Here is a 144179-nt window from a genome sequence, read left to right as displayed (position 1 = left end):
TTTCTCTGAAACGAATCAGATCCCTTTCCTTTTGATATCCTTCTTCAGAATTACAGTTTCTTTTAGCCCTGAGCAATTCTCCATACGGAATACTCCACTTTAATGCCTCTGGATGGCTGCTTAGGGCATGAAGTACACTGTTGCCCGCGGTGGACTTCCGAAACAAGGATGTATGTATCGGATTGTTCCTGATGTCCAATTTGACATCCAGATACTCAGCAGTTGAATTACTGATATTACCACTCAATTTGATGTTATGCTCGTTGATATTGAGTTTATCAATGAATTGTTGGGCCTCGTGTTGGTTGCCCACCCAGATGATAAAGAGGTCATCGATGTAGCGTAGCCACATCGAGACATGTGTAAGATCTGCTTGGAACTCTGGGTCTGAAAAGATTCCCTCCTCCCAGCTTCCCATAAACAAGTTGGCAAAGCTGGGAGCGAAGCAAGATCCCATCGCAGTCCCAGTAGTTTGACAATAGAGTGTGCCATCAAACATGAAAATGTTGTTATGTAAGCAGTACTCCATCATCTGAGTAAGCATCTTGCTATGCTCACGAAATCTGACAGGTCTGCTCTCCAAATAATGTGAGCACACTGCCAATCCCTGTTTATGGTCAATGATGGTATATAAACTATGTACATCAAGGGTAATGAACCAGTGATGTCACTGACCATGTAATGAATGATGCAATATGTGACATCGTCAGCAGTGCATTGCGGGCGCGCGAGTTATAGTTAGAAGAAATAACTATAACGGGGGAATTTCAATGGTTTTGTAAGAGTGAAATGTCCAGCTAACTATAACACTCCTGAGACCTATGTTTTTTTCTGTGAATTTCTAAGGTTTTTTAAATGCTAATTTCTAACTATAACGTCTCTGAAACCTATGGTTTTTTCAGTGAATTTCAAAGTTTTTTAAATGCTAATTTCTATCTATAACGTCTCTGAAACCTATGTTTTTTTTCAGTGAATTTCAAAGGTTTTTTAAATGCTAATTTTTAAGTGTGATAGTAGTTATACCTATTTTTTTGTACTGATTTTCTACAGTTTTTTAACTGTTCATTTATAAATATTTTATTCATTAAATAACATTATATATTTTTCTGAAAATTGCAAAATGAACCATTAAAAAATTATTTTAATATATTTACAATATTTTCTTTAAAAAAAATGTTTGTTCCAAATTTTTTTCGGAGTCGCGGACTCAAAGCGTACACATCACGGTGGGTGCGCCGATTCTAGCCGCTATTTTAGAAAAGTCGTGAAGGATCCACGAACGGTGTGCGATGGCTTCATGTTTCTCAGTTACATCATATACATTTAATATTATGTGATGTGCGTGATTGGAATGCGACCAGTCCGCGACTCCTGCTCCTGCGCATTCGCGACACATGCGCATTACGGTACGAGATGCTTGCGCGGTGGCGGGTCCCGCGTGATGTCATATACGTGCTGGGGCACGCTGGGTCCGCAACTCCCGCAAAAAAATTTTATGTTCCAAAATGATATGGATGTATCTTTAATATACATATTAGGGCAAGAGATTATCTAAGATAGTCATAAAAAAACATATATTTGTACTTATAATAAACGTATATTATTTTTAAATATATTTTCGTGAAGCTGGGTGCGTGCATCATGAGTGCAGAGAACCAGGTCAGCAGAGGTGCTGTAGAGCCAGTGAAACCAGGTCAGCAGAGCCGTTGTAGAGCCAGAGAACCAGGTCAGCAGAGCTGCTCTAGAACCTAAGAAGCAGGTCAGCAGAGCTGCTCTAGAACCAGAGACCCAGGTCAGCAAAGCTGCTCTAGAGCCAGAGAGCCAGTTCAGCAGAGCTTCTCTAGAGGCCGAGAACCAGGTCAGCAGAGCTGCTGTAGAGCCAGAGAAACTAGGTCAGCAGAGCTGCTTTAGAGGGAGAGACCAGGTCAGCAGAACTGCTTTGGAGCCAGAGAACCAGGTCAGCAGAGCTGCTCTAGAGGCAGAGAACCAGGTCAGAAGAAATGCTTTAGAGCCAGAGAACTAGGTCAGCAGAGCTCTTTAGAGGGGTAGAACCAGGTCAGCAGAGCTGCTTTAGAGCCAGAGAACCAGGAAGCAGAGCTGCTTTGGAGCCATATAACCAGGTCAGCAGAGCTGCTTTAGAGCCAGAGAACCAGGTCAGCAGAGCAGCTCTAGAGGCAGAGAACCAGGTCAGCAGAGCTGCTTTAGAGGGAGAGAACCAGGTCAGCAGAGATGCTTTAGAGCCAGAGAACCAGGTCAGCAGAGCTGCTCTAGAGCCAGAGAACCAAGTCAGCAGAGCTGCTTTAGAGCCATAGAACCAGGTCAGCAGAGCTGCTTTAGAGCCAGAGAACCAGGCCAGCAGAGCTGCTCTAGAGCCTAAGAACCAGGTCAGCAGAGCCGCTGTAGAGCCGGAGAACCATGTCAGCAGAACTGCTTTAAAGCCATAGAACCGGGTCAGCAGAGCTGCTTTAGAGCCAGAGAACCAGGTCAGCAGAGCTGTTATAGAGCCAGAGAACCAGATCATCAGAGCTTCTCTATAGCCTAAGAACTAGGTCAGCAGAGCTGCTCTAGAGCCAGAGAACCAGGTCAACAGACCTGCTGTAGAGCCAGAGAAACCAGGTCAGCAGAGCTGCTTTAGAGGGAAAGCACAAGGTCAGCAGAGCTGCTTTAGAACCAGAGAACCAGGTCAGCAGAGTTGCTCTAGCTGACACTGACTGACTGACTGACACTGACTGACTGACACTGACAGATTGACACTGACTGACACTGATTGAGACTGACTGACACTGACTGACTGACACTGATTGACTGACACTGACTGACTGATACTGACTGACTGACTGACTGACACTGATTGACTGACACTGACTGACTGATACTGACTGACTGACTGACTGACACTGACTGACTGACACTGACTGACACTGATACACTGACTGACTGACACTGACTGACACTGACTGACTACTCTCTACTACTCTACTACTCACTCTCTACTACACCTCTCTACTACTCACTCTCTACTACCCACTCTCTACTACTCTCTACTACTCACTCTACTACTCTCTACTACTCACTCTCTGCTACTCTCTACTACTCGCTACTACTCACTCTCTACTCTCTACTCTCTACTACTCCTCCTCTACTCTCTACCTCTCTATACCTCTCTCTCTACTACTCTCAACCTCTCTACCTCTACCTCTCTCTACAATCACGCATATGCACATATATATATATATGCATATGCATTTATATATATGTATGTATATATATATATATTCACTGAAAAAACCAAAGGTTTCAGGGGCGTTATAGTTAGGAATTGGCATTTAGAAAACCTTAGAAATTCACTGAAAAAACCATAGGTTTCAGGGGCATTATAGTTAGCTGGACATTTCCCTCGTACAAAACCCTAGAAATTCCACTGTTATAGTTAGTTCAGCTAACTATAACTCGCGCCCCTGCAATGCACTGCTGATGACGTCACATATTACATAACTCATGACATGGTCAGTGACATCACTGATGACATCACTCATGACATCTCAAATGACATCACTGATGACATCACTGATGACGTCATCCATGTGATAAATTAGTGCATCTTCTCACACCCTAATATAACCTTTGATACACCGGCTCAAAATTTCAGACGGCCATTTTGAAAACCATAGATACTCCAATACCAATAACTACATACCCACTCATTGACTCTTAGGTCTACATACAGCTCCACTCACTCACTTGTACAGTCACTCATACTTACAGTCACTCCGTACAGGACTATTGTATGCATTTATACACCTATATAGACACTCACACACCGCCAATCATCCATTGAGGTACTGACACACCTAGTCAGTCATGCAAATAATTAATCACAGTCCAATTTACTCACCTATATAGTAAAACACACTCAAGTTCACTTACTCATAAAAATACTAGCAAATTCTGACGCTCTTATACAATTACTGATACAAGCACACACTCATCCATACAGCCACTCCCGCATTCACACACTCTCACATATAGTTATATACTCTTACACACATATACTCTGTGTTTCACATATGTAGTTACTGACACATGAACAACTGAGATATACATTCAATCACTAACACACCCATACATACACTCACCCAACCATACAGTCCATCACAGTTGCACTCTTAAAACCATGCACCCATAGAATCACCCACTCGCACATCTATGCACAGAGTCACACACACCCTACCCACACAAACACTCAGGCACCCATACAGATACTCAGACAACCAATCAATAACCCATATAGACACTCATATAGCTATTCACAAAACCATGCAGCCACGTATACACCAACACAAAGACACATACAGACATTCACACAGTTTAGTCACTAGTCTACAGTAAGATATATTTAATGACTCACTTATAAAGTCAGTTACGCACATAGAAAATCATCCATTCACACACTTGTACACCCACTCATTGTTCAACAGGCCTTTCCCTATATATAGTAAACATATTAAAACTTTACAGAAACACATACTCACTGGATGACGTCATCAGTGATGTCATCAGTGATGTCATTTGAGATGTCATCAGTGATGTCACTGACCATGTCATGAGTGATGTAATATGCTAATTCCTAACTATAACGTGTGTGAAACCTATGTTTTTTTTTTGTGAATTTCAAATGTTTTTTAAATGCTAATTCCTAACTATAACGTGTGTAAGGTTTTTTAAATGCTAATTTATGAATGTATTATTATATTTTTTTAATATTTATTTTACAATAAGCTACCCATATATATAGTTATAAATTAACTTTATCCTGTAATATGGAATGGCTCCGTTTTTTTTTTTTTATTTGGATAGAGTTGAACAGCATAGTTAATATCTTTTTTAAGTGTTTTTGTCCGTGCGCGCACGGTGCACGCATGCTTACGTGCTCCGTGTGCGCATGCGTACGTGCTCCACGTGCGCATGTGTACGTCGTGCGTGCTCCGTATGCTCGTGGGCGCGTCCTCCATACGCGCATGCGTGCGTGCTCCGTGCGCGTACACGCATGCGCGCGTGTTCTGTACGCGCATGCGTGTGCTCCGTGCGTGTTCGCGCATGCGCGCGTGCTCCGTACGTGCATGCGTGCGTGCTCCGTACGGGCATGCGTGCGTGCTCCGTGCACGCACCGTGCGTGCACGGTGCGTGCACGGCGCGTGCACGGCAAGTCATGTGATTTAGAAACAACACTTCTCATTGGTTTATAGTAGTTTCAGGTCATGTGATTAAGAAACAACACTTTTCATTGGTTTATAGTAGTTTCAGTTCCAGAAACTTCCAACACCACACCCACTTCCCTCATTATTACTTCTGATTCCCTGGGAGAAGGAGCTGAGCAGCTTTTCCAGTACTCCAGTACTTGAGAATGGCAGAGCAGCAGATATCTTCTGGGAGTGAGCAGGAGACCTTTGTGCCACAGAGACCGAGGAAACAAAAAAACTCTTTTATATGGCAATTTTTCACTTTTGCAGAGGGGCAGAAGAAGGTGAATGCTCCAAAAGTCACCTGCACTCTTTGTGATCGTGTCTTATCAAGAGGAGATCCTAAAAAGAAATACTCTTTTTTAGTATCTTCACTATGATCAGGCACGTTAGAGATGTACATCCTTTGGCTTATGCTCGAGCTGCTAGAGAAAACCCTCCAGCAGCTCAGCCGAGCACATCCGCAGCAGCACAGCCGAGCACATCATCGGCAGCTCAGCCGAGCACTTCATCTGCAGCGGCAGCTTCACCTGCTTCTGTTCCTCTGGATATACACCCTCTGTTTAAGAGGGTGCATATACGGTGCAATGCGTGCAATGCTCTTCTCTCTTATGGGGACACCAGCATTCCCCTAATAGAGAGCAAGCTACAGCAGCACACGTGCGGCACCCTATAATTTTTGCCATTTTTTTGTTCCTCTGTCCCTCAATTAACACAACTGCTCTTTTTAGAGCCACCTAACATCTAAACACTTAAATTAGATTTTTAATTCTATTTTTTTTATGATTTATTTTCCGCCGTGCGCGCACAGTGCGCACACCCCGTGATTTAAAAAAAAAAAAACATGTTTTTTTCACCCTTCAGGGACCCCCTGACAAAAGCTAGGGGGTCAGGAACTCTGTACCCTGCCCCCTTTTCACGTTCTACACCTTTCTTTTTCACTGTCACACACAAAATGGCGGACAACACTTCCTGATTTCGACCGATTCGAATGTTGACTGACATGTAACCACCAATCAGAATTACGCTAGCGCACGGCACTTTTAACTGCAATTTTCTCAGGAACTACTGAACAGATTGACACCGTATATGCAAAAGGCACATCCCTGACCTGAGGACTACCTCTTTGCCAAATTTCAAGTAATTCTGTTCAACCGTTCGGGCTGTACCTTCGACTAAAGGTCCTATTGGAAAATGCATGGGGAAAATGCGTTTTGGGACCCCCTTTTTTCTCAGCCCCCGCTTGACAAATCACCCCGAGACTTCCAGGGTAGGAGCTGAGCGAAGCGCCCCATTAGTTTTGAAAATTTCGCGAGGATCCGTCAACCGGCGCCAAAGTTATTCAAAATAGAATTTTCAGATTTCCTATGGAAACACGGTCCTAACTATAACTATCTACTGGCGACCGCCAGTAGATAATAGAATCTGCATATCTATATAAATACAAATATAAATGCATGCATACATATACATATATGCATACATATGCATGTTATGTACATGAAAGTTTGAAAAACACTAATGAATGCAAAGCTAAAAAGCCACCTAATTACAAACAGAATTGCTTTAACTTAAACGAGGGTGAGACCTATTGCATTTTCAATGCTTGTTTACTTGGTTCCATCAAGAAGGCATTCAGATGTATCACACATTTGCCATAAATTCTGAATGGTAGCACTCTAGTTGCTCATTAGATCACTGTTGTAAAGCTACTACTCACCAGGGAAGTCTGCTGCTGGTATTCAAAGTGCATGTTTCAGTCTGCATGTCAGAATTTTTTCATGCAATAGAAGAGGATTTGAGAAGTCAAAATGTGCCCTAATTTTTCTTTCTTCAGCATTAATCATAATTTCTATGGCAAAATGAACTCCCTCATTTTGTTCCTTCGCAAATTAAATGTTTTAAGTGTTACCACTTTATTCCAATCAAGATGGCTTCAGGTGTGCCATACTTTTGTCATAAGTAAGACTGTTAGCGCTCTAGTTGTTATTTAGAACACTCTGGGAAATGTTGTCATTGGGCTATACTTGGGCTACATGTGGGTGATATTTGGGCTCTTTTGCCTCTGGTGGCCATCTTGGGAGACTTATTTGTTATGAAGTTTCCTAATTTCCTCATTTACTACAGTCTATTCAGTAGGAAATACTTTCCTTTTTTTACTTTGATTCCATCAAGAAGGCATTCAGATGTGTCACACATTTGCCATAAATTCTGAATGTTAGCACTCTAGTTGCTTATTAGATCACTGTAGTAAAGCTACTGTACACCAGGGAAGTCTGCTGCTGGTATTGAAAGTGCATGTTTCAGTCTGCATGTCAGAATTTTTTAATGAAATAGAAGAGGATTTGAGAAGTCACTCAAAATGTGCCCTAATTTATCTTTTTTCAGCACTAATCATAATTTCTATGGCAAAATGAACCCCCTCATTGTGTTCCTTTTAAATTAAACTACTGACTCTCTACTACTCACTCGCTACTACTCACTCTCTACTACTCTCTACTACTCACTCTCTACTACTCACACTCTACTACTCCCTACTACTCTCTCTCTGCTACTCACTCTCTACTACTCACTCTCTACTACTCTCTACTACTCACTCTACTACTCACTCTCTACTACTCTCTACTACTCACTCTCTACTACTCACTCTCTACTACTCCACTACCCTCTAATAGTCACTCTCTACTACTCACTCTCCACTACTCCCTACTACTCTCTCTCTACTACTCTCTCACTACTACTCATTCTCTCCTACTCTCTCTCTACTACTCTCTACTACTCACTCTACTACTCTCTCTCTACTACTCACTCTACTACTCTACTACTCACTCTCTACTACTCTCTCTCTACTACTCTCTACTATTCACGTTCTACTACTGTCTACAATTCACTCTACTATGATTGTTTAATTTTGAGAAATGTGTAGCCTCCGTTGAGGCCGCAGAGATGACTGGAGGCTCAACGCAGACACTGACCGAAAGTATCAGTCCATTCCTCTGCCGGACTACTCCATGGGGCATGTTTGGCAACAAGCAACTAATGCTCTAAGAGGGAATCCCCCTCTCACATGTAAAGCACCTTAGCGGGTGCTACACATTTCTCAAAATTACACAATCACTTAAATCTTAGTAATTTGCACCTACACACTTTGGTCCTGAGGAAAGCCAGTTTTAATCATAAAGGCCTGGCTAAAACATGTAGACCACACCTGGATGTAGGAAACCCTAATTACCATTCTTGTAACATCCAACAGCCTTTTTTAATGCTAGCAGTGACCCAGTTATTAAAATATAATTTACCCTCGGGTACTGGGATCCCTGCATAGCTTTTAAATCGTCACCTTCACGTCACTACACTGCACACTCAGATACATACCTGCTCCGCTGTATCCAGGCGTCGAAGCACACCCGGGACACACTCGGTGCCACTGGGTGGGCCCGATGATGAAGCATGCCACCAACTAGGTTGGTGGGTGAGGGCTTCATGAACAAACAAAATGGTTTGTACCCTGCCTTACAGTCTTGAGCCTATGTAAATTCACAAATAGGCTAGACCTTTTTGATCTCACATATTAAAAAAGTTAGACATGTATGTTTTAGCTTTACATTGCCTGGAAGTGAAAATGTATTAAATTACATTTTACTACTGCAAGTGCTACCTCTCTCTGAATGGATTACATCGGTTAACTTAATATATTTAATAAGCGATAACTTTCAATTTGAAGCACATAGGGATGTTGAGTTGGATGTCTAGGAACCTTCTTTAATGGTAAAGTTGAATTTTAAGTCACAATTCTGAAAATGCCACTTTTAGAAAGATAAGTCTAGAAGGGGGGAGTGATTCAGTTCAGGTAAATCCGAGGTTGGAATCAAAATGCACAAAGTACCTCTGACACCATGAATTAAATTTCCATTCTGCCACAATGGTTTTCTCAATTAACCTTGGGCTGCCATTTATTTATGGATTCATTATTTTTTTTCAAATAGATAGAAAGAAGAGATTACCATCACATTACATTTTAGTGCATATAACCCCAACTTTTTAAGTACATAAAAAACTTGGAGACAAAAATACAATATTCGTAGACAATATTTACATCACTAACATTCAAGTCACCATACACTTTGAAACAAATATGCAAACAGAAAAATGTGTTCCTAGTTTTAGAAAAGTCCTACTGGATTATAGTTTTAATTGGGACTTTATTTTCTATAATCCTCAATTATAATCGCAATACATGTCCTAGAGAGGTCAAAGAGTTATTCTCAAACTTTAATTGAGAGCATACATTGTTCTGCTCATGTGTGCCTTAGTAAAGAGCAATATCTTTAAGCTTGGTTGCTCTGAGCCTCTCTTTATAAAGAGACAAAAGAAAGATGGCATTTTTTTGTCCAAATCATTTGGTACCTGCAGCCTGTGCCTTGGATCACATGACTAGGTGTAGCTGGCATATGGTCTTTGTATATTGCTCCTAGGCAGTGAGACAAAGGAGCATAGGTGTGGGCAGGATGGGCCATCTCTGACTTGATGAGAAGGGGAAGCTGTCACGTACCACACTTGCACATCACAAAGGCTCTGCCTGAGCACACTCAAAAAGGGTTTGACACTAGAGTATTTTGACCCCAGACAAGCTGGGTCCAGGACAGGGAGGCAGGAAATCCAAGAACATCTGAAGGTGGAAATCTCCAGACCTTCTCCTACTTCAAAGTGAGCACCACGTATAAATAGTGGACCCTCAGACCCAACTCTTCAGTAAACTTGTGGACCTGTGGAAGACTCTGAAGGACTGATGTGCTGCTCTGCCATAAGGACTGCCACTCTGTTGCCCGATGTCTGGGTGAGAATGGCTATACCTGTATCTTGATCCCAGGACCTCCAGAATGACTCCAAGGGCTGCTAGTTGGCTGGCCTCGGGGACAGAAAAGTCACCTATCATCTTGAATCCATCACCTGGACTCTACATGCTGTGAGTCTTGAAACCTGAGTGGTGCCACCCCAGCCCTGGACCCTTGAAATTTAGCCTGAAGGTGCTCTGCCAGCCCAGCTGTGGTCCTGTAAGCAGAAGCACTGAAGCATGACTCAACCCCAATGCCGTACCTCACATTGTCGGTGCGCAATGCATTCTTAACTAGGGATCTCAAACCAGGATTTGAGGTACTTTGTTCAGCAGGCTAACTGGGTCCCTACATCCAGTCTGAGCTTTATCACAGTCAGTCTTTGTCTTGGTCCGGCGGGACCAGATAACCAGAGTTGGCGACATGTGCTTTGAGGCACTATGTTCACTTAAATCTTTACAATTGCATATTTATGGTTCTGCTGGTTGGATTTTTGTCATTTTGATCTCAAATAATTTTAAATAATTTATTAATTGTTACTGTCTTTTTCTAAATTGGTGTATGATTTTTCTTGCGTTGTGTTTTCACTTTATAACCGTTTGAAGTACTGCATAAATACTGTACACATTGCCTCTAAGTCAAGCCTGCCTGCTTTTATGCCAAGCTACCAGAGGGTTGAGCACAGGTTAATTTGGGGTTTGCTTGTGTCTGACCTTGACAGATTGTGGTGGCTGATTGGGTATGGTTTCACCCCCCCCCCCCCTCAACCAGTAATCCAATTTACAACAAGGGAGCAGTATCAAATAGAAATGAAGGCTCATCATACATTGTATACAGTAAGGAGAAATAAACAAAGGCCCTAAATAACACCTTTTTGTTGATTGGAGAAAAACATTTATGTGCATTACCACATAGGCAAAATATGTGCACTCAAATATATGGGTCTGATTTTGTGCCAGTGAGCTTGTGCACGTGCTAATTTGACTTTGAGGGGGAAATGCCATCTCTGTGCCAGGTGTGAAGGTTGGTGGGCCCAGTACTAGGAGCATTCATCAATTTCAAAGAGATGCACCATTCTCTGCTCTCTATTGCTTCTTCTCTAATACGCAGCTCCTCAGCTGGGGCAGGGTCCTGAAAGTGAAGCCACCATGCCCATCAGGCATAAACATTTTCACTGATTGCACAGCCTACACAGAGGCTCTTGGGTTTCTGGAGCCTCTGCTGTGCAGGATTGTCATTTTTAATGGTTATGTAAGGAATAAAAAGAAATCTCACATTTTCCTGGAAAAGACCTTTCACCCATTGACTCATGTTAGTATAATGTCCAGAGCAAACACAAGGAGAAGAAGGACGGAGCGCTGAAATGTTGACACTCACTCCAAGTCACCGATCTGGGTTGAATCCATCATCGTTCTTTAGCTCACTTCGCCACCCCTGTTCATGTCCAGTCAAGGCTGCTGGCTTTAATAGGCTCCATTCACCCTCCCGTCACACTCACAGGACTTGCAGCAGCTGTTTCTACTGAACCCACGGGTTTATGCTTCCTGCATTAATCTTCAGAAAGGCATAGGCTACAATAACCACAGCAAATGGGAGCCCCACTTCAGAATTGCACGATACTGGTAGGGTGCAAATTCCGTTCATGTAATTGAAGACACTGTGTGGTAACACCCCTTCAGTGTTGTGCAATTATGAGTTAAACTCCATTGAATGGGACGTAAGAGCGTCAGTCCAGTTTTACTGGACAGAAATGTGCATGCACTTAAAAATTCTATGTGTTTTAACGCTCTGATATCCAACCTGATCTGATAAGGTGGTCAATAGGAGCTGGGGGCCTGTGCAGGGTGGGGGAGAGGAAGAAATGGAGTGGGGAGTTTGTACAGGAGCAGGTCAAGATGTGGCCTCGTAGGGAGGGAGTAACCCACCGACCCCATGTGCCACAGAAATGGGTCAGGCGTGAGTGGGGTGAGCTTGTTCCTGCATCCTCTTACCTACTAGTTGAGCAGTTTTACGAGACCGGTATTTCAGCTGGTAAAATCGAACGTGGTGGTGTTACACCCGGTAAATGAGGGTGCAGGAACACTGAGCCAGACATGATCAGCGAGTCACTAAAAGCTTGAGCCTGAAGCATGGCTCTGCCTAAGCTTGAGGTCCTGGAGCCCGTAACGAGCCGAGCTTTCCCTGTGTGTCGCCTCCCTCCTTCTGCTCTGCATCTGCTGACTTTTGAACTTAGGAAATAGTTTTGAGTCTCAGCGTCGGCTCACAATGATGTGATTCTGGCCAAATCACTGAATCTCCCCATGCCTATAAACAATGCATGTAACCTTGTGTAATGTAACCAACCGATGCTCATGTAAAGTGTCCCAGGCGCGCAACACCCATTGGACTCACAGGGCTTCAGCCCCCCCCGTCGCGTGTGGCAGCCCGGGCTGAGACAGCTTCCCGGCGCACAAACAGCCGCACCCGAGCACTTCACAGGTCTTTAAAAGACCATTTGCATGTTAATAAGCCTCGCTGTTGTTTCACCCCTTCTAAGAGCCCCTGCAGCTCCACTCTGCCTATGGCTTAAAAGATTCAGCCCCCCCCCCCCAAATTTTTCTTAGCCCCCCCCCCCCCCCCGAAATTTGGCTCTAGTTGCGCCTCTGAAGTGTCCCAATAACTTTGGGTTGAGTTCATGCTATAATTTAAAAACTGTAAAAGAATGCTATAAAAGGTCAAAACGAATCCTTAAAATAAGGAAAGACAAATAGATATCCATTTATATGCTGATTTGTACAGAGTGAAACCAGCAAACCGGGATAAATCACGGCTTCCCTGCTTAAATTGTGAGTTCTTATGCAAATATTTTATTTCACCAAAATTCTTTTTTCTTCATTATCATGTATGAAAGCACTTCCAAACATTTGAGCTCAGTCTATCAGTTGTACAAGCTATCACCTTTCTAAATACTACGCTGTGATTTTGCCTATTAGTGTCAAAGTTTCTATATTTTTTATCTTTGAAGAGACTTTATCTTATTTTATGTGTTTTTGTGTGTTTTACATAACACATTTCAGGGCTCGGCTTTTGCACGGGCTCGAATATCAGAGCCAGACCCTTGGCTCGGCTGTGGGTCCGCTCTCCCTGTCAGTGTGTTGCCTCACTCACCTCTACTGCTTCTAGGCACAAAGTTGGCCCGATAGCAGTTTTGAACAGGGAATCTCCTCGAGAGCTGTGTGAAAAGCCCTGATTCAAGTTACACAATGCTGCCATCTTGTGGTTTCTGAACACACTTCTTAGTTACAAATAGATATACATCGATTAACAAAACGCTGCCTGCTGCTCTTCTTGATATTGCTTGCGCATAATCACCATTATGAGACTCAAAATATAGTTAACCACTGTCTGAAAACGGAAATTGTCACCCCTGAATGTTGTGATTGATAGTTAGCTGATCGATTAGACTAACGGAAGAAAATATAACCTTGTTAGTAAATCTAGTTGTGTGATAATGTATGGTTCGAAATATAAACCTATTTGCGGGTGCGGGTTTGAATCTCCTCTCCGAGACCATTCCCACCGTGGGAATGGCCCGAAATGTTATTTCTGAGAAGGTCACGAGCAAAAGAATTTGCAGAATGGAAATGTATAGGGAAGGCTCCAACTTGGGGAGGGGTGGGGAGTCTCGGGGAAGAATTTCTTTACAGGGAAGATTATTTCATTACTAAACCTGGTGGTGACGATTATATTTACTTTTTCCGATAGTCAACCCCTTAGAATGCTATTCCTTTATATTTTCGGGGATTTTAGTGTTTACAGGTGGGGATTGACTCTTTACGTCCCATTATTTTATGTAGGGCATTGATTTAGATGTTGGCTTTGTTGCCATTTTTAATGCGGTGCAATGTTGCATTTTTCCTCTCTAGACAGTCATAAACTTTCATGAGCTAAGGACACCAAACTAGTTTGACTATGTTCAATGAATGTAGCCCTTTAAAGACGGAAATGGGAGACTTGATGAGTGTCGTTGTTTTGTTTTGAATTTGCTGGAGCAAAATGTAAAAGGCAATATGACATATTCTATATCTTAATCACTACTGTGACCTATGGCCTGCCACGAGCGCCCAGCCCCTAACTCTACTACTGTTCAAAGACATGGCTCACAAATCGATATCATCAAAAGTGATATTTACCACCTTTAGTGACAACACGGGTTCTTTCCAACCATGTCGATAGATGCTTTCCTTTTTACAATGGTTTTTGCCTCTAAAAAGTGCAGAATGTTGTCGCTCATCAGATCTTTACTATAAGATAATCTGGTCGCACGTCACCACCGCAGATGTTGCTTTAATGGTTGAATTCAAAGCCCTGGGGTAGATTACAAAAAATGTATGCAATGTAGTGGCTGCTGGGTACAGGAGACACCGGGATTTCACTGGAGCAGGTTCGAGGTGTGGACAGGCCGGTAGTGCTGCAACCAAATGTGCTGTACAGTGATTCATGAGATGGAGAGAGCAGGACAGTGCCTTATCTGTTGGATCACAAGCAGGGTGCTTGTTACCATGCACGCTACTTTGTACCATAGTGCAAAGGTGTGTGTATCATGTATGGGAAATGTTTTTTACAAATACTATACCTAGATACATTTAAAATATTCCCCACTTTGGATGTGTGCTGTCCAATGCATCAAGTAGAGTGCCAATGCTGCACCAGGCTTTTGCCTGCTCTTGTTTTAACTGTGTGTTGAATTAAGCAATCACAAAGTGGACTTCTTTTTCCGTCAGATTTAATCAAAGAGGTAACTCAATTACATCATATTTTTTTGGATTTTAGAACAATTCATGATCTTTTCATAAAAACCACACCGTATTTCAATCAATAATAATGTGACACAGTGCAAATACAAATTCATAAGATTTCGACACCTTCAAAAATGCAATTTTGAACTAAACAACATTCCACTCTTCAACATTCATACCCATACATACCCATACATATTCTTCAATAGATATCAAAAAAACATCAATAAACTAGTTAAACGCTGTGTCGACTGACACATGAAGGCCATCCAGAAAGATTTTTTGTACTTTCGTTGCCTAAACTCTTTCTTTTTTGAGAAAAGGTTTTTTAGATGATCGATTGGCCTTTGTTTGTAAGGTCTACGCGTTTCGGAACCCGTGTTTTGCTGGGAACCTCATCAGGACCAATGTGCTGCAATAGATGAACAGAAAATTGTTTTAACCAATGTCCTATCTCTTAAAAACTGGGGTGGTAGCGCTATGTGTAAAGTTCTCACCTGCAACTTCAATGCAGTCAATGCCTCACAGGGGATGTATTCTCTCGAACTGTTGAGCCCGAATTTGTTCTGTCAAACCAAATAATACACAAGAAGTAATCCAATCTGGCCTACCTTATCATGACACAACAGATAAACCTCTTTTCTACAAGTCAGGGGTCAGTCAGATTAATCGTGTGGTGCTTACTTGCAGTGTATGTCAAGGTGCCAAATCTCGGGGGTCTTTGTTCGTTTTTGTTCGTTTTTTCGACTCCTTGGTGTAACTGGTCGTCTAGTACACGGCCGTTAGTTAAAACATGGCTCCTAAGTTTGCCGGTTGTGTTCGTCTCACTAAATAGAACAAGAAAGTGTGACTCGTAAGTATGAGGGCTCCGTTATTGTTTGTGTGCGCACAACCATGCTGATTGTACAGAATCTCACCTAAATGTGACGATTTTCCCGCGTCTCATCGGGGTTCTGTGACTTCGCTATTCTGCTCGGTTCCGATTCTCGTGGACGAGTATTCTTCAATGATTGACGCATTGCGTGAAGGCGTAGCGTCAGTCTGCGTGTTTATGGGAAATGTAGTTTTCTGGAGTTAGTGGCCTCTTTTTTTAAAACAACAAACTTTATTTTGTCCAACACACGGGGACAATGATAGTTTGTGTCGATCACTGTGGAATTCTTCATTGTAAGTGGTACAACTTGTTGTGACAGGTCAATTGTTCGTTTTGGAAGAGAATTAAGTATTTGCTTTCCAAGGTGGGTGTATGCAATGTAGTGGCTGCTGGGTACAGGAGACACCGGGATTTCACTGGAGCAGGTTCGAGGTGTGGACAGGCCGGTTGTGCTGCAACCAAATGTGCTGTACAGTGATTCATGAGATGGAGAGAGCAGGACTGTGCCTTATCTGTTGGATCACAAGCAGGGTGCTTGTTACCATGCACGCTACTTTGTACCATAGTGCAAAGGTGTGTGTATCATGTATGGGAAATGTTTTTTACAAATACTATACCTAGATACATTTAAAATATTCCCCACTTTGGATGTGTGCTGTCCAATGCATCACACATCAAAAGTCAGAAAGGTTTGGAGAAATAATACATTTCTTTTTTTTCTAACATCTGCCCTCAGAGAGGCTTTATATTTTGGTGCAAAGCCCTGTCTACCATTGCTAATAGATAGAGCTTTGCATCAAACCATTGGTGGTTGCCTGAAACACACAAAGGGTGATGGGAGGCTGCGCCCAAATTGAGGTGTCAAAGTGAGCAAAAGAACGATAGGTTGGAGTGCTACCCTGAGCTTTTGCCCATGGTTAGACTTACTGCAAGCAGCCTCCCATCACCTTTTGTGTGGTTCGGTTGCCTGGTTATTCCCATGTACCACTCATGACAGATCCCCATGATGCAAAGTATCGCAATGTAATGAAAAGCTCTGCTATTTGTTATTTTCAGGCATCTTTCCAAAGCAATTCCTATGTAAACATTTTTCTCCAGTTTGAATCACTTTTGACACAAACCTGGCACAAAATGATAGTAAATCTGCCCACCTGCATATTGTGCATAAATCAATTAATGTCAGTGCTTGAAGCATCTACACATGCTCTGAAATATGTATCCGAGTTTCCCTACCAGCCATCCTGATGTTTACTGCTGGCCTCCCAAACCTTTTAAATTTGCTTCCAACCAAAGACAAACATTAGTAGGTGGGGGGGGGGGGGGATTTTGCATTCACAATCATCATCCCACTCTGTACCATTCACCTCTGCAGCTTGAGGACTTAGAAATAGTTTGAAAACATTTCTAGACTGAACTCTTCTACAAAGCATGAAGCCTAGATGCCACATAGGTCTTATGCTCCAGCATCCTCATGTCTATTGTCCCACCTTGTGGTCCCCCGAGCACTTTCAAGCACCCCAGGGGTGTACCCGTGTGATACAAAAATAATATTTAAAATACATGTGCCTCAAACACCTTAATACATGAGGAATGCTACACCCCTATTCTGTTTGGTGGTGGGACATGCTTGAAGTAAAGTGACCAAGCTAAATGTATTTTATCTTTACAACAGTGTTGAACAGAACAGCACTTTATATGTGTTATTGTTTCATTGGCACCTACATGTTCAGCTACGGGATCTTATTAATGAGGGCCAATTGCTGGTAAATATCTGACATATAAAGCACTATTAACTTGCATCCGATGCATGATCAACAAGGGCGTATGCAGAGGCCTAATTATGAGAACGTTTCCCATATTGCACCGGCCCAGGTGTGAATACAGTCACATTGGCATAGGTGCTAAGTCCATATATTAAATTACACATTTGAAAAACAATGCTACGCATGATAGTGATTAGAGATCAGCTGGGTGTGGTTGAAATGAGCACTTCACTGTGTACCTCATTCACACATGAATACAATGGCATGTACACCTTGCACACATCTAGATACTCTGTTTAGCCATGTATAGGTGCACAACTGTTGCAGCAGAATGTTCAGTGATTGCAAAGTGCACAGATGTTCTCTGCTCAATTCTCTGGTAGCTTGGAACAAAAGCAGTGAGACTCAACTTCGGGGTAAAGTGTAGAGTATTTATGCAGCACACAAACAGTAATAATGTAAAAACACAGCACAAGAAAAATCCCACATCAATTTAAAATATTAGAGTAAATTGTATTCATTAAAATGACACCAAGATGAAAAAAATGTAATGAGCAAAACCGGAGTTATGAGTTTTTAAAGCTTTAGGAAAAGAATTGTGCCAAAAGATGCATAGCGCCAATTGCAGGTATTTGGTCACAATGGCCCAGGGTAAAGTCACAAGTTCTGGCCAAACGTGATGGATCTTGGGCTGGATACAGGACTAGGTTCATCCAACTGGAAGTTTTACTTCTGAATTCGAGGCTCGGACATTGCAGCGAGGCCCTGCATTGCGCTCTGTGAGGGCTCCTTCATTCTCAGTCCGATCCAGTGAAATCTTCAGTGAGGAGTGATCCATTGCTGCTTTGTGTTGGATCCAGTGAGGCTTCCAGTCAGGAACAGTTTGACACTGCACTGTGGGGCTCTGCATCAGATCTGGTGAAAATTTCAGTTAGGAGGGGAGGAGTGTACTCTGGCACCAGCCAAGGGTCAAGTACCTTTAGGATGACACTTGGTGGTCAGGACTCACTCCCACAGATACCAGCAGAGGGGACCAGGTTCGGTCTAGTTGGGTCTGTGTAGTGTATTTAAGGTGTCATGATTGTACATTGTCATTGGCACGTTCTGTACCTATGCTTGTTCATGACCAGTGTTCCTGTTCTGGAATGGGTTGATTGTGGGGATCTCAACGGTGGCTTCTCCAAGTTGCAGTTGAGGTCTCAAGGTAACCAGTCTGTCCAGGTCACAAGCAATCTTTGAAAGATAAATAAATACCTCTTTCGTACTCCTCGTTTTCCGGTGCCTTTCATCTTCACATATTGGCGATGAGCGGAGGCCCACGCTCTTACCCACCGACAGGACTGACTTGGCACTTCTTTCTTTAGTGGTTCACCAGCTGCCATTTCCTGCTGTTCATACCGACTCCAACAGATCTTTTTTGATGCGCTTGTTGATGTGTTGGAACCATCGCTCCTGTTCTCCGATTTCTTGGGAATCTCCACTGTACTTTTGGATCAAGAGGGGGCCCTTGAATTTTAATTGACTTTTGTCCTGGTTTTGCACAAGCGTCTTGCATGGTCCCAGCTCGCTCGTGTCTTGGGCATCATTGAGCCTTGTAGCTCTGCAATGAGCATTGCATTGCAATATGGGTTACACCCTTAGCGTTCACAAGGAAAAACTTAGGCGAGATCCGCCTATGTGCTGATCTTAGAACACTCAACAGAAATATACCAGTGGACTGTCATCCCCTGCCTAAGATTTCAGAGCTTTTTTCTAATATAGGTGATCCTAAGTATTTGTCTGTATTCAATTTGTGTTCCACATATCACAAAATTGCACTTTCTTCTGATTTTAAGAGGTAACAACATTTGTCACAGCCTTTGGGGCATATTGGTACTTTAGATTTCCATTTGGGTGCGCTTCCTCAGCCAGTGTTTTCCAGAAACTAATTGATAACCTGTTTGGGAATGCGGTCAATCAGGATGACATCTTGATCTCTGCAGAAAATTTGGACAAGCATAATAAAATTCTCAGAGAGGATTTGTCTACAATGTTATGTACTGGGATAACCATTAGAAAAGACCAGTGCAAATTTGGGAGGCAGGAATTGGACTATTTAGGTCACACAATTACTACATCTAGGGTCAAACCTAAAATGTGACTCAAAACAGCAATTAGAGATGTTGCTCCACCTAAAGATCGAGGTACCTTGTGTTCTTTTTTTAACCTGGCTGAGCATTATGCTCGGTTTGTTCATGGGTGTGCACAAAATGGTGGAACCTATGTGAGCTTTGTTGAGAAAAGGTGCTAAATTTCTTTGGTCAGAAGAGGTTAATTCAGTGTTTGAGAAGGCGAAGAGATTGACTGAGGAAGCTCCTGCTTTTCATGCTTTTAAGGAAGGCAGCATATATATCATTACCATTGATGGGAGTTTATGTGGCATAGGTGCTGTACACAGTCTGTGGGTTGGTAATAAGGAACAAACTGTAGGTTTTGCTTCCAGGATGCTCGGGGACTGTGAGAGGAGCTACAGTATGAACAAACAAGAGGAGCTGGCCTTTATCTGGGATGTTAAAAAATTCAGAATGTATATATGGGGATTGGAGTTTGAGTTAGTTACAGACCATAAACCGTTAGTGTACATATTAGGTGAGAGGAAAACCAATAATGGATCACCTAGGTTGATCAGATTATTGTCTAAGCTTCAGGAATATAATTGTACTATAAAACACCTGGTTGGGGGTAGGAATTTTCATGCAGATGGTCTTTCTCGCATGCCTCTTGACAACACTGATGATGAGGAGTTACCTGATGACCGGATCAACTATCTGTTGTTAAAGACATGGTCATGAGAGATAACTTCTTTATAACTCCTGAAGGTTTAAGAAACAATTTGATTTTGTTGGCACATCAGGGACATTTGGGCCTTAATAAAAGATTCAAAAATCTGAAGCAATGTTATTGGCTTCCTGGAAAACTAGAGAAGCATCTTTACATCCTGCATCTTTTCCTGCAGCTGATTTGGAGAAAGTAGAACTTGATTTTTCAGGACCTTTTGTAATTGTTTCAGGACAAATGTGTTATTTGATAGTTCTGGTTGGTTATTTTCTAGGTGGCTATATTAGGCTTTTTTGGATTCCATTAGCACTGATGCTGCTGTACATGTTTTATAAAATGTTTTCAATCTGGAAGGAGCTCCTAAGGAAATTATGACAGAAAATGGCACACAAATTGTTTCTGAATCGTATGGTTACATTTCTCCAAAAGCATGAATTTAAACACTTGAGAGTTGCCTTTTACTCAGCGTCATCAAATGGTCTGGTGGAAAGGGCAAACAAAGTGATGATGGAAGGTATACAAATGCAGTCACTTCAGGAGCTGATGTAGCTAATTTTTTGAGGACAAACATGTGAAGTTACAATGTTGCACCACGCTGCACGACAGGTGCATCCCCTTTCACATTATCAAGGGGTAGATATTCTCATGCTAATTTATTCCCCTTTTGGTTGGAGAGCGAAACTAATAAGGGCATGTTCAAGAATGTTTATGGTCGTTATGGAGTGATGCCCAACATGGCTGGTAAACAGTCAGCAATTACAACTATTTTGATCAAAAAGCACAATCGGAAAGAGTTGATTGTTAGAACTGGTGATTGGGTTTTGGTCAGCAAAACAGTTATAGTGAAGTAAGGTAAATCAAGACTTTAATTGCCAGTTCACGTGGTGAGAGGCAGTAGAGGGGTGGTGTTGTTGGAGGGTAAGGGATGGAGAAACAGAAGCCAGTTAGTCAAGCTCACGCCCAACAAGCTCTCTATCAGAGAAACCAAAAGAAACATTGGTGAGTCAGATGTAGCAGATCTTGATTGGCCTAAATGTTTGCACACAACAACGAGTGGAAATGCTCAGGAACCATGTGTTAATGCTGGTTTTGTGCAAGGTTCAATTGTGGCGGTGGGTAAAGAGAACAGTTATACTGCTGTAGTCAATCCTGTTTATCGTACTTCTCATGTGATCAGAAAACATGCAATGTTGTAGTGTATTGAAGGTGTCATGATTGTACAATGTTATTAGCATGCTCTGTACTTTTGTTTATTCCTGACTAGCGCTCCTGTTCAGGAATTGATTGGTAGTCGGGGACTCAACAGTGACTTCGTCCACTTGCAGTTGAGTTCCCGAGCTGACCAGTCTGTCCAGGTTGTGGGCAATTTTTGGAGGATAAATGAATACCTCTTTTATACTCCTCGCTTCCCGGTGCCTTTCATCTTCACAGTCAGTCAGCTGGGAAGACGAAAGATCTCTGAAACTTGGTATGTTCCTGTAGTTCGCATAAGTGGTCAGTGCGTTGACACTTGCAGTCACTTCTGGGGTCCGTTGCTCAAGGCAAGCAAGTATACTCTTCCTGCAGGCTACAGACAGTAGGGCAGTTCTTCAGAGTCTTCACAGATCTTGGATTATTCTGAGTTAAGGTTCTGGGTATGTCATGTTTATGCCCAGTGCCAGCCTATGGATGGTGTATACACCTCTGTTCATTTCTACAACTCTTTCTGGTCAGTTCTTTTCTATTCCTCCATGTTTAATTCCAACTTGGCTAGTGAAACAAAGGCATAGGCAGGCCTTATGTAAGGCTCTTCTGAGTGGACCAGCACAGGCCCATTTGAAGTCTAAATAGGGTAGGGGCACATCTCCTTCCCAGCCATCCTGTCAGGAAGAATCTCATCTTGCCACACCTCTGGCCTTTTGTCCACTGTCTGGGAGTACAACACACAACACCCCAGGAAAGCCATTAACAGTCAGGTGACCCTGGACACAGGCAGCGAGGTCCCAAAGTCTTCGGCAGGAAAATAGCAACATTCTAAAAGTAGCATTTTAGAGGTAGTACTTTCATATATGACTTGACCATTTGGTTTGATTTTAAATTCCGATTCTTTTTGAGTCCTTGAATCAGGTCTTCAATTTCCTTTTCCTATACTGGAAGGTGGTGATATTGGGCCAGGGGAGTCTATATGTTGCGTTCATAGTTCTGAAGTCAGCGTTTGACCTCGTGCCCAGGAACATGCTTTGGTTGGTGCTTAAGGAAATGGGGATGCCCCTAGAAATGATGTCACTACCTGTACGCCTCCACACAGATAACAATGTGAGGGCGAGATGGTGTTGGTCAGGGCCATGTCACTGATCCTGTAGAAATCAGCCGGGGCGACCGACAAGGCTGCGCTTTGGGCACATTATCACATTATTCCCTCTATACATTAACCATGTGGTCCACTTCCTACCTTTAATTCCATAGGGAATGAGAAAATGGTAACTCTTCTTTTTGCAGACAATACCCTTCTCGTCTCTAAAACACCCATGGGGCTCCAAATCCTATTAAACCAATTTAAGATCTTTGTAACAAGAGGGGCCTTGATATAAATACCACCAAAATGAAATTGATGATGCTGAATCCACACAAATCATTCAAAGGGCGATTATCGCTAAATAACATCCCTCTAGAGAAAGTGAGTAGCTTTGAATATCTGAGTATCAAACTGCCCGAAGGCATGGCCTGGAAATAACATCTAAATAAGGCCTACCTCAAGTTCAAACAGACAGCCAGGGTCCTAAGGAAGGAGCATTGTAGTTCCTTCACAAAACCGGTTGCACCAGCCCTAGAGATATACAAAAGCAAGATTTAGTGAAGCTCTGCCCCATCTTGTTTTGGCAGAGATTGTTATCTACCAGAACGGTCCTTGTATGCACTTGCCCCTGCATACATTTGCACATGGGATACATAAAAAAAATAGGCTGGGTAAAAAAATCAGAAATCTCCTCACTAACATTGGGGTAAAAGGGAGCAGCACTAATTGCTTAGAAGTACCTACCAATAAACAAATCAAAGTAATGTACTAGGATTGGGTAGCACAGAATGAATTCAGGGTCTGCAAGAGGGGTAGACTAACTGAGGAATTCATGGACTTCAAACCAACATGTACCCTGGAAGGATACCTTGACATTATCCAGAGGCCGGCAGATAGTAAACTTTACATGCAATTTACGCACTGCTCCCTGCCCCTAAATTCATTATTCAAATCTTGGGCAGGTAATGCCCCCCAGACTGTGATCAAATCAACTGGCCATGCTCTTTTTGGTTGTTCTGCATATTCCAGACCAAGGAAAAGGTGGCTGACCCGTATTTGTAAACAGCTTGGAACCCGCGACTCTGGGGCGGCCTTGCACATACTAAAATCAGAAACGAGGCCATTATTTGTGTGTGCAGCATCTAATTTCCCGGGCCATATGTTAGGAATTAGAAGAAAGGCCAAGAGACTCACTTTGTCATCCCCTCTAATAAGTCCAATATAGGGTAGATACCCTTGTGGGTTCTGATGGCAGGGGAACTTAATGAAACCAATATGGAGTACAGCTAATAGAGTAATTACTAATACCCAGACTTTTTTGTGCTTTCGTGCTAGCAGAAACATTATTGTAATTGCTTAATGTACATTATTTTAGTATTATAGCTCTAAAACAACATTGTGCTCTCACTGGTCACGCAACATGTATTGATGAGCTAGTAGCTTTTTATAGTAATCATTTTACAGTTTCAGACTTAAGTGGAAGATTGTGTTTTTAAAGCTAATTTGTTTGCTTGTGTCTTTTAAGTGTATTGAAGGTTTTTAACATATTTAAATTTTTTACAGGATTGTACATATGTATTTTGTACTTTTATGGTCTGACGACCGAATAAAGTTAATTGAATTGAGTCCTTGAATCATTTTTATAGCTAGTCCCAATATGAAGTTATGCATTATAAGATGCTTTACTTTTGTGTGGGTGAACCAGCATTTCAAAAGTGAAAAGTGACTTTAGAGTATTTTCATTACCAGTGCTATTAAAACTTTTATATAGCACAAAGTCGACCCAAAGGTATTGGAGCTCTTTGAATGTGCACCGTTTACATTACACTAGGACACATGAATTTTTGGTAGGCACGGGGAGATTAAGTGATTTGCCCAGAATAACAAGATGTTGAGCTGACGTTGAGACTCAAAACTCAATCCCCAGCTCTAAAGTCAGCAGCTCTGGCCATTTTACTTTTTAAATACCATACACTGTACCCTATGAGCCTTTAGGGCCTATATGAGGCATGCTTTATAAGCACTAAAAAGAAAGGTTGTGTCTGGCATAGCTTTTCTAAATGGCACTTTAAAACTGTACAGAAAGTCTGCAAGGGCACGCCTGAGACATGTTTTACTGTGCTACTTAGTCAGTGGCACAATGAGTACTGAAGCCCACCTGCAATTCATTTACAGACCCTAAGTACACATAGTACTATATACTAGAGACTTATAAGTAAATAGAGGCCAGATGTACAAAACAAGTCTCCCTGCGATTTCCTAATTGCAAATCTTTGCAATTCGCAGTTAGGAAATCACAAACAGCTATGTACAACAATGTCTAAGACATTGTTTGAAATTCCCAATGATTCACAAATAGACCATGCTTAATCAATTCATTTCAATTTGTGACCCATTGGGAGTGGCTACAATGACAGGGATGTTGGGCTGCTGGAATCAGCAGACCACCATGTCTGTGATTGCTTTTTGAATAAAGCAATGTGTTTATCTTTGGTGGATTTTGCAGAATAAGATGCGGAATATCACCAAATTCCACATGTCATGGTAAATACCACTCTCTTCACCTGTTAGATTTTTCAGGTCAAACAAACCAGAATTTAAAGAAGGATGAAGACTTTCACATATAGTAATTACAGTGTGCAAAGAAGAATTCCTCCCTCAGTGTACATTTGGATACATACACGGTTCGGAAGACCCCAGACCACTGATAATCAGGCCCTAACTCCCCATTCTTGAGAATTTTCATGCCATATTTTTTTCCAACAACCAGAACTCTGAAGGGGTCGAGGTGGTGTGTAGCACTTTAAAAATTCTATATAAACATAGTTTTAAAAACCTAAAAGTTACAAAATTCACCTCTCTAAGTGTGGTTACCTTAAACAGTGGCTACAGCATGTACATGTATGGTTCCTGTTAGGAATTGGGCAACTGGTTATCTGGGGTGTGATCCCTGGTCAAGCGGCAACCACAGTCCTTGACAGGGTAAGGCACATGCAAACCCCGAATTGACCTGTGCTCAACTCCCTGGCACAGAGCAGTCACGCTTAACTAGGAGGTAATGTGTAAAGTATTTAGGCCACATTTCAAACAGTAAAACAATGAAAAAACAAACAAAAAGGATCCCACTCCAGGTCAGAAAAATAGAGCTTTTATTAAACAAAACTAGACCAAAATGGCAAAAGTCCAATCAGTGGAACTGGGGTTAGGAATTTTTAAAGAATAAAATGTGAAATAGCGCCTAAAAGAAGAAAGCACCAAATGTGGCTGTCTGGTCCCGCTAGACCAGGTCAAAGTCAAAAGATCAGGCCGACTGCGATGGAGCATAGGTCAGATACACTAGGTTAGTTCTGCTGAGGTTTGACCATACGGTTTCTGCCAAGAGTCCCGTTCATGTTTAAGAGGGTCGCGGGGAGCAAGGGAAGCGTCATGGGCAGTGATCAGCATGGTGCAAAGAGCAGGTTGGGCATCAAGGAAGGGTGTGCTGGAATTTTGTGTTGGCGGTCCCCCACAGGCTGTCGAATCTACAGTGAAGAAACAGGCTGGCAGAGGCTTGCACTGCATTTCAGTGCTTGCGGTGCAGTCTTGATGTAAATGGGCCCCTTCACAGTCATGAAGAGCCCAAAAGCTTGATTTTAAGATGGTGAGCCACACCAAGGATAGATGACCTGATGGACACCACTTGGGGGTCAGAAACTCACTGAAGGTGGTTCCAAGAGCTAGTTGGGGAGCCTTTAATGTTCCTGAGGCTCAGATCTGGAACCCAGCAGACTATCCCTGTGAGTCACTCTGGGGTCCTGGTTCAAGATAAAGTTGCAGGTAGGAGGAGCCTAGATGGTCGCCTGAGCAGACGTGCCTCTCCATTGCTCCGACGAAAACCAGGATTGGAACACCCCCCTCTGCCCCATCCATAACCTTTCAGGGGCGAATGAAGTCCAGGGGTTCAACTCCCAACCGTAAAGAAGACTTGAGGCAGCGCTGTCTGTCCTCACTGGTGTAGGCTGCACAGGGTGTGCCTGTGTGGCTGTGGTGGCCAGAATTTGCACCTGAGGCTGGAAGTCACAAGAGAGGAGGCCTTGGTGAGTGTGGGACTGTGGCTGCCAGCACAGTTACAGCCCGAGTGCTGCGCCTGCTGGGGGCTGGTCAACCTAGCCAGTGAGAACGAGTAAAGGAGCTGGTGCTGACCTGGGAGTGGCCCCGCAGACTGCTGCAGGTGAGGGGCGTGGCCTGGCAGCTCCGGCAGGCTAGAGACACTGGTGTGACTGGGACCTGTGGCCAGAGGCTTGGCAACAGTCAGGGGGAAGGAAGTAACAACGGCCCTTCCCTCCACTACACAATGCTACAACCCCGAAATCAGTGCACAGAGTGGTGAGCCGATTGGGCTTGCCTGGCATGCAGTAGTAAACAGTGAAAGCAGCGCTGGCCCCACCAAGGGGCAAGGAGAGGACCACTCTGGTGGCCCCTGGGATGATAGCCCAATAACTGAATTATTCCCCATCCCCACCAGCATATTACCCTATGGAGCAGTACACTGGGGGACTACACCTTTGTTACTGGAGGAGGCCAGTGATTTGAGGCCCAGATACATACTCATTTGGGGGTGCTAACTGTGCGCACCCCACCACTTTCTTTTTTGCTATTCCCACACGTTTGTGCACCTTATCGTTTTATCAGTAAAACTGTATGTAAGTGTGAATGTATTTTGCAGCAATTCCAACTAAAGATATACTGTTCATAAATGACAGTGTAGTACCACCCCATCCTTTAGTAATATATGTGTAGCAGTGTACTCCAAAATGCAGCACTGGCTAAACACCATACCTTTTCCCTGCTCCTGCTGAATACACGTGGCTCATCTGCCATGCTTGTTGTTTGTGAAACGCTCAGATTTTTCACAATCCCTGTGACTTCAGTGGTGCAAATTTGATGACAGCACCCCCACTGTGAAAATTGTTCCCGCCCCATTGACAGGTGCACTAACACAGGTTTCCACGAAATATCCTCCTCATGCAAAACCTCATACGGACAATGTCGGACACATGCAAAATCACAGTGTGAAACAAGTAGAAATTCATACAGGCGAAGTGTCGCAGTCAGGGCCACACAAGGAGTCGTGGGCAGAGAATCTGTCACCAGAAAAACTTTTCAGCACTGGATAGAAGTTATATTCCATTCATAAATGTATATATGTATTCAACCCATTTATGATGCGTGACGCTGCTTCAACACGTTTGCATTCTTTCTGGTGATTAAACTTTACCATTTTGGAGCAAAACCATTTTCTATTGTAAAGTCTAGAGTGATTAAAAACATGTTTTAAATGATCCTGCACAAAGAGGTTACAAGCATAAGGAAAAATAATAATTGATGATGCCAAAACGTAATTCCAAGGATTATTTTGAATTTCGGGGTAATTTCATCATGTGAAAAAACGTTGAATCCCTGCTGGAATTTGATGCACCACAATAGTTTATTCGTATCAGTCAATCAGTCAAGATAGCTTTATTCAATTTCAAATTTAAAATCATAAAAGCACAAAAAATACATACAATTAAAATACTGAGATAGAAATCGGGATACATAACATCTTAAGTACATCATAATTGGGGTATCCAACATAAAAACAGACACTGGACTTAATTCATCGACAATCTGCACCGAATTGCAAATTTAAAAAACTTAGATAAGGCATTAATAGTTATTTCATCTTGTAATAAGAGCAGCTTTAAGTAAGCAGGTCTACACTGCCTTAAACCCCAGGTCTTAAGAAGGGGAATCAAATATTTCCTTCTTCCCCGTGTAAAGAATTTACAAAATAAGACGCAATGTATTTGCGATTGCATTGCAAGATCATCACAAGGGCATTTGATTAAATTTGTGGACCAATCATTTCTATCTGGGAAAGTTATCAACCTATAATAGGTCCCAAATCTCAATCGGGCTAACAACATTCTGTCGTAACTGGAATAATCAGGAGACAGATAAAGCTGTAGGCAAGGGCCCTGTAAAAGTAAGTTATGTTGAATTACAGATATCTTACTTTTCTCCTCAAGCCATCGTCTACTTTCCAGGAAGGCGAGACAACATTTTTTAAAGGCCTTCCTGGAGGTCGAGGATAGGGAGCAGGGATTATCAAAAAAGGTTGAGTGCCCCATATTAGTCATAAACTCTTTTACATAGGCGATCCACGGGATGTCTTTGCATCTCTCTAATTTAAGGCAGTCAGTCAAAACAGTTCTATTAAAAACAGTTTCCTCTGCGGTCCATATCTTATGCCATAGTAATAAAGGACTAACTTTAATTAGATCAGAAATGTAAGCCAAATCTAATTCCTTATGGCAAATAAATGTAGAGGCCGATTTGGGAACCGCTAACAGATAGCCCAGGAAACAATTTTCTTTCACTTGAATTTCCTGACATTCAGCGATACCCCATATGCCAGAACCCTATAATGCGGTTGAAACACATTTGGAATTATAAATATCCATTAGAATACGGACAGGCCTGCCCCCCAGTTTATTAGCAAACTGTTTTACTGCACCTAATGCTCGAGCAAATGCAAGGTTCCTGCTCCTAGTCACTGCTTTCCAGGTGCCTTTTTCATTAAAAACAATCCCCAAGTATGAAAAAGTACTTATAAGTCCTATCTTCGACTTTTCAATAAAAATGTTACAGGAAAGTTTTTTCTTCGAAGAGCAGCACATGGAAAAAGTTTTACCTATGTTTATTTTTAGGCCCCTAGAGCTCATGAAGAATGAGAAACTAGTTAATGCTTTTTGGAGGCCCATTTGGGTTCTAGCCATGATGACCGCGTCATCCGCATAAAGTAAAATGGGAACCGCCGTGCCATCAATTTGAGGATAATCTAATTTTTGAGTAATTAAAAATTCCGCCACTCCATTAATATATAAATTAAAAAGGAATGGTGCCAGGATGCAACCCTGTCGAACCCCTTTCATTATTGGGAACTTGTTAGAACACTCTCCTTTTTTGCCAAAACGTACCTTTGCCCCCGCCCCTCTATATAATTATTTGACAAAATTAAGAATATTTGAATCAATGCCCAGCCCTATTAACGTATCCCATAGGACCTCGTGATTCAAACAGTCGAATGCTGAACTTAAGTCAACAAACGTCATAAAAAGATTGCCTTTTTTTGCCATCATGTATTTGCCAGTAATTAAAGCTAAATTAAGTCCTTGTTCGATGGTACCTAAACCTGCCTTGAAGCCATACTTGAACTTAGAAAGTACATCAGTTTCCTCAGCCCACAAGTGCAATCTATTTAAAATGATTCTACCTGCTACTTTCATCAAGGAATCGAGTAGCGAGATAGGCCTGTAGCATTTGGGATCATCTCGATCTCCCTTTTTGAAAATAGGCACGACTATGGCTTCTTGCCAAGTCGATGGAAATCCCCTAATGTTAAAGCTGTTTAACACATTGGTCAACAGTGGGGTCCATAGGGAGATAGTATCTTTGTATATGTCTATAGGGACACCATCGGGCCCGGGAGCTTTATTTCTTGCACTTTCTAGTAAAGCTAACTCTACTTCAGAGACAGAGAACAAAATCCTCAAAGGAAATATAGCAGGAGGAGTAGGCTCGGTAAGAGGCTGATGATTTTGGGAATTAGAATCTATGGTAAACAAAGCATCTTTTTTATAAAGTTCGGTAAAATGGTCCACCCAGATTGGTCCTTCAATGGCGAGCTCTATCTTATCAGATTTTCTTTCTACAAAAAAGGGAGCGTTTACTGCTTTCCAGAAGGCAGTATTATCTCTCAGAGAGCTAGCCTTTACTAAAGTATCCCACGCATTCTCCTTCAGCTCCCGTTTCCTTTTGTTCAGCGAAGTTTTATAAGCTGCTCTAGCAGCTCTAACTTCTAGCAGATCTTTCGGTATTTTCTTTAGGATCTGCTTTAAATAGGAATGTGCTTTAGTACAATCAGAATGAAACCATCCCTCAGCTTTTTCTCTCACCCCTGCTCGTAGTGTTCCCGTTAGCTTTTTACCAATATATGATGTAATCTGGTTAAAAGCTTTAATAATCACGCCCGGATCAGGATTGTCCTCTAGAAAAATCTTAAAATTATTGTATTGATCCACTATTAAACTCTGAAGAAAATTGGTAGGATCAACTTTGTTCCATTTTATGGCGTAGCCATTTTGTCTCGCCAGTGAAAGAGCATGGCGGTACAAATTTTCTACTGCATTGGGGCCAGATCTAATACTCGTCTCAATGTCAAAGGTTGAGCAAATCGGATAATGATCGCTCAGCACGATGTCCAATGTGTTGAATGACAGGATATTATGATGATAGAAAGTAGTAACCAGGGTATAGTCTATGACGGACTGTAAACCACGCCCATTAAAAGTGGTTTGAAATAATACCGGGGGGCTGCAAAGTTCGTTTGCAAAACCCAAGTTCCAGTCAGAGATTAAACTATTAAACAAATTTCCCAACAAAGTATGCTCGAAGTGGGTACATGGTTCACCGATTAGGTTGACCATTCCACATATGCCCGAGTTGCTATGAGTGCATAAATGGCAATTAAAATCACCCGTCAGGATGATACAAGGGTCACTTTGTTCCAAATCAGTACCACAACATAAAAAGTTATTTAAATCTTCGAAAACTTTGTTCTGGTCTTCCTTTGGGATATTGTTATATAAATTGACTAGGATAATGAGTCGACTCCCTCCTGCTGTTAGGCTAAGAACCTGGAAACTATTGTGCCCCCGTGTAGACTGTCGCTTTATAGACAAATTGACTGTGTTAGAGATATAAGTACAAAGCCCACCGGAGCTCCTGCCTCTCCTTGACTGGATTGCAGGGGTAAAATATGTACGATATCCTGCAAGATGGATCTCAGTCTGTTCCCAGCACTCCTGAAGGCAAATAACATCATTTTTCTCAATTAAATCGCAAAAAATGGGATCATTTACCTTATTAGATAAACCCGCTATGTTCCATGATAAAAGGGCCAACTCCCCCCTTACAACTTCTCCTCCACGTTCTAAAACAGTGGGATAGTCAACACAATGATCTGTTTCGATCAATGGAGAATTTCTTTTGGTTTCTATCTCTATAATAATTTGGGAATGTTGTGAGTTTAATGCACTTTCCGATTCCTGATCGGAATGTGCAGGCATTTCCTGCTCTAATTTATCTAATTTATCAGGGAAAAATCGAGAAATTATTGGAGTTATTATTGGGGTTACTGTTGACTTATTTGCCCTGTCCTCATCGATATCCCCTAAGGGGGCTATTTCCAGGTAGTTAGAACTATTATACAATTTATTAGGACTGGGGCAGTGATAGTTTAAACTCCGACCACTCCAATGAAGTCAATCCACCATCTCCAGGCTATTATATCGATTGGAGGTTGGTATTCCTCTCCAAGTATCCCTGGATATTTGATCCCTGGAGGGTTGCCTTTCCCAATCCCTTTTAGCCGCTCTTTTAGCTTGAGTGTCCACACAATCCCAATTACCATCATGAAGTGGGTGAGAATAAAATCTGGATGGATAAAAGAAAGAAAGTCGTTTGGTTTCAATACCCTCATCGTTAGATTGAGTCTCCCACGAGCAAATGTGATCGGCCGTACCTGGGTCATCAAAATTGACCAGAACACAGTCACCTTGTATTGATTTTCTTCCTGGCCCCACCCAGGGTACCCTGCGGACCATTAAAATCTTACTACTCCTATTTGGAGGGCGAGGTTGATTAGTATTGAGCCAGTATTGGACCTTATTTTTTAGTGATGCAATGGGTTCTTCTTTATCCTCCTTCAATTTAGGAACCCCAGTCAGGATTACCAAAAAAGGCGATGCTTCAGGAGGCAGATTAATAATTGGATTCCCTGATTTAGGTCCCCAATTATAATCTTTAAGTGTGTTTGCCTCCTGAGCAATATTTGTAGAAGGATTTTTAATTTCTTCCATTGATTTTTTCTCTCTCATGGTGGATACCGATTTGTTGACCTTTCTAACGGGGGCTGGTGATTTAACAGTCAAGGAGCCCACTATTGGTTTTTTAGTACAGCTTGATGTCCCAATCGCAGCCTTCGTTGCCTCAATGGTAGTCGAGGTCTTAGAAAGAACGGCCAGATCCGTTAACTGCACCTCAATCCGCTTCAACCTAATTTCTAAGTGGAAGTGATAGGTTTTAAAAAGCTCCTTTAGATGCTTAAATAGATTGTTATCAGACACAATATTCTTGGGATTTGTATCAATAGCGGGAGAAACCTCAGCACTAGTCAAATCCGGTGTGGCAGTGGTTACAAATGGGCAATTTTGAGTAGAATCGTTCTTTGACTGCTGTTCGATTCGAGCTACAGTCCTACAGGGGAGTTCACTTAATCCTTTATCCACAAGTGCAGTGGTTTTTTGTAAGTACCTAGTCTTCTTGACTTTCATTTCATTTTTCTTTTTCTTAGGGTTTTTAGATGTTTTTGTACTAACTCCCTCACTCGCTCCTCTCGTCTGACTATTTGTTAGATCTTGTAGCAGTAATTCTGTATCCAATGGTTCTGATACAAGGAGCGGGGACCTCTCTAATTGTGTAAGAGATATAGAATCCGTCATTGACAATGACAAGTCTACTATGATTGGGATACTATGTAGGTCCGCATGTACTAAAATCGGAACTACCTTGTTACTTTGTGGCTCGGGAGTTTTAACTGTTGCAAAATGGCCCATAGAGGAACGTTTTGCTAATAGTAAGTCTTGAGAGACTCTCCGTTCCATGAGTGCAATCCCTTGATCAATAACTGAATTGGCTCTTACAATAAAATTATCCAGTGGGCCAGTGATACAGGACACATCCGTAGTCGCCTTGCTCCTACTCCCTCGAATAGTCGCCATTTATAACAACAGTGAATAGAACTTTCTGAAACAGTACTATAGGGCGACAAAAGTATTATATGTTCCTGCTAGCAGAAAAACACGTTAGAGGGGGGGCCCGGTCCGGTCTTACTCGGTCTGTAACGGGCTTGAACGGGCCGGCCCTTGGCCCGGGCTTCGCCCGGCGCGCGACCCGCGCGCGTCCCGCGCCGCGGGACTCGACTCAGTGTTCATAGATGTCAATAACAAAAAAGGGGGAGTGTCCGGGAAGAGGCCGCAGCTGTTGCTGGTTTTACCGCTGCAGAGCCTCGCAGTCCCTCACACCCGAAACAAACGCTGAGTCCACTGGCAAAGATTCCTCAATCACGAACGGCCCCCGCGAAGCGGGGGCCGTGAGTCGTCTGTTGAAGGCAGGCAGGCAAGGGGGAGTGTCCAGGAAGAGGCCGCAGCTGTTGCTGGTTTTACCGCTGCAGAGCCTCGCAGTCCCTCACACCCGAAACAAACGCTGAGTCCACTGGCAAAGATTCCTCAATCACGAACGGCACCCCGTATCACTTTTCATTAAATAATGGTTAATGGTCAACAGAAACTAAAAGGAGGACACGTTCTGTAAATTCACAAATATTAGTGAGTAAATTATTACTTTTAACTGCAGCATCAGTGGTCAGTTTATTTCACAGCATGCTCCCATTATTCATTGTGATGTATCTCTGATGAATAACTCGAGGGCTGGCATTCCAAAGAGAGGGACGTCTGAATGCTATGGAATAGGGGCTGTTCGAATTAGAGCAGGAACAGGCCTCAGATGAGATACATAACTTTTATTGCCGAGCTCAGGAACTGATCCAGAGGATTAAATCTTTGCCAAAATACTGACGTCCCAATCATAACAATGATAAATCCAGTTCAAAGTGGCTTTGTGGCGCATAGGGTGGCCGAACATAATATACAATGAGCATTCATCGCTCTTCATTTGGGACTCAAGATGAATATCCCCGCCCCAATTGGTTATCAACCTGGAAAAAACTCTTGATAGCGGTTCCTGGACTTTTTTTTTTACCCATCATAAACATTTGGGATTTGGCCCTGCTTTCTTAGCGTACACCAAGACACTCTATACAGAGTTGCTTGCCAAAGTCAATATTGGGCCAACACTTTCACTGCTTTTTGATTTGGAGAGGACGTCAAACTGGTTTTCCCTATCCTCCCCCTCCTATTTGCGATAGCGGTGGATTGTAAGGCAATCTAGATGGGTCACCGGGTTTCATTGGTTGGAGACACTGACAGACAAAATATTGTTAAACACTGATGACCTGCTCATCTATCTCAGCAATCCCACAGCACGGAGTCTGGCAATAATAGTGATTTTTGATACATTTGGATGTTACAGATTTTGAGTACATTAGTCTAAATTGAAACTCTTCCCCTCATGCCCAAGAGACAGGCTGGGCGCCTGGGTTGAGGACCATGGTATCCAGGTCGTCATGCACAGTATCAGAGTCTTTGGGGTACAGTTTACGCATGATGCTAGAATAGCTAATGAGGATGACATTGCTCCTCTATTGAAGGGCATCAACAGACATGCAGATGTGGATGTCGCTCCATCTCTCTATATTGGGGTGTATATCTACACTTACGATGATCACCCTCCCTAGACTGCTCTACACTGTGCAAAATGTCCCCTTTCCTATGGTTTTCCCATACATGAATGTCTTGAATGTGTTGCTACGACCTTTCCTCTAGAGCAGGGGTAAACTAAGGGTATCCTGTGCTGTCTGGTTTTGATGGGGTTCTGGTGCTGATAGAACTGGAAGCGTATTGCTGATGGTGGAGAATTAATGCTTTTATTTTTCACGGGTGTGTGGGTAGTTGGACGGGCTTACGCCTCTAATCCAAGAGCGCTGGCTGAGCACACCCCATTGAATTTTTTTATATGGTGCCAGATCTCCACCAAAGGTCACCACAGTAACATTAATTATTTTTGTAAGATGGAAAGCAGCCAACAAACGAATTGGCTGGAGTGGTAAACTAACTGGTCAAACAACATTGATGTAGGGCACAGTATTGTCTGTGGTATCATCCCTAGAGGGCTTCACGGAATGGTACTCACTCGGCACCTCAGCATTAGGTGATAGGATGAGAGAACATGCCTGAAAGCATTTTCAGAGATCAGGGTAGAATCTGGTCTATTCACAGACAATTTTATAGATACAGTCAAATACGACATGCTGTTAGGTCAAATCTGCATGATTGCAAAGATATCCGTGTATGTGCCCCCCTTGAAGATAAGTTAACCAAGTCCCCACTGTCATTGACTGGGAAAATATCCTCTCTATACAAGACAATAATCCTTAATTTTCCACTTACAATTCATATAATAAGGGAATGGCAAGGGGCGTTGGTTTATTGGAGAGTGAGGACTGTCTGTTCACTCTCATGGCCCCAATGGAGGCAGCAGTCACCAAATGATTATGCAATATTCAATGTAAATACTTACACCGGCGTGATTGTGGCCCTTCCAGTAGGGCCCAGGGCTGGAATGTTTAAGATGTGGGCGGAGTCGAGAAACTTTGTTCACCCTGTTTGGCTATGCCCCGACTGAAATCCTTCTGGGTGAGAATTTCTGAACATGTATTGGGATATTTCAGAGGTCGTTAGGGCGAAGTCTAAGGCCCTGTTAACAAATAAACTCGAAAATGAGGGCTGTCCGGATGCTGAAAAGACACTACTACACCTTGGATTGATGCTGAGGAAACTATAGCACAGAATGGAAAACGCACCCCCCCAGCCCTCCTCCCCCAGTTTGATGAGACGGAGATGTAGCATGGATATATGCCAATTGCTTGAGGCCAGCTGTTGTCCCTGTAATCATGGCAGAGTTTGGGGTTTCTGGGAAAGTTACTTCACTTGCTCCCTGGACAATGATCGCGATAGTGCATAGATGCCCGAGTTTCTGATGCTAGAGGTACACCTGCAAAGATTGTCACACACTTGGGATATGAGCTATGTACGTGATGCCGTGTACCAATGTGGATGCCATTTAACCATAACATTCAAGTGTAATTGTGCTCACATGGATTTTAACCCACGTTAAGCTTTTATTGCAAAATTGTGAGAATCTAATTAAAAGAATTAAACAAAAGCAGGAACGGGCAGCAGAAATTCAGCAATATAATGAGTTTATTTCCTTCCCAAAGTGAGAAGTGTAAGGTAACACCACAAATTTGTGAAGGTTTAGGTGAAGGGTTTTTTCTTACGGAAAAATGTTTTATCCCATCAAAAAGAAAAGGTTTAAAGATGTATCATTACACAGGGCCGCTGGCTTGTTCAATGCACAATTCTACATTGTAGAAATGGCACAGATAAGTCACCTACTATCAGAGGGATAAACCTTGAATAACTGCAACTGGCACAACTTTACCTACGTTTTTAACTTCTAAGAAGAACCTGAACGTGCATTCAAGAGAGGGTGTCAATCTCGAAAGTACTTTCGGACTTATTGTGAATCATACAATTATTTTGCTTTTTTTTAAATGTATTACTAAAATAAAACCTGTAGTGCACTAAGCTTTTTTACTCAAGGCAATGTCTATACCGCCCTTATTATTTAAAATGCTTCCATGTATTCTGTATTGTAAAGAGCTGATTGAGCATGGGTTAGGTGGAAGGCTGGGAAGTATTAGGAATCTGTAGAAAAATTTGTTGTGAGGGTGACTCACTATTGTTTGTCACGTGAGATAATCATTTTCGATATGTCACTTTAGAATTCAAATCCTATATTGTAGGATTTTGTCACTTTTTTCAGAAATGAAACAATAATCTGGCACTGATCCGATCTTTGTAGTGGTGTGCATATGTGAGATATAACGTTTCATTTAGGGTGTTTGCCAAAGCCCCTACTCGTGAAAACCCGAGGATTATTACAGTAGTTGTGAAATTTCTTTCGAAACAGATGATTTTCATCATTTTTGCACTAAATGGTATCTTTATTATCACTTTGAAATTGGGGGTTTTCCTCCTGTATTCATACATATGGACCCGGCAGGAGTTAGCTGGATTCATGCGTGTGAAGAAAACATTCTCCCTGGAGCGTCACAGTAAGTTGAGCACTATGAGGCAGTTCATGTTCCCCCCCTCGCACAGAATATCTAATCATGATTAAGGGTTTTTACAGTTAAATACAGAACGAAAACATTGTGTTTCCTGTCTGTATTAAACTAAAAGTGAAAAAATGCTGAAAAGTGTGCTTCTAATGAGTGACTTTCCGTGCTGTCTGTTGTGAATTCAAAGGCAACAGGTGAGCAGATAGATTGCATGGTGAGTTAAGAAATAGGTTAAGATATCTTAAAATTCAGGAATATATTAACATTTATTTTTAGTAAATTGCCATTTACCTGTGGGCATAGTATTTTGCTATATTTGGGTGCTGACTTTGTGAAAACGCAACAGGCATCAAAGTATGAGTGCATGTTTATCAGTTAAATAAATGTGGAAATGTACCAATTCTGACTCCACTTACTCGCAAACCACAAAATAAATATGGATGAATACTAATAAGATGGCCAAAACATAAATATGAATAAATACAAACAGAAATGTTAAAAAGATAAATACCATAAAATTGGGAGCCCAAAACATGATTTCTCCCTCTGGACGACAGATAGGCTCCGCTCCCATTGAAGCTATGATAACACCACAGGTGCTCATGTAGATCGAAACTGCTAGGCTTGATATTGACAGCAAGGCCCTGAACAGGAAACACCATCCTGCTTTTTTAGGTCGAGCCTGAGCAGCGCATGAGCTGCTCTACGGGGCATGCTGTATTCGAGTATGGACTTGAAGCTCCGCCCACACTCCTTCCATATTTTTCATTGGCTTGTGTAAATCCCCTTTGTAAATGCGAGCTTCTGATTCGTTAATATGCTTGTTAGTTCCTCCTTAGTACCGCCTTGTCTTCATTTGTTACCTCCCATGAGGACTGGCCCTTTTAATTCTGTTGTTACATGGTATGTCTTATTTAGTCTGGTAGGACTATTTTCTTCAATGAGTTTCTCCCACTGCAGTAACGACATGCTTTCTTGCAACATTCAGTGCGCCATGCACGCTTCACTTACCAAGCAGCATGGGACAATGGCGGCCACTTCTTTGAAATTAAATAGGTCTCACATTCACAAGTGTTTGAGCTATTGGCATTGTAAATGACAATGCTTTTTATTTATGTATTAATTATCAAAACAGATAAATAAAAGGCATTGTCATTTACAATGCCGATAGCTTAAACTCTCACAAATGCAAGACCTATCGCATTGCAAATGCTTGTTATAAAAGAGTTCCTAACAAGGATCAGCTAATAAATCAGCAGGTTTATATAGTGCTTAAAATTAGAAAGCGCATCTAGGCACTATAGGTCTGAAGTAGGCTTATAAAGGTGTAAAGATGAAGAGGTGCTTATTAAAAAGAAAAGTTTGTTATGCCTTCCTAAAAGGAAGACATTACTGAATATATCTGATCTCCTCTGGTAGCTCATTCCATTCAGCATCAGGAACATCCGGGATTTGTTGGGACTGAACATTTGGAATTTTCCCTGAGACAGGTTTGTCAATCAAGGCTAAGGGTTTAAGTGTAATGTGAGATGTTACAAGGGAAAATTATACTTTAAGAGTATATTTTGATATGTCACCATTTTACTATTTCATTTCAGATTTATCTATTGGCGACTGAAATAAAACCAAAAAGTAATTACATTTGTCTTGATTGACTCTTTATTTTCTCTGCACAACAGAGACCATGAAATTGTTTTTTATCACAACTACATACCCTGATCACAATGGTTCAATCGTAAGATTCCCTTTACTACAAGCTGAGGCCAGTTGTGTTACTCCATTGTAACCCGAGCGAGAAAGTATGACACCTTTTAGCTGAGGAATGGGTCAGTGAACTTGATCAGTGAAAGTGAAATCACGAAGCAGATATGTTTCTTAATCTTTGGCTTCTTATGAGTGCAGGAACATTTGGTCTACTCACATATGTATGTATCATTGTTGTGTTTTGGGTTCCTACCTCTTCTTAGAGTAAGCATGGTCATGATATACAGATAGTGGGGCATAATTTCAAGGGGAGATAGCCACCAGAACGTCACTTTTAGCGATGTTCTGGTTGGCAACATGCCCTTCTTCCTATTTACAACGCGGCGTTAAGCCATGTTTTCTGGCTAAATGCCGCATTGTAAATCAGGCCCTTTTACATGCATCAATTAGCATGAAAGGGGCGTGTAATGTGTTCTACCGCAAAACCCATTACTTTTGACGCTGCCAAAGATTTACAAGGAGGGAAAAATCTGAGGCAGCGCCAAAAACTAATGCCATGCAAGAGCAGGCATTAGAATGACGAAATGAGGAGAAATATTTTTATTTCTCCTCGTTTTCAGTTTATAGGTCTCGCTGAGCCCAGCGCATGCGCTGGCTCGGAGAGACATTTTGTGTGTGAGATTTTTAAGTGCTGCTGGCTGGCCTAGGGCTTGTGTGCACGTGAGCGTGCACGCGCGCAGCCGCCATGCGCTAGGCCAGCCAGCAGCACTCGTGAAAGCCTTTCTGTGTCATCGCCATCACTTTCGCTTTCATAGCGATCGTGATCGCGATGACTTTCGTGGCCAATGCTTGTGTTTTAAATATGTAATCTTACAAATGACCACTAGAGGGACCCCTGTATATAAAATGAACACACACACTCGCCGCTTTCTTTAAATTGTTTGGTTCATTTCTATCGAGGTTTATCCTACCGTACGAAACGTCTACGTACTTGTTTTATTTACCTACTGTTTTCATCGCCCTCCACTCAATAAAGAACTTTTAGCACTCTTTTATGTTTGGTACACATCTCCCACTCTTAACTGCATGCCTTTTTTGTGCATTTTTATAGATCACAAACTTGATCCAAGGGTATTGGAGCACTTTACTTGAGAAACTGAGGTTTTATATGAGAACCAGACATTACCCATTTTCTTCTTATTCCTATTCCTAATCCACTTCTTGGACCTTCTTGCTATATATTTTCAAATCCTATTTTGCTGGATCTTTAAGTATAATAGAGTAATACAATCACAAGTAAATGTCGTATAACAAACCCCCTTACAACATCAGTGTGCTTCCGAAAAGGATCTAATGCAATTTTCATGGTACCGTGTACTAAAGCATTAAGGCTTGGTGCGAAGTGGAAAATGGATTCCAGAGAAAAAACATATTTAAAGACATTAATATTTATCATACTTTTAACTTCATCCTCGTATTCTTTCACTTCCTTGTTGTCCATCATGGAGGCAGTTTGACAACTGTCTGAGGTCCCCCTGGGAACACTTTCCCCCACATAACCTCGTGCATTGACAAATGCTGTTGTGGCAGTAATGATGGTGATTGTAGTGGAAATGGTTGTGGGTGTCATAGTGGTAGTAATGGCTTACACTTGAGGCCTGCCAAAAAACGGAGTCCACAGCAGTAAGAAAATTACACAAAAGATGGAATTCTGTATTCTATTAGATAACAATTCATGTGCGATAATGAAGTACATTTTCAGACGTAAAACAGTCTCTTATGCTTTGCATGCGAGCACTTCATAGAAATGGGTGATACACCTTACAGCAATTCGCTAAGGTGAGCCAGTAGTTCCTTTCCCCCTAGCCCCACCTCCAAAGTCAACGCTGGGTATTTTAGAGAACTGTTAATAAGTCTTTAAGACAGATTGCCTTTGAGGCAGAACTAACAAGCATTTGCAATGCAATAGGTCTCGCATTTACGTGAGTTTGAGCTATTGACATTGTAAATGACAATGCCTTTTATTTTTGTTTCCGTTTTTAAAACATAAATAAAAGGCATTGTTATTTACAATGCCAATAGCTCAAACTTGCGTAAATGCGAGACCTATTGCATTGCAACTGCTTGTTTTATGTGTGTTGTATTCTGTAGCACAGCATAGAAGGAGCAAAATGCCATTAAAGATTGTGTATGTTCAGGTAGGTGTCCCTTCCTGCACATAAACAATCATTAAATAATGACGATTTGCAACCTCTAAGTGTGCTTCATTCTGCAGCACACACAAAAGTAACAATCGCCATTAATGATTGTTTATGTGCAGGAAAGGACACCTTCCTGACCATAAACAATCGTTCCCTACAACGCAAGCAGCCTTGCAGTATGGTGTAAGAGTGCCTGCGTTGGCACTAGGCAGCTAAATTTAGCTATCAGCACTAGTGAAAAAACAGGGGTGCACCGTATTCTTGTGAATATTGCGCATCCCTGCGTTTTCAAAATGTTGGTGCGCGGTGCTGCCAAATTTGGTGCTGGTCCACACTTCGACTTTTTCTATTAAATATGCCCTAGTGTTTTGTAGGCTGTACTCTACCTCTCTACCCTCACCAGTGGTGTATGCATTGAAACTAATGCAACTGTTGTCCATCGCAGAGTTTATTTTGAATAAACATCTCAAACTTTTTCCTATACTGGACTACGTCTTGTTTTAAGTGAAAAACCACCTGGATGTTGTCAGTATAATTTTTTATGTAACCCTTGAATCCTCCAGGACCATACACAAAGGCACGGCCGGACCTGGCATTTCTACTCGATCAGCCCCCGGGGGGTGGGACGGATTGTGGCACTGAGAAACTCTAGTTGCAAGAACCTCTGCCTCTTTTATTTTGTTACAGGAGGCCAATATTGCTGCACTGCTGCAAAACTAGCCCCCAGTCACAAAACCTGCCCCCACAGCCACAAAAAACTGGCCCCCATCCATCCGGCCCACCAGGGTAACGCCCAGTGCTCGCTACAGCCTGTCAGGCCCTGCATAAAGGCCATGTTGGCTTTCTACCAACTTTCAGAGAGATGTGAATGAGTGCACCCCTTCCTTACGGTAGCCGTATTTTCAGAAGCACAATCTAGGAGTCCGCAGGTTATGGATTACGAAGCACTGTGGATGACTAAAATAGATTCTGTCATGTTTCACTTGCACAAGAGGCACAGTGTTTCAGGTGAAGCATCCTGTAATCTCACCTTAATTTTTACTGTATTTTCACCTGTGTTTTTTTAAAGAATATTTCTTTATTCGATTCACCTCTATATTTTGTGACTGTTGCTTCTCACACAGTCCTACCGATTGCTGCGCTTTTTAAAATTTGTGTTCTTAAATGACTTCTCTGCATGTTACCATCCTTCAAATGTCACACAGACACCCTCTTAAACGTATAACATCGTAAACGTCCCCATGGCATTCCTTGTTTCCTTTATCAATGCCCATTGAAGGGTTTTTGATTGACATCCAGAGAACAATTGGGTAATGGGCTAAAACAAACAAAACATATATCTAAAGAAATAACAATCTAATACAAACATACTGAATGCTTTTCTTTCACTGTTTAGTGTTAGGAACTGAAAAATGCCTTTTCTACACAGCAAAGGAGCTGCTATACCACAGAAGAAAAAGAGGGTTAATTGAAGGGAAGAAGCTGTACATTCAAAACAAAAAAAAAGGTGGAATGGTAAGAAGAGTGACATAAAGAGAGTGCCAGGTCCTTTCTTACCTTTAATAACCGATGCCAGAGGAAATGAGTAAACACTGCAACCCCTCCAAAATGTAGTTTTTTTCCCCAACAGTTTTTAAATCACGGGTTTAGACAGCATAAAACATACATACCATGTTTAATTAATGTTGATACGTATGTGTCCTCTTGCACCAGTCTGGTGAAAAGGCTTAGAAAGTTCCAGAGAGGGCCGCCATCTTCATTCTTAAACACCACAGTAGACCAGGGCCTTCAAACGCAGAGGATAACAAGAGCCGATCTAAACATCCAGATCGAATGTGGAGATTTGAAGGTTAACGGAGAACATTCTCATACCGGGGACAAAAGCAGTCTTGACAGGGACATGCAAATATTGCCTTTCTGTCTTTGATCTGCCACCTGTTCCTTGAAACAATTTGCCATCAACCTCTGGCACATGTAGCGTCTGCGGGCTCTTTGCCCTCCCCAGTCGCTGCTTTAATCTTATACCAACAGCTCTCCCTAATTGAGCTGGAAGCCTCACGCTGGCCTTTAATATATAATTTACATTTCAATAAATTGCACGGACTGGCCCATACGTTTTCGCAGCCAACAGGAACGCAAGCTGCAGCGGGGTGCAGCTGTGGTGACAGCTTGTCTGCTATCCGGCGCCATGATGTAAATACAAACGGAGGCGTGCTCGGTGGCAGAGACGCGCGCGCCGCGGAGGTGTCCTTCATGACAGCACACGTGTCCATCCTGTTGGCGGTTAAGACTGGCACAAGGCTGATTCATTTTCGTAAAAAAATCCTCTAACATTAATCTTCCAGACACCTGAGTAAAGTACACACACCACATGCAATTCAACAAACAATGTTCTAAACTTCGTGAGAGGATGAAAGTGTTTCAGTGTATTTGTATATTATTAAATTCTTTGCACAGTTACTTAAAACCATTGCAATAAAAGCACCTTCTATACAACCTTGGAAGCAGTAATCACACTACCCATCAAGATTAAGGTAAAATCATTATTCATAAAAGGTGCTCCTGTACGACAGCCCTGCTAAGAATAAAAACATTAAAATCGAAGTTATGAACTGGCTTAGTGTGTTAATGGAACTCTAGGGCAAACCATAAAGTAGTCAGTTATAAGTTTTTGAAGAACAGAAATTAGTTTGGAGGGGACTGGACGAGGGGAAAGTAAGTCTTCCAGGATTCTCACATTTTGTCTGCGCCTTGCGAGCGAATGAGTGTCTGTTTGGGTAAAACAAAGTGCTGATGCCTCCAAGCATGTGTAGATGTCCTGGGGGCGTCCGAGGATGGACAGCAGCACAGGAGGTGGAGCCACGATACAGACCTAGTAGTTGCATAGTCTGCAGGCCCTCTCCTCACCACATGCGGCCCAATGGTTAAAATCGATGATTCGCAGGCCTTGTAGGCACATAAACATGATATTCCTGCGAGTCAGTGTATTTAAGCTATCTGAGAGGTATGGATGTGGTAGCCAGGGGAGCTAGGAATCGTTCAAAATAGACAGAGTAATTGATGTTTTTAAAGACTGGCGAACCTGCTCATGGCCTTACTGGCCGTAGCGGGCACAAGGCGTTTCCCCAGTGGGCCACCAGGGTGGGGGCCGGTTTTGGTCCCCTGGGAGGCCGTTTTTGTTACCGGGGCCAGCAATATCGGCCTCCTGTAACAAAATCGGCCGAAATCGGCACTTTCTAACACCTCGGCCGCTCCCCCCAGGGGGGCAGGCATAGCAGTTTACCAGGGCCGATTTCGGCTCCCAGTCCGGCCCTGATCCTGCTGGTATGAGATCTGTCTCACCTGCTTGTTTATAGCCCTTTTGCAGTAAGTGTTTAATTCCTGAGTCAACCAGTGGCGTTGAATGAATCTAAGTATACAGCTTTAATGCACCTATCCGAGATCTTACATAAATTAGACTCCACTCGGGCTCTTCCCAAATAATAATTTTTTGAATTTGGGAAAGTTCACAGATGGCTTGTTATTCTTCTTCATAAAGATATAAATATACCACAGTATGCATATGATACAATATAATAAGTATCATCAAATTGAGTTAAGTGGTACAGACAACGCATTACCATTAGTCTTGAAATTCTCAATACAGGTGGAGCATTAACTGACACCTGAGTCGTCAGTACATTAATTGCACTTATAACTGAATTAAGATACTTCTGCTAAACTAGTCTAAATCACTGAGTGAACGAGTCGGTCTGAATACGATTATTTTCTTGTGTTTGAGTATCACTGGTGATAGATTTTCTACCTGAGACTCCCTGTGTGGCCCTCACTACGACACTTCGCCTGTATGAATTTCAAATTTTTCACACTATGGGGTCGATTACAATGACGTTTGGAAAGGCTCTGAATTAGATTCAGGTCCTCCGAATACGATTTGAGACCAGTCTTTCCGACTGATTTATAAAGGTTTCTGAACAACTGATTACGGTGGTTGGAAAGCGTTCAGACTATCCAACTCGGTTCTGGATGGCATTCAGAGGAAACGGGTCATTCGGAGCCGAACCATACAGGTCTATGGACGGCATTTCCCACCAAGCGATTACATTGTCAGATTCGGGCAGCCTCTCTGAATCGGTTGCTCCGACTTGGATCGGCAGTCGGAATCTGAATTTTGTGGCTCGTAGCAGGCCCTCCGTCAACCGGAGCCTTCCGAATCGATCCTATGGGGGTATCTAAGGGACCCCCCCCTTTCCAACTATGCACAGTATGACAGGCACCATGGGGTGCCAGTCTCAGGGTGCATGGTTTTCCCCAACATCCCCTATTTTCAGTGGGTGCCTGTGTTCTCATTCGGAACACAGGCTCCCATTGAAATAAATGGGAGTCTGACGTAATGATGTACAGAAGCATCGTAATCGGTCGGTCGGACTCGCAGAATCCGATTCCAATGGAAATATTTCTGAAATCGATTCAGTCGGAAGAGTTTCCTAACAAGATCGTAATCGGCCCCTATGTGATTTTGCATGTGTCTGACACTGTTCGTATGAGACTGCCTTTGTGACGCTTTGCATGTGAAAATTATTTTGTGGAATCCTGTATGAGTGCACCTGTCAGTTGTACTGGAATAATTTTCAGACTGGGGGTGCTGTCATAAAAAGTTACATCACTGACGTCACAGGAATTGTGAAAAATCAGAGCATTTCACAAACAACAAGCAAAGCAAATGAGCCAGGTGTATTCAGCAGGAGCATTGAATAGGTATGGGTAGCCAGTGGTACAGTTTGGAGTAGACTGCTGCAAACATATTGCCAAAGAATGGCATGGTACTACACTTATATTTTCAGTTAAAATTGACATAAAATTCACACTGAAACAGTGTTTCTGATAAAACTATATAGTGCACAAACGATAATGTGTGGATTAGAATTTCAGCAAAATTGTATGTTTTGCATAGCAAGTAAAGTGTCTTTATTTGTTTAGATTGTACTAAAATATTTGTTGACACCCCTCTCTAGAATTTATAAAATGTGCTTCATTTGTGCTTTACAAACTGCTGGTCTATGTTGAAAAAGTTTTGAATTTCATTGACAAATATTTAAAATGTTGTTGTGTTAGGAAAAAATAACATCCTACAGTCTTTCCTTCCACTCACTGCATCCCAGGAAGATTTTCAGATAGTTCACTTTACAAAATCCTTTCACTTCGTAGTCAGAGAAAGAAAAGTAAAGACCAATCCCTGTGTTGAAATATTATAAGCAGAAATTTGTGAGAAGACATTTGTCCTCTGTCTTTGAATGCACAGCAAATGTGACATCTTTAATACTCATTCACCTTCTGAACTCCATCATGATTATCGGGAGGGGGGGTGCTGTCGCACCTCCAGCAGCCCTACTTCCGGTACCTATGGCACCTGTGTGAGATTCTCAGGGGCTGATGTATCAAGATTTTTTGCCATCACTAGATGATGCAAAGTCTAGCTATGATATTTACTTTCCAGCACAATTTCTTTCAGGAAAGTTGCTGTTTTAAGTTTGAAAAGTACTTGTTGCTACATTGCATTAAGGGAACATTTCAAGGCTAGTACTTTGGTGTTCAAACTTTATCACCCATTTTTTTTTAATGAAAATTTAGGTTTGCAAAAATTGACTGACCGGTCTTTACATATAAAACAAAAAGTCTCCTTGAGTCAGAGAAATGTATTCATTTCCCCTAACATTTCACACACTGCATGTGTTCTGCACCATACAGCATACATCCAGGCCCACATTTAAAAGTACCTGATGCAATGCAGTATAGCAAACAAAGTCGCTGCACTGCCTTGGGTCAAAGGAAGAGAGAATAAATATGCCAAATATACTGAGATATGGCCCGTTTTTCCTCCTCCAGTGCTGGTGTACTTTTGATTGACAAAAGCAGACACTCACATGCTCCCTTCCAAAACAAATGTTTTAGGTACGCTTTAAGCATGCTTTATAACTGTTTTTCATTATTTATTTAAAAACGCTGCAAATTGGAATGTGGCTGGTAGATCTCCAGCAAGAAAAACGTCCCGCATGGAACTGAAACTAGCCGCAACCCGACAAGCCCAGCAAACCGCCCAGTAGCCACTGCAGTCCCATGCACAATGCAGCAGATTAGCGAATCTGTCAAAATAAGGAGAAATTAACATTTCTTCTCGTTACACCTGTCTCGTGGAGGTTTAAGGTTTTGGCGCAAATCCCAGTCAACGAAGATAAATTGAAAGAGATTTGTATCAAAACCCATAGGAGGTTGCATGAGAACCACCATTAGCATCTACAAACACTTCTTGGTGCAAAGTAGTGCAACTTTCGTTACTCTGGGGTACTTACCAATAAAAATCCTGGTACGTGTTGGATAGCAAATCCCACCCCAACACTTTGGAACAGGTTTGATTCGCTTCTGAGATGGAAACCCAGTGCAAAACCATAGTCAATCCTGGCCCCAATGTGAAAAATGTTAAAAATCAATTGCTTAAGCAAAGTGTTTTGTACTGGAAGGGTATCACTTCAGAATAAAAACCTATGCTAGATATCCCACACACACCTTTGAACTCTTGCTCTTTCCCACTAGCGCAATGGAGCCTGACGTTTTGGTTCCTATGTTGTGCTGTTTTTGTTTTGTAAAATTCACCCTTAGACTCTCACCCCATGAAAAAGAATGACTTTGAATATTTGCCTTGTGACCTCCTTTGACTGGTGAAACTCTTTGTGTAAGATTCAGCCTGTGTGAGATCCTGCCTGTGTGAAACGCTGTGTGTATACAAAACCATTTTGTTCACCTCCTACTAGTCTGAAACGATGTTGTCTTTGTTTATCATCCACACAGCAGCCCTGTGTGAAAGACTTTCCCTGTAGGAAATATGGGATGGCTCGTTGAGACACTCCAAGCCTCTGAGAATTTTACCCATTTCTGTCCATGCGGGTGTGGCTGCCTGTGCTTACATGAGACTGTATCTCTAAGACTGCACGTGTGGTGAGAAATTGGCATCCCATGAAAGACTAATGGCCCAACCAATCCCTTAAACAAATGTGTTTTTTTTTTCAATCAGCAAATGTTAAGGTCCCTGTATGAACTGTTTTCCCTTTTTCCTCCCTAGCACCACGTGCAAGACCACTGCATGGTGTATAGCAAAAGTCAAACCTGAATGTTATTTTATGAATTGGAGAGTCTGATCCTAGGCTGCCTTTAATGCTATTTAAGTATCATTGTTCTCTAAACCAATTACCTCTCATTGTGAGTTCATAATAAAATATAAATCAGTTTTATGGCATGCTTACATTCTGATTGAGTGCCCATCCCGTTTTCAAGGACCCAGAGAGAAAACAATAATCTAACAGACAATCAGGCATAGTTTGAAGACGTGTAAGAAAGGGCGAACAAATATAGTAAGTATCCTGAGATGAGGGCCTGAAGACCCAGTGCATATTTTGGTAGGTATCAATCAGGTTCGGCACGGGTTCTTTGAGATCTATATTATCGATATTGTCAAGGAAGGATCGTGCACAGCTTACAGACTCATCATTTCTGTAGGGTTTGAAATTCCACGCTACACTACTCGCTTGATTTAAAAAATAAAAAAATAAAAAAATGCTTTTATTCACTTTTCAGAAAACAAATAAAGAAGTAGAGGAGACATGCCAAGGCAGGCATGCCCCAACAGAAACATGCATCACATCGACAGTTACAGGATAATCATAGGGCATCCCCCGCTCCTAGCCAGGGTACACATCGTGGAATATTCTAGGGGCGGTCTACACTTATAATGCGGTCAGGAAGTAATGCTCCAAACCCGCCCCTAGGAGGAATTATGCTACTAGCCACCCCTAACGTGGGAAGGCCCATGCAGTGACAATGAGGATAAACATAAGAACAAAGAAAGAGAAACTCAAAACCCAAACTCAACTCATGGCAGATCATGCCACCCACTTATATTTATGTGCGCACTGGTTCGGCCTAGCAGTCAGATAATGGAAAGTGAACTTTTGAGGGAAGTCAAGGGGAAGGGGGAAAGCAAAGGGACAATCATAATGACAATGAGAGGGCCACCGCTAGTATCCCCCAAGGGAACGCTGGCAGGCCGGCCACCTTGGCAGTGATGTAGGGAGCAGTGTGTCCCAACCTCCTAGGACCCTCCTTCCTCCATGCCTTGCATGTCAGCAGGATTATGGGCCGAAATCCCTTCCTCGTCACTAGTCAGAAAGGCCTAAAGCACCTCCAACCATAGCCTTGTCAGAGTTTGCCTCACTGCCCGCAGCCTCCACCCTGACCCATAGCTCCAGGGACAATTGCCAGCGAGTATGTGGAGGGCCTTTCCACAACCTCCAATGGAGCACAATTTCCCGCTGTGCTCAGGACCATTACTAAATCTAGAAACCGATCACCCACCTTGTGTAGCGTTTTCTGTGGGTAAACGCCCAAAAGGCAGACCTCCGGGTACCAATATCCGTCCTGCTCAGCGCGTGCTACGTCGGTAGCCACTGTGTGCCATAAGCACCTGTCCACATGACAGGACCAAACCATTTGCAAGAACCCAACATCCCCCAAAGCACATCTAGGGCACTGCATGTGTTTTGTCTACCTCACAAAATTCATTCGGTGGAGGGTCAGGTGTGGTGTGTATTTGAAAGAAGTGTTTCGCAAAATCTTGTGAACCTGCTCCAAGGCCATCTTCCACTTCCTGTCTTTAAGCCTCCTGCTCCCTCCCACCACTTGTGGCTACAGGAAGTTCATCCGTGGTCATTTCTACATCTGATTTGTAGAGCTATGATATCAGCTTGCGTCCATGACCAAAGGTCAGGACTCAGAGGACCTGCAGAAATTAGTTGTTCCATGGCTTCGCATCCCCCCAGCACAGAGACTCCTTCTGGCCGCCTCTATCACACCGTATGTGAGTAAGAGGGTCCCAGGTAGTTCCTTCTTATCCACCAGGGAGTTCATTGTCATACTTTTCCCTCTGCATAACAGTCCAACACAGTTTCTATGCCCACCTCTATGGGTGAGCCCCCTCAGAACCTGGGTCAGCAACCACCCCACAAGGGCTCCACTGTACCTGCGCTCCGCAAACTCTACTGGTCCTGCACATCCCTGCCCACCAGCCATCTCGTAAGTCACTGCAGCTGTGCCGACAGGATGTACAATTCCATGTCAGGAACCCCCAGACCTCCACTTCCAGTAGAGTGGCAAGGCACACTTGATTCGGTCCTCGTCCCAGATAAATTCCAGAAAACTGCATCAAGGGCCTGAAAGCAACTCTGAGGTATCCAAATCAGGAGGTTGGCAAAATAGTATGAGACTAGTGGGAGGATCAACATCCGAGGAAGAGCTGCTCTTGCCACGGACTGAGCAGCCGGAATTCATGTCATTTCACGTGCAACCTTTGAGTTACGCAGAATTGTCATTTCATTTGTTGTCATTGGATAATGTACATCATTGACTTAATATTTAATTGTCATCAATGTTAATTTGTTTGTTAGGTTTCTCAGTGCACAACGATGTAGCTCATTACGAATTGGGGGGCGTTTCCATCTCTTCGTAGGGGGGTAGGCGGAGTGCGATGACACGTGGTGGTCATTCATTCCAGGTTTTAAAGGTTCAAATGGAAGATGGCGAGAAGGTTAAAATCAATGATCACATAACGGTGTGGTGTGTTCATAGGCATAGTGAACGATTGAGTCGACTAAAACGTGCAATGAGTTCTTCTCTTGAGGCGAATGGATCCACCGATCATTGTCATTGGACGGAGGCATTTTTTGTCTACAAGAACTATGTGAGCCTGCTGCCTGCTTGAGCAATGTGTGATCTTGTTGCATGGTTTATCGTTCCACTAACTTTGTTTTAAACACAAGTATTTTTAAGTATGAAGTATGAGGTCTGCTTTGGGTGTAATTTTCCTTTTGGTCAGCAGAGGTCGGTGTTTATTTCAAATTGCGTGTTTCACTGCAATGATTATTAGTTTGTTTATATTGGGGGAGTTTGGTAATATTTTATGAACGGAGAGCTGGTAATAAAAGGGGAGAACCGCTGTGTTAGAGTGATAAATATAATGACTTTATCTTAAATATTTATGTTAGTTATCCCTGAAGAAGAGAGTAATTCTAGAAATGCATTGGGTTTTTACAAAGAAAAAGGAAAGATGCACTGTTCTACCAAAATTGCAACAGCAAGGAATTGTCTTTTATGGATGGCCACTGAGGGAAACAGCACACGGCTAATATAATCGTTGAAATGTCAATGTCCTCGTGTTCAGCTTGTATGAACTGGTAAAAAAAAATGGGACAAGATTGTTATATGAAATGTCTAAGCAAGGATGATTTGAACGTATTTGGTATTAATGGCACCTACGGGCCCCCTTCATAGGCTGTGCACCTCGGATTGTTCAACCAAGTGGCTACAGTGAACTTGAATTGTCTTCGCGTATATGGATAGAGCACGCAACGTGGTTTGCACGCCACAACTTTCATCCCTAGAGCATTTGTGGAAATGAAGTATAACAAATGGTAAATATGGGTGTGTATAATACCTTTATAATGAGTTTACGAGACCCCAAGGACTAAACAGTTCCTCTGAGGCCCTGGAGCAGAGCCCCCAAGTTGGCTTGCCTCATTTCCTCCTCATCCTGCACTCTAAGGTATTCCAACTGGGTCGGTGCCCACTAGATACAGCAATCTGTTATAGAACAGGGTGCATCAGCCTCACCTGGGAACAGATGAAAAGCATATGTCTTCTCCCAGTTGGTCATAAGTCCTAATGTTTCATCCAAGTCCTCAAGCACGGACCTACACCGCTGCATTCCCAAGTCAGTGTGTCTTGGGAAAATCAGCATGTCATCGATGTACAAGGACATAACATATAATTCATTGTGCAATGGCATCCCCCACGACACACCTTCAGTGCTCATTATGCTAGCAAAGGGTTCCACTGCCCAATGCAAAAGGCATTGGGGTAAGGGCGCATCCCTGCCGCATACTCCGGTATACCCCAAAGGACCCTAAGATGCCAACTCCCACTTGGCATCCGTGTCCCGTGCTCTCCATGCCACTGGACTCAAGCTATCATAGCTGAAGAGGGGTGAAACCCCGAAACCGGTCCTAGGATGCTTGTTTCCAGTCCAGGGAGGACCTGGCTTGGCAGTTCGGGCTGGACTGTACCCATGAGGCACAGGGTCAAGACTGATTTGCATATGGTTGGGCTCAAACTGGAACGGCATGGTGAGCAAAAAAATAATGGATTTAGGCCCAGATCTCTGTACTGGGGTGAATGTATGACATTGTTCTGCATTCTGTCCATCAACTGTTGTTTTTGCGCTGTTCAGTAACCAGCACAATCTCTTCCCGGTGGTCTAACAGTTGCCAATGTGCCGCTGGATCAGCCTTGAGGGAGCGCTCAATGTCTGTTAGCCCGTTTACAAGTGCCGTCAGGCCTGTCGGGCAGCAAATTAGGCAATCCTACAGACATCCAATGCAGAATCCCTTGACTTCCACCTTAATGTCGGGGGATTCTGTCTGTAAAATAGTTTCTGTTGAGGGTTGCTAGAAGCTCCCTAAAGGTGGGCTCTAATAAAGATTATGCCTCCAGTCTCCAGGTAGGAATCGTCAAGATGCACCTCACACATGTCAGCCCAAGTAGCACCGGGTTATGGCTAGAGAGTGTGCACGCAAGGTGTTCTACCCTGGTGATAACCCTGTTTACAACCTAGCTGCACAACAAACCGTCCTAGTGAACATGCAGGTCAGGCGAGAAGGTGTATTCCCGCAGGTATATATTCCGCATGTGCCATGCATTCAGCAATCCCCACTGAGAGCATCAACCGTGGAAATAAGCAGCAACCCGAATAGTTGGGGAATCTGGGAGGGGCAAGGTGGAACGGTCTAGGGCCAGAGCTGCTATGGTGTTAAAGTTCCCCCCTCAGAAGTAGCGGCAGATCCGAGTTCAGCATCAGCAGGGAGGCAAGGGATTCAGAAAATTGTATTTCATTAGCATGCAGGTGTTCATGCTGCTCAACACCAACTCCACACCATCGAGATGTCCCCTAATGAGAGAATGTTTACACACCTTGTAAATGTGGTTAGACATGATGTCCAGGTGTGATCCACACCAGTGCTCCCTGAACATAGGACAAATAGGTCATGGCATATACTCGGCCCCTCCATCTTCGTCTCAGAGTGTCAGCCTCTCCACCTGTCAGGTGTGTCTCCTGTAGGAGAGGCAGATCAACCCCCTTGCACCAAATGTAGGATAGAATTTTGTGCCTCTTTGCAGCTGAACACATGTACCTCAACTAATGAAAGTATAAGCTGCACTTCATGTCATGAGGTTGTGATAGACCCTCACTTGATGCCCCCATGCATCTCTTAAGCATCCAATACATGTCAGCAAACAATATATAAGGCTTGTACTGCAAGGAATGTCCCCGCCATCCGAGTCAAAAAGTCTCAGCTCCCACTCCGCAGGACACTATGCAATGATCATCTATCCAAGAACCAAACCTCAAAACTAAAACAGATGTCAGCTGTGCAAGCATGCTCTGTGAACTCCCCCATGCAGTAGGAGTTAGTAAGGGGTGACATGTGGCTCTGCTTCATAACTGGCTCTCCCGTCCACCACCCTGCCCCTCAGCACTATTCAAAATATCCCAAATATTTGCGGAGTCTTCGACAGGGTTCAGCAAAAAATAGGCCATAGGTACTCTATACAGCCCATCATTGTCCTCTGCAGCTGTAGGTCAATGGAATCTCGCCAGGATGCAGCATGTCTAGTGTATGCACCTTCCTGGGACCACACCAGAGAATTGTGCCCTAAAGGTCATACACAGAGCATTGTATAATCACCGGTGGAGGAAAGACAGTCTCTTGCTCCCCTTCTGACTTTCGAACATTTGTTCTCAACACTAAGGAGCCCTTGCAAGTGTATGAGTGTTTCAAGGCAGCAAAGACGTTGGCAGTCATAGGGCCTCTAGGTGGCCCTGTGTCACCTGAGTCTCTGAAGGTCCATTCACTCTTTGGTGGCTACCATGGCTGTGTCTGTTTCTCTGGGACCACGGAGGACTAGCCAAGGGGGCACCATTTGTTCCTGCCCTATGTGTTTCAAGCCATTCCATCGCAGATGCTTTGGAGTTGAAGAAGAACACACTGTTATCGACCATAAGTCTTAGCTGGAATGGGGACAGCAACATATAGTGAACATTTGCCTCTCTGAGTACTGTTTAACTTGGGTGAAAGAGGCCTTACACCGGTGTACCTCCATGGTGTAATCTGGGTAAATCGCCACCGGCATATTGTCTACCTGAAACCTGCCTACTTCATAAGAGCATTGAAGAATGTGGTCCCTGCCTCGAGTTGGCAGGGTATGCTCAGACGTGAGTCCCTTGCTCACTTTGCGACTGGATTCAAGCAAGCCTGGCTGAAGACGGCTGAAATGCCAGAAACCGGTCCTAGGAAGCTTGTTTCCGGTCCAGGGAAGGCATTGCTTGGCAGTTCGGGCTGGACTGTTCCCATGAGGCACAGGGTCTGACGGATTTGCATTTGGCCATGTCTGAACTGGGGTGGCAGAGTGGGCTAAAGAACGGTGATGGATCAAACCCAGATCTGTTGACTGGGTGTGAGTGTTTGATTGGTTCTGATGCTCCGTCCATCACCACCTCCTTTTGTACCACTCGATAATGCAGCAGGCATGCCATAACCAGGTGCAGTGGGCCCCATGGAGGCAGGGACCGACCCGAGATATGGTGCGCACTCTCCAGGGCCAAGAATGGACGCAGTCACTGTGGAGCCACCGTGGACACAATCCAGGTCTCTAGATAGTGGATAATGTCCTGGCCCTCCACCTTTTCCGTGAGCCCAACTATTCTCAGGTTATATTGCCAGTTGAGACCCTCAGCATCCTCCACTCTTCTTTCTAGAGTGTCTGACCTCCTTGTAAGGTCTCTCACCTGTGCTTCCAGGGCATCCAGGTGAAGGGGAATTTCCATAACTGCCGCCGCAGGTTCTGCTACTCTGGCGCTTAGCCTATGATGATTATTGTGCAGGATCCCCTGATTTTCCACAAGCGCGTCAATCTTCTGCTCCAAGTAGTCTCTAGATTCATTGATGACTTCATTGTGTTAGTGTCATGTCCATCAGACCCCACAGCAGCTGAGTCCCTGGCTCTCTCCGGATTCTGGTCAAGGACTAGCGCCCATCGTGAACTCACACAGTTGTCTAGTGCACCCCATCTTGAGGACAGATGTTCGCAGGATGAGTACCCCCAAAAGGACCAGATGGGGTATCTAACTCAGGTAACTGAAGTTGTAGGGGCCGTAAGGTGCATCGGTTTCCATCCCAGTCAGGCCCAGGCTGCAGAGGCAGGAAATTACAGATACCCCACCCTGCAGTCCTTGCCCAAGGTGGCGCACATTCAGATCCAAGCATGATAGGAGCATGGTGTCAGCAGAGGACATCCAATTTTCCCTAACCCATCAACATCCAACAGGTGACACCAGGCACAGTCCAGATGTGTAGGGCCCCTGCCCACCCCACAAAACAGGTCTCAGGAGCTCTGGCCCAGCAGTAGCCTTAGGGCCAGAGTGGTCGACCTCGAAGCTGGGAAACCGGGTTTGAGTCTTGGCAGGTACGCTCAACATTCTGTGATTTTGGACGAATCACTTAATCTCCCTGTGCCTAACAAAAATGAATGTAACAAAACTGGTGCTCATGTAAAGCGCTCTGATACCTGATATCTTTGGGTCGATTTTGCGCTATATAAAACAAACAATAAAAAAAGCGCACCACAACCTTGTCCCCCGAGTTCAACACAGTCAATGAGGGCACCCCTTCTCGGGCCCACTTGCGCAACCAGGCCCTTAGTAGCAGTAAGCCATGCAGTGCCTCCCTGCCACAGCTCTCCCTCCCTTTAGGCATCACTCACATATGGGGGAAGGCCCTCCCAAGCTATCAACCCTTTCAAAGGAGTGTGCAGTATCTATAGCCGGGTCATTTCACACCGTTCTTGCACCAGGCCACCATGATTCCTCTCCTTCAACACCTCATTCAGGGGTTATCTGGCTCCCCCCTCGCCGCAGCCACCACTGCCACTAGGGTCCAGGGGGCTGTCTCGGACAAAGGTCTTCAGGCATGAATCTGAGCTCCCTGATCCTCCGGGGGGTGGGGCTTCGCTGATGTCATAATTGGAGCAGGGCCCCTAGCCGGCTGCTTGCACCTCCATTGGCTTCCCCATGGGACCTGGGAGCCGGCTTGGTCCTGTTTCAGTGCTGCTGCAGCTGCCGATGAGGGCCTGCAGCTTATTTATGGCAAGGGCCTCCGGATCAGCAGTGACCAGCACGATGTCAGAGGTGGAGCTTCCCAGATGGCAATCAAAGCCCCCTGGTTCTCCGAGGGGCTCTGCCAATAGCACAGGGAAATTAGAGCCCCGCTGGGTTGCCTGCACCTTCACTGGACATCACCACGAGGTTCAAACTTCAGCCGGGCCCCAAAGCATTTTCCAGCCACCACTCTAATCTTAAGCCCATGAGTCACTGTGGGCAGATGCCTCCGATTCAGCAGCAGAAGCCTCCCTCGTCTCCTACGGGACTCCGCTGCTGTCAGCAAGGGGCATGGCCTGCGGCGGCCGGCATGGCTCGCTGGTGGGAAGTTGGGCGCGAGCTTTGCAAGGAGGGTATGTGGGGGGAGGTGGTCATGTGTGATGTCGCTTGGGGGGGCCGAAATAATAAAAAATAAAAAAAAGCTAAGCTTAACTCAATGGGTCCAGCATCTTCTCTGCTCCTGCTCTCCTGCCTCCTACAGGACCAGGAAGCAGGCAGCCAGGCTCCCTTCCCTAAGCCAATCACAACACTGCAATGGCAGTATTGTGATTGGTCTGAGCGCCATGACACGGCCCTCAGCCAGGGGCTGGAGAAGTGGGCATGCAGCCTGCATGGAGAACATGACTGGTTGGTGTGGCCTGAGAGAGCCGACCAAACAGTCATGGGGCACTTTGGAGTGGGCAAACCACTCCTCTGCTGCCCTGCTCAGAGAACAGAGCGGCCCTCCCACTCACCCACTGCAAAGCAGCAGGACACGTCAGGAAGCATAAAATGAAAATAACTTAAAGTTATTATCATTTTATGTTCCTCTTCTTTACACTGCTTAAAAGCAATGGGGCGATGCTCCTTCACCATAGCAGAGGAGCTGCCCCTGGTCATGGCTGTCCTGCTGCTCCCAGCGCCCTCCTCGAATCCCCCATTGCTCTTGGTACTGGTGGTGTTGTAGCAGCCGGCGAGGAGCTTCTTTTGAGTGCTCCCATTTTGCGCAGCCTCTAGCCACACTCCCCCCTCGGCCACTCCTCATTGATTTTGTCCATGCATGAGGTTTGATATGGAGATACTCAATTTTCTTAGGCTAGAGTTTCGAGAGATTAGCAGAGGTCGAGTTTTTAATATTGTTTTGCAGACAGGATTTCATAAATGCCTCACCTTGAATTGTTGAGGGCTTCATTTAAATCTGTGTACCATCAGCATAGTAAATAACTTTGTATTGGAAATTGCATCAGTGTAGTACATAACACTTTATGGTATGTTATCTCAAAGAGCATGTTGACCCAGCATGTTTTGCTGCATAGCAAATGTTTGTTACCCAACTCAGTTTATCATTATCAGAAGGATAAATTGTTGTGTGGACGGTCTGAGATTTGAACTTGTGAGAATGCACTGGTCCAGTGAGCCATCATACTTATGTTGATAATTGCAACGTTTACTCCATAAGATTTCTGAGACACACCATGTTAATATAAAACAGCACTGAAGCTAGGGTCAAGCCTTTTTGACATCACAAGTCACCAAAGCAGCTTTAGAAGTACCATTTTCAATCTTCACCAAATTTCTTTCACCAATGAAATGGGACATGTGAGAAGGTGGCCTGGTATATGATGTCCACTAATTAAAGTGGGCACCTTGCACCAGTCCAAACAACCCTTATGGTGATTTAAGAGGTCAAAGATAAACTTAGAAAGCTATCCAAGTGGTAGCTGTGGAGAGAAGCCTTCAGGCTTAGTCTTGACGGAATGTTAAGCAGCTTGTTTAACCAGAATGTAACCTTATTGTATTGGTTAAATGAAGGGAGAACCACATCGTAGTTATAAGAATATATATTTATTATTATAACACCTCAAATACCTCACAGTATCTGCTACACACAGATTAACACAAAGCACACAATACTGTAGCACAGAAACAATCGTAAGTAGCACTAATGCACAGTGGGCTCCCGGGGGAGACCAAACCATATACTAAAATATCAGTATAAGAACCACAACTCAAGTCGAGACAGTGTCTTGAGAATGTAGAATCGCTGGGACCCCAAGGAACCACCCAAGGTGAGTAAGTAGGGCCCCCACGGAGGATGCGTGCAGTTTGAGAACACGACCGCGTGCTACGTGCAATTTAATGGGAGAGTCAAGGTTACAGTTTCACAGCTTAGGGACACTTCCCAGTGGATTACGAAGAAACCATTTGGAACATAGAAGGTAGGAGAGCCACCCCACCCTTGGATACCGAAGTACCAGAGTTACCTATCCCAGGGAAGCCGGGTGCATAGGGCTGAAGTGGCGTTCGTAACTGCTGTTGTTCTCAATGGGAGTCTTCAAAGAAATGCCACTGGTGGAAAGAAGAAAAGTGTCCAGTAGAACCCACAGGTGGATTCTTGATGGAAAGAACCTGAAAGCAGAGGGGACAGAGTTGTGGTCACTCAGGAGTGACCAGGGGCTCGGTAGACGGATGCCCACTGATTTTGGGTGCTTCAGGTTTGAAGGAGGAGACCTTGACTCTACAGCTGCAGGGACCAGGACACGTCGAGGACAACCAGGAGCTGGATATGAGCTGTCCCACAAAGGGTGTCAAGTGCTGAGGGGTCGGTGTCTGGCGAAAGCACCAACAAGCCTTGGCAGCAGCAACCCACGAAGAAGGTCAAGGAAGGTTATGTTCTGGCCCAGCAAGGACAAGGGGACTAACCACAGCAAGGGGAGTCCAGGCAGGCCTGGAGCAACCAGGGGAGCCCAAGGAAAGCAGTGTTGTCCCTCAAATTGACCCACAGGCCGAAGGCACAGGAGTCGCGAGGAGACCTCTAGCAGTTTCACAAAAAAGTAACAGCTTGCAGGGCACAGAGTGTGAGGAGGCCAAAGTCCTTTGCACGCAATGTGCACAGAGGATGGGGCTATTGACAGGCCAATGCACAAAGTTGGGGAACACCAACAAGCATATGCACTTTCAAAAGTACGCGTTGCTTAGGGGTTCGGGTTATGCAGGCCCCACAAGGGCTACTGGCCTCAAACTTGGTGAGAGGGCAGCTCAACCTTGAGGAATTTAGGAACCCACCACCTGTGTTGCTGGAGCCTTCGGAGTCCATAGGAACTCAGGATCAGCAGACCGGTCAGTTGTGTTATGGTGCCTGCAAAGCCATGGGAGTGACTCCTTCACCCCAAGGGATATACTTCAGTTGTCCTTGATACTCCACAGGTCCTGCACAGAGCCTGTATGGTGCATGGGCACAGACGATGCTTTGGACGCAGAGGGAGACAAAGTCAGGCCCATTCGAAGTCAAGAGTGTCCAGACGGTCGATGGTCAGTGGTTTCTTATTCAGAATCTTGTCCACATCAAATTTAGGGCCCTACAGCCAGGTAAGCCCTTTTGTACCCACGGGAGAGGGTTGGACAGATTCTGGGGACCCTCCAAGGGGAAGGTTGGGACAGGGGGAGGTTACTCCCATGTCCTTTGTTCAGTTTCACGCCAGATCAGGGGCCAACGACTCCCAGGACAGGTTTGAACTGGACTATGCATAGGGACACCAAATGTTCACCTCGTGCAGGAAACTTTGGAAGTGCACCCACCCAGCTCCAATACACTAAATCCTGTCTGGGAGGTGGTCACACCTCACTGTGACAGGATGCATATCGTGCTGCCTTCCTCTGCTCGAGCTTGGCTCAGCAGCACGGAGGGCGGAAATGTGTCTCTGGTCAGCAGCATACATTTTGTGCTGTCTGGGTTCGAGAAGGCTGGTACCAGGAAGACCAGGGACCCACGAAGCTTGCTTCAGAAGGGTGGAATCATACCTCCCACACTGGTTACCGGTGTGGAGGTATGATTCCAAGGTTTTTTATACCAAACACAACATGTTGCAGCCGTTTTCGAGATAGCATTTTACACAAGCATATAATGCACCTCTACCTATATGTCTGGCTGCGTCACCGACAACCCGGGAGAATGGTCTACAATGGCTACAGGGGTGCTCGGTTTATGCAGGGGCCGCCTCTCGTGTAAAACCCAGCACTCTGCCTTCAGGATTGTTAACGCCTGCTACAGGGGTGACTTATAGGTTTTAAGTGTAGTGACCTATAGATATAGTAAACCTATATCTAAAGTAAGTGGTGCATGCACCATCTTACAAATGCTGCAATGGCAGGCCTGTAGTTACATTTTGCATGGCCTCTCATGAGTGGCATAATACATGCTTCAGCCCATCGGAGGCCTCTGGGTTACCTATGGCCTGGGTACATGTGTACCATATACTAGGGACTTATAAGTGTACCCCAGTATCCAATCTGGAGTGTACCTATGTACATTTCATTACATTTTAGGGAGAAAGCAGATAGACTGGGGGTCCTGATTAGCAGGATCCCAGTCAGACTAGTCAAAAACAGGGTAACATCAAGCAAAAAGTGGGGGTAACCATTAGAAGAAGATCCTACTTTCCTACAGGACACAAGTCATTTCATGGACATGCATGATTCTAGAGTCTCCATAGCCTCTAGTGATCAGTTGTGGTGAACAAACGCAATAGGTCTAACAAGATGTGCAAAGATGCAGCACAATATTTGAGCGTGGTGTCAATGTCATCTAAAAGTTTAGGATTACTTAGCTTCAGTGTTTCAACTGCTCCTGAGGCTATGGTGATACCGTGCCAGTAGAATATTATCTTCGAATTGTTTGGCTTGAATGGCTGCAGATTTCAAAGATCCTTCTAAACCTGGGAAGCTTGGTCACAAATGAAAAGTTTGATTGATGGTTTGCTCTGCCATTGCCATATTTTTTTAGAGTCTGGTGACTTGCCCCATTTTGAGTAAGTCACCCTCTTTGAAGGAAGCGTTCACTAAGTGACAATTACAAGTATGAAAGGGCATATCATCAAGCGGCAGCGATAATTATTGCTGGCCGCGTTTAGCGTGCAAAATCCTAACGCAGTCTATCGCCGGAGTCTATCACCCGGTTAGCGCACTATCAGCAACGCGCATCGCCGAGGCATTAGAAATCCCGGCAATAACGGCAAAAAGTGGCGATATCGCAGGAATACCAGTGATAATAAACAGCGTTAGGAAAAACATTGTAGATAAGGGAGATGTGGACTTAGCCATGTTCATCATGGGAGGTGGATTGTCATGCTAAGTCGGACCTTTAGCAGGCGTAAGAAACTGGCGATTTAGCCGGGTAGCGCTACTTTTAATGTCGCTAGGCGGGTTAGCGATTTCCTTGTTGATAGGGAGAACCTTCGTTAGCGATTATTTTCGCTGTGTTTCACGCGGGAACGCCTACCTCGCATCTCATTAGCGATGCGACGCGAGGCACTAAGATGATGGGCGCTAAGGTATGGATTCATGCGTTAGCGTGTCCATGCTGATAGGCCGTTAAAATTATCGCCACTTTTTGCCTGAAAGACGGGAGCAAAAGCGGCGATAATTTTAACGCCGGTCCTTGTTGATATTCCCCGAACTTGGATGACATTTCTAATTGAGCATTTATGAGGGAATGGTGTCATGATAATAGTTGGTTTTGATTCAACATTGTATTTGCGAGACAATCCTCAGAGATTGTTGAGAAGGAATTCCAGTGGCTTGTCTTTAGAGACGAAATGGTGAGATGTACAGGACCGCTTCTGAGGAAGGAATGGAGTCCCCACATCGCCTGATTGTTAGGCATTTGGGAAAGAAGTTTTAACTATGAAGAATCGTCTTTGAAGGAGTTGAGTGGGAAGATGTGGAGTTAGTTTTACCGATTTAGACAGCTGTCCACGAGAATTAATTGAGAACTATTTAAATGGGCAATTTTTGCTTCAAACATCTTCTGTGATACAGGGTCTCCTGCCTCAGGATGTCTTGTGGTTGGACAATGTGCAACAGGAGCATCCCGTGAAGTGAATGGTGGCCCACTGTAAACCCCCGTGCAGTGCAGAATTGAGCAGTGAGAGAGTGACAATGCAGGAGATTCAGGGCTCACCGGTGACCGCGCCAGTGGTGGGTAGATGATGTTTTGAGAAGTGGAAAGGACAGTTTATGTCGGGAATTTTCATGACTGAGTGTCATTTCTGTGGCTTTTTTTGTGGATTGGAAGCTGTACTACAGAAGAGAATTCAACAAACTGTAGGATATAATAACTTGAATTGATCAAAAATGAGCCGCGTTATATATAACAGAAGGAAAGACAAACAAGCAAAAAAACAATGTGGGAAAGAATTCTCTTCTTATTGTTGCCCAATTGATAACATTGCTAACAAGGTGCATGATGCTCTTGTGAGCTGCATTAATTCGCATAGTTTATGGTTTGTCCAGAATCGATATGACAATCAGATTCATTCGAGGATGAAAACATTGCCACACAAAAGTCGTTGCGTGAAGTAAGGAAGTTGATTTTGTTTTAGAAGCGCTTTGCTGCCATCTCCTGGCACCACTCTAATAGTGCAAAGCTAATGTGTATTTATTTGCTGGAATACAATGGTTTAACTAACTGACGTGATATTCGAATCTGTTATGATTACAGTCGTTAGTACTTCCGTAACATTGGCTCAATTGAACGGTGCTATTGATTATCAAAGAGAAGGAGCAGTTCACTTTTCACAAAACTAGGCAGCTGGCACCTAGTGATGCCGCAATAATGGCCAGCTCGGCCAGGATTTTGTGGATGTTGGTTGTCGTCCCATATGATAGTATTTTGCAGCATAAAAATAAAATATTTACAAAATGATTCAGGGGATTATTTACCAGCCCATTACGCCTACCGTACATCATTTTTAACATGGAAAAGGTATCGTCGGCGGCGAAGGTCCTTGTAAATAAGCCACTCAATGTATTTTGCTTTCCTGGTGATACATTGCAGCATAATATGGTACTGGCCAAAAAGACGGGTTCAACTGATGACGTTACTGCACGCGCCTATGCAGAATAAAAATAGGACCTGATTCACATAGCCATTTACAGGTCTGCGGAACTTGCATATTCAAATGGCTTGACTTAGAAATTTGCTTTTGGAATTCACAAAATGTGACTTTGCGCTTGTGATGGTATCTGGTATTGCATCATATAAGTTACATTAGTGCACTACCCCCTCATGGGTCCTCCTCGTCCCAGTCCTAACAAAGTGACGCAGGTCCTGCCTCCAACAGCCAATCAAAACGCTTTAAAAATTCAGTGCAAAGGTCATATAAGCCCCTCCTACCCCCGCCATGCCTGTTTCTTATTGCTGTCCGATGGCGGTCGGAATGCAGGTCTGCTCCGTATTGGTTCCTGCTTGGATTCCGGGAAGGGCGGGCTGTTTATTCGGTGCCGTGATTTCTGTACTTACTTTTTTGCATTTACTTTGTGCTTCTTGCAATTTATGCGCGCGGCCACACCGAAGGTTCTGTGGGCTGCGCTCCTGCTCCCCGTTCAGGACACACTCCCTGCACATGTGCTGGGCTGGGGCAGGGAGCTTTTCTTTGTGGTCTGAGCTCGGGTCGTACCGGCGCTGGGGTTTTCCAGTAGCGTCCAGCTCCCGCGGCCATGGTGCTTTCTTCTGTGGCTGGGGGGTGGGGGGGCCGGGACGACTGTAGGGTTGTCCTTTGTGATTTCCAAGTCTCGTGTTTCACGGGACTTGGTTAATTGGGGGCAGTATGGGAGTTGATAGGCACTTCCTGGTGTGTGTGTTGGGCTTCCTGTTTGGTTTGCTCTTCCTGCTGGTGCCCACGATTGATGGTGCTTCCTCTCCCGTGCCTGCGAAATCCTTGCCCAAGTAGCATAATGTCCAGGAGCTGCAGGAGGATGACGTTTTGCTGATTTCTAGGGCTGATTTGCAGGACTTAATTAATTCTGCTGTCCAGTCTGCGCTGCTGGAGCCTGCGGCAAAGAAAACTAAAGATGATGATGAGGACATGGACAATTCCCCTAAAGGGAAGTACGTTCAGGGCAAGGTTTTCTCTGACATGCTGGTCCATATTCAGGAAGTGTTGGGTTTTGACCCTAAATCATTCTCTGATGAGGGGTTTTACTTCCAGTATAGTTCCTCTGTGGTGAATGACCTTCCCTTTCATGCTGTCCTGAAGGATATTCTGGCTAAGGAATGGCTTGAAGTTGATAGGCAGGGTATTCCTCGCTTTCTGGGGAAGCGGTATCGCCTGGCGGACTTTGACACCCAGTATCATCCGGTTCCTAAAGTCAATTCTCTTTTGTCCTCCATGGCGTCTTCATCGTCTTCCTCTTTGTCTTCAGAGGAGGCTTCCCTGGCAGACCCAGTGGAGCGGAAGGCGGAATCCGCTCTCAAGCGTTCTTATGGTGCTTCTCATTTTGGGGTGCATGCTAGCACTTATGCGGCCTATGCTTCGCGGGTCCTTTTCAAGGATTTTGAGAAGTTGTTTGACTGTTTGCAGGACCAAGGGGACCCTACTCCTGTCTTGGCACAGATGGAGGTCTTGGCGCAATTCCTCTTGGATGTGACTTTTGATTCTTTGTGGGCCGTCTCCTCGGCTGCCGGGGCAGCGGTGGCTGGTAGGAGGTCTCTCTGGACCAAGCCTTGGTGTCTTGATGCTGCTCAGAAGGCCTTGGTCCATAAGCTGCCTTTTGAGGGTCCCCGTCTGTTTGGGTACAATTTGAACGCTATTGTGCAGCCATCTGTGGGGGAGAAGAAAATGTTGAAACCTTTTCAGCCTGTGTCTAAAAATAAATCCTTTTCCATAAATAGGGGTTACAGGGTGCGTTGTCCTCTCAGCCCTTTCGTGTTCGGACCCGTGGTCAGGGAGCTGCGTTCCATTATAAGTCCAAACCTCAACAACAACAGCAGCAGCAGCAGTATTCCCCAGGAGTGGGACAAAAGTGACTATGCCATGGTGGGTGCTCGGCTCCAGTTCTTTCTGGCCCGTTGGTCAGTTCTGGTTTCTCCCTCTGGACTTCTTTCAGGTTACCCCGTTTTCAAGAGACTCCGTGAGGTGGTCTGCCATGTTGTCCGGTGTTGCCATGTTGTTGTCAAAGGGGGCTATTGTGCCGGTTCCAGTGGAGGAGAGGGGCCTGGGGTTCTATTCCCATCTGTTTCTGGTCCCAAAGCCAGATGGTTCCTTCCACCTGATTCTGAATCTCTGGGCTTTGAACAAGTTTGTGCGGTTGGATCATTTTCAGATGGTCACTCCGCAGTCTGTAATTCCCCTCATCCAAGAGGGTGATTATTTGGCTTCTCTGGACTTGGAAGACGCCTATTTTCACGTTCCTGTCCATCCTGCAAGTCAGCGGTTCCTGAGGTTTGCAGTGCAAGGGATGCATTTCCAGTTTCAGGTTTTGACTTTCGGCCTTTCCACTGCTCCCAGGACTTTTACCAAGGTATTGGCTCCTGCTGTGGTGGTTTTGCAATGTCGGGGTTTCTCTGTGTTTCCCTATATTGATGATTATCTGATCTATGCTTCCTCCTTTCCGAAGGCTCTTCTGGCAGTGGATGCTACGCTGGCCTTGTTCCGGGATCTGGGTTTCAAGTTGAATCTGGCCAAGTCTCATCTGGTTCCTGTTCAGTGACTTCAATTCATTGGGGGTCTGTTTGACACCACTCTGTGGGCGGTGTTTCTCCCTCCTGTTTCGGATCCTTTCCCTGCACACTCTGTTGCGGGATCTGTTGAGTCGCCGCTCTGCCCTGGCTCGAGTTTGGCTGCAGGTCCAGGGGTTGATGGCTGCCACCACCGCAGTGGTTCCTTGGGCTCGCCTGCATCTCAAGCCCTTGGTATCTCATCTGTTGGCTCAGTGGGACACCTCCCGGGCAGACTACGAGACTCTGGTTCCTCTCTCTTCTGCTCTGGTGCGGGACTTGGACTGGTGGCTTTGCACTCGCAATCTGGAGAAAAGGGTGCGTTTTTGTCTTCCTCCTCCCCTCTTGTTGACTACGGATACCAGTCTTTGGGGTTGGTGAGGCATGTTAGGGTCCTTGGAGGCCAAGGGTCAGTGGTCTCAGAGGGACAGCGCCAGTTCCTCTCTCTGGCGGGAGTTGGCAGCCATTTGGGGGTGGTGAAGTTCTTTCAGGTTCATCTCCAGCAATCAGGTGGCTCGTTGTTACTTGAACCACCAGAGGGGGATCAAGTGCACGTCTCTGAATCTGCTGGCTTCCAAGAATTGTGCCTGGGCAGAATCTCACCTGTTGGCCTTGAGGGCTGTGTACATTCTGGGACAGCTGAATTTTCATGCGGACGCCTTGAGCCGCAACCTTCCCAACCTCTGTTCTGTACCATCTCTGTTCCTCTGTTCCAGGACCTTTGTCTTTGGTTTGGGACCCCCTGGATCAATCTCTTTGCCTCCCCTCACAACGCTCTTCCCTCCAGGTTTTGTTCAGAGGTGGTGTGTCCTCAGGCTTGGGCGGTGGATGCTCTTTCAATTCCCTGGCCTTCAGGCTTTCTGTATGCCTTCCCTACTATTCCCCTCCTCCCAAGGGTGCTGCAGAAGATTCGGGGGGAGAGGGTGTCTGTGCTGTTGATTGCCCCTTTTTGGCCTCACCGCCTTTGGTTTCCCCTCCTGATGAAGCTGGCAGGGGACAGGTTTGTCCGGCTTCCCTTGGTCCCTGCTTCGCTTCAGTATCCGCTCCTGTCTCTGCCTTGTCTTTGTCACTTGCATCTGAGGGCCTGGCTCTTGAGCGGCTGACGGAGTCTTTGGGCTGTTCTTCTGTGGTGGCCTGTGACATACAGCTGTCGCGTCGGCTTTTGACCCTTAAGTGTTATGGTAGACATTGGGGCTGTTTTGTCTCTTGGTGCTCTTCCCATGGTGTGGATCCTGTGCTTGGGGATCCGGCTTCTGTTCTTGAATTTCTCAGGGATGGATTTTTGAAGGACCTTTACCCTTCCACTTTGTCAGCTCAATGGGCTGCAGTTCGTGCTTGTCGGGGGCTTCCTTGGAGGTTGTTGCCCCTTTGCTGAGTCAGCTTCATCGGAGCTTTCGGCTTCGTCGTCCGGTCTCTCCTGTGACTGTGCCTTCTTGGGATTTGCCTACTGTTTTGCGGGGTCTGCAGTTGCCCCCTTTTGAGCCCTTGTTGGAGGCGGACTTGTTGTGGTTGTACGCTAAGATGGCTTTTGTTTGCCATTACCTCCGCTCGGCATCTGGGTGAGTTGGGTGCCTTGCTTATCTCCTTCCCTTATTTACAGTTTCTGCAGGATAGGGTTGTTTTGCGGCTTAGCCCGGCTTTTCTGCCTAAGGTCTCCTCCAGGTTCAATTTACAGCAGGAGGTGATCCTTCTTCATTTACCTACGGTGGGGGATTCTATTGTTCTTTCTTCTTTGGATGTTCGCAGGGCTCTTCAGATTTACCTCCAGCATTCTTTGGGATTTCGGCTTTCTCCTGCCCTGTTTCTCTCATGTGGGGGTGTGACTAAAGGGAGGAAAGTGTCTACTTCTAAAATCAGTTGATGGGTACCTTTGGCGGTCTGCCAGTCCTATAAATCTGTACGTCTGCCTCCTCCGTCTCCGGTATAGGGTCGTTCGACACGTTCGGTGTCTGCTTCCTGGGCTGAGGCGGCGGGGGTCTCTTTCCAGGAGATTTGTAGAATGGCCACTTGGCAGTCCCATCACACGTTTGTTAGGCAATATCGCCTTGACGTTTTACATGCCTCTGTTGACAGTTTTGCTATTGGCATTTTGAACACTGCTGTTCATTAATCATTTATTTGATTACATTTTGTACTTCTGCATGGATCCTTGGTGTCCTGTGTTTTTTATTCTTGGTTCTCCGCTTGTGAGTTCCTCACTTTGTTAGGACCGGGACAAGGAGGACCCATGAGGAGGTAATGTCTTGTTACTTACCGGTAATCATCATTACCCGATTAGGGTCCTCCTCATCCCAGTCCTCTTCCCTCCCTCATGCTGTGTTTGTTGTGTCTTGGACTTGTTGATAGCAGGCATGGCGGTAGGTGGAAGGGGCTTATGTGACCTTTGCACTGAACGTTTAAAGCATTTTGATTGGCTGTTGGAGGCAGGACCTGCTTCACTTTGTTAGGACTGGGATGAGGAGGACCTTATCAAGGTAATGAAGATTACAGGTAGTAACAAGACAATATTATGCATGAGTGAACCTTCCTCCACGGACAGTAAGTGGGTGTTGCGGGGCAGGAATACCTTGGATTGTTAGTGTACACCAACACATTTGTGAGTTTGTGAGTATTCAGAAACATCTCAGCCAGTTATTCCGCACAGGAAACAGTCAGGATTTGACCTCTCAAAGGCAAGATTCAGGCAGCTTTCAACAGAGGAACAGAAGGGAACTCCTGCAAAACTGCTCAGCGTGTATGGGAAGGAGCTTATCTCTAGGGAGAGGTTTTTCCCCCAAAATTAAAGTGTATGTACACTGATGAATAGGCATGTCCACCTGCACAGTATATAAAATATGGAGACACCCCTGCCTCCACATGGACATAATTGGGACTACACAGATGCTTTCAAGAAAACACCAGTTGCCTTGGTGAATTCTAAACATTTGCAAATCTGAATTCAAATAGGAGCGCAAACTGACTCATGGATGTAGCAATTAGTAGAGCATGTTCAGCTCCATGCAGCCAGCGGGTGTGAGTAGTCCAGTGCACTTTAGTCCAAGATAGTTTTTACTACCTACCCATGGGGTGGGTGTATATTTAAATTCTATACTTTAGTGCCCATGGGACCCTTGTAATGTCACTGAACCCAATGGTGCAGAATTGCATAGATTTTTCCTAGAATGTGGATTTTGGTTTTAAAGGCCAGTGGTAAAGATCTGGAACAGGTGGAACATGAATCTCAGGATGCGTAGATTAAAAAAAAAAAAAGTGTTGATGCTTTGGTAGAAATGTTAGCTACTACTAGCCCATAATGGAGAAGGCAACTTCTGAAAGGAATAGCCACAGTCCGGTTATATCATTATTGTGTTTTTTGTATTGTATTTGACAGTTCTTGGTGTATTACAACCTAGCAAGTCTGCTACACAGTATGTTCACATGTTGATAATAATGAATATGAGCTTCTTCTGGTCAAGTGGCTAGGTAAGGGCCTGGAAGAAACACTGTCATTTTACATAAACTGGTTTCTTAAGATGCGTTCTTTTTCGACATGATGATTTTTAACAAACATTTGCTTGTGACAGTGAAGGATTAGTTTCACTGGAACCAAGTCAAGTGTTTTATTATGATTTGGAGCTCAAAGAGGTGTACATAAATAAGAGCAAAAATTATGTAAGGAGCAATACACACAAAATAAATTATACAAAATGATAAAATACAAGAGAAAACCATTCCCTATACCACCATGCTGTGCTTTTAAATAAAAAAACAAAACAAGGTCAGATAAAGTGCAAATGCGCAATTAAATCAGTTAAGTATTATAGTGAAATTCTTGAACAGTATGGGAAAAAATATATTCTTAGTACAGTAGATAAATGGTGCAAAATGGGACAGAGAAGACTAAATTAATAATGACAAAAAATGCATTCAACTTTGCAAAGTAATACTAATACAATACTTATATTACGCAATACATAATCTTTAGGGAAACCTATGATGCTCTATTCCTCAGGTGCAAAGCTGAATGCAGTTAACATTAAAATTACAATATACAAACATATTTAAAAAATGTTTAAAGAATGTAAAAGTGTTTGTACAATCTCTTTCTGATAGAGGGGCAATAAGACTTTGACGAGCCTGAGATGCCAAAGGTATTATGTACTTTTATGAACAATGGTCTTAACAATTAAAATCACAACGAAAGTAGGAGAGATAAAACAAATATCAGATGATTTAAATCTTTAAAAAACCGAAACAAAGGTCACAGAGCCTCTCATCCTTAGGTATACCTTCCCATGATCCAATTACAATTCGTAACAGAAGCAAGTATAACCTTAATAATAAGATGGTTCTACGCACAAAATGAGGAAGGTTCCATAAATCATACGGTCGAGGTTTTTTACAGATTCTGCTCTCAAATACAATTTTATTCTGCACATGCTGAGCAAAAAGTACAATGTTCCTTTTCTGGCTCACTTCATAAATGGATTTTTAATCAGATTTTTTAAATAAGGTTGGGGAGAGGTGCTACCTCATTTTGATCAATTTCAAACATTTCCAGAGTTTTCATACAGTTTGGACAGCGGACATTTCTTCCCTTAAAGCTATAAAATATTTCATATTTTAGTGCAGCACGGATAGAGCCCGAGGCACTATTCAATAAATTGTTCTCCCACCTTAAAACAGTTGCCATAGCAAACAGATTTGTAGAGAGGAGTCCAAATTCAAGTGGGAGGGCAGAAGGAACTGTAGTGATGACAGGGTTTTGCCTGCACACATTGCTATGTTAGCATAAGCGTTTTAGGTGCTAACGCCCTCTTGCCACTTTGCAGCTTTTGCACACGATACTACAGGTAGCTGTTATTATAAGTAAAACTGCTTACTTGCTTTTTCTTCACATGAGAACGGTCTGTTTTTCACATCCCTAGACTTACACCGCGACCTTAGTCTGAACACTGTGTGCAGAAGCCGTCAAGGTCAAATAACAATGTATGCTGTTGAATTCAGGTTGATCGGCCCACGCTCTAGACACAACAAGCACACAGCTGCAAATATCTGAAACTCGGGTGCCTTTAATATTGCACTGCATGCATGATGCTGGCACTTGGAGAAAACCTTTCCAGACACAGAGAGCAGTGCTGATCCTGTGATGCGATTCACCTAAGCTGATCTTGGAGGTATGGGGTTCCCCATTCAAGCCTAGAGACATTCTAATATTATAAAACTAGCTTATAGCCAGGGGAGGGTGGTAGACAAGGCTCTATAAGACCTGTATCCTTTATCATTATAATATGATTTCTCCCTTGGTGTTTTATGGAATTGTAACAGTGCTGATGGTTTTATTTCTAATCATTTGTCTGCTTATGTTAGCCATGATACTGCATCTTAGAGCACGTAGTTAAAAATAAACATTTTAAACTTTCCTTTGTCTCTGATTACTCATGTTGTGGACTGATATGGGAATTAAAACGAAAGAGTGTTCTTGATACCCACCATTCTTGACAGTAACCTAAGCCGCTTGTTCTGGGTTGTCTAATCATTGGCAGTTTCGCTGTAGTACGGAGAACGAATGACAGTATCGCTGTAGTACGGAGAACGAATGAGACACTGATGCTAGTCGGATAGGGGTTCTGGGTACTAAGGTGAGTTTTTTGGTACTCCACAATTCACTGAGGTCCTAGTTTCCTGCACATAGTTCTGTGCATGAGCAACATGGCGCACCTAACGTTTTGTCTTTTATTTGAGACTCTTTAGTAGTGCTTATATTTGTCCACAACACCCTCACTCCTGTTTCCGGTTGACAGATGTGACGGATTAACCTACCTATATGAATACATTTTAGGTTAGTTCAAGCTAGACAATTAAAAAGGTTTAATTTTGAATTACTGCCCCTTTTTGTGATACAGTTTAATATAGATTGTTGTTCTTCTCTGCGTCCTTATGGCTGAAGTTGCTATTGCAGCACATAGTTGCACTCCACTTCGTCGTCATCTGATGCAGTTTGGGGTGCCCGACGATGGAATGTCAGTAATCTTTATAGGGGATGCAGATGCATCGTTCCCCTATGAGCTTTTCTACTCTTGGGTTACGTTTCCTGAAGTGGATGCGGATGATAACACATTCCACTCTTACACTCCTACGGCAGTTCCTGCGAATTACACACCATATAGGACACAGGAGATTCTGATTTCCGCATGGCAGCATCGTATTTGGTTCAAAGGCGCCCTCCCCCACACCGTAACTTCGGTTCGGTTAGGACCCTTGTCCATTCCTGGGGCCACTTGGACAGTCTTGGACGGGTTCCCACCTCATCCACATTATTTGCTAGCCCCGGTGGTTGACTTACGTCAGATACATACCGCTTTGATAGCAGTGTATAGGGCTTTGGTGGGGGCACCTGGGGTTGGGACGCAACCAATTGGACCAGCCGGGATTACTATTAGTCCTGTCATGGCTAATTCGGTAATGGGCAAGCGCTCCCAGAATAAGGACGATATGCCTAATTGGCTTGCTGAGAAATTTGACCAGCTGGAAGCAGTATTTCCTATTACATCTCCTGTGGAGAAACACAGGATTCTTAAAATTAGTTTGCAGAAAGACTTAGTCCCTGAGGTAACAGATTGTGAGAACTGGGATAAAGTATTTGCAGCAGTCTACGCGAAGTGCTACGGCACACCGTCTATGACTGTACTGCCCTCCATGATTAAGCATGTTCAGGATGAGCACGGTCCAGCGGCGGCTGTCGAGTTGGGAATGAGGCATGTCGGCGTGTTCGACATAGTTGCTAATCTCATCCTTGCTAACGTCAAGGGAGATGCAGTTAACTTTCAGGTGTCGAATGAGCTGCGCCTCGTCGCTGATGCCGATAAACCCCGACAGTTACCGAGGATTATTGCAGAAGCATCTAAGACCATTGGCTGTAATAGTTTGGGTGTTAAGCCTTTTGCTAAAACTACAGCTCAACCGCAAACTCAGACGATTAAGTCTGCTAAGGACGACCGTCCTGTTTTTCCTAATCAAAATTGGAAAACTAAAAAGCAGGGGAAGCAGCAACAGAAACAGGGGTTGCGTCCTGTCTCACCAATACCAGTGACACATATGAGTTGCGCGATTGCACGCAAATTAGGTCTCCTGATAGATTTCAGGTTCCTGATCAACGTTCTCCTCGTTCTTCACAGGAAACATCAGTCTTGCATGCCGGTGGAGGAGAATGCGGCGGAGGTCGGGGTGCCCCTCAAGGACGTGAGCAGCCTCACCTGACTGATGGTAAAGGCAAGCAGGATGACTTTCCACATCAACGCACTCCGTTTCAGAAAAAGAAAGTTGCTGCATTAACCGCGAGGTATGCCACAGATAGTGAGAACACAGCTTCGGAACCTGACATGGGCACTAACGCTGCTTACAAAAGTGCGGCAAGCACTGCGTTCATATCTGAAGGCGACAGCAGCTGACACGTTTATTACTGTAGAAACTGCTGACACTAGAGTGGCTCCCCCTGACAGACTATATGACATGGTCCTTTTAATTGAAGGTGACATACAACGTACAATAAAAGGGATTTTTTGGGAAAATCTGACCTCTACATATGACATTTTGTTAGTAGAGGCGGACTGGCCCCCAGCTCTTGTTATGGCAGTTCCGAGAGGGGAGGAGATAATCCTCCCATCTTTTGTCACACTGTGCCGAAGGAGCAGGTGCAGAACTTTGCAGAAGAATGGGCTCAGGTGCTTGCACCAGCGTTATACCGTACTTAGGTTGGGTGGGATAAGCTATCACCAAGCCATGAGATTCCGTTATGGTCTATGCCACAGCCACAACCCCAATATCCCATGCGCCGAGAAGCTAGATCTCGCGTCGCAGAAATCCTTGAACAATTGAACAATTGAAATATCAAAGTGTAATTGAAACATGTGTGTCACCCATGAATAATACTCTTTTCACTGTGACCAAACCTTATGGGTCGTACTGCCTAGTTTTGGATTACCGGCATTTGAACTCTCATTGTCGGACGTGCGCGGTACAGAATACCCACAGTTCTGCCCTCGTTGATTGTCTCGTGAGAAAAAGGTTTAAGACCACACTTGACATTTCCAATGACTTTTACAGTCATAACCTGTCGTCGATTAGTAGTCAATGGACAGCCTTTACTTCTGGTGGCAAACAAAAACAGTTTAAAAGATTAGCCATGGGCTACAAAAATAGTCCAGGCATCTTTGCCGCGCGTGTAGTCTCTGTTAGAGAGCATTGACCCTGATGTGTACTCCTATGTTGATGAGATTTATCTCACAGACGACGAATTATGGCCGCACCTGTGTCGGGTTGACCGCATTATTGTAATGTTTGCGGACTTCGGTTAATAATTTGACTTTGCAAAATTGCACATTGCAGAGTACACAGTGTTGTTTTTGGGCTATGATCTCAACAACGAAGGACAAGGTTTAGCACCTCACTTCCTGGAGAAATGCGCATGTCTGTGCGCTCCAACAACTCTGAAAAAACTACAGTCTTTGCTGGGCTTTTTAAATTTTGGGCGTACTTACATTCCCGATTATGCCCAGCGTATCAAGCCGCTTTATGCCTTGGTACAACCTATGTTCACCAAATCTTGCTGGCTGCCAGAACATTCAGCTATACTGCACTCTTTGCAGGCTGATCTTCTTGCAACTAAATACTTACAGACACGTGATAACCACACAAACCTAGGAATTGTGCCTGGCGCAGTGGGATTCACGTACCTAACATTTAATGAGGGAGACACAGTCCCTATTGCTTACAAGTCACACTTGTACACTTCGGCTGAAATGCGCTTTTCCACCATCGAGAAAGTTTTGACTGCTGTGCAGATGGCGATTCTAAAAGAGAGAGCGCTGTCGCAAGGGAAGCACATGTTGGTTGTCACACCGTATCCTGCCCTTGAGACAGTGACAAAGGCCATTGTACCTAATTCTAAAGCTTTGCATCCACGTTGGATACAATGGGCTACTTCTTTGACGTCTCCGGATGTCACATTTATCTTTGATGCCTCATTGCAAACTCAGGAGTATTTGCAGTATGAATTTGTTCATCCAGCTCCTCTGTCATTGCGCCCGCTTGAGGATTACCATTGTATCATTTACACTGATGGTTCGACGCAAACGGCGACAGAATCTAAGCATGCGTATTCAGCGGCCTGCACAATAGTGGCTGGTACCATGGTGAATGGAGAATTCAGATCTGATGTCGTGCACATGCAGACATTAGGAGACTGTACCGCCCAATTGGCAGACCAACGTGCTCTGGTGCTTGCACTAGAGTTAGCTGATCCCCGTGTGACTACTCTTATTGTAAGTGACTCTTACTACTGTGTACAGTCTTTCAACAACAATTTATTCTTTTGGACTCAAAATGAATATCGTGATTCCAAAGGTAGCACAATCAAACATAAAATGCTTTAGGTTTGAGTCGCAGAACTTCAACAACGTCTGCCACTCATACATGTAATTCATACTCTTGGTCACCAGCGTGTAGGGGTACACACTGTTGGCAACAGTTTAGCTGATGAAGCAGTGAAAACAGCAGTGACATCACATCTAGTAGCAGCAGTTTCAAGATCCAAAAGTAAGATTGATGATGACATCGTGGCAGCATTGCTGCAACTGAGAAGGGAGATAATTTCCCTAGAGGTTTCCCTTCTAAATACTCTTATCATTTAAGTCCTGATAAAGTTCCCTATGTGAGAATTAACGACGTTTGGGACAGATTGATTCCCAACGCGGACTGCAAGATTTCCTTGATAACAGCCGCTCACGAAGGTATGGCCTCAGCTCATGCAGGCATCTCAGTGACTGTAACTATCTTGCAACGACGTTACTGGTGGCGCGGATTGTATAAACAGATACGTGATTATGTCCTTAGTTGTGACATTTGCCAGCAGATTAAACCTTCAACTGCTATGCGTCCATCTCAAAAACAGTTGTATATCTCTTATAAACCACTTGGGTGGGTTTATTTGGATCACTGTGGTCCTTTCTCCTCTGATACTGCGTGTAAGTTCATCTTAGTTGCAGTGGATTCGTGTACACGTTTTCTATGGGTTTGGCCACAAAGGAGTGCTGATGCTCAAACTGTCATCAGGGATTTGCGTGTCTTTGTGGGAATTTTTGCATGTGGTACCCTCCATTCGGACCAAGGTCCGGCGTTCGCCTCTAAGGCGCACAAGGAAACCATGAGGTCTTTGGGGGTCCAAGTCAAATTTTCGTCTCCATACCGGCCTGAGGGCAATTCTGTTGTGGAACGAATGAACCATGACTTAAAGAAATCCATGACAGCTAGGGTTTTAGGTACTGACAGGAACTGGTTGGCCCATTTGTATAGCGTTCAACATGCTTTTAATAATCTCCCTAGAAGGTCTCTGGGTGGGCGGACCCCATACGAAATGCTCTTTGGCATAAAAATGTTTGTCTCGGACCTTGATGGTCTAGACATGGCAGCGGCGGCCGCACCCTTTTACGTAGATGATCATTCTGCTGTGTTACAGAATCTACAAGAGGCTCGAGACAGTCTCACAAAGGAACACTTGCCCTCCACAACTGATGCTGCACTTCAGATTCCGCTAGTTGGCTGGCTACCTCGAGTCGGTGACCTGGTCAGTGAGAAGGTGGAGAACAAGAAGGAGTTCGGCCCTTCTTATCGTGCACCTGTTCCAGTGCTGGCGTGCAGGCTACAAGAACAGTCATTTTACCTCCACTTCCTGGTCGCAAGGACAACAGGTACATCTCAATTGACAATGTCAAACTACAACGAATGGCTGATTCTTCTTAGTATGACTCCAGCAGGCTCTTGTCCAGCAATGCTGAGAAATTCTGTTTTGGCTTCGGTGACTACCAACAGGCCTGACATTGCCATCAAGATGCATACAGTTACTAATCCTTTATTGACTCCACTGGCTGGTGGTCCCCATGAAGATACTGAGTATACCTATCCCACAGATGTGTCGTTGCCTGGTGTGCAATCAAGTGCAGTTGTCCAGTCACATTTTTCATGTGACACTAACTCTACAACATCGAATGACCCATCGCAGGATTCTATTTTTGCTGTTTGGATTAAAAGACATTTTTTAATTCCCCCTTGGACTTGCATTTGGCTGGTGCTCATATCTATTTATTGTTTCTGTCAATTAGATTTGTAGTTGTCTTTTTTCGTCTAGTGAATGGACATTATCTAACCGAAAGATCTACAATTAGGTTAATTGATGGAACTTTAGCACCCCACTCCTCTCACACATCATGAAGATGGACCAGACGTTTGTCAATATTACTGCCTGGCCTTTGTTGGACGGGATTGTATGGGATGCTGTAAAACTTCAAATTCATGGCCCCACAGAGGTGATTAATGTTCCCAATGTACTTCGTGTTTCTATAGGGGATGTTGTAAAACAAAACATACGCTCTGATGATTGGGATGTCCAAGCCGTAGAGGCTCTTTTTTTTCGATTCAAAATATTATGCTGCTTTTGATGCTGAAGATTTGTACTTGGACTCAGCAAATTATGCGGAGTTATTTTGCTACCAACACTATGGCAATCACTTTCTTCATAAAGCAAATATATTTAGAAATGTTGTTAATTATATGCAATGGGAACATTGCCCAGCTCCCATTGAAGGTAGTTCGAAAACTCTATTGAAAAAATTTACATATTTTACAGATTGTAGTGAATCCAATCCTGAAGCCTTTTATTTCAAAATATCTGCTAAGTCCACTTCCAAAGTTAGGCTTACACACACTAAATTACTGTATTCAAAGTCCATTATGGATGAATTGGCTATAGGGGGCTATGAGCTGTGGAAAGATACCATTGATCTTAAATCGAGTTGGGGTTCTAAAACATGGCAAGTGCAGGGCACCGAAGCTCTGCATCGTGCGTGCCTTATCCCGAACCACATGTTGTTTTTGAATTCTACTATTTTTCAAACCACTTGCTTTGGATTGGCTACTTCTAAAAAGATGAATGCCCCTACTATTCCTGACCTAGGTGCTTATCCAACCTGGGATAATCACACAGATATGTCCATTGATGAATTGCAGTCACTGATTACTAAAACATCCTTTAATATTTCCAACCTGGATCCTCAAGGATGGTTATTGTGGCAAAAAAGTTCAGATTCATGTCAACATAGTTTTCTGGGTCTGATCCCCAGCTATACACAGGTTAGAGAAGACCCCCGTTTTGGTACTTTCTATTCTGTTACTACCGATTCCGTAGGTAAATTATGTCAAAATTGGCTTAAACATTCCACCGTGGCGTCAGTTAAACTTCATTTGTCGCAATTGACTGACGATGTTGATTTGAATGATTTTGTTAAAGGCCCTGTGAGAGGCAGGTCCAAAAGATGGGTATATGCTATTTACAACGAAGTTTGGAAATTACCTCAAATTGAAGCAGCTTCTAGATTAAGGGCGATTGATCAAGCTAATTTGGAAAAAGTGCTTGCTGTCATTGATAATAGCATTAACACTCTTTCTTCCAGGATTTACACATTAGATAATATTGTTTCGTCTGTTGTAGATATTGTACAGGATGACATGTCTGTTTTATACCATGGTCAAAATCAATTGCGTTCTTTTATGCAGTTTGCATGGACTTTACAAACATTGAAGGCTGGGAAAGTTTCCTGGGATTACATGAATACTTCATCGTTATTTTTGCTGTTTAATCTGACTGATAAACAACAATTCATGTCCATGAAGGATGCAACATATTCGCTGTTGCACATTGAAAAGTTAGAATCTTTACCATTTTCTGTGGACGAATCGAACTCGGCTGTGTGGCTTGATTACACTACCTTTTCCATTGTTTAAATTCCGTCCATGTATGAAACACTATGCCTTAGGCAGATATGAACCATTGGGTAGCGCTTTTCTCCATGAAGTTTGGTCACTCCCATTCACATACAGGTGCCTGAGCGAGGGTAAAGGGGTTTATTTAAAAGGAGAGGAGTGTATTTCTACACCTGATTACTCGTTAGTTTGCAAGAATTTACAATTGCATGGCGCTTGCAACGTTCACGCACCGAACTTAGCTTGCATTTTAAAGAGAAATCCTGTGCCAGCGATTACACCGACTTTCACATTATTAGCTAACGGTAGTTATTTGCTTTTAAATAATGAGGCGTGTTGAAGGATGCTAGCATTATTCTGTACATTGTAACTGTCTCCCAACGTGTAGTCTGTTGTAAGAATGTGCTTTTCCCGCCCCCACAAGGAAGACTCGATATATCCATCTGGCCGTCCATACCAACCTTGAAAGCAGAGTTCAACAAGATGAGCAGAATAAGGGCTCTATTGTGCCAAAAAGAAGTCGCCCTAACTTCATCTCGTGAAACGTTTGTCCTTCACGTAGCTAACACCCACACCAAGGTACATGCGCTTTTGAATACTGATCTCCCACTTCATTTCGGTGCTCTCATTCACACTATATTCAATGCCTCGTCAACAACTGGCTTGGCGCACTTTTTTAAAGTTGTGGGCTCCGGCCTTGTGATCTCGTTCCAAACTATATTTAGTGTGATACCGGCATTTTTTCAGTCTATTTTTTCCAGCGTCTTCGGCGGGCTTCCATCAATCCTCGCCTTGGCTGCTGGTTTGCTGCTGTTGATTTTTTTTGCTCAGTAATGGCTGCACAATCTGTGTCACACGACAGCCAGTGCCGGCTCCACATGCTTCGTAACCGGATGCTTGAATACTATGGAACGCTACCCCTGGCCACTTTGAGTGTAGCCTATGGATTGTCCTTCCGGTTCTCATACTTTACTTGCGTGCAACCTGTTTTTCATTGCCTAGATTATTCATTGGAATGGGCTCTGGATTTGTGCCTCAAGAACACGGTGTCTCCTGCTACGGATTATGATTGACTAATGAGTTCCTTAGTGGCTCATGAGTTGGACTGTTCTGGTTTCGGGATTATGGCCTGTGCGGCTGTGCATGGAATCCTGGGGAATTGGGATATATGTGCTGCAGCCCATGACTTCCTGGTGCGAAAATCTCAAAGAACATGCAAGTTTGCCTCTGATGGTACTAGAGGCTCTGGCTATTGAAGAACATGTATGTTCATTTACTTTATTAGATTGGATGGCTGAATCATTTACTGAAGATTACAATGACTTCCTCTTGGAGGCTGTTGGGACATACTGAACCTATACGTTGATGGATTCAATTGTCAGTCGTCCATGTTGCGCACGTACAAACGTACATTTTCTTTACTTTTTTTTTTCTTGCTCCAGAATGGGCTGTATACTGCCCCTGTTTGATCATTTTAATTTTTTATTTTTTTTCCTCACCAGACAATTTCAAACTTTTCACTACCAATTATCCGGATTGGCAAAATATGAACTTGGTTCTGTCTCACTCAAACTTGAACTCTTCATTCCTACGTTGCTTCCCTATTTTGTTTGTGGTCTGATCAAGGGAGGGTGTAGTAAGGACAGGGTTTTTCCTGCACACATTTCTATGATAGCATAACCGTTTTAGATGTTAATGCCATCTTGCCACTTTGCAGCTTTTGCACATGATACTACAGGTAGCTGGTATTATAAGTAAAACTGCTTACTTGCTTTTTCTTCACATGAGAACGGTCTGTTTTTCACATCTCTAGACTTACACCGCGACCTTAGTCTGAGAACTGTGTGCAGAAGCCGTCAAGGTCAAATAACAATGTATGCTGTTGAATTCAGGTTGATCGGCCCACGCTCTAGACACAACAAGCACACAGCTGCAAATATCAGAAACTCTGGTGCCTTTAATATAGCATTACATGCATGATGCTGGCACTTGGAGAAAACCTTTCCAGACACATAGAGCAGTGCTGATCCTGTAATGTGATTCACCTGAGCTGATCTTGAAGGGATGGGGTTCCCCATTCAAGCCTAGAGACCTTCTATTATTATAAAACTAGCTTATAGCCGGGGGAGGGTGGCACACAAGGTGCTATAGGACCTGTTTCCACTATCATTATAATATGATTTCTCCCTTTGTGTTTTATGGAATTGTAACAATACCGATGGTTTATTTCTAATCATTTGTCTGCTTATGTTAGCTAAGATACTGCATCTTAGAGCAAGTAGTTAATAAATAAACATTTTAACCCCTTCGATGTGCGTGACGGAGCGGTTCCGTCATGCGCGTCGGTTGCGCTGTGCGCATGACGGAACCGCTCCGTCACGGCCCCGCCCGCGCAGGGAACCTTCAGCATGACGCGGTAATCCGCGCCGCGCTGAAGGGGTTAAACTTTCCTGTGTCTCTGATTGCTCACGTTGTGGACTGATATGAGAATTAAAATAAAAGAGTGTTCTTGATTCCCACCATTCTTGAGAGTAACCTAAGTCGCTTGTTCTGGGTTGTCTAATCATTGGTCGCTTCACTGTAGTACGGAGAACGAATGAGACACTGATGTTAGTCGGATAGGGGTTCCTGGGTACTGAGGTGAGTTTTTTGGTACACCACAATTCACTGAGGTCCTGGTTTCCTGCGCATAGTTCTGTGCATGAGCAGAGTCCCCGCAACAGAACAGCTGAATAATTCAAATTTCACATTTGGCACCAAGTACGTCCTTCAACAGCCTCAAAAAAGGACCAGTAGTGCTCCTCCATTACTTCACATGCATAACTCAGTGAAGGCAGGATTTTAATCTTATGGACCGCCAAAACATGGGCAAAATGTCTTTGCCCACAGCATTTATATAGTCTGTGAATAGCTGAAGCTTGAGATAATGCCTTACTTCTACACTGACTGATATGATCCTTATTTAAATAATTACTGGAAAACATTCTACCAAGATATGGATACAACTTCACCCCTTCCAACTTATCATTCCCCAAGAACCAGTGTAAATCTTTCCTAACTCTGCACCCCAGATAACTAAAAACCATCAATTTGCTCTTAGAGATGCTTATTTTTAGAAAGTGTTCATCAGCATAGTTTCCCAGCTCAGAGCTCTGTAATCCTTTTGAGGTTAAATCCAATAAACAACATAGTCAGCATACAGTAGACAACCAAAATTCATCAATCCTAGTTTGTGGGTCCTCTATAGTCTGTCCAACTCTGCATGTTACGTCATGGGTGTAAAGGGAAAAATGATGGGGTGCAAGTAGGCACTCCTGCTTCAATCCAATTTGTGTCTCCACTTTGCTGGACAAAATCTGGCTCCCTCCCATCAAGACATGAGCCGAAGTGAAGAGTGTAGGGCAATGATCAACCTAAGCAGATGAGCAGGGATCCCCAGTCCAACAGTTTCACCACAGTGTCACACGGTCAACCCTATCGAACAATGTGGTGAAATCAATAAAGGCAGAGTATAAAACCATGCCTTCACCCACAGGGTACTTTTCAATCAGTGTTTGAAGGGCTGCGGTATTTTTAAAAGTTCCACAGTTCTTGTGAAAACCAGACTGCTCAACAGGAACAATGGCCCTAAATTCTACGGCAGTTGGTTGGACTGCCGACCACCATCGCAGCGGGCAGGAGACTGCCCGACAATGAGTTGGCGGTCCCATCTGCCCAATTAGGATGAGACCACTGTGCAGGCAGTCAGACAGTGATTTTTATGACTGCGGGTGTTGCTGTGGCCCAGGAATAGAGCTGCAGCACAAGCAGCAATAGAAAAGTGCACTTTGTGCACATCCATGCACCGTGTGTCAGGCACAATGTGGTGCCTGGCATACGGTGCATGGATATGTGGGAGGGCACTATATGTGCCACCAGGGCCTCTTAACAGTGGCCCACGGGGGCCCTGCTTGGGGCCCTAAAGCCCATTACCGTCTGCCTTTTCATGGAAGTCAGACCGCCATAAAAAGGCAGTCAGAAAGGGACATCCTAATCCCTACAGCGGTGCCTGCAAAGGCCCTGTCTCCAAAGAAGGGATAGGATTCTGACAGCCACCCCGACGGGATCATGGATCCTGTCAGAGGCGGGAGTCTTTCCCCCCGACCTATGAGCTCCGATCACCTGCATCCAAATGTGGCAGTCAGACCGGTGGCCTGTATGTTAGTGGGACCACCACCGATGGCCTGTTGGTGGTGGTCCTACCGACATCGTAATTAGGCCCAATGTTATTACCAAATGCCCAATCCTGAAGGTGAAGAAGAATACTTTTGGCGAACATGTTCCCAATTACATTCAACAAAGCAATCTGTCTGAAACTGGCAGGAGAGGTTTTAGGACTCGTTTTACATAAAGGTACAACAACACTCCCTTTCCAGGAAGGTGGTATAACCCCATGCAGGTAACAATATTGAAACACCGGGCACAGATAAGAGATATCGGAAGTTCATCCAGGCCCATAGCCCTAATAAAGCCCTCTATCTTTGCACAAGAAGGCGGGATATATACATCCAAAGAAGCATGCTTAATTTTGTTTTAGGAAAGTGGGTTTCTTTTGCAGTAACCCCCCACTTTTTGCCAGATTTCTTATGCACTTTGACTTTGTGCCCTAGGTCCCTGCCAATCAGGTTTCCAGGCCCTGTGTTCTTTCCCAAAACTGTACCTTTGTACCCCAAGTAGCACCTCTCTGGCCACATGTAAGTCTCTTGTAAAAGGTACCATGTCTACCAACAGCACTGTGACCAGGGAAGTCCTCTAAGGGCTGCAGCACATATTGTGACACCCTTAGAGGTCCTATGCCTTAACAAACACACACACTGCCATTGCAGGCTGTGTGTTTTGGTGCAGAGAAAAGTGAAGATTCGACATGGCACACATACCTGTGTGCTATACCTGCAGCCAACTGCCTATGGAATAGGTAAGACACCCCTCTGGCTGGGTGCACTATGCCACTGGTGAGGGTACAGTTGCAGGAGCACTGTACCCCTACAGTGTCTTAATATATTCTTACACATTGCAAGTGCAGTAAAGCCATAAAGAGTATATGTTCTGGGAGTTTGTCATTATGAACTCCACAGCACCATAATGGCTTTACTGAATTCTGGGAAGTTTGGTAGCAAACCTCTCAGCATAATAAACCCACACTGATGCCAGTGTGGGATTTATTATAACATGCACTCTGAGGGCATCTTAGAGAAAGCCCCCTGAAAAACGACCAGTCTCTGGTGGGTTCCCTGACTGGTAAATACAAGCCTGCCACCACAAGACATTTTTCTGGACCCCTGGGGTGGGAGCCTTCACTCCCTGAGCCCAAAAACAAAGCCTTTCCAGGGTGGAGGTTTTCACACCTCCCCCATGTCAGAAAGAGCCATCTGTGGGAGGGGAACTTCAAAGGTCTTGCCACCTTTGTAACATCACCACCAGCCTCTTCTGCTATCAGGAGCAGGCCCCCTTCCTGTCACACCCCCTTTTCGGTGGTAGGATAGGTGGGAAAAATTAGAACGGCCCAGAAGGTGTGTCCACCTCTGCCGATCCCACCCCTTAGGTGGGGAGGCGAGTTGAAGCCCACTATTCATTGCCAGCCATCTTGCAGATGTCAGACACTCTCCAATCAGTGCTAGGGGTTGTGCTCACGCCCCCACATGGGGTGAGCACACAAAGGGTGTATTTGTCACCCTACGGTCAGTAGCCCATTGGCTACTAACCTAGAGACCCCTAAAACACAGAAGAAAGATTCCCACAACCTATGAAGAAGAAGGACAAAAGATAACACCAGCAGAGAAAACTGCAGAGAAGAACTGACTTGGCCTCAGCCCTAACGGCCTGACTGCAGTTTCCAGATATCCTGCGCCAAAATTCGACTTGTCCTGCAGCCAGCAACCTCCAGAACCTCTGGGAGGACTGACTGCCTTTAACAAAGACCGGATCTCATGTGAACAGCAGCTCTGTTTAAAAGAAGCTCCAAAGAAAGACCCCGAGCCTGCTTAGGACATAAAAAAACGATGCCTGGAACCACCACTGCATCCGGCACCTACAGCCAGAGTGGCCCAGCAGTCCCAGCGAGGTCCCCCAGTGCTCCAGAGTCTGAGTCCACCGTGGGTTGACCCCTGCACCTCTGTAAGGATACAGCCCCAACCACGAGTGGCCCGGTAAGGTGAAAAGACACCCCAGCATCCTGCCGCCCTACGCCCTGGAGAAGAGGACCTGAGGTGCACCTACGTCCCGAGCCCCCTAACTTACCTTCCCAGCTGTTGGTTCCTCCCGGAAGACTTCCTGGACCAAGCCTGCAGCCAAGATCCAAAACTGGTAACTCCCATGGAAAACAAAAGGGCACCCAATGCTAAATTAGCACTCTTCACCCGGCTGCCCCTGTGCCGCTGTGGGTGCACATTTTATGCTAATTTGGATCACATTTTACCTTGAGCCAAATCCCAGGAGCTTTACTCCCACATCCAATTGGCATGCCTGTGAGCAGCCACCAACCCGAGGCCCACCCACTCCCATTGGATAACATTGGGCCTCACCACTCTGCACCCTGCCACCCTAGTGCCATGTTCTATCAGTGCATCCTTGACCCTGGAGGAAGCCTGGTTCTAACCGCAGAAACTCAACTCCCACAACCAAGTACTTACCAGTAAACCTATAACTTCATTGCATTGACTGCTTTTCTGTGAAAAAAAGTTCTGAATGTGGAGTTGGAAATTCTATGAAAAATCGTACAAGTGTGTTTTGATTACAAGTTGTATTACTTACCTTTATCCAGGAAATGCCCCAGTGATGTATCAAGGTATACTACACTGCATGAGTAAAGTAATCTGAAAACTAATTTAAAAAGTAATTCCAATACTAACTGTGAAGCAATTACAATAGTAACTGATGACTTTACCTGTACTTGAACCAATTGAATTCAACTGAATTTCAACTGTATTTAACTGCATTCTTGCAAAGTAATATTACAATTACCTGTGCCAGGCCTTGCACTGTTCTACAAATAAAATAAATATTTTTTTTGCACAAACAAAATTGGTCAGAGTTCAGTCTTTGAGTGTGTGATATAATTTCTTGCCTGAGTATGTACAATAAATGCTTTACACTACCCTCTGATAAAGCCTTACTGCTTGCCCACACTACCACAAATAGAGAGTAAGGTACTGCTTACTTTAGCCTCTGTAAGCCTTTGGGGATCCACTGGACTATGTGCACACTATACCTTACTTTGGTATAGTATAAACAGAGCCAGCTTCCTACAACATTCATGTCCAACAAAACCCTACAGCTAGAATTACTTTTTTTACCACCCAGGGGATAATTGCAGAGGACTTAGCACTAGTAATTCTGTTTTCAATCCCAAAAGTTTAGAAAAGGGACAGCTGCTTTTCGAACCAGGGGATAGGGTTATCTGAAGATGTAGAAGAGGGGCCTAAACTCGCTGTTTTCTATATGAGAGGCCAAATTCAGTATATTATTATTTGACCAAAAGGTGTCCCCGTTTATTTTATTATTAACTATAGTGTCATTTCTGGAATTCCCGGAGCTGAGTGCCTAAATTCTAAATCAATAGCAACCGAGAGAATACTGTGATCACTTGAATCCATCCTCATTACCTCAAATTGAGAACAATCACCAAACATTTGGTAAGATACCACCATATAATCAATTAATGATTGCCCTCCAAAGGTATGAAAAGTTAAAGAGCCTAGGGAATCCTTTGGGAACCTGCCATTTAAAGCAATGAGTTAATTGGATATCAGGCATTCCAAGAAACGAAGTCCCCGCTTGTCTGATCTAACTTTTCCAGGTAAAATAGCTTCTGGAATACTCAGGGGCTATGGCGGAGGAACATCACCCAACTGTTTTCACACAGCGCGAGAAGCAGAAACGTAAAATGGTAATAACTGTTAGTTATTACCATTTTATGTTTGCGTTGCGGGTCGGCGGAGCACCTCTGCTCTCGGAACAGGGCTGGGGAGGAGTAGGGTGCCCACTCCCGAGTGCGCAAAGACTGTTTGGGCAGCCCAAACCAGTCATGCATACTCTTCCCTTCTCTATGCAGCCTTCATGGAGAACATGCCCACCCCTTAAGCCACTGGCTGGGCGCCATCCCGACCAATCACAATGTTGCTTGTAGCGTTGTGATTGGCTTAGGGGAGGAAGTCTGTCTGCCTGCTTCCTGTCGGAGGCAGGAGAGCAAGAACCGTGAAGAGCAGGACCGGGCCTCAAGGTAAGGTTTATTAACCCCTCCACACGATCTCCCCCGCAAACCCCCCTCCCTGCACGACTGCACAACCCCCCACCCATGAGTCATGCTGGCCATACCTCATCCAACTCAGAATTTCCAAAGGTCACACAGGTACAGATGCAAAGTATTGAGGGATAGACAAACACCTTAGGATTCCAATTTATGCTACTACTGAGTAAAATAGCTGTACCTACACTGGCGTGACCTTTTACAGGAGGTTTTGCTGCGCAGGAAAATGCAAAATAATTATTGTATTGAAATGAGAACATATCAAAGTTTTCTTCAAGCAAATAATCAATGGACTAAAATACATTATTAAATTTAACTTGGAATTAGACTGTCCCAGTTCTGCAATATTCAAAGAAATAATTTTACCCAAGGGGAATCCTCTGCAGCATTGGAAGTTTTAGATTCTTTTCTGGAGCATTCAATGCACCCAAATCTAGGAAGCTAACTCTTTTACCTTCCCAGATTCCCTGGCCCACTTTTCCTCATATACCACAAAGTTTATCACTCCCTTCACTATATATTTTACAAATAGAGATTGTGATGTCCTTCAAATTGCAGCCTCCCCCTACTGTAAGAATCCTGAGTGGACTCCTGAGTGCCCAAACTTAGGATCTATGGTTATTTCAAACAGAAAAACATCAAAATCTTTTTCCGGAAAAGATCCACGTTGCCCTTAATCAACATTGCAACAATCCTACTGCTAAATGTAACCCTAGAACTCGGAAGTGGAGTAAGAGGATTTAAATACACTCGGTCAATATCTCTATTTGATACCAACCTAAGGGCCTCAATTTCTTATAAGAGCTGCAAAATGAAGCTTGTATTCAGTGAGACAAATTCACTGTCAAACAAGGAAACAAAATTGAAAGTATTAGAGAAACTACCAAAAGCAGGCCCTTTGACAGAATAATTGTTCTGTTGTGGCCCAGCCTCTTAAGTTAGGCGGTTGTGCTGATGGAGAAAAAGGAGGAGCCTCCAAATTGAGTCCTAAGAAACTTAGCAATAGTGCATGGAGATGATTCTCCACAAAGGTAGACTAATGAAGATCTTTTGGGAACCCTCTCAGCCTCTTGAGGAACTCCATGACCACCTTCTTTAGTGTTCACCAAATTGGCAATCACCTTTCACTATACCCACGTTCTTGCTGCCCCAGCTATTGTGGACAGGTTACCCCCATATTCAGGAACCTCTTCTCCTGCTGATTGCAGTTTAAGATTGGTACTTCTATTTTATTAGTAAAAGAGGGCATGCTAATTATTTCTGGGATTCAAGCTCCTCACCTAGATATAAAGGGTTATTTGTTGGACCTTCTGCTTCTAGTGGCTGAATAATGGGAACAGACTCTTCTAAAACATTAAAGAACCTACGTTTTTTAGACTTACATTTCATAATGAGACCATTTCTTTTCTTCTTCCCTTTCTGACATTTTACCCTAGTACATCCTGAGGAGCCCCCCTTCACAGGAGAAATACTATTTGGGTGAGCCCTTGGTGAATTAGCTCTGGAATTTTCACCTAGAGGAACTACAACACTACGGGTAGGGGAGCTCCTTTTTTTAAATATTGGAAAAATAGAAGGGAGATTCTCAATTACATTTGCACTTTGCGCTACATGACATCGCTCTTCAGATAAATGAATAGAAAAGGAAGAACGGGGCAAGTTGTCAACCTCCTTAGTGACCTCGAGATTACCGTTGGATTGCTCAGAAAAAGTGACCCCAAGTCCAGCAGGGTCATCTGCCTCAATTCCAATTTCTACCACCCCATTTCTTGCTACTATATCAGTCTGGGAGGACTGAGATTTCACTTCAATACCCCTTTCTTATTTCCTTGGGCAAAGGCCAAATGAAGTAAGGTGCTGTACCCCCAATAAAATGGGTGACAACACATCCAGTCATTGGACATGTCTGCCTTCAGTCCTGAAAACATGAGCCATTAGGAGCTGGGGAGAAATGGACCCCACTTCCGATCATTTATCAAGCAAAGTGATTCCCTACTTCAATTCTAATCATTACACACCCATCAAAGGACCACCTGGACGAGTAATTTGGCAACCTTGTGTATAGAATTTTTTTGTATATATAGGTCATTGCATTTATGGAAACCTTATTTACTGCATCATTAATATTGTTCCAATATATGGACTTCCGCTTCTGGCATATATTGATAAAAGTGTTTTTTCAAAGTCCCTATTTACTGTGACCTAGAGCCCATGCTCGTACTCCATGTGAGAAAAACAGAAGAGTCTGGATGTATACTGACCCATCCTTGAAACACTAAAGGATTGTTGCGCCCTGACGAAGGAATCATGGGTCTCTGATTCCACTCCGAAACGCGCGTCGGTGCTTTAGTCTTTCTTTTATTTTTATGTGTATATATTTATGAAATGTATTAGAATATGTTTTTACATGCTAAACTATGTTGTGTAGTATGAATGTAGGTGTGGTATGACTGTTTGTATTGTCAGTATGTACAATAGAGATATACTTTTGTTATGTTGTCTGTTTGTTTCTCCCTTGGGCTCGCCTTTTATAAATGGCTCTGACTATGTACTCTATTTTGTAAAAGCATAAATATACTGAAATGCATTCTAACATTTATGTTTAAAAAGATAAAACTTAATATAAAAAAAATATATTTTGATAAATAAAATTATGAACTATAAATTCATCTCTGTGGGACATTGTTTGTGATGGTGGAGACATTCCCCTAATTATAATTGACTCTTCAAGACGAAGGTTTTTTGTTGTTATTATGTCCCTATTCCCTGCCTTCCTCTTCTTATATTAATCTGACAGGAACCCTCTTTTGTTCATTTTGACAACACATCCAGCACATGATCAGAATTAGCAACTGATCTATCCAGCAAAGCCAAAATCAAATATAAGACCTTCTCAACACATAATAAATATCAGAGTGGGTCCTTTACCCTCCTGCCCCCTCCCCTTCCAAATTAAGTGACTACTCAAGTACTTGAGCCTTTGTGGACACAGATAAATCACAGTTGAAAGAGTTCTTTGAGCCCAATAGAGAAACTCTTGAAGATGGCGTGCTACTAAAGCATGCTGGTAATAACTGCCGGCTAGGTAGACCATACAAAGGAGGGCTCAAGATTGTGCCCAAAGCAATGGGTGTTCTTAGGTTGGCCACCGTAATCTGATTTTTCTCTGTAAGAGTGAAAATGTTTGGCAGCGAATAATTCTCTGGTACACCAAGGTCCCCATTACATGAGTCAATGCAGTGCCAACCATGAGTAACTTGAGATGTCTTTTTAGAGGGCTCATTTTCCGGCACAGAAACAGCATCTTGGCCACCAGAGGAACCATGAGACACTTGGAACAGGACTCAGACTCAAATTTGATGCGAACAACTTGATTTATTGAGCTTACTTAGGGGAACAGTCAGAGCTGGACTGTGGTCAAATTGACTAGCCTGACATGAAGAGATCCCCTGATAGAAAGCCATTACTAAACTTACATCATCTTATTTATATGCACCGAAAGCCCTTTCCAATTCCTTATTTCCAACCCCGTTCCCACTCTTTGAGAACAAAGACAGAATGGAGGGAATCTCTTTTACCTTTGTTGAGAGGTAAACAATTTACTCAATTTAGGCTTGCACTAACCTTTTTACAGATTCTGCCTAATAAATGTATATATTTTAATGTGCCCAGTTTTTTAATAGGGAGCCGTTAGACTTAGACAGAAACGAGACACAGAATTATAATTATAATATTATTCGATTAGACAGAAACAAGATATGCAATCATAATGATAATAGCGGTCTATTTGTGATTAAAGGTGGATGTTTTATGCATTTTATACATTTTCGGAAGTTTTAAACATTCTTTTTATCTATCTGATTATATTCTCTGTTATGAGGGTGGTTCTTATTATGAATTTAGGAGAGGACCTTTTATTATGTTAACATTGAAAGGGAAATATTTTATTGATTCAATACAAGTTTTTTTTTAGTTGATAGTGGTTTTTATCAATTTAAATAACCACATAAAGACTATTTAATGATGATGATAACTGGACCCACTATGTGGGAAAGACCCGAGGATGTGGATGGAATAATGAGACACTCCGCAGCCTCCAAACTGAGACATTGGTTTTGGCAGAAAAGAGTATTGTTTTTTGTCCGGGTCTCCTAAGAGGAGATTTGTGACCTATCATAGATGTTATCTAAAGCCAGAGTTTGTCCTGAATCAGGTCCCAGATATAGCTTGAGAGAGACTTAAGAAATGAACAATGCTGAAGAGCGAGGCCGCGGGAAGATAGGAGCAGACATATAATGATCCATACACTAGGTGTATGTTGACTGCTTACTACTCAGAGTATGTTGTTTGCCACCACGGATCAATATGTGTCTCTCTGAAGATAATCAGTGATCCCCCCCACTGCAGCCCTTGAGAATGACCTTCAATGTGCACAACTAAAGGTCAACTGACTCTGATTTGGGACAGATCCTACAAAGCAATCAGGAATGGTGAAGCCATGGAAGAATCAGTTAAGGGCCACATGAGGTTTCTCATAAATGAGGCTATTAGTCCCAACTACAGGAGTTGTTATTTGTGCCCTAAAGTCAAACTGTAAAGAATGTAAACCTAAGTAGCATAGCATGAAGACTGTACTGGAGGCCATTTTTTAATCAAGAAGTTAATCCTGATTCCACTCTACCTGCGCTTCCCCAAATGAGCACTGACACAACAGGAGACACTCAAGATAAGCAAATCAGTGTCACCTCTCGACCCAGCTCCTCCAGATATTTTATGAAAAGGAGGAAACGCCATCCTAATTCAATCAACAGACCTCCTTAATCAGTCTTTAGACATCAGCACGATCCCCCAGGCATGGAAACACATGGTGGTCAAACCCCTTCTAAAAAAACACCACGACTCTCTCCTGGTGGAGTACTACCTCCCCATCTCACTACTCTCTGGGATAAGCAGGATCCTTGTAAAGCATGTTGACAAACAAGTATATGCCTTCCTGGAAACACATTCCATCCTGCACACAACTCAAACAGGGTTTAGACCCAGTGGCAGCACTGGGACCACGCTCCTAGTGGCAACAGAAGAGTTAAGGACCACTGTGCACCAAAGACTAAAGGAGTCTGGAATAGGTGGAATCACCCTGAAATACTGAACTATCTTCCTAGCAAACACTAGGATATGATGGACGGAGCTCTGAAACTTTTCAGACACTCCCAGTCACAAATCTGGGTTGAATCCATCATCGTTTTTAGCTCACTTTTCCACCCTAGTTCAAACCAAGCCATATGCAAATCAGTTTTGACTCGGTGCCTCATGGGAACAGTCCAGCCAAAACTGCCAAGCCAGGTCTACCCTTGATCGGAAACAAGCATCCTGAGACCTGTTTCAGGGTAACACCCCTCATCATCCAGGCTAGGTTGAATCCAGTGGCAAAGTGAGCCCTGTGCAACTTAGGGCAAACAAAGCAATAAAAAGATGATGATGGACAAAGCGATGAAACTGTTTTTTAGACACTTACCCCAGTTACAGATCTGGGTTGAATCCATCATCATTCTTTAGCTCTCCCTAGACCAGAAAAGCTTTCAAGTTCAAGAGGACTCCTCTATCCCTGCAACATATGCATCAAAGTACGGAGTACCTCAAGGATCCTCTCTAAGTCCTACACTTTTCAACCTCTACGTCCGACTGCTGGCAGGAATAGTACAAATCCATGGTTTCAGCCTGGCCTTTTACAAAGATGACACACAACTTGTCTCACTGTCCACAGACATCAAGACCACCTCACATCAGCTAAAAGCATACCTTAGTCATGTCACAAACTGGATATCCAATAGCTGTCTGAAATTGAATGGAGATAAGACAGAGGTGCTGATTGTGGGAACCAACCCTTCCCTCTGGAGCAATCTTGATTGACCTCTCCCCGCACCCCCCCCCCCCCCCCCCCAGCATTTAAGAATCTAGGGTCTTGAATAGATGACAAGCAATCCATGGAAATCAAGGCCAAAAGGTTGGCTGCATGCTACTTTGGAGTTTTTCGCACCCTAACAAATGTACAAATCTGGCTCCCACTACCCTCACACAGAGTGGTAGTACAGAGACTAATCAATTCACGCCTGAACTATGGCAATGCCCTGTACCTAGGCAGCCCCAATACGTGATCAACTGTCTGCAGGTAGTTCAGAAAGCGGCAGCACAGACTCTCTTCAAAATCCCCAAGCGAATGTCAGCAACAACCGCAGTAGCAGAACTTCATTGGCTACCAATTCAGAAGAGAATACAATTTAAATTGCTCTGTCTGGTCCATTGCACCATACACAAAAAGGCCCCATCTCATCCAATATCTTGTTACCCCTATGCACCAAAATGTACCATAAATTCAAAGGGTCACAAGCTACTTCACAAGTCACTAGGGTCAAGAAAGCAAGAAGTGGCAGGAGGTCTTTTGCATTTCTAGCCCTCAAACTGTGTGATGCGTTTGCTCTCACATCAGACTGGAATTTTCTGAGGTCAGCTTTAGGAAGAAATTGAAAACTCACCTATTCTGCATCAAGAAGGCAATTAACATCTTAGAGCGGAAGTTTACCAGTGCTGGGAGGCCCTTTGGCCCAGGGATTTAGGGACTTTTGCAGTCTTTTACCACAGAAGAGAACACACAAATGGAAAAACCACCAAATTGCAACTATGTTAAAACCAGTATACACATAGTGTTTAGTAATTTGAACACCAGGAATGCCAAAACCAGTGTAAAACTTAACTCGGTGATTGTAAAGTGGAGGGTACTGGAGGTGTAGCTGAACAAGCATGATGCAAAGCCTAAGAAGCGGAATGAATAAAATCTTTGCTAGAAGATCCCCCAATATACTCAGCAGTGAGCATACTAGAGCTACCAGGGATATACGCGCAGGACAAGATGCAGGTTCTAGATAGGGAGCAAGAAGAAACCCATCTTTGGGTGTAAAAAAATAAGAAATACATGATACATATGGAGAAAACATTTGAAGACCTAATTATAGAACTACTGGGTGTTACAGCATTAAAAAATTGTAGTGGAAGAGGACATAGATAGTTAACCAAACACCCATGCAATAGGGACATTTTCTGCTCTTCTTCTCAGAATCTGAATCGGTAACACAGTACTATGTTTAACAATGCTTATGTGATAACAAATGTTTCCCCCCTGGGCGTAGAGGAGCATACCAAACCTAGGGGCATATTAACAAGGCGGCGATATGAAATTATTGCCGCTTTTGCGTCCGTATTCAGGCGAAAAGCGGCGATAATTTAATCGCCTTATCAGCAAAGACACGCTATCGCGTGTCTTGCTGACTTAGCGCCCGTTTGCAGCACGCCTCCGATCGCATCGCTAATGAGATGCAAAGGAGGCTTGCCTGAAAAGACTCCCTTGGGAAAATATCGCGACGGCAGCTTCGCGATATTAACAAGGGAGGGTAGCGATTTTTAAAATCGCGTTAAGTATGCCTTAATGCAGGAATTTAACGTCTGTTAAATTCCTGACTAAGGCATACTTAACATGGGGGTGGATTTTGTGGCTAAGACCACAGGCCCTATCATCTAGGATATCGCCGTTTTCCACCATGGAAAACGGCGATATCCCAACTATCTCTGGAATTTTTATCGCCTCGGCGATGCGCGTTGTTAATAACGCGCAAACCGGGCAATAAATTCCAGAGATAGCCGGCGATAAATATGCAAGCGCTAAGCGCGCTTTGCGATATTTATCGACGGCCCTTGTTAATATGCCCCTTAATTTTGAGAGGAAAATCTCTTTGTACCCGAGCAGGATATCATGTGCGAGACTTTTAAGGCTTATTTAAGTAGAATCTACATTGCTAAAGACAATGTGATACCAAGAGCCCTAAGGGGCCCATTGGACAATACTTAGACCTGTTGGAGACAGCTAAAGTTAAAGCAGAAAAAAGGAAGTTTTGAGTTTGCAATGAAGATGGGTGATTTCAAAGGAGAATCCACTCCTGCATGAGGCATGAAATTAAAAGGATATCATGTCAGCATCAGAGACCGAAGGGACATTCAAGTCATGGGAAGATGCAAATTAATGCTCCATTTACAATTACAAGGATTCTTATTGAACTCTATTAGTGGTCATAATTGAACTAATTACGTGCAATCTGCAACAGGTGTAGAATGAAGGAGAGTGGACAGACTGGTTCAATGAGTGGATGCTTCTGGCTGAGGTGGAGAATGTGATCAAGGACTGTCAGTTGCAAAGTGCCTGGTCTTCATGACCTGCCTAGCAAATTTTAGAAAACATTCCAATTTTTTTTTAGCACTCATAGTAAGCCTCTGTAGTCCCCCAGTCTTTGCTTCAGTTCAAAATTGCTCTTAGATGTGTCCTTACATACACCCTAGACCAGTGGTGACTGGTGAAATTTGAAAGTGGTGGAGCGTAAACCCAGGCTGTTACCCAGGCCAGTTCTGCCAAGTTTTTCAAGTCCACATGAGGCCAGCTGTTTTAGTCCAGGTTGTTTTACTTGCATTCTATAACTTTGCGTTTTCTGAATCCCCTTATGAAACAAAGACTACGAGTCCCAGAATGCAACACACCTGGTTTGAAGAAGCTAATCTCAAAGTTGGGATATATGCATCCTCACTCACTTTTGTGACAACTGCACAAACTCGTGTCAAGCACTAGCTTCATCAGACGAAAGGGCTGCAGAATCACTGCATAAACATAGAGCCACACACAGTTGTTAAGCCAGAGCATCAAAGGACGAAAGGTGGGAAAGGCAAGCTTTGAATTCAGCTGCATTAGGAATCGTGTGTTATTTGCTGAAAGGTCACGTTAACTGAGTGAACAGCTATTCTTGAATCTGAAATCGCGTTTAGGACTGTCTGTGACTGCTTAATCCAAAAAGTTACATGTAAACCAATTAAAATTGTGAATGAAAATATTAATCTATTCGTGCACGTTTCTTCCATTATGATTCTTCTTATATGGGTTGAAGAGGTTGCAGCTAAGACTTTATGCACAACCTTGGACAGGTGGGTCAAGTAGCACCCACACTTGATGAGAATGTACATCAAGGTTTTTTTAATACTGCGATTTAAGTTAATAAAGTGTAGCTGTTCAGCAATCGTCAAGGCTTCAATTAGGAGTAAAATGAGGGAATTAATTATACTCGTAAGCAAGAGGTCATCGATTACGGATTGGTGGCCTAATCGGCTGAGCTGAGAGAAGGTGCTCAGCACTGACAGAGAGTGAGGCGACGGTGCCCCTGAGCAGAGGGAATCCTCATGCCTGACTCTTTCATTTAGAGCAGAGTGGATACATTTTGGTCTGATACTGCAGAGCCAGCGTGCCTAGACACCTTCAGGTATTAGCGCGCATACAAAAGCCGGTCGCATAAGCTAAATGAGCCAGAGCACTTAGTGAAGATCTGGATAGCAGCGAGGAACATATCCGAGCAGTCAACGCGCGCCCCACAGCACCCCTGCTGCGCGCTGATCCACCGAGATGCAGGAGCCGGCCCCTCTTCCACAGTCCACCCCCAGCTTCCATTATCCAACATTGGCATAACATAGGCCCCGCAACCCCCGTGGGGCAGTGGTCCCGAGCTCAAGGGGCCCCCCTCAGCACAGTCCCTGAGCCTGAGAGCTCCTGGTTGAGTCTGGAGGGGGACCCCTCCATGTACCCTGCAGGAGACCCCCTTATGTTTCGTTACACCACTGTTATCCAGTTAGAAAGCCTAAATAGTAATGGGGTGGGTAAGTGATCACCTCCTGTCCTGTCTTCACGGGGTCTTTTTTAAATCCCCTTAGTCCTTATGATTCTCGGTTCGCTGCCATACTCGGAACCTGTGGTGCTGGAAGGCTGCCACTAGTCGTTATTAAATCTCCAGAATTATCCTCTGCAAGAGGCCCTTTCCTCAACCAGCGCTGGGATGCCTGGGGGTCGCCATGTGCTTTATAAATCCTGCTTCATCATCATCATCACCACCGACCAGTCCTCCCCCTTAATCTTTAAGTGCATGGATCTCTGATGACTCCACCCAGGGCCACAGCAGTAAGAACAGAGACGTTTTAATGCTTGGGCAAAGCGGGCTCTGGCCCGGGGCCCCAGCCTTTCAGGGGCCCCCTGACAGAGTCAGCTCCATTCTCCAGAGTTTTACTCCAATGACCTTGAATATTTCTTAAACAGATTGTTTTAAATACTGTTTTCCTTTAATTTATTTTTAGAGTTCCTGATGTGTGAGAGTCTAGTACAGCCGTTTTGCAGAGAAATGTTGTGTTTATGTTTCATGCAATATACATTAAAAAAGTTTCTTTTAGATCAAATCAAGGCCTAACATATAAGAAATGGGAGGGTGTCACAGAGATTATTTGCAGTAATATTGGTGAGCTGCTGCTGTGTTACAATATTGACAACCCACATAACTGTACCTGAATATTAGATGTAAACACATTTAGGGCCTTATTTATGAGAAATGATGCATCGCTGTGTGAAAACATGGATGTGTCACTTCTTAGTGCGCCCTCCTTGCGACATGATGGATGCGTCATATTTACTGTATGACGCATCATGTTGCAAGAAGTTACAGATACGTCAGTATTTCTGACATATCTGTAGGCGCAAAAGTGATGCATTGCTGGGGTGTGTCTGAAAATAGACGCAACTCCAGCAATGTGTCCTTTCACATGGTGCAAGCCCCATGTAAAAGGGCCTGCATCAGTCTTACACCTGCTGTGAGGCAGGTGTAAGATATTGACGCAACGGCGTCCTAGAAGTGGCGCCATGAGTTCTCATAGATTTCAATACGCCACTTCTATGAGGCTTTTTGCAGGGGAACACCCAACCTGCATACATTATACCTGGCGCAGGTATAATGTTGTGCAGGGGTTTACAAAATGACGCATCTGATGTGTCACTTTGTAAATAGGGCGTAACATGGCACATTTTTTAAGCTGCCGGTGCGTCACAAAAAGTGACGCACTGGCGGTATAAAAGTGAAGCAAGGCCTCATAAATAAGGCCCTTAGAATTTGGACGAGTGTTCCTTTGCACTGTCAGGGACCTAATGAAATGAAATGAAATAGTGTATTTAATAAAGTGCGCAGCTACTCAGACTAGAGTGTCCTGGCGCATGACAGCCGGAGAAAAACATGAGTAAAACACCCATCAGTTAATAAAAAGCCAGGTTTTTAAGTTCTTCCTGAAAGAGAGTAGGTCTGTGGTTAGTCTCAGAGACTCAGGGAGTCTATTCCGCAATTTTGCGCCTAGAAAGCCGAGGGATCTGCCTCCAGTGTGGGCACAGCATATTTTAGGCATGATGGCCAGGTTGGCATTGGAAGCTCTTAGGGGTCAAGTTGTTGTGTAGCGATTAACGCACTTATCTAGGTAGCCGACTCCTAAGCCGTGGAAAGCATTAAAGAAGATGGTTATCGCTTTAAAGTTGATCCGTTCTTTTATGCGGAGCCAGTGTAGAAACTTAAGAATAGGGGTCATACTAGATCTGGGTTTAGGGCTCAGGATGGCTCTGGCTCCAGCGTTTTGTATGACTTGTAGGCGCTGGATAAGAGATTTGGGAAGACCGAGGTACAAGCTGTTGACATAGTCCAGCGTTGATGTCACCAGAACCTGCACCACGATCTTTCTGCTCTCAAGCGGTAACAGTGGCATGAATTTTTTTAGCATCCGGAGTATGCCAAAGCAAGCACCAGTTAAATTTTGGATTTGAAAGCGCATGGAGAGTGTCTTGTCTATGACAATTCCTACGTTTTTGACTTTCTCCTTTTCCACGGGCAGGGACGGCAGATCTTTTGGCCAACAAGAGCTCCAGTCAGGTGTTTCTGGATTATCAAAGTAAACAACTTCAGGTTTGTCAGGATTGCACTTCAGCTGATTGAGCTTAAGCCAGTTAAAAACCTTTGTGAGGCAAGACCTAATCATTGCCCCTTCAAAGTCGGTTCCTTTTTCACATGTAAAAATCAGCTGAATGTCATCAGCATAGGAAACAATTTTGGCGCCCTCTTCCTGTACCAGAAACGCAATGGGGGATTGATATATAATAAAAAGGGTAGGACTGAGAACGGAGCCCTTGAGGGACACCTATATTCATGGCCGGACCCTGGGATGAGAAAGGGGGGAGCCAGATCTCCTGAGATCTATTTGCCAAGAAGGATGACATCCATGTTAAGGCGGTCCCCCGCAGGCCGATGTTAGCAAGTCTCTCCAGGAGCCTCCCTTGTGAGACCATATCGAAGGCCACCGACAGATCGAGCAGTATCAGAACAGCCTTGACTCCCTGGTCCAGCTTACCTTGAGAAATTCAGTTACTTCCAGCAGAGCGGACTCCGTACTGTAGTTAGCCCTAAAACCGGATTGGGACTCATGAAGGAGCTTCCCATCTTTAATGTGTTTTTGGAGGGCCTTGTTTACATGCTTCTCAAATACTTTGGAGAGGGCCGGATGAAGGCAGATTGGCCTGTAGTTGGCAGGGTCGTCGGTTTGGCGTTAGCCTTTTTTATCAGTGGAAGAATATTAGCATTCTTACAAAATTTTGGCATGTTGCCTGAGGAGAAGGAAGCATTAAAGAGCTGGTTTACCATGGGGTTTATGGTGGGAGCTAATAGGTGCAGGATATTCGCTGGACATGGGTTTGAAGGAGAGCCAGACTTAATGCTTTGGAGAAGGGTCAGTGACTCTTAAAGCTGAAACTCAGGGAAAGCTAGTAAAGATGGAGGATCCAAGAGGTGAAATTTGCTATTTGAACTAAGGTAGAAGGTCAGTTCTTCCTCTGAGATGTTAGTGAAGGCTTGTTGGATCATGGAGATCTTTTTGTGGAGGAATTGAGCTAATTTCTTAGAGCATTCTTCCGTGCATGGCCCTTCCTTTGTGCCGGCTTTCTGGGCGGTAAAGGATTTAACTATGCTAAAGATTTCCTTACTCTTATTTTGGGCATTTTCTATCTTGGTTTGAAAGAAGTTTTTCTTGGCTGCCTTCAAGAGAATGTAATGAGCTTTTAAGGTGTTTTTATACACCTTCCTGTCCTCAGGGGTACCATTAGGTCTTTTTAGCTCCATCACTACACCGCCCTCTTCCTTTCCCCACACACCCGCACGCACAACTACGGCGACTCCACAAAAAGATCTACGACAGAGAGCCCTTCCAAGGGCCCGTGAGGGACTGCAGCGCCACCCCCACGAGGAGCACCGCCCGATGATGATGCTTTGCACCCGCAAGGGTGTGTGAGGGCACTTCTAGTACCACCCAGGAGTATCTGGTCTCCATCACACGATCATTCTCGAACCTCATCCACAATCTCCCTCTCCCCCCTTCTTACAGTAGACCATATTGGCACTGTTCTCTTTAGGAACTGTTACCTTATTTTGTTAGTGAGATAGGATTAACGCCATTTCCGTTCCATTTTTCTACAATTTATTTTGCTAGATCTGAGGGAATCATTAAACCATGGGGCTTGTGGGGCTGACCTCTTTGAGGAGCGGCAAACAACCGATACCGCTGCACCAATATCGATTCGGAGCAATGAATCTATTGAGAGGGTATCCGAGTCAGGGAAGCCAGACTGCTCCGGTGAGGAATGGCCAAGGGCGTCTGCTAACATCGGGATGGATATTTTATGGAACATTCTGTAATTAGGGACCCTCTGCCCTGCGTTAGCCCAAGGGGCTGCTGCAGAGTTGGGAATGATGAATTTTAACAGGAGGTGGTCAGACCAGGTAATGGGAAGAGGTAGGCTTACTGATATGCCAAAGTTGTGAAAGAATTGGTCTAGGGTATGGCCCTTCTCCTGGGTGGCCGAATAAATAGATGGAAACATGTTGCAGGCCTGCAGCGTCTCCAACAAGGAAATTGTTTGAGGGTCCTTTCAATTGTCCATATGTATATTGAAATCTCCCAGAATAAGGCAGTTGTTCTATTTTAAGGCCAGGGAGGTGGTGGCTGTATTAAGCGTAATAATAAAATGTCCAATTACACCGGAAGGTCTGTAAATCAGAAAAGCAGCTATGCTATAATGGGGGGATAAGGTACAGTGGAAGCCTAAGGAATCTTCCCCCCGTTGATGATTTCCGTCGGGATGGGAGAGCAGTCTAGTTTTTTATTGTAACTGATGGCGACACCGCCCCCCTTGCCACTCGGTTAGTCCCTCCAAAGGATTTTATAACCCATAGGGATGGCCGAGGTGATAGTAGGGTTGGAGGCTTCTGACAGCCAGATCTCAGTGAGAAATAAAAGATCAGGCTGTTCGTCTAAAAGTAGGTAATAAACTTGTGGGTAATGCTTTTGCATAGAGCGACAATTTAAAAGGGTAATAAATGTGTGGTTCATGCTTTTGCATAGAGCGACAATTTAAAAGGGTGGGCTTTAAGTCCTCTGTTTTCTTATTGTTTTTACACTTATTGTTCAGTGGGAGGATCTTTGGTGCAAGTTTCCCGGGCTGAAGGAGAGACCAGCTGCACTTATTTCATAGAAAGTCTACCTCCAAGCTCGGATCAGCCGCTGTACACTGACATAATGGTAGCCGCCTAAGGCTAAGCAGTTTTTCCCTATTGTAATATAGTGGAATAAACTCACCGGAGGGGAACTGGGCAGCATGGCGGATGCCGGTTGCCCCCGGGACACTGATGGGCGCAGATGGGCTTGCCTTTGGCACCACTAGGGTGCGCCAGCAGCACGGGTCCACTGCGCAAGTCCGTTTGCATTGGAAATATATAGGCTAATATCTATGATGCAAACTGGATCGGTAACGCAGCTGAAGAAGCGGAAACTGCGTGTGCAGAAGTGAGGAGCCTGATAGTAGGCACAGCCCTCCACACAATCGGTGTATCAGCCACGGTGGACCAGGACTGGAGGAAAAGCGAGATGCGAATCAGAGCAGCTAAGGAGGTGTAGGCAAGCAGAATCAAATAAAGTGCAAGTGCGTATAGGTAGGAGAAATGTTTAAAAAGGACAGAGTAATTCAGCCACACGTATACAATTTAAAAAGCTAGTAGGAGGGCGGGAAACACTAAATTCTACCACTGTCAGCTGCGCGTGTCCGTTTACATCAGGAATATATAGGCTAATGCCTATGATGCAAACTGGATCGCTAACGCTGCTAGGAAGCGGAAACTGAGTGGGAAACAGGGGCTCAAATTGGATCATAAATTCAAATCTGTTCTGAACAGGGGCCTCCAAAATATGTTTGGCCCAAGGCTCCCCAAATCCTTAAGATGTCCCTGAGTAAGAACACCATTTGAAACGTTGCCATTGCTGCTTTGTTCAACCACTCCCTCCAGGCTGACTTAACTCTCCTTGCTTGTGCCTCAAGGGACAAGAGTAGTGCTCTCCCGGTCGGCACATGCGTAGTACTTCTCTTCACCGCTCCCTCACAAATCAAATTTTGATGAATTTCTCGAGGGAGCACCAAGCAGTGAGTACTTTTGAGGCTGCTCCATGGTTTTCATTTTTTCCCTCTTGCCTCCTCCCTGAGGCTGGTAGAGCAGCAACCCTGTGCCTATTAACCCCAGCCACTCCTCACACAGACTACTTAACACTAGTCCATTCCTTCCTGGTTTCGCCACCACACCATCAACCCTTATAGTTGCTAGCCAATATGTCTCTCTCTCATGATCCCTGTACCAGTAAACTGAGTTCTACAAACACAACTCGAGGCCACGCTACTTCCCCTCTTTTTCTCCATACCTGATCAGCCCTGCTCCGTCTTTGCATTGTAGTCTGTAAAGATTTGCTATTGATGCATTGCCATATTAATGAGCAATATTTAAAATCATGTATCAAAATAGAATTATGCTATGCATGCTTTGCTTACTCCTGTCATGGCATGTTAAAGTGGTGAATGTTGGTCTAAGAAATGCTAAAGCTGAATAGAACCTTTCTAGCAGTTTTTGTTTCATCCACGTTTGTACCATTTGCCTCACTGCTGATACAGTAAGCATGCTATTTATTTTTGACTAGGGATTAGAAATTATTTAAAAATATAATTTGCTAGTGCAACTAATTTTACAACTGAAGAAAGGGTAATGTCCACAGTCATCCCGAAGCCTATTTTAACAAGCTGATGTCTGCATCTCGTAATGACTCCTGTTATTAACTAATTTTGATAATAAGTCGTTTATCAAAATATCGGTGAGAAGGCCCAAGCAGCTGATTCTATTGTTAATTTTACCGCACCAGTCAAAATTTCTACCTGGTCCCTCAGTGTCACAAAATGTAAAGCAGGTCTTTCCAATAGTACATCACATCAACTCAGAGATAAAGGATACTGGTCATGCTGGATACAGAGAGGGCCTTCATTTCAGCAGAGTGGCCCTTCTTGAGGGTGGTACCAGAAAGGATGGGAGTGTCGCAATACTTTCAATTTGCAAATAGTGCAATTACTGGACAGAGAGCAGTTGCCGACCTTCCTTGAGGTATTTTTGTATAATCCCATAGGATCAGGCATTGAAGCATGTATCCTCTACTGATCTTTGTGGGAAAAATTGTTGTTGACAACTGTACAAACAAAATTTCTAATTAAGTATGAAGATTCAGTCTTGGGAAAATAGTTTCCACAAAAAAACACAGAATTGTCATGAATTGTGTACATGTTATGTTTAAAAACACTTAGCATAGTTTGTGTGAAGATTATAGCTGTATTTTGTCCAATGTGTAAAAGTCATGTGATACATTGTGTGTTGATGTACCCTACAGCTCTGAAAGCGCTTCTGCTCAAAAAGACACCGGTACCAAGAAAACAGTTGGACACGTGGGCCATGACTGCCTGGTTATGGAAGCGATCATTTCTTAAGGGCATACTAGACTCAGTATACTTTCTACAGGTGTGAGGCACTGAGCCTAACCTAATTCACCGCATTAAGCAATTTAAGACCTGGCTATTTTTCCAATAATTATCTATATGGATAGATTTCCTTGAATATGCCTAGAGACTATTGATGAGTGACGTGATTTAGAAATGCTCCAAATAAATAATATACTTATTATTATTACCAATACATTTGAAGATGGATGATAAGTTATTAACAACTGCAGTTCAAATGCCAATAGGGAGAGTGTTGATCTGGTCAAGAGGCATGCTTTCCTACTTTAGTAGACTTCAAAAGCGTCATGTAGTTGACTGCTCTCAAAGTTTTTTAATAATTCAGAATTAGGTTGGTTATGGGTATAACACTTCCAATGTTCCCAGAGCAACAGAAACATACATATTACCCGATAAGCTCATTTATATGCACAGGTGATGTAAAATTGTATCTACCCTTAATAAAGGGCCGATTTAGTCATGATATACATACTGGATGTTGTGGCATCAGAGATTAATAGACACATTTAATTCACTGCTCTGTTTAAGTTTTGGTGTAGTTGGAAAGAGGGCAAGGGAATAGGCAGTGCTAATTAATGCTGGTATTTTCTCTGGGGTTGGTTGTGTTCCCATTCAGAGGGGACATGACCTGGAGGTTCAGGATGTTCTTTTTGCAGCAGGAACCAGGCTGATTTGCATATAGCTGGTTGCTGTCTGAGGATCAATGGTGGGCAATTAAAAGCATATGGCCTGGAATGCGACCCAAATAATTTCCAGTGGCTGAGATTAATTACAATATTCCACCCAGCCTCTTTTTTTAATCTATGCAAACCTGAAATGGGAACAGTATGCCCAGAGATCAGTCCAGTGTTCATTGTATCACAGGAACCAAGCTTTAGCTTTATAATGCACCCAAACTATGCCAAACTGGGTTGTTGTTGCTTGTGTTCCTGTTCAGAGGGTACCTGACTTGTCAGATGTGGCTGGAATGATCCTTCTGGGGCAGGACCAATCCTGATTTGCACATGGCTCCTTCCTGTCTTGAGGTGGCATGGTTGGCAATAAAAATGGACGTGAATTAACCTGTGTGATTGCTGGCGGATAAAATTAATTCATGCATCCTGCTTATCAGTTTTTTGTGTTTATCAATATTTACCTCACCATGCTTTGTTGCAACCGTCATGGTGGTAGTCTCATCGTAATGCCTCTGTCGGGACTGCCGACAGCCTGTTGGGCGGTCACTTTTCCGATAGGGTGGTGGGCAGACATAAGTCCACCTGCCATCCTAATCAGCCCCATAGTTTGCTGTATATGGTACCCCTTAGAAGCACTTTATCATTAGAGTTTTCAAATATTTGTACTACTGTTTGCTTCAAGCAAACTTGCTGCAAAAATGTGAAATCAACACAACAAATGTTTTACAGGAGCATAGTTAACATTTCAAAACTCTGTGTTTTTTCAGAATGTTAATGCTGAGGACAGAAGCTGTGTAATCGAAGCCAAGCATCAAGGTAAGCCATCCCTATTAATCATGGCTTTATTGTGGTTCATATGTTTTGTGATTGCTTAACATTGACTACATACTGTTGTGTCATGACTCAAACTTATTTGTCATTTTTATATAGTGCATTATTTAGAATAATTATCTTTTTAAATAAACTGAATAATTTTCTTTTTAGCAAATTTGACAGCTCAATTCTAGTGCAAAGACATAAATATCATACTTTTCAAGTTATATATATATATATATCTCAAAATATAAAATTGAAAAATGAAAATACACTTGAAATGCAAAGATTTTAAATTGGAGGGTATAATTAAGTGTAGTATCCTTAGCATGATTCTAGAGAGGAGTACAAATAGAAGAAACTAAATTTAGCCTGGACCATTACTGCCTTTATTTGACGCACTGGTATGCACGTCAAATAGAGCATGCAGTAGAATCAAAAATGTCAAAGTGATATACTAGGGTCCAGGGTACCGGTTCATATTAAAGTTGCGATTTTAGTATCTTTTTTTGTTTGTGAATGAAGCAAATGTTCCATAATTTGAGTATGTGTGTACTTGTTTCAGTATTTTCGTGTAGATTTGAGGTTCATATCATAAAATTAGTTAATAATGTGGTCCTTATCTTCTAGAAGCGATTCAGTAGGAGTCCATAGAAGTCAAAAGTTTCAAAACTGCATGGTTATTATAAATAGCTGCATTTGATATAAATTTAGCTGACCATCACCACACATTTACACCGGTAAACAACATACATATGTAGTATTACTTATGCAATTCAGTCATAAGATGTACAAAACATTGTTGTATAGAGTAAACGACGATCAAGTAACAAACATAGCTTGGAATAGGTTCCTTGATAAATATTGATTTGAGAATGACAGCATGCCCACGGTTGAAGAAGCTCAATCCGCGTACACAGGATGCTTTAATAATGAATAAATAATGTAACAATATATTTAGAAAAATGAGTGTGTTACGCAAAATTATAACCATAAATGATTTCTATGGAATTCATTGGACCGTAAGACAAAAGTTAGCTCATTTGAAAATTACATTTTCGACTATATAATGTAAAGTAATTACATTGTAGTCCCCTGCAGTTTAAATATGTCAATGTTTCAATTTTTTTGACGGTTCTTAAAATATTATGTTACATTTTCTAAGATCAAAACAAGAATAACCCTTCTCCTAATTAGTTGAAAAATTGCAGTAGCTTACTTTTAGGGTGTCAGCTGGTAGAAAAGCTTTAATTGTCCCAGTTCTTTTATTTACAGATTTTCTATTCTTGGAACTGTGACATAAATGGGCCCATTAACTTTGAAAAACGTTTTCATGATAGTACCAACAACTTCATATTAGCAGATCATAATAGAATTGAAGTTATTTCTGTGAATACATTTTAATTGTATTACAAAATCAGTTCCCTAAAGAAAAATGTTAATGTAGGTGTTGTAGCAATTACATTTTTCAGTTAATTTCCAGTGTGGAGCACATTGGCAATTTGCAGAAAGATGTAATTGCTACAACATCCCTGTTATATCTCATATCTTATTTTCCTTTCTCTTCCCTCTGTTGTAAGCTTTCATTTTAAGTCTTGTTACAATTGGCACAAGATAGATTATTCCTTTTCCCATGCCCTCCCCCCTTTCCCCGACCACCCCATTGGTACTTCCTTTCAGTTAGTCTTCAGCGTACCTTAGAACATTGGGACCTTGTGGTTTTGTAAAGGTAGCCTGCAGTGGTACGTTTTTGAGTGCAGGCTGCGAGCAAGCAGGGACGGAGCATTTGTAGAGTGGATAGAAGAGACTAATAAATCCTGGAACTTTAAGATTATTTTTTTTAACACTGGTTACGTGGGTTTATTTATTTCCCCTCTCATCCTCTTCCTATACGTTTCTTATTAATGTCTGTTTTTACTAATTTAACGTTTTTAGAGGGTGGTTCGGTAATCTGCAAACATAGATAAAGAAATAGTGTATAAATATGGATCCAAATGTAACTAGTATCTATGCTAGCGGTGAGAGGTTCAGCTCTTCAGGCTGCCTTCTGAGCCTCGTCCCGCTTCGGACCCATCTTAAAGCATATAGAAGTGTGTGAAGACTCGCTGTGCATTTTTGCGATCGACCGCAAAACCGCCAAGCAGTTAGAAACTCCCCTTTGGATACAGTCCAAAACGCGAGGCTTGTCACCTAAAACTGTGCTTATCTTGAACTTTCCACCAGCGGGGTCTTAAACAATCCTTTCAACACTGCGCTTATCGTGGGTGCTTCAAGAATACATTTGGAACAAGATAGGAAACCGACGAATACCTGGATAAAAGACTGTGTCCCTTTTCCTCTTTTTAAAGAACTTTATTGAGATCCACCAGGATACTCCATCGAGAGTCAGTACTGACTGTGTTTTCAACAGCCTTTGTTTAATCAACTCACAGGCAGACGTATGCCTTTGAAGGATTGCTTTTTTGTCACATTCTAAGCTTTGAATATAGATAGAGCTATCCTTTATTTTTACCAGAAGAGACTTCTTATTGAGCTGGACACTTCCCCACGTAATTTCGGGGATAAGGCCCCTAGTTTTTCCCATTTGCTGATCAGTAACGGAAGCGGGCTGAATTTACTGACGTACCGTTTGACACTAACCTTGGTGTGTCGGTCCAGTCCGCGTTTTGCTACAGCCGGCTGGAGAGGAGCAGACAGAGGGAGACATGTTTAAGGATTGTATTGTCATCTGCCCACGCCCAGTGTCATCTGCCTGATGGTTTAAGAGTGCTTATGTTATTTATATGAAATCAGGCTAAGACTCTATCGTAAGAGCCAGGATTTTACATTGCATTTTGCACCTTAGTGCCCCTATTGTGACCAACTGTTATTTTTTTGGATGACAATCACTGATAAGTATTTAGTATTTTTCTAAAGTCCTGAGGAATATTTTTAATTTGTTATTTGTGCTGCTTGTTGTTATTTATTTGTATTTAATTGTATTTTGCACATTCCATATTGCACTAGTGACATTATCTCTATAAGCAAATCTGCACTTTATAAGGGTTTTGAGTAAACAAACCTGAATGCCCAGAAGTTGCTAAACATGAATAAGCGGAAATGAAATCCAGGGAAAAGTGTGGCGGGGACTTTAGATGCCTTTTTAACGAGGGCTGCGTTTGTCCTCAATAATGAAATTAAATCGACAGAAAGTAGGTTATCCCTGGAGCCTCACATTTCGCAAGGCAGGTTTTCTCCAACTCCTGCTTCTCCTAATGTTCTGTGAGGGTTTAATCAGGGCATATCTCCATCACGGCTGAGCCAGTCGCCACTCGTTGTCCCAGCAACACTGATTAATTCCGTCTCCTGTACATCTATGGAGCAGGAAACTTGCCCTGATAAAACGAAATCGAGAACTAGAGGGCAGAAAGCAAAAATAAAATCGAACTGCATTAACAAATCCCCTGTTGTAATAAGGAAGAACCGGGGAACAACGAAATCAAATAAATCCGTAAAGAGCACATATGGGAGGAAAGAGCTAGTTGCTCCTACAAGTGTTGTTGGTGAGGGCAATCTTATTTCCCCGAATCAGAACAGGGCAGGGCCACTAATTGTCAGTACGTTGGAGGGGGACTTTTGGGGTAGGCTTGAAACCATGCTGTCTATCTTATTAGACCCCATCTTTCAAAAAATAAGCTTAGTAGAAGACAGGCTATCTAAATTAGAAAGGACGATGGTTTATACTCCGTCGGTTATTCCAACAGTAAGTACAAATATCCCCAAAGCTCAAATAGTCAAGGAAGGGGAAAGAGCTGGGCAGAAAGGAGCCGGGGTAGCCCCGAGTGTGAGGCAAACAGCAAATAGTGAGGCGCTAGATAAGAATAGTTCTAATGGTTTAATGCCCACTAGTGTAGATATTTCAGCTTCTACACAGCAGCCGTCTTTAAGAATAGAGTCCCCTATGCCTCAGAGGAATAAGAGATCTGAGGGTAGGGCCCTCCAGATGCTGACTCTTCCAACTATTGATCTCCCACCCAAATCCACTCCATATGTTGTGATTTTGGGGAGTGTTCCTGCTCTCCCCAATGGGAAGAGTAAAGATTATGGGCAGCTGGTAAATAAAATAAATCATTGGTTCACATATAATACCACCTTGGGCGATCATGTATCTAAAAACATAGTTATGGCACGCAGGGTTAGCTGGATTGGGAGCTCACGTAAACAGGGGACAGGCGACTGTATTATCATAAATTTTGATAACCCTTTTACCGCAGGCCGTATTTATTCTGGGGACTGCAGTCTCACCACTTTAGTGGGTTCTGTCATTAAGGCTTTACCCTTGGGCTATTTTTACAGGCCCCCTTCCTATGGGGACATGACCATGGATGGCCATGGGGTACCCCATCGTGGTGGCTGTTCAACAAGAATACTCCCTAGACACCAGTCCATTCCCTTGGTCCAACCACTGCTAGAATTAGATACGCAATTTGGAACTGGCCATATAGTGGCATCAAACAATAGATTTGCTGCCTTAACAGGCATGGAGGAATGCGATTGACTGCGGGATCCCATACTTATTGGGTCTGAGCCGGTCGTACCTCTTCAGGCTCTAGGGGAGGTAGTTGTGGAACTCCCAGTGCTGAGTTCGAATAATTTCCTATCCTGGAATATAGCGGGGTTGGCAACTAAGCTTCAGGATCCACGGTGGGTGTCTTATGTTAAGCAATTTATGGTAATTAGCCTCCAGGAAACGTGGTCGGTGGATTGCGACCTGTTCCTGGAGGGCTACAAGGCCTTTTTCGTCCCAGCTAGACCCACTGTGAGTGGGAGACCAAAGGGCGGACTAGTCACATACATTTCTGTGGCTATTGATTGCAAGCTGCAGGTGATGTCCACCACACGTCCAGGAATATTGGCATTATCGGCCCGAAGGGAGGACATCAGTTGGGGAATTGCTAACTTTTACAATTCTTCTTCTTCCCCGCATGAGGCTAGTAACATAGTTGCCCTGGGAATAACCATAAAACAATCCCTAGGCCCAAGTCTTCAAAATCTTTTGGTCTCTGGCAATTTTAATATACATCCCTGTGGTGAGCCAACAATATTGTGTATTTCTGAGCTGAGTTGTCCCTGTATGAAGGGTTTTCACTTTGAGCATACCGCTCAAGGAGAGTTGTTGAATACCATTATAAATGAACTAGATTTGGTGGCTACAATGATTTTAAATGACCCGCGCACTAACTTTACTGTGCCCACCTTCAAAGGACACGGGAGGGGATCTTTTATTGACTTTATTTTTATTTCGTCCTCCCTACAATTTTTTATCAATAATTTTAATATTGCAGAAAGTGAATTTTGTGATCATAACCCCTTAACTCTTCACATGACAGGTCCACTTTCAGCAAAATTTAGGGATGCTCCAAGTAAGGGCGTACTGAGACCAACAGATGGGAAGCGCAGGTTAAAATGGTCTCGGGTATCCCCAGAAATATTTTATAACAAGGTTAAAACAGCATGTGCTGATGAACTGTCCCTATGCACAATGGAGTGGTCTCTTCCAAAAGCGATCCTTGGTGCATTCGAGTCTATTTCACAAAAAGTGGCTGAACTGTTATGCGCCCCAGCCAGAGGTCAAACCTTGTCTGGTCCTAGATGGTTTGATTCCCATTGCTCTAAAGCAGCCAAGAGGTTGAGGGAAGTTCTGTCATCAAAACCTAGAATTCAATCGGAAGTCTCCAACTGTCGCAGGGAATACAAGGTAGCCCTTGCTAAGAGAAGGGGAGCATTGAAGGAAGAAACGTGGAAGGAATTGATTGATTCCAGTACTCTCAGAAATAGCTCGAGGTTCTGGAGTGTTGTGAACAGGCCCCTGTTTGACCCTGAAAGGGGGGGGGCCTCGGCTCACACATTACTGAGGAGGAGTGGGTACATCATTTTAAAACTATGTTTGATTGCCTGTCTGAACTTAGCTGCAGGAACTCCCAGGACAGGAAGGACCCAGAATTAACATTTGAGAAGGGTGAGATCCTGGAAGGTATCACAGGATTATCTGTTGGTAAAGCGCCTGGTCCTGACGGGATCCCCCCAGACTTATTTAAGTCAGACCCCTCCTTTTGGGTGCCAATACTGGTGGCAGTTTTTAATGCTGCAGCAAAGAATGTTCTGTCCCCAGTCTTGGGCAACCTCTACCATAGTTCCTGTTTTTAAAAAGTGCGATAGAAATAATACCCACTGCTATAGACCAATTTTGCTCATTGACTCAGTGGTTAAAGTGGTGGGACGGGTCCTTTTACAGAGACTATCAACTTGGGCGGAGGACAATAAGATTTTGTCAGAAGTCCAGTATGGTTTTCGATCGGGACGTTCCACCGTCGCTCAGTGTCTTAATTTATTTATGATACTGAGTAAATATACTGTTGCTCGTACTGGGACAATTCACCTTGCCTTCATGGACTTGTCATCTGCGTTTGACTGTGTCAACAGGAACAAGCTATGGCAGTCCATGAGGACAATGGGAGTGGAGAACAGTATTGTCAATTTTCTGGAGGACCTGCACATGTCAACTAAAGCTAATGTCAGGTTCTCACAGGATTTGCAGGTCACGAGGGATTTTAATATCAAAAAGGGAGTCCGGCAGGGCTGTATTTTGGCCCCTTTTTTATTAAATTTTTATATTAATGAACTGGACAGTGTACTTAGGGCAACGGGAGTTGATTACCCAAGTGTAGGACGGCAAGGGATTCCCGTCCTGTTATATGCGGATGACGCCGTCCTCATATCCAGGACTGAATTGCGTCTGCAATCGCTTTTAACTGCCTTCTCCAGATTCATGACTGACCGGGATTTGGCAATTAACAATTCCAAGTCATATGTCATGCAAGTGGGGCAATTGGGGAAAAAGAACTTCCAGTTTTGTGTAGGTGATTCCAAGATGCCCCGCACAAATGTATTTTCCTATTTAGGGGTCCTCTTTGATGACCAGCTCAAATGGGGCCCCCTATTACAGAAGAGAAAAGGGGATCTGGCCAGGGTTAATTCAGCAATTTTTAATTTTGCATCCAAAATAGGGAAGAAACCAACAGGAGCTATGCTGCAAGTGTATCAGGCCAAAAGCCTGGCCATAGCTTCTTATGGCAGTGAAATTTGGGGATACACTATTGCAGAAACCTTACAGATAGCGGAGAATGATTTTTTGAAACGCTTACTATGTGTTCCCCGTGGTACATCTAATTTAGCGGTCCACGAGGAACTGGGGGTTCCCTATTTAAGTGACGTACTTGCCTTCAGACCCCCTGATTTTCTGGCTAAAATGTTGGTTAAATAAAGATCTTCGTCTCACCCACCTGATCCTAAGAGAATGCGTGACTCTGGACAACTCGGCTCGTATTTCGTGGCTGAGATATTTTAAAACAAGTCTTGATGGGCGTTGGGCGGGGGGACTTATTTGCCAACCCTGATGGTATTACAAAGAAAGATGTTGATTCAACCAAATTAGCCTTTTTGTCACTGAGGAAAATGGAAAGGGAAGCTAAGGAGGTGTTGAAACCTAGTGTGCGGACGTATATAATGCTTAAAACAACCCCCATGACGGAACCCTACCTCATGGGGTCTCTGTCCACACATGAGAAATTTTTGTTAACCAGGTTGCGGTTGAACCTTTTTCATCTTTTGCTCGCCAGACCCAAGGGTTTTAATAGAGGTCAAGATATAGCGCCCTGCGGCTGCGACGGACAGTCTCCACATGATACGTTGCACTTCCTGTTTTTATGTAAAATATATGAAATTCCTCGTAAATGCTTTCTGGTTCCTATTTTTAAAAAAAACACCTTTAGACCGGCTCGACCGGCACTGGTGTACCTTCAATTATTGAAAGAGGACTGTATATTTTTTATAGTAGGGTTTTTAAAAGCCACTGTTAAATCTAGGAGTTATATGGATGTGTAAAGAGTATTTCCTCAGGCTCTTTTTATTTATTTATTCCATGTAATTTTAATTGTTGTATTGGTTGTTATCTTAATTTATGCATTTTTATTGAAACTGTTTTATGTCAATGCATCTTTTATGGTTTGAAAGCAAAAACCGAATAAAAATTTTCTGATGATGATGAACTAGTACATTTGCTTTATGAACAAAGGCACGAACCAATGTTGTGTGGAAATCTCTAATTTATTTGTGAAATCCATTTAACATATGCTATTGAATATTAGTTTTCTGGCATTGAAGTTAAGTTCACATGCTGTTGGTAATACTTTAGTCTCTAGAAAATATTTCTAAACATGGTCAACAGATTTAAAGGAAGAATCTATATTAAAATTCAATGATCAAATTAGTTTTACAGTAATGCCTTAAATTCCCATGGTGCTATTTTCTTGCTGCTTGTTTCTACTGTGGTGTAAATATAATTTATTTAAATCCTATATATATATATATTTCTTACAGTTGAGCACCCAGTTACCCCCGTTTTGTATTTTTTGCCTAAGGTGCATGAAAAGACTGTTCCTATTCCCGGACGTCCCATTATTTCAGCACAGAAAAGCTTGCTTGAAAATGTGTCTAAGTACTTGGATTATTTTCTTCAACCTCATGTAACATCTTTACCATCCTATGTTAGGGACACCACAGATTTTTTTAGTAAGATTGATAAAGTTACTTGGCATCATGAATATTGAATCCTTGTATACGAGCATCAATTTTCTGGATGGCTTATCAGCAACCAGTCCTTTTTGGACAGAAGGGACATTGGTATGAAAGAACATAATAATATGCTAATTGAGATGACGGAAATGTGTTTGCACAATAACTATTTTTCTTTTGATCAGACAATATACCAGCAACTTAGAGGGGTGGCCAGGGGGGCATGATTTTGCCCCAGTTACTCATGTCTTCATGTGGGCTGGTGGGAGGAACGGGTCCTCATGGCCAAACACGGGGACATGTATAAACATGTTGTACATTACTGGCACTATATAGATGACGTTTTTTAATTTGTGATGGAACACAAGAAATGGCCCTTGAATTTGTCAACACTATTAATCAAAATGAGTTGAGGGTATAATTAAGTGTAGTATCCTTAGCATGATTCTAGAGAGGAGTACAAATAGAAGAAACTAAATTTAGCCTGGACCATTACTGGCTTTATTTGAAGCACTGGTATGCACGTCAAATAGAGCATGCAGTAGAATCAAAAATGTCAAAGTGATATACTAGGGTCCAGGGTACATATTAAAGTTGCGATTTTAGTATCTTTTTTTGTTTGTGAATGAAACAAATGTTCCATAATTTGAGTATGTGTGTACTCGTTTCAGTATTTTCGTGTAGATTTGAGGTTCATATCATAAAATTAGTTAATAATGTGGTCCCTATCTTCTAGAAGCGATTCAGTGGGAGTCCATAGAAGTCAAAAGTTTCAAAACTGCATGGTTATTATAAATAGCTGCATTTGATATAAATTTAGCTGACCATCACCACACATTTACACCGGTAAACAACATACATATGTAGTATTACTTATGCAATTCAGTGATAAGATGTACAAAACATTGTTGTATAGAGTAAACGACGATCAAGTAACAAACATAGCTTGGAATAGGTTCCTTGATAAATATTGATTTGAGAATGACAGCATGCCCACGGTTGAAGAAGCTCAATCCGCGTACACAGGATGCTTTAATAATGAATAAATAATGTAACAATATATTTAGAAAAATGAGTGCGTTACGCAAAATTTTAACCATAAATGATTTCTATGGAATTCATTGGACCGTAAGACAAAAGTTAGCTCATTTGAAAATTACATTTTCGACTATATAATATAAAGTAATTACATTGTAGTCCCCTGCAGTTTAAATATGTTAATGTTTCCATTTTTTTGACGGTTCTTAAAATAATATGTTACATTTTTTAAGATCAAAACAAGAATAACCCTTCTCCTAATTAGTTGAAAAATTGCTGTAGCTTACTTTTAGGGTGTCAGCTGGTAGAAAAGCTTTATTTGTCCCAGTTCTTTTATTTACAGATTTTCTATTCTTGGAACTGTGACATAAATGGGCCCATTAACTTTGAAAAACGTTTTCATGATAGTACCAACAACTTCATATTAGCAGATCATAATAGAATTGAAGTTATTTCTGTGAATTAATTTTAATTGTATTACAAAATCAGTTCCCTAAAGAAAAATGTTAATGTAGGTGTTGTAGCAATTACATTTTTCAGTTAATTTCCAGTGTGGAGCACATTGGCAATTTGGAGAAAGATGTAATTGCTACAACATCCCTGTTATATCTCATATCTTATTTTCCTTTCTCTTCCCTCTGTTGTAAGCTTTCATTTTAAGTCTTGTTACAATTGGCACAAGATAGATTATTCCTTTTCCCATGCCCTCCCCCCCTTTCCCCGACCACCCCGTTGGTACTTCCTTTCAGTTAGTCTTCAGCGTACCTTAGAACATTGGGACCTTGTGGTTTTGTAAAGGTAGCCTGCTGTGGTACGTTTTTGAGTGCAGGCTGCGAGCAAGCAGGGACGGAGCATTTGTAGAGTGGATAGAAGAGACTAATAAATCCTGGAACTTGAAGATTATTTTTTTTAACACTGGTTACGTGGGTTTATTTATTTCCCCTATCATCCTCTTCCTATACGTTTCTTATTAATGTCTGTTTTTACTAATTTAACGTTTTTAGAGGGTGGTTCGGTAATCTGCAAACATAGATAAAGAAAATAGTGTATAAATATGGATCCAAATGTAACTAGTATCTATGCTAGCGGTGAGAGGTTCAGCTCTTCAGGCTGCCTTCTGAGCCTCGTCCCGCTTCGGACCCACCTTAAAGCATATAGAAGTGTGTGAAGACTCGCTGTGCATTTTCGCGATCGACCGCAAAACCGCCAAGCAGTTAGAAACTCACCTTTGGATACAGTCCAAAACGGGAGGCTTGTCACCTAAAACTGTGCTTATCTTGAACTTTCCACCAGCGGGGTCTTAAACAATCCTTTCAACACTGCGCTTATCGTGGGTGCTTCAAGAATACATTTGGAACAAGATAGGAAACCGACGAATACCTGGATAACAGACTGTGTCCCTTTTCCACTTTTTAAAGAACTTTATTGAAATCCACCAGGATACTCCATCGGGAGTCAGTACTGACTGTGTTTTCAACAGCCTTTGTTTAATCAACTCACAGGCAGACGTATGCCTTTGAAGGATTGCTTTTTTGTCACATTCTAAGCTTTGAATATAGATAGAGCTATCCTTTATTTTTACCAGAAGAGACTTCTTATTGAGCTGGACACTTCCCCACGTAATTTCGGGGATAAGGCCCCTAGTTTTTCCCATTTGCTGATCAGTAACGGAAGCGGGCTGAATTTACTGACGTACCGTTTGACACTAACCTTGGTGTGTTGGTCCAGTCCGCGTTTTGCTACAGCCGGCTGGAGAGGAGCAGACAGAGGGAGACATGTTTAAGGATTGTATTGTCATCTGCCCACGCCCAGTGTCATCTGCCTGATGGTTTAAGAGTGCTTATGTTATTTATATAAAATCAGGCCAAGACTCTATCGTAAGAGCCAGGATTTTACATTGCATTTTGCACCTTAGTGCCCCTATTGTGACCAACTGTTATTTTTTTTGATGACAATCACTGATAAGTATTTAGTATTTTTCTAAAGTCCTGAGGAATATTTTTAATTTGTTATTTTTGCTGCTTGTTGTAATTTATTTGTATTTAATTGTATTTTGCACATTCCATATTGCACTAGTGACATTATCTCTATAAGCAAATCTGCACTTTATAAGGGTTTTGAGTAAACAAACCTGAATGCCCAGAAGTTGCTAAACATGAATAAGCGGAAATGAAATCCAGGGAAAAGTGTGGCGGGGACTTTAGATGCCTTTTTAACGAGGGCTGCGTTTGTCCTCAATAATGAAATTAAATCGACAGAAAGTAGGTTATCCCTGGAGCCTCACATTTCGCAAGGCAGGTTTTCTCCAACTCCTGCTTCTCCTAATGTTCTGTGAGGGTTTAATCAGGGCATATCTCCATCTCGGCTGAGCCAGTCGCCACTCGTTGTCCCAGCAACACTGATTCATTCCGTCTCCTGTACATCTATGGAGCAGGAAACTTGCCCTGATAAAACGAAATCGAGAACTAGAGGGCAGAAAGCAAAAATAAAATCGAACTGCATTAACGAATCCCCTGTTGTAATAAGGAAGAACCGGGGAATAACGAAATCAAATAAATCCGTAAAGGGCACATATGGGAGGAAAGAGCTAGTTGCTCCTACAAGTGTTGTTGGTGAGGGCAATCCTATTTCCCCGAATCAGAACAGGGCAGGGCCACTAATTGTCAGTACGTTGGAGGGGGACTTTTGGGGTAGGCTTGAAACCATGCTGTCTATCTTATTAGACCCCATCTTTCAAAAAATAAGCTTAGTAGAAGACAGGCTATCTAAATTAGAAAGGACGATGGTTTATACTCCGTCGGTTATTCCAACAGTAAGTACAAATATGCCCAAAGCTCAAATAGTCAAGGAAGGGGAAAGAGCTGGGCAGAAAGGAGCCGGGGTAGCCCCGAGTGTGAGGCAAACAGCAAATAGTGAGGCGCTAGATAAGAATAGTTCTAATGGTTTAATGCCCACTAGTGTAGATATTTCAGCTTCTACACAGCAGCCGTCTTTAAGAATAGAGTCCCCTATGCCTCAGAGGAATAAGAGATCTGAGGGTAGGGCCCTCCAGATGCTGACTCTTCCAACTATTGATCTCCCACCCAAATCCACTCCATATGTTGTGATTTTGGGGAGTGTTCCTGCTCTCCCCAATGGGAAGAGTAAAGATTATGGGCAGCTGGTAAATAAAATAAATCATTGGTTCACATATAATACCACCTTGGGCGATCATGTATCTAAAAACATAGTTATGGCACGCAGGGTTAGCTGGATTGGGAGCTCACGTAAACAGGGGACAGGCGACTGTATTATCATAAATTTTGATAACCCTTTTACCGCAGGCCGTATTTATTCTGGGGACTGCAGTCTCACCCCTTTAGTGGGTTCTGTCATTAAGGCTTTACCCTTGGGCTATTTTTACAGGCCCCCTTCCTATGGGGACATGACCATGGATGGCCATGGGGTACCCCATCGTGGTGGCTGTTCAACAAGAATACTCCCTAGACACCAGTCCATTCCCTTGGTCCAACCACTGCTAGAATTAGATACGCAATTTGGAACTGGCCATATAGTGGCATCAAACAATAGATTTGCTGCCTTAACAGGCATGGAGGAATGCGATTGACTGCGGGATCCCATACTTATTGGGTCTGAGCCGGTCGTACCTCTTCAGGCTCTAGGGGAGGTAGTTGTGGAACTCCCAGTGCTGAGTTCGAATAATTTCCTATCCTGGAATATAGCGGGGTTGGCAACTAAGCTTCAGGATCCACGGTGGGTGTCTTATGTTAAGCAATTTATGGTAATTAGTCTCCAGGAAACGTGGTCGGTGGATTGCGACCTGTTCCTGGAGGGCTACAAGGCCTTTTTCGTCCCAGCTAGACCCTCTGTGAGTGGGAGACCAAAGGGCGGACTAGTCACATACATTTCTGTGGCTATTGATTGCAAGCTGCAGGTGATGTCCACCACACGTCCAGGAATATTGGCATTATCGGCCCGAAGGGAGGACATCAGTTGGGGAATTGCTAACTTTTACAATTCTTCTTCTTCCCCGCATGAGGCTAGTAACATAGTTGCCCTGGGAATAACCATAAAACAATCCCTAGGCCCAAGTCTTCAAAATCTTTTGGTCTCTGGCGATTTTAATATACATCCCTGTGGTGAGCCAACAATATTGTGTATTTCTGAGCTGAGTTGTCCCTGTATGAAGGGTTTTCACTTTGAGCATACCGCTCAAGGAGAGTTGTTGAATACCATTATAAATGAACTAGATTTGGTGGCTACAATGATTTTAACTGACCCGCGCACTAACTTTACTGTGCCCACCTTCAAAGGACACGGGAGGGGATCTTTTATTGACTTTATTTTAATTTCGTCCTCCCTACAATTTTTTATCAATAATTTTAATATTGCAGAAAGTGAATTTTGTGATCATAACCCCTTAACTCTTCACATGACAGGTCCACTTTCAGCAAAATTTAGGGATGTTCCAAGTAAGGGCGTACTGAGACCAACAGATGGGAAGCGCAGGTTAAAATGGTCTCGGGTATCCCCAGAAATATTTTATAACAAGGTTATAATAGCATGTGCTGATGAACTGTCCCTATGCACAATGGAGTGGTCTCTTCCAAAAGCGATCCTTGGTGCATTCGAGTCTATTTCACAAAAAGTGTCTGAACTGTTATGCGCCCCAGCCAGAGGTCAAACCTTGTCTGGTCCTAGATGGTTTGATTCCCATTGCTCTAAAGCAGCCAAGAGGTTGAGGGAAGTTCTGTCATCAAAACCTAGAATTCAATCGGAAGTCTCCAACTGTCGCAGGGAATACAAGGTAGCCCTTGCTAAGAGAAGGGGAGCATTGAAGGAAGAAACGTGGAAGGAATTGATTGATTCCAGTACTCTCAGAAATAGCTCGAGGTTCTGGAGTGTTGTGAACAGGCCCCTGTTTGACCCTGAATGGGGGGGGGCCTCGGCTCACACATTACTGAGGAGGAGTGGGTACATCATTTTAAAACTCTGTTTGATTGCCTGTCTGAACTTAGCTGCAGGAACTCCCAGGACAGGAAGGACCCAGAATTAACATTTGAGAAGGGTGAGATCCTGGAAGGTATCACAGGATTATCTGTTGGTAAAGCGCCTGGTCCTGACGGGATCCCCCCAGACTTATTTAAGTCAGACCCCTCCTTTTGGGTGCCAATACTGGTGGCAGTTTTTAATGCTGCAGCAAAGAATGTCTGTCCCCAGTCTTGGGCAACCTCTACCATAGTTCCTGTTTTTAAAAAGTGCGATAGAAATAATACCCACTGCTATAGACCAATTTTGCTCATTGACTCAGTGGTTAAAGTGGTGGGACGGGTCCTTTTACAGAGACTATCAACTTGGGCGGAGGACAATAAGATTTTGTCAGAAGTCCAGTATGGTTTTCGATCGGGACGTTCCACCGTCGCTCAGTGTCTTAATTTATTTATGATACTGAGTAAATATACTGTTGCTCGTACTGGGACAATTCACCTTGCCTTCATGGACTTGTCATCTGCGTTTGACTGTGTCAACAGGAACAAGCTATGGCAGTCCATGAGGACAATGGGAGTGGAGAACAGTATTGTCAATTTTCTGTAGGACCTGCACATGTCAACTAAAGCTAATGTCAGGTTCTCACAGGATTTGCAGGTCACGAGGGATTTTAAGATCAAAAAGGGAGTCCGGCAGGGCTGTATTTTGGCCCCTTTTTTATTAAATTTTTATATTAATGAACTGGACAGTGTACTTAGGGCAACGGGAGTTGATTACCCAAGTGTAGGACGGCAAGGTATTCCCGTCCTGTTATATGCGGATGACGCCGTCCTCATATCCAGGACTGAATTGCGTCTGCAATCGCTTTTAACTGCCTTCTCCAGATTCATGACTGACCGGGATTTGGCAATTAACAATTCCAAGTCATATGTCATGCAAGTGGGGCAATTGGGGAAAAAGAACTTCCAGTTTTGTGTAGGTGATTCCAAGATGCCCCGCACAAAAGTATTTTCCTATTTAGGGGTCCTCTTTGATGACCAGCTCAAATGGGGCCCCCTATTACAGAAGAGAAAAGGGGATCTGGCCAGGGTTAATTCAGCAATTTTTAATTTTGCATCCAAAATAGGGAAGAAACCAACAGGAGCTATGCTGCAAGTGTATCAGGCCAAAAGCCTGGCCATAGCTTCTTATGGCAGTGAAATTTGGGGATACACTATTGCAGAAACCTTACAGATAGCGGAGAATGATTTTTTGAAACGCTTACTATGTGTTCCCCGTGGCACATCTAATTTAGCGGTCCACGAGGAACTGGGGGTTCCCTATTTACGTGACGTACTTGCATTCAGACCCCCTGATTTTCTGGCTAAAATGTTGGTTAAATAAAGATCTTCGTCTCACCCACCTGATCCTAAGAGAATGCGTGACTCTGGACAACTCTGCTCGTATTTCGTGGCTGAGATATATTAAAACAAGTCTTGATGGGCGTTGGGCGGGGGGACTTATTTGCCAACCCTGATGTTATTACAAAGAAAGATGTTGATTCAACCAAATTAGCCTTTTTGTCACTGAGGAAAATGGAAAGGGAAGCTAAGGAGGTGTTGAAACCTAGTGTGCGGACGTATATAATGCTTAAAACAACCCCCATGACGGAACCCTACCTCATGGGGTCTCTGTCCACACATGAGAAATTTTTGTTAACCAGGTTGCGGTTGAACCTTTTTCATCTTTTGCTCGCCAGACCCAAGGGTTTTAATAGAGGTCAAGATATAGCGCCATGCGGCTGCGACGGACAGTCTCCACATGATACGTTGCACTTCCTGTTTTTATGTAAAATATATGAAATTCCTCGTAAATGCTTTCTGGTTCCTATTTTAAAAAGAATGAACTTTAGACCGGCTCGACCGGCACTGGTGTACCTTCAATTATTGAAAGAGGACTGTATATTTTTTATAGTAGGGTTTTTAAAAGCCACTGTTAAATCTAGGAGTTATATGGATGTGTAAAGAGTATTTCCTCAGGCTCTTTTTATTTATTTATTCCATGTAATTTTAATTGTTGTATTGGTTGTTATCTTAATTTATGCATTTTTATTGAAACTGTTTTATGTCAATGCATCTTTTATGGTTTGAAAGCAAAAACCGAATAAAAAATTTCTGATGATGATGAACTAGTACATTTGCTTTATGAACAAAGGCACGAACCAATGTTGTGTGGAAATCTCTAATTTATTTGTGAAATCCATTTAACATATGCTATTGAATATTAGTTTTCTGGCATTGAAGTTAAGTTCACATGCTGTTGGTAATACTTTAGTCTCTAGAAAATATTTCTAAACATGGTCAACAGATTTAAAGGAAGAATCTCTATTAAAATTCAATGATCAAATTAGTTTTACAGTAATGCCTTAAATTCCCATGGTGCTATTTTCTTGCTGCTTGTTTCTACTGTGGTGTAAATATAATTTATTTAAATCCTATATATATATATATTTCTTACAGTTGAGCACCCAGTTACCCCCGTTTTGTATTTTTTGCCTAAGGTGCATGAAAAGACTGTTCCTATTCCCGGACGTCCCATTATTTCAGCACAGAAAAGCTTGCTTGAAAATGTGTCTAAGTACTTGGATTATTTTCTTCAACCTCATGTAACATCTTTACCATCTTATGTTAGGGACACCACAGATTTTTTTAGTAAGATTGATAAAGTTATTTGGCATCATGAATATTGAATCCTTGTATACGAGCATCAATTTTCTGGATGGCTTATCAGCAACCAGTCCTTTTTGGACAGAAGGGACATTGGTATGAAAGAACATAATAATATGCTAATTGAGATGACGGAAATGTGTTTGCACAATAACTATTTTTCTTTTGATCAGACAATATACCAGCAACTTAGAGGGGTGGCCAGGGGGGCATGATTTTGCCCCAGTTACTCATGTCTTCATGTGGGCTGGTGGGAGGAACGGGTCCTCATGGCCAAACACGGGGACATGTATAAACATGTTGTACATTACTGGCACTATATAGATGACGTTTTTTAATTTGTGATGGAACACAAGAAATGGCCCTTGAATTTGTCAACACTATTAATCAAAATGAGTTGAGGGTATAATTAAGTGTAGTATCCTTAGCATGATTCTAGAGAGGAGTACAAATAGAAGAAACTAAATTTAGCCTGGACCATTACTGGCTTTATTTGAAGCACTGGTATGCACGTCAAATAGAGCATGCAGTAGAATCAAAAATGTCAAAGTGATATACTAGGGTCCAGGGTACATATTAAAGTTGCGATTTTAGTATCTTTTTTTGTTTGTGAATGAAACAAATGTTCCATAATTTGAGTATGTGTGTATTCGTTTCAGTATTTTCGTGTAGATTTGAGGTTCATATCATAAAATTAGTTAATAATGTGGTCTCTATCTTCTAGAAGCGATTCAGTGGGAGTCCATAGAAGTCAAAAGTTTCAAAACTGCATGGTTATTATAAATAGCTGCATTTGATATAAATTTAGCTGACCATCACCACACATTTACACCGGTAAACAACATACATATGTAGTATTACTTATGCAATTCAGTGATAAGATGTACAAAACATTGTTGTATAGAGTAAACGACGATCAAGTAACAAACATAGCTTGGAATAGGTTCCTTGATAAATATTGATTTGAGAATGACAGCATGCCCACGGTTGAAGAAGCTCAATCCGCGTACACAGGATGCTTTAATAATGAATAAATAATGTAACAATATATTTAGAAAAATGAGTGCGTTACGCAAAATTTTAATCATAAATGATTTCTATGGAATTCATTGGTCCGTAAGACAAAAGTTAGCTCATTTGAAAATTACATTTTCGACTATATAATGTAAAGTAATTACATTGTAGTCCCCTGCAGTTTAAATATGTCAATGTTTCCATTTTTTTGACGGTTCTTAAAATATTATGTTACATTTTTTAAGATCAAAACAAGAATAACCATTCTCCTAATTAGTTGAAAAATTGCTGTAGCTTACTTTTAGGGTGTCAGCTGGTAGAAAAGCTTTAATTGTCCCAGTTCTTTTATTTACAGATTTTCTATTCTTGGAACTGTGACATAAATGGGCCCATTAACTTTGAAAAACGTTTTCATGATAGTACCAACAACTTCATATTAGCAGATCATAATAGAATTGAAGTTATTTCTGTGAATTAATTTTAATTGTATTACAAAATCAGTTCCCTAAAGAAAAATGTTAATGTAGGTGTTGTAGCAATTACATTTTTCAGTTAATTTCCAGTGTGGAGCACATTTGCAATTTGCAGAAAGATGTACTTGCTACAACACCCCTGTTATATCTCATATCTTATTTTCCTTTCTCTTCCCTCTGTTGTAAGCTTTCATTTTAAGTATTGTTACAATTGGCACAAGATAGATTATTCCTTTTCCCATGCCCTCCCCCCATTTCCCCGACCACCCCGTTGGTACTTCCTTTCAGTTAGTCTTCAGCGTACCTTAGAACATTGGGACCTTGTGGTTTTGTAAAGGTAGCCTGCAGTGGTACGTTTTTGAGTGCAGGCTGCGAGCAAGCAGGGACAGAGCATTTGTAGAGTGGATAGAAGAGACTAATAAATCCTGGAACTTGAAGATTATTTTTTTTAACACTGGTTACGTGGGTTTATTTATTTCCCCTATCATCCTCTTCCTATACGTTTCTTATTAATGTCTGTTTTTACTAATTTAATGTTTTTAGAGGGTGGTTCGGTAATCTGCAAACATAGATAAAGAAAATAGTGTATAAATATGGATCCAAATGTAACTAGTATCTATGCTAGCGGTGAGAGGTTCAGCTCTTCAGGCTGCCTTCTGAGCCTCGTCCCGCTTCGGACCCACCTTAAAGCATATAGAAGTGTGTGAAGACTCGCTGTGCATTTTCGCGATCGACCGCAAAACCGCCAAGCAGTTAGAAACTCCCCTTTGGATACAGTCCAAAACGCGAGGCTTGTCACCTAAAACTGTGCTTATCTTGAACTTTCCACCAGCGGGGTCTTAAACAATCCTTTCAACACTGCGCTTATCGTGGGTGCTTCAAGAATACATTTGGAACAAGATAGGAAACCGACGAATACCTGGATAAAAGACTGTGTCCCTTTTCCTCTTTTTAAAGAACTTTATTGAGATCCACCAGGATACTCCATCGGGAGTCAGTACTGACTGTGTTTTCAACAGCCTGTAGTGGCTTGACCTGCCTCGCGCTGCCTGAGCGCGAGGCGTACATTCAGCGTCTCGCGCTGCCTGCGATGACGTAGGGGTTAAGGACAGTTGGAGAACGTGCGTTGTTGATAGCCACAGGCAAGAGAGTCGTGCCCGTGGGAGTTCGTGAATAAAGACTTGCTGTTCTACACATCTGACTCCGTCCAGTCATTACATAAGAAAGTGGCGACGAGGACGACTCCCACAGAACCCACAGAAGACTACGGTGAAAGGTACCTGATTAATCGAGGAATCGGACGCCCTGCGCATTCCTCACGTAATGGTCGGTATCGATCCACTGCCACAGCCTTACACGGAAAAGCGAGCGTCTGTTTCCTGATGTTAGAGCATGTCTCCTGGTGATCGGTTCGGATAAGCCTGAGGTGAGGAAACTTGTGACGCCCTGCGTTAGGCGCGCAGACTTCGCTGTTTGTCCCTCCCTTTCTGCCTTCTGACACACGATCTTCCCCGCCCAGCTCTTAAAGAGGCAGCCTCGTTTATGTCACTTTCAGTGCATACGGTCTGCTGCGCAAGGCTTATCATCGAATATTGCTGGGGCTTAGAAAAAAAAATTGGACTGGTGTGTTCTTGGCAGTGTCTACAAGTGTGAAGAAAAACCCATTAAGACAAAAAGGGTTACTTACTCTGCACTTGGCAAATAGGACATGACGTGGGCACGATCTTGAAAAAAAAAGGAAAAAACATATAATTCTTCTCGTGGTCTCTCTTGTTGGAGTAATAGAGGCTGTTTCAAACGTTGTGGCTCATCAAGAATACTGGCTTTGATGTAATTTCGTACTGACTCTTGGGATTGCTACTGTTAACCACTAATAAGTAGGAACAATAAATATATATATATTTCCTCATTCTCACTTTTGAAGAAAACCTTATATGATGCAGTCTATTCTTCCTCCACCTCCTTTCCTGGACACACCTGGTGAACCTCCTGTGCCTTGGAGGAAGTGGTTCGATGCGTTTGAAAATTACCTGGGTGCAATAGGAGCACATAGGTTCAGGGCAGAAAGGAAAAAGTTTTTACTACTTCATTCTCTGGGGTTTGAAGGGAGAGAAACCCTTAAACATTTACCTGATGTAGTGGGTGAAGGAGAAGAAGATACGGATGAATACAAAGACACAGTGAAGAAATTAAAAGTCAGATTTGATAAGCAACCCAGTGTGGTGGTGTCTAGGCATAAATTCTTCAAAAGAGTGCAGAAAACCGAGGAAGATGTAGACACATACATTACTGCTTTGAGGAAGTTGGTGGCAGAATGTGATTTTGAAAATTTCAGCGAACAATTGATTCGTGACCAGTTCATAGGAAAATGTCTGGACCAAACCATAAGACATAAGCTCTTATCCTTGGAAAATCCCTCCCTTGATGAATCTATTCGCATAGCGAAAAGTATTGAAACTTCACAATCTTCAATAAAGGAACTGGAAAGTAAAAGTGTTGAAGTTGTTACCCCTGTCCGTTTTAAAAAGTATGAGAGGAAAAAAGATTATCAGCCAAGTAATTTTTTCAAAAGGACTGATATCTGTTACAGATGTGGATATCCCTCCCATGTGAAAAGTGGTAGACCGTGTCCTGCGAGAAATGCAACCTGTCGCAAATGTGGAAAATTGGGACATTTTGACAAAGTATGCCAAAGCCAAAAATATAAGAAAGAACAGGTAGCATGTGCCATGGATGCAAGCGGTAGTGACAGCGACGACACTCTTAGCGAACTCAAGGACATGGTTGTAGTTGTCAGCGAAGGGAACATAAGAAGTGGTAATCCTGATGACTGTATAGATCCCTATGCCATCATTGGAGTAGGTGAAGAAAGTTTGAGACTGCTTGTAGACTCTGGTGCAAGGATCACAATGATCAGTGAATCTTTGTTCAGGAAAAAATGGGGTAACAGACCTCTGCAACCGCCTGACCGTGAACCTGTATCCTATGAAGGGAGAAGTATAGAACTGATGGGGTACTTTGAGGACATCTTGATTTTCAAGAACAGACACATTTATGGAAAAGTATACGTCGCTGTCAATGGATTAGACATATTGGGATGGTTCCACCAAGGTTTGTTCAGTATGATGCTGTGCCCTGGAGCAAAGGAACAGATTCTGGTTGTTCGGGACCAAACACATGTTGAGGAACTACTCAATAAATATCCTAGAGTGTTTTCAGGCGAATTGGGGAAAATCAAAGGATTCAAACACAAGATCAAGATAAAGAGTGATGCGGAACCGGTAAAACACAAAATAAGGAGTATTCCTTTCAGCATCAGAGAAGACTTGGAAAAATAACTTTTGTCCATGCAAAAAAGAGGGGTTATTGAACCCATAGAATCGTCTGATTGGTCTTCAGCATTGGTCGTGGCAAGGAAGAAAAATAATGATCTCAGAATCTGCATTGATTTGCGCAATCTAAACAAGGTCATCTGGGTGGATTCGCATCCTCTACCGAATATATCAGAAATGAGGGGTGTAGTCGAAGGTGCCAAGGTCTTCACCAAATTAGATCTGGCCTCGGCATATCACCAAATTGAACTGGACAAGGATTCACGCCATTTCACTGCGTTCAACTCTCCTGCAGGTTTGTTCCAATTTTGTCGAATGCCTTTTGGGTTGGCCTCAGCAGCCTCTGTCTTTCAGAGAGTTATGGTCAATTTACTGAAGGGGATAAAAAACGTGGCTATATTCCAAGATGACATTCTGCTGTTCGCAAAAGACCAACAAGAACACGACATAGTGCTGAACAAGATCTTGTCTATATTCCAGGAACATGGGGTGGTCCTAAAAATGGACAAGTGTGAATTCTCTAAAGACAAGATGGATTATCTGGGTCACACGATCTCAAGTGAAGGAGTCACACCCAAACCGAGTTTGGTTCAAGCCATTGTTGATGCCTCCGCTCCCAAAGACAAAGCAGGAGTTAAATCACTGTTAGGTCTCACAGAATTTTATGCCGGCTTTATTCAAGACTATGCTACAAAGATTCGTCCCATTTCCAAGCTGCTCCAAGACAGAAGTGAATTTGTGTGGGATGATGAATGCAAAACCGCCTTCGATTGGATCAAGGAGCAACTTAGCACTGTCAAGGCCTTGAAGCCATTTGTACAAGGGGTCCAGTGTACCTTGACTGTTAATGCTAGCAGTTATGGACTGGGCGCTGTTTTGACACAGATGGTTGACCAAAAGGAACACACTGTAGGATTTGCATCCAGAGTACTAAGAGAAGCAGAGACTCACTATTCTGTCATTGAGAAGGAGCTTCTAGCGTGTTGGTGGGGCATTGAAAAATTTAAAAATTATTTGTGGGGACAAAAATTTATTCTTCAAACGGACCACAAACCATTGGTTGCGATTTTAGGATGTACCAACAGCCGCGGGGCCACTCCCCGCATCGCACGCCTAGCTTCCAAACTCTTACAATTCAACTTTGATATTGTACATATTGCTGGGGGAAAAAATGTAAGAGCGGATGCACTGTCACGTTTACCTGCTAACACCAGTCAGGACATACAAGGTATTGATGAATGTTGTTTTGATGATAAGGAGGATTATATTATAGCAAGTGTTGAACTTAATAACGTTTGTACTATTGATCAGCAAAAATGGAGGGAGGCGTTGGCTGGTGATGAAGTTTCCAAAAAAGTGATGAAATATATTTCCCAAGGGTGGCCCAGGGAAAGGAATGTGGATGTTAATTTGCAACCCTATGTCAAGGTGTGTGATGAACTTTCGATTGAGGATGGTCTAGTTTTCAGGTTAGAAAAACTTGTTCCACCGGTGGACATCAGATCCACTCTTCTGACCAAAGCACATGATGGGCACCTAGGTGCCACATTAACCAAGCGTAGAGTAAGAGAGTACTTTTGGTGGCCTAAAATGGATAGAGATATTGAGGAAATGGTGCAAGAGTGCACTGTTTGTTCGTCTAGTGACAAAAGTCTTCACATTAGTAGTCCCCCTCTTACACCAATTCTCCTCCCGGGTGGACCGTGGGAAAAACTTGGCATAGATGTTCTAGGACCCTTTCACAGTTTACCCCAACAATGCAGATTTGCAATTGTCATGGTGGACTATTACACAAAATGGCCCGAGGCCAAGTTTGTCTCTAAGGTCGATTCCCAAGAAATCATCGACTTCTTAAGGGAAACATTTATGAGAGAAGGGTTCCCCCAATCTATAATATCAGACAACGGAGTACAATTTGTATCATCTGAAGTGGAAGAGTTTCTTAGAGAATCTGCCATTACTCATCACCGAAGTTCTCTCTATCATCCTCAAACTAACGGCTTGGTAGAGAGACTTAATAGAGTCATAGGTGATTGTGTTAAGTGGGCTCTTGCCCACCACAAAGCTGTTCCCCAAAGTGTCAGGACAATGTTGTGGTTTTATAGAACCACTCCTCATTCTTCCACTGGTGTGTCCCCCTTTGAACTACTGAGAGGTAGGAAACCATGTACCGAGTTTAGACCGGCTTGGATGTCTAAATGGAATAAATCCAATTCTACTCCCCAAGAAATGGATGAGAAAGTGAGGTCCAAGTCTGCTGAGGTCCAGGTCAAACAAAAAGAGTACTTTGATGAAAGGAAGCGTGTTAAGATCAGAGAATTTGCGGTGGGAGACAGGATCAGAATTAAGAAACCAGGTTTTGTAAGAAAAGGAGAAGCTAAGTATGGGGAAATTGTGGTGGTGGATAAAGTGTGTGGAAATGCGGTTCGAGTCAATGGAAAAGACTGGTGGAATAGTAACAAGGTGGTGAAAGTCAAAAATGTGCTCAATGACGTCAAGTGTCCCATGTTGAAAAGTGAGGTCTCTCATAGGATCTCTCAAGGTAAACTTGATGTCCAGAGTTCTTCTCCCAGCCACGCCGCTGTCAGGAGGAGTACCAGAACTGTTAATATTCCTGTTAGGTACCGCCAATGATTTTCTGTGTTTCTTTATGCCACTGTTGTGTTTCTCCTGCACATGCTTTCTTTTTCTTTCTCTCTCTCTCTCTCTCTCTCTCTCTCTCTCTCTCTCTCTCTCTCTCTCTCTCTCTCTCTCTCTCTCTCTTTCTCTCTCTCGTTTGTTCTTTCTTTCTTCCTTCCTTTTCTCTTGCTCTCCCCTTCGCTGCTTTCTCTATTTCTCTGTTCTCTAAGAAAAGGAGATATGTAGTGGCTTGACCTGCCTCGCGCTGCCTGAGCGCGAGGCGTACATTCAGCGTCTCGCGCTGCCTGCGATGACGTAGGGGTTAAGGACAGTTGGAGAACGTGCGTTGTTGATAGCCACAGGCAAGAGAGTCGTGCCCGTGGGAGTTCGTGAATAAAGACTTGCTGTTCTACACATCTGACTCCGTCCAGTCATTACACAGCCTTTGTTTAATCAACTCACAGGCAGACGTATGCCTTTGAAGGATTGCTTTTTTGTCACATTCTAAGCTTTGAATATAGATAGAGCTATCCTTTATTTTTACCAGAAGAGACTTCTTATTGAGCTGGACACTTCCCCACGTAATTTCGGGGATAAGGCCCCTAGTTTTTCCCATTTGCTGATCAGTAACGGAAGCGGGCTGAATTTACTGACGTACCGTTTGACACTAACCTTGGTGTGTCGGTCCAGTCCGCGTTTTGCTACAGCCGGTTGGAGAGGAGCAGACAGAGGGAGACATGTTTAAGGATTGTATTGTCATCTGCCCACGCCCAGTGTCATCTGCCTGATGGTTTAAGAGTGCTTATGTTATTTATATGAAATCAGGCCAAGACTCTATCGTAAGAGCCAGGATTTTACATTGCATTTTGCACCTTAGTGCCCCTATTGTGACCAACTGTTATTTTTTTTGATGACAATCACTGATAAGTATTTAGTATTTTTCTAAAGTCCTGAGGAATATTTTTAATTTGTTATTTGTGCTGCTTGTTGTTATTTATTTGTATTTAATTGTATTTTGCACATTCCATATTGCACTAGTGACATTATCTCTATAAGCAAATCTGCACTTTATAAGGGTTTTGAGTCAACAAACCTGAATGCCCAGAAGTTGCTAAACATGAATAAGCGGAAATGAAATCCAGGGAAAAGTGTGGCGGGGACTTTAGATGCCTTTTTAACGAGGGCTGCGTTTGTCCTCAATAATGAAATTAAATCGACAGAAAGTAGGTTATCCCTGGAGCCTCACATTTCGCAAGGCAGGTTTTCTCCAACTCCTGCTTCTCCTAATGTTCTGTGAGGGTTTAATCAGGGCATATCTCCATCACGGCTGAGCCAGTCGCCACTCGTTGTCCCAGCAACACTGATTAATTCCGTCTCCTGTACATCTATGGAGCAGGAAACTTGCCCTGATCAAACGAAATCGAGAACTAGAGGGCAGAAAGCAAAAATAAAATCGAACTGCATTAACGAATCCCCTGTTGTAATAAGGAAGAACCGGGGAACAACGAAATCAAATAAATCCGTAAAGAGCACATATGGGAGGAAAGAGCTAGTTGCTCCTACAAGTCTTTACAACAGGGTACTATCCCGGCACTCCAGGTAACAAAATCATGTATCACACAGTAAAGTGAACGACGAACCGTCTGGCCTAGTTTAGTTAGCAGTTGCAACTTTCCCCACAATTGTTCCGGAAATAAGCAGTGCCGCACCAGTGCAGTTCAGTCAAAATGAGTACATACTTTAATTAGCAAATAAAGTCAACATACATGTTTTAGAGTCAGCATATAGCAATGTATACCCAATGTTGGAACAGAAAATCGCAAGAAGCATAGTACCAGTTATCTTCAAGCAACACATGTAAATGCAAACATATGTACAGTGCACCAATATAATATTATCAGAACAGCCTAAGTAACACGTATAAGTACAGATATATGTACGGTACATCAATGTGAAGTTTTCAAAACAGCCGACACGTGTTTCGTTACTAATGTAACTTCTTCAAGGCTGTTGGAGTAAAACCGAAAAGACATTTAAACATAGACATTCCTTGAAATATTACCAATTCATATTCTCAAAATTAGTCTCAGCAACAAAGCCCATTTGTCCAAGAGCGGTAATGCGAGCAAACATGCACGGCTACAGCAATGTTCACAACAGACCCCAATACTAGGGTTTCACCAGAGAGCAGGAGAAATAGATCCAAAACACCATGTCACCCGTCGTGATGAGTAAGAAGAACCAAGGGTGAGTAGAGGAAATCAACCAATGGAACCCAGGGTGCAATTTTGCTGGGTTGTATAGAGTCAATTAAGATGAGAAGTAAGAGATCTCATAGCGTTACCTTCTGTCTACTTAAGTCGGGTAGTATTAAGTGGTATCACACCGTATTCTAACTAAGTCTGGTGGCAATTCTAAGGCAGGACATTCCTCGAAGTGAACAGAATAAGTAAGAAGAGTCTACTCGTATTCTGAAAATAGAAATATGAAAGGAAATCATGTAACATTTTAGGCTTAATAAGAGATTATGTCAGTTGATTTCCTAATCATTAGGCCTTCTTCAACTGTACTAAGGCATCAGTATACCTGGTAATTAGTAGTCCTGAGTGGGGGGATGACCAATGTAGTTAAGAATTTCCCATGTCCGAAATTCCGAGCTTGTGTTCACACTTCTAATGTGGTTTCGCGGCACCCCAAGTCCGTGCCTGGGCAGAACGAAACGAAAATATATTAAAAGAAACAAAAGGTACAAGGTGGGTCCTCAGGTAATCTAGATCCATACAATAAGGATTTCATTACTTAAGGGAGACTAACCAAGGTTAGCAGTCTCGATGTGAACGAAGGTGGTATGTAGTGCCCCTTCCGCGACGTCCGATATATGACGTAATTTGAAAAAATGAAGGACGTTCGCCACGACCTATGGATACAGTTACTCTGTAATGAGTCATAAACAATCATCAGTGTGCCATGGCAAAGAGTACAGTCTAATATTTTAAGGAGGGGGTTGAAGTGCCCTCCAGTAGTGCATAAACCCTCCTAAGCGAAAATAAAAGTAACATATAGTCTTACCCCCACAGAGGTTGTTTTCTGTGTACTGTCAGTTCAGTATTGCAGCACACATCCCTGTGTCAATACTACGCGGTAACCGTAGACGAAGTTCTGTCTCATTCGTTTAGTCAATATATTCAAATCTATAAGGCAAAAAGAACCCCATAATCACCCGATGCTGGGAGTGTGACATAGTAGCACACTTCCTGAAATCAGTGGTAAGTACAAGTAGCACCCAAATATCCATGTTGGGGCCATTTTAGATGAATCTTGCGGGATGCAGAAATACGTACATAGAATTTGAAGTCTCTAACAAGACATTAGGTATCCAGTATATAATAAGGTAATACTACGGTAAACAGACCTCTCTTAGTAGGGATAGTGTGCGTCTTATACCGTGTTTACAAACAAGCACGTAAGTACTTACTAGTATGATCCTTGCTTATTCAAAAAGGAACGGAACCATGTTGCAGAATGTATTTTCACGCGAGCACTATGGTAGGTGCCTGTAGGAAAGGATCCAGGAACACATGAGGGCCATTCGAAAAAATGACCAGAGCTACCCCCTGGCAGTACACTTTAATACCCTGCACTCAGATGACTCATTGCTCAATATTAAATTTCATGGGATTACCCAAGCCTCCAACCACCCTAGAGGGGGGGATCGCACACTTAATCTCAGAAAACTTGAGGCGCAATGGATTATCAGGTTACGTGCCGTAGAACAGGGAATTAACTTTGATAGGGAACTACAAGTGTTTCTAAGAGATTAAATGTCTGGGTTCCCAATATGTCAAATACTGTAAGCTGCTATAATATTCAGGTTGGAAATTCTAATAACCTGGTGGGTGACTCCACACATCAAGCGGTACTTTTCCTTCCCTGGTGGCATACTGATCTACCTATGACTGTCCTTCTCTTTTTTCCTTGTGTTTTCCAGGTCTACTTTGCTCATAGGGCTGTGACGAGATAGAGCATGTCATAGATTAAGATATTTTCGGATGGCCCCTTTAAGACTTGTGAGAAGCCGTAGAAAGACGCGGAGTAGAATTATTCATTTGAACGAGTTGCTTCTCAGAATAGTTGGTTTCATACTCGGTAACATAATTATCGTTCAAATATGGCCGAAAAATTGGCAGGAAGTTTAGTCTTGTTTACCTCGGATTTGGAAACAGGAAGTCCGTCCGGGATGCGAAGTCTGTTTACTCTTTCTAATCTGGATTGAAAAGATCAGTGACGGAACCGTTACAGACTGCCTCCGAGAACTTCCGCCGTACTATGGGTTGGAGGTCGGATGACCGTAACTAGTAAGTGACCTAACGCGAGCTCACGTCTACCTTGAGGACGCTTTTAAGCTTAAGAATGGGAATTTTAGTTCCCTCTAGTAACTTTTATTAATATGTATGTAACGGAATGATTGGCTCTTTTTACAGGCACCTACCATAGTGCTCGCGTGAAAATACATTCTGCAACATGGTTCCGTTCCTTTTTGAATAAGCAAGGATCATACTAGTAAGTACTTACGTGCTTGTTTGTAAACACGGTATAAGACGCACACTATCCCTACTAAGAGAGGTCTGTTTACCGTAGTATTACCTTATTATATACTGGATACCTAATGTCTTGTTAGAGACTTCAAATTCTATGTACGTATTTCTGCATCCCGCAAGATTCATCTAAAATGGCCCCAACATGGATATTTGGGTGCTACTTGTACTTACCACTGATTTCAGGAAGTGTGCTACTATGTCACACTCCCAGCATCGGGTGATTATGGGGTTCTTTTTGCCTTATAGATTTGAATATATTGACTAAACGAATGAGACAGAACTTCGTCTACGGTTACCGCGTAGTATTGACACAGGGATGTGTGCTGCAATACTGAACTGACAGTACACAGAAAACAACCTCTGTGGGGGTAAGACTATATGTTACTTTTATTTTCGCTTAGGAGGGTTTATGCACTACTGGAGGGCACTTCAACCCCCTCCTTAAAATATTAGACTGTACTCTTTGCCATGGCACACTGATGATTGTTTATGACTCATTACAGAGTAACTGTATCCATAGGTCGTGGCGAACGTCCTTCATTTTTTCAAATTACGTCATATATCGGACGTCGCGGAAGGGGCACTACATACCACCTTCGTTCACATCGAGACTGCTAACCTTGGTTAGTCTCCCTTAAGTAATGAAATCCTTATTGTATGGATCTAGATTACCTGAGGACCCACCTTGTACCTTTTGTTTCTTTTAATATATTTTCGTTTCGTTCTGCCCAGGCACGGACTTGGGGTGCCGCGAAACCACATTAGAAGTGTGAACACAAGCTCGGAATTTCGGACATGGGAAATTCTTAACTACATTGGTCATCCCCCCACTCAGGACTACTAATTACCAGGTATACTGATGCCTTAGTACAGTTGAAGAAGGCCTAATGATTAGGAAATCAACTGACATAATCTCTTATTAAGCCTAAAATGTTACATGATTTCCTTTCATATTTCTATTTTCAGAATACGAGTAGACTCTTCTTACTTATTCTGTTCACTTCGAGGAATGTCCTGCCTTAGAATTGCCACCAGACTTAGTTAGAATACGGTGTGATACCACTTAATACTACCCGACTTAAGTAGACAGAAGGTAACGCTATGAGATCTCTTACTTCTCATCTTAATTGACTCTATACAACCCAGCAAAATTGCACCCTGGGTTCCATTGGTTGATTTCCTCTACTCACCCTTGGTTCTTCTTACTCATCACGACGGGTGACATGGTGTTTTGGATCTATTTCTCCTGCTCTCTGGTGAAACCCTAGTATTGGGGTCTGTTGTGAACATTGCTGTAGCCGTGCATGTTTGCTCGCATTACCGCTCTTGGACAAATGGGCTTTGTTGCTGAGACTAATTTTGAGAATATGAATTGGTAATATTTCAAGGAATGTCTATGTTTAAATGTCTTTTCGGTTTTACTCCAACAGCCTTGAAGAAGTTACATTAGTAACGAAACACGTGTCGGCTGTTTTGAAAACTTCACATTGATGTACCGTACATATATCTGTACTTATACGTGTTACTTAGGCTGTTCTGATAATATTATATTGGTGCACTGTACATATGTTTGCATTTACATGTGTTGCTTGAAGATAACTGGTACTATGCTTCTTGCGATTTTCTGTTCCAACATTGGGTATACATTGCTATATGCTGACTCTAAAACATGTATGTTGACTTTATTTGCTAATTAAAGTATGTACTCATTTTGACTGAACTGCACTGGTGCGGCACTGCTTATTTCCGGAACAATTGTGGGGAAAGTTGCAACTGCTAACTAAACTAGGCCAGACGGTTCGTCGTTCACTTTACTGTGTGATACATGATTTTGTTACCTGGAGTGCCGGGATAGTACCCTGTTGTAAAGACTGTTCTAACCACTAGCACCATATCCTGGGCCTAGTGGACTTTCGCATCCTAGGTAGTGGGATGCTCTTCTATCCGGATGGGCACCTTGAAAGATGGTTCTAGCTACTAGAGAATAGATGTGCGACCTAATCCCATCACTACCTTGTTCTCAATTATTGCTCCTACAAGTGTTGTTGGTGAGGGCAATCTTATTTCCCCGAATCAGAACAGGGCAGGGCCACTAATTGTCAGTACGTTGGAGGGGGACTTTTGGGGTAGGCTTGAAACCATGCTGTCTATCTTATTAGACCCCATCTTTCAAAAAATAAGCTTAGTAGAAGACAGGCTATCTAAATTAGAAAGGACGATGGTTTATACTCCGTCGGTTATTCCAACAGTAAGTACAAATATGCCCAAAGCTCAAATAGTCAAGGAAGGGGAAAGAGCTGGGCAGAAAGGAGCAGGGGTAGCCCCGAGTGTGAGGCAAACAGCAAATAGTGAGGCGCTAGATAAGAATAGTTCTAATGGTTTAATGCCCACTAGTGTAGATATTTCAGCTTCTACACAGCAGCCGTCTTTAAGAATAGAGTCCCCTATGCCTCAGAGGGATAAGAGATCTGATGGTAGGGCCCTCCAGATGCTGACTCTTCCAACTATTGATCTCCCACCCGAATCCACTCCATATGTTGTGATTTTGGGGAGTGTTCCTGCTCTCCCCAATGGGAAGAGTAAAGATTATGGGCAGCTGGTAAATAAAATAAAATAAATCATTGGTTCACATATAATACCACCTTGGGCGATCATGTATCTAAAAACATACTTATGGCACGCAGGGTTAGCTGGATTGGGAGCTCACGTAAACAGGGGACAGGCGACTGTATTATCATAAATTTTGATAACCCTTTTACCACAGGCCGTATTTTTTCTGGGGACTGCAGTCTCACCCCTTTAGTGGGTTCTGTCATTAAGGCTTTACCCTTGGGCTATTTTTACAGGCCACCTTCCTATGGGGACATGACCATGGATGGCCATGGGGTACCCCATCGTGGTGGCTGTTCAACAAGAATACTCCCTAGACACCAGTCCATTCCCTTGGTCCAACCACTGCTAGAATTAGATAGGCAATTTGTAACTGGCCATATAGTGGCATCAAACAATAGATTTGCTGCCTTAACAGGCATGGAGGAATGCGATTGACTGCGGGATCCCATACTTATTGGGTCTGAGCCGGTCGTACCTCTTCAGGCTCTAGAGGAGGTAGTTGTGGAACTCCCAGTGCTGAGTTCGAATAATTTCCTATCCTGGAATATAGCGGGGTTGGCAACTAAGCTTCAGGATCCACGGTGGGTGTCTTATGTTAAGCAATTTATGGTAATTAGCCTCCAGGAAACGTGGTCGGTGGATTGCGACCTGTTCCTGGAGGGCTACAAGGCCTTTTTCGTCCCAGCTAGACCCTCTGTGAGTGGGAGACCAAAGGGCGGACTAGTCACATACATTTCTGTGGCTATTGATTGCAAGCTGCAGGTGATGTCCACCACACGTCCAGGAATATTGGCATTATCGGCCCGAAGGGAGGACATCAGTTGGGGAATTGTTAACTTTTACAATTCTTTTTCTTCCCCGCATGAGGCTAGTAACATAGTTGCCCTGGGAATAACCATAAAACAATCCCTAGGCCCAAGTCTTCAAAATCTTTTGGTCTCTGGCGATTTTAATATACATCCCTGTGGTGAGCCAACAACATTGTGTATTTCTGAGCTGAGTTGTCCCAGTATGAAGGGTTTTCACCTTGAGCATACCGCTCAAGGAGAGTTGTTGAATACCATTATAAATGAACTAGATTTGGTGGCTACAATGATTTTAACTGACCCGCGCACTAACTTTACTGTGCCCACCTTCAAAGGACACGGGAGGGGATCTTTTATTGGCTTTATTTTAATTTCGTCCTCCCTACAATTTTTTATCAATAATTTTAATATTGCAGAAAGTGAATTTTGTGATAATAACCCCTTAACTCTTCACATGACAGGTCCACTTTCAGCAAAATTTAGGGATGCTCCAAGTAAGGGCGTACTGAGACCAACAGATGGGAAGCGCAGATTAAAATGGTCTCGGGTATCCCCAGAAATATTTTATAACAAGGTTAAAATAGCATGTGCTGATGAACTGTCCCTATGCACAATGGAGTGGTCTCTTCCAAAAGCGATCCTTGGTGCATTTGAGTCTATTTCACAAAAAGTGGCTGAACTGTTATGCGCCCCAGCCAGAGGTCAAACCTTGTCTGGTCCTAGATGGTTTGATTCCCATTGCTCTAAAGCAGCCAAGAGGTTGAGGGAAGTTCTGTCATCAAAACCTAGAATTCAATCGGAAGTCTCCAACTGTCGCAGGGAATACAAGGTAGCCCTTGCTAAGAGAAGGGGAGCATTGAAGGAAGAAACGTGGAAGGAATTGATTGATTCCAGTACTCTCAGAAATAGCTTGAGGTTCTGGAGTGTTGTGTACAGGCCCCTGTTTGACCCTGAAGGGGGGGGGGGGGGCCTCGGCTACATCATTTTAAAACTCTGTTTGATTGCCTGTCTGAACTTAGCTGCAGGAACTCCCAGGACAGGAAGGACCCAGAATTAACATTTGAGAAGGGTGAGATCCTGGAAGGTATCACAGGATTATCTGTTGGTAAAGCGCCTGGTCCTGACGGGATCCCCCCAGACTTATTTAAGTCAGACCCCTCCTTTTGGGTGCCAATACTGGTGGCAGTTTTTAATGCTGCAGCAAAGAATGTCTGTCCCCAGCCTTGGGCAACCTCTACCATAGTTCCTGTTTTTAAAAAGTGCGATAGAAATAATACCCACTGCTATAGACCAATTTTGCTCATTGACTCAGTGGTTAAAGTGGTGGGACGGGTCCTTTTACAGAGACTATCAACTTGGGCGGAGGACAATAAGATTTTGTCAGAAGTCCAGTATGGTTTTCGATCGGGACGTTCCACCGTCGCTCAGTGTCTTAATTTATTTATGATACTGAGTAAATATACTGTTGCTCGTACTGGGACAATTCACCTTGCCTTCATGGACTTGTCATCTGCGTTTGACTGTGTCAACAGGAACAAGCTACGGCAGTCCATGAGGACAATGGGAGTGGAGAACAGTATTGTCAATTTTCTGGAGGACCTGCACATGTCAACTAAAGCTAATGTCAGGTTCTCACAGGATTTGCAGGTCACGAGGGATTTTAATATCAAAAAGGGAGTCCGGCAGGGCTGTATTTTGGCCCCTTTTTTATTAAATTTTTATATTAATGAACTGGACAGTGTACTTAGGGCAACGGGAGTTGATTACCCAAGTGTAGGACGGCAAGGGATTCCCGTCCTGTTATATGCGGATGACGCCGTCCTCATATCCAGGATTGAATTGCGTCTGCAATCGCTTTTAACGGCCTTCTCCAGATTCATGACTGACCGGGATTTGGCAATTAACAATTCCAAGTCATATGTCATGCAAGTGGGGCAATTGGGGAAAAATAACTTCCAGTTTTGTGTAGGTGATTCCAAGATGCCCCGCACAAATGTATTTTCCTATTTAGGGGTCCTCTTTGATGACCAGCTCAAATGGGGCCCCCTATTACAGAAGAGAAAAGGGGATCTGGCCAGGGTTAATTCAGCAATTTTTAATTTTGCATCCAAAATAGGGAAGAAACCAACAGGAGCTATGCTGCAAGTGTATCAGGCCAAAAGCCTGGCCATAGCTTCTTATGGCAGTGAAATTTGTGGATACACTATTGCAGAAACCTTACAGATAGCGGAGAATGATTTTTTGAAACGCTTACTATGTGTTCCCCGTGGCACATCTAATTTAGCGGTCCACGAGGAACTGGGGGTTCCCTATTTAAGTGACGTACTTGCCTTCAGACCCCCTGATTTTCTGGCTAAAATGTTGGTTAAATAAAGATCTTCGTCTCACCCACCTGATCCTAAGAGAATGCATGACTCTGGACAACTCAGCTCGTATTTCGTGGCTGAGATATATTAAAAAAAGTCTTGATGGGTTTGGGCGGGGGGACTTATTTGCCAACCCTGATGTTATTACAAAGAAAGATGTTGATTCAACCAAATTAGCCTTTTTGTCACTGAGGAAAATGGAAAGGGAAGCTAAGGAGGTGTTGAAACCTAGTGTGCGGACGTATATAATGCTTAAAACAACCCCCATGACGGAACCCTACCTCATGGGGTCTCTGTCCACACATGAGAAATTTTTGTTAACCAGGTTGCGGTTGAACCTTTTTCATCTTTTGCTCGCCAGACCCAAGGGTTTTAATAGAGGTCAAGATATAGCGCCCTGCGGCTGCGACGGACAGTCTCCACATGATACGTTGCACTTCCTGTTTTTATGTAAAATATATGAAATTCCTCGTAAATGCTTTCTGGTTCCTATTTTAAAAAGAATGAACTTTAGACCGGCTCGACCGGCACTGGTGTACCTTCAATTATTGAAAGAGGACTGTATATTTTTTATAGTAGGGTTTTTAAAAGCCACTGTTAAATCTAGGAGTTATATGGATGTGTAAAGAGTATTTCCTCAGGCTCTTTTTATTTATTTATTCCATGTAATTTTAATTGTTGTATTGGTTGTTATCTTAATTTATGCATTTTTATTGAAACTGTTTTATGTCAATGCATCTTTTATGGTTTGAAAGCAAAAACCGAATAAAAATTTTCTGATGATGATGAAGATGATGATGAACTAGTACATTTGCTTTATGAACAAAGGCACGAACCAATGTTGTGTGGAAATCTCTAATTTATTTGTGAAATCCATTTAACATATGCTATTGAATATTAGTTTTCTGGCATTGAAGTTAAGTTCACATGCTGTTGGTAATACTTTAGTCTCTAGAAAATATTTCTAAACATGGTCAACAGATTTAAAGGAAGAATCTATATAAAAATTCAATGATCAAATTAGTTTTACAGTAATGCCTTAAATTCCCATGGTGCTATTTTCTTGCTGCTTGTTTCTACTGTGGTGTAAATATAATTTATTTAAATCTTATATATATATATTTCTTAAAGTTGAGCACCCAGTTACCCCCGTTTTGTATTTTTTGCCTAAGGTGCATGAAAAGACTGTTCCTATTCCCGGACGTCCCATTATTTCAGCACAGAAAAGCTTGCTTGAAAATGTGTCTAAGTACTTGGATTATTTTCTTCAACCTCATGTAACATCTTTACCATCTTATGTTAGGGACACCACAGATTTTTTGAGTAAGATTGATAAAATTACTTGGCATCATGAATATTGAATCCTTGTATACGAGCATCAATTTTCTGGATGGCTTATCAGCAACCAGTCCTTTTTGGACAGAAGGGACATTGGTATGAAAGAACATAATAATATGCTAATTGAGATGACGGAAATGTGTTTGCACAATAACTATTTTTCTTTTGATCAGACAATATACCAGCAACTTAGAGGGGTGGCCAGGGGGGCATGATTTTCCCCCAGTTACTCATGTCTTCATGTGGGCTGGTGGGAGGAACGGGTCCTCATGGCCAAACACGGGGACATGTATAAACATGTTGTACATTACTGGCACTATATAGATGACGTTTTTTAATTTGTGATGGAACACAAGAAATGGCCCTTGAATTTGTCAACACTATTAATCAAAATGAGTTGAATCTGAAATTCACTGCAAATATCAGTGACAAAAGTGTGGAATTTCTGGATACTTTAGTATATATTGACAACAACAAAGTTCATAACAAACTACATCGTAAACAAACTGCCGGTAATTCCATTTTACATGCTGATAGTTCCCACCCCCGCCATATGATCAGAAGCATTCCCTACTGCGAATTCTTGCGTATTCACCGTATTTGTTGTTCAGTCACTGATACACATATTTGCGAGCAGGAGGCTCTCTCTAGATTTTTTAATAGAGGTTACAAAATGTCCCAACTCACTATAGCCCTGGAAAAAGCTAAAAACAACACGAGAAGAATTGTTGAAGCATAAAGAACTCACTGTCTCTGTGGAGGGAGCTTCCTCTGCATGTAACACTGAGGAAAAATGGCAAATAAGATTAATAACTACTTTTAGTGTACAGGAACATAAGATCCGTAAAATAATTTACTCCTAATGGCCTATTGTGCTCACCGACATGACTTTGGGGTCAATTTTACCAACATTACCCGATATTACTTTCAGGTGGGCACCCTCAATGAGGGATGCCCTGGTTAAACCTAGTCCTGAAACTCCTCCTAAAAGTTCATGGTTGGTCAGCAGGGGTTTCCATAAATGCACTTCATGCCGTGCGTGCACTTTAGCATGCAATATGACTCACTATGTGTCGGCATTTAGTGACAAAAGAATTAAGATCATGGAATACCTGACCAGCCGCACTGAATTTGCCGTATACATCTTGAGATGCACCTGCGGTCTTGCTTATATAGGGAGTACTAAGCTTCCAGTACAGAAGCGTATTCTTCAACATGCCAGGGCTATTGTGAACTCTGATTCAAGTTATCTGGTTGCCCAACACTTTAAGCTAGTTCACCAGAACAAGTTGAAAGATTTGACATATTCTGTGTTAGGTGTCGTTCCCAACCCCGGCTGTGGAGGGAATCGAGAAAAGAGACTTAGGCAATTGGAAACACACTTTATTTTAGCCCTAGACACAAGAATGCCAAATGGCATGAACACCAGTGAAGATATGCATAATTTTTTATAATATTTACTGTATGCTCTGTTATGCCTGTACATATGAATTCATTGGTATATTTTATGTCCTTTATAACCGTCTTTTTAGAACAGTTTTCATTTTTGTACTTGCTTGTTTAAAATCTTGGTCTTAACTTCAAGTTTGATCCTATATTATATAAGCTCATGATCATTGGTACTGTATGATGCTGATTAATCAAGTTTGAGGGTAACAGCTGCTGCTTTTGAAATTTAATTTTGCACAGTACTTATTTTGCACACTTTGCAGGTTATGCACATTCTTTTGCACTTTAGTTAGATAGGACTGACATTCTCTTATTAGTGTGTAGCTTTGCTATTTGGCTCGGTTTTGTATGAATTTGAATCATTTTTGAATATGTCTTGGTTGCTGCTGTTTTGAACTATATTAATTACCTTATTTTTTTGTATTTCTATAATATATATATTCAGTTGCTAAATGTTTTAAGTCCCCTGTTTTAATATCAAATTATATACTGCCTGTTGGTCAATTTTATATCTCATTTGGGATATTTTAATAATCTTGCACTTGCAGTTTATTATCAACCGGTGATTTATATGTACATATTCCCAGGGATTTTTTGCACAAGCACTTTATACTTGTGTACA

Source organism: Triturus cristatus, chromosome 10 (assembly GCF_964204655.1).
Source record: "Triturus cristatus chromosome 10, aTriCri1.1, whole genome shotgun sequence".
NCBI classification, from domain to species: Eukaryota; Metazoa; Chordata; class Amphibia; order Caudata; family Salamandridae; genus Triturus; species Triturus cristatus.
Note: the sequence above shows the minus strand (reverse complement) of the source record.